At 35.7% G+C, this 144179-nt stretch overlaps 2 protein-coding genes across 2 annotated transcripts; one reads left to right on the top strand and one right to left on the bottom strand.

The window, feature by feature from the left end:
- The first annotated feature begins 39890 nt into the window (after positions 1-39890).
- Positions 39891-50954, top strand: HSPA13 (heat shock protein family A (Hsp70) member 13). The gene is made up of 5 exons (XM_068546913.1): positions 39891-39989; positions 41556-41896; positions 44733-44946; positions 46682-46849; positions 47799-50954. The coding sequence occupies exons 1-5, from the start codon at positions 39965-39967 to the stop codon at positions 48464-48466; spliced, it is 1416 nt and encodes a 471-aa protein (XP_068403014.1). The 5' UTR covers positions 39891-39964; the 3' UTR covers positions 48467-50954.
- A 7267-nt stretch (positions 50955-58221) lies between these two features.
- On the bottom strand, positions 58222-139850 carry LOC137766010 (multidrug resistance-associated protein 1-like). Its single transcript, XM_068545717.1, has 28 exons — positions 139779-139850; positions 134653-134714; positions 127878-128025; positions 126990-127132; positions 121524-121701; positions 109855-110109; positions 107635-107700; positions 104232-104369; positions 102687-102833; positions 100850-100934; positions 100689-100755; positions 100171-100297; positions 96188-96364; positions 92877-93044; positions 91534-91696; positions 87653-87728; positions 80893-80953; positions 80221-80440; positions 74126-74280; positions 72076-72231; positions 68824-69023; positions 67950-68076; positions 66433-66534; positions 64041-64184; positions 61325-61483; positions 59870-60036; positions 58698-58892; positions 58222-58360 (listed from the first exon to the last, which is right to left on the bottom strand). Exons 1-28 carry the CDS (start codon positions 139848-139850, stop codon positions 58222-58224), a joined length of 3897 nt encoding a protein of 1298 aa, XP_068401818.1.
- Between the last annotated feature and the right edge of the window lie 4329 nt (positions 139851-144179).

Below are 144179 nucleotides of genomic sequence, written 5' to 3'. Positions count from 1 at the left end.
TAGTTGCGGCGAGCGGGGGCCACTCTTCATTGCAGTGCTCAGGCATCTCACTGCAGTGGCTTCTCTTGTTGTGGAGCACAGGCCCCAGGCACACGGCCTTCAGTAGTTGTAGCACGCGGGCTCAGTAGTTGTGGCTTGCGGGCTCTAGAGCGCAGGCTCAGCAACCGTGGCACACGGGCCTAGCTGCTCCACAGCATGTGGGATCCTCCCAGACCAGGGCTCGAACCCATGTCCCCTGCATTGGCAGGTGAACTCCCAACCACTGCGCCACCAGGGAAGCCCTCTTGTCTTTTTGATAATAGCCATTCTAACAGGTGTGAGACAGTATTTTATTGTGGTTTCGATTTGCATTTCCCTGAAGATTCGTGATGTTGAGCACGTTTTCGTATACTTGTTGGCCATCTGCATGTCTTCTTTGGAAAAATGTCTGTTCAGATCCTCTGCCCATTTTTTCGTTAGATTGCTTGTTTGTTTGGGGTTTTGTTTCTTTGTTTTTTGCTATTGTGTTGTATGGGTTTTTTTAATATATTTCGGATCTTACCCCTTCTCAGATATATGATTTGTAAATATGGTCTCCTTTACTGTGCTAAAATAATTTTAAAACTAACAATTGAGTTCTATAAAGTGGCTCTATGTGAGAAAAAACACAAAAATTAACAGTTTTCCTTTATGAATAAAAAATTAAGTTGGAAGATAAAATAGGGGAAAAGATCAAATTTATATTAGCAACAAAATTTGTAAATGTCCAAGTATGGATTTAATAAGAAAGTAATAAAAATTATAAGAAGAAACCTATACAGTCTTACTAAAGAACATACAGGAACAAACATACCATTTTCCCAGATGGGAAGGCTTAACCCTATTCAGATATAAAAGATTTATATTATTAGATAAATTTAATAGTATTCCAAATAGAAGTTTGACTTTTTTTCTCTTTGAAATCTGACAAGTGGATACAAAAACTAAGAAAATTTTGAAAAGAATAATGAGAAGGGATGTGACTCACCAGATATTAAAATGTTTTTCCTTATTATTATAAAGTCTCATATGCATACAAGAATTGAGAAGTAGCTTAGTGGACTAGAATAGAGGGCAGAAATAACGCAAGTATATATTGGAACCTATATATGATAAATTTTGCATTTCACATCAGTAGAGAAAGGATGTTTTATTCAATTCATAGTATTAAGGCAATTAGCCTTGTCATATGAAAAAGAATAGTTGAATTATTATATCACACTTGTACCATAATAGATGAGAGATCATTTAAGATGTAAATGGGAAAACAACAGAATTGTAATCATCCTAGAAAAAATATAGATTTTTTTGGTAATGAAAACAACACAAGTCAAAATAAGTCAGATACCATTCTTCATCTATCAGCTTTGCAAAATTAAAAAAGTTTAAGGTTGATTTAAAGGTGGAGAAACAAACACTCTCCTATATTGTTGATGGGAGTATAAATTATTAAAAATGTGCATACTCTGTAACCCAGCGATCGTACTTCTAAGAATCTATCCTTTAAAAATAATAGCAAGGAACCTCCATACTGTTCTCCATAGTGGCTGTATCAATTTACACTCCCACCAACAGTACAAGAGGGTTCCCTTTTCTCTACACCCTCTCCAACATTTATTGTTCGTAGATCTTTTGATGATGGCCATTCTGACAGGTGTGAGGTGATACCTAATTTTAGTTTTGATCTGCATTTCTCTAATGATTAGTGATGTTGAGCATCTTTTCATGTGCCTCTTGGCCATCTGTATGTCTTCTTTGGAAAAATGTCTATTTAGGTCTTCTGCCCATTTTTTGATTGGGTTGTTTGTTTTTGTGATATTGAGCTGCATGAGCTGCCTGTAAATTTTGGAAATTAATCCCTCGTCAGTTGCTACACTACCATATGTAAAACAGATAGCTAGCAGGAACCTGCTGTATAGCACAGGGAGCTCAGCTTGGTGCTCTGTGGTGACATAGATGGGTGGGATAAGGGGGGGTGGGAGGGCAGTCCAAGAAGGTGGGGATATATACACATATAGCTGATTCACTTCATTGTACAGCAGAGACTAACACAGCATTGTAAAGCAACTATACCCCAATAAAAAAATATATTAATACAATTTAAAAAAAACAGCAAGAATATCCTGTCAAAAATTTGTTTACAATAGCAAAACACTGGAAGCAACTTAACAATCCACCAGGGAGTAATTAAACAAATCATAATATGTCTTTAGAATGGAATACTACACAGTCATTAAAAAGAATGAGGTGGATAACCTGGAAATACCTCCTGAATATCCTGTTAAACACTAAGAAAAGGCTGGAGAGAATAAAAAGAAAGCCACTGAATAAAAAATCTGGAAGGATATAATCACAAAATAATTTACAGCGATTACAGTGAAATGGAGTTGCAGGGGGATGGGAGTGGGTAAAGGAAAGTTTTGTAAGGATTAAAAGTTCTAAAAGTGACTGTAAAATTTTGTGTGTAATACAATACTATGTGTAAAGAAAGTGTAGGCTCAGTTATTCACAAAAAAATATTTTGATTATCTTGTAAAATCTTACAATTATCTTTCTAGGGAACCCAGATCAGGTAGATCTTTGTTAGCTATTAGAATCACTATTCTATTGTCCAAAGAAAGCAAAAACCAAAGAAGCAGAACACCTTTCAAAATTCGATCTTAATGAAACTCACTCTGTCTTTTATATTATCAGCTAAATAAATGTATCACCATAATTCTACCCTTACTGATTTTCGGTGACAAAGAATTTGACTTACTCTACTACAATCATTCTCATGCCTGTTTCCTTCGTTTGGTGACAGTCTCAAATAGATGGGGCCAAGTCATCATAACAAGAAGTGGAATCTTGAAGAGGTTATCCAGATGATTCTGGGAGACCTCCTACTTATCATCTTTGGCCATTTATTCCAAATGATTGATTTGTTAATATACTATAACCATTTTTTATTCTTTTCAATTCTTATAGCTGTAGTCTTATCTTAAATGAAGGATGAGAATCTCATCGTCTTTTTAGATAACCACAAGTCACATCCAGACAAAGAAATAGTGAAGAGGGTTTCCCCTTCAATCTGACTAATAAGAGGATGAGGATTTTTATGGTGTATTTGTTGAAAGGGGCATCAGGTAGGGCTCCATATAATTTCACCTGCCACTTCTACCACTATCTATCTTTGCTTCAAAATTCTATTTTGGGGTCCTCAAATCAAATATAAACATTTTCACCTCATGCTAAACATAGGAATACTGCCATTTTCCGTATCTATTTATTGAGTGGGGGAAAAAAAAAAAACTACTTGAGAACGGCATCCAAGACAGAATTGATGCCAGGATGTAGGGGCCAGAGCAGACTGAGGCAACAGAATCACCAAAAGCAGTGCTCACAACAGAGGTGAGTGAGCACAAAAGACAAACAATGTCCCTTAAATTTTGTGTCTAGTGATAGACTAAAGTTTGGCTTTTCCATAAGGTAAGTAAATGTTAGAAGAGGCCTGGCTCGAAGGGGAAAAAAGTCAGAAGTTTAAATGAGCTACAACACCTGCAATTTTTGAAATTCTTTTATGAAATCACAAATAATAAGGAAGCCAATAATCATGAAAATTCTGGAGGTGAAAGAATCCAAGGTAAAGTATGAATTATTTCAGAAGTTATATCAAAAGCAGTTTCTTAGCACTGTCAGTGCCTTACCAGCTTCTTGAAAGAAATGCTTGTGCTAATGAGTGCATGAGCTGCAAATCTGGCTGAATTTTCCACATAGTTGCTTTACTTCTCTACTTTTCTCCTGTTATGAAGACTTGATCCCTCAAGTGACATTTACCAACATCACCAAAACTAAATAAAAAACAAATACAAGCAAGTAATGTCAATCCTGAAGTGATGTGAACAGTGACAGGAATTTTATTTTTCATGGTGCTTCCCTAAAACAATTCCAAAGCCTCAGTTCCGTCATTGCTAGGTTTTAGAGGTTTAGTCCTTTTAGAGGGAAAGCCATCCATCCTGCTGTTCCCCTGAAGGCGATGGAACACTGCAAAGTTCTATTATCTTGAAAGCACTTCTTTGGTAATTCTCAAGACCTCATTTCTCAATCCAGCAGTGTGGTTGAGCAACTGCATGTGTTCTTCGGAATCAGAATTACTGTCCACAGGGAACCTGGCTCCCCCTGTCCCTTTTAAGTCCTTTTCTGTGTACTTTCAGACAGAACATTTGGGACATGACCCATGTAAAATATGTGTATCGCAGAAAAAGCTTTTACTTATCCAAAGGCAGTTGTGGCAAAAAGAGCCAGTGCTGGTCTCCTTAAACATCTGTGTGCCATTTTCCCACCTAGATGTTGGATGTTGTCCTCTACCGTCCATCGGAAATCCAGTGGTCTTTCTCTCCTTCTACCATCATTTCAAAGACTGATTTTTATATTAATCATTGACACTTGACTGTGAATGGCTTTAATCATCGTAATTGTTCTTGGGAAATTTGCACTTAAGCCTTGCTTCTAATTGTGTAAAAATTATGTAACAAATATTTTGTTTCTCATTAAGTTTAGGCATCGTATAAAACTTGGCAATTATGAATTCTCATCATATTCCATGATCTTTTCTCTTGCGTGAAAGAGAAAATAAGCAGAAGCCTGACTGGACCACGGCAGTGACTGAGGGAGTCCAGAGCGGGTTGAAAGCAGAATATTGTGGGTTCAGGCAGCGTGCACAGCTTCAGTGCCCTGCGTCCACCTGCTCAAGCCCCACTCTTCATGCCTTGTGCTTCCTTTCCTCTGGTGATCTGTTATCATTCTTTTTCTCAAGAACCTATATACCTCAGTGATCAAAACCCATTTACCCTGTGCTTTCTTTTCTCTTTTGTGTTTATCTAAACTCCCAGGTGCTTAGAGAGCACCGTGTCCACAGGACCTAGAAGTTCTACTTCCTTAAACCCTTCATTTTACAAATTACTCAAGCTGAAATTTCTGAGTGTGTACAAAGGTCAGGAAGATTTGAGAATGAGAATAGTGAAATGAATAAAAGGAGGAAGATAGTAACAGTAGTGTCTTCAAGCCTGAAAAGTGAAATGTACGCATGTATTTCTCCTCCTCCCCTTCTTTCATACATCCTCCCAAGCTTGAAGAGCAAGAGACAAGCCGGGAGGAACCAAAGCTCAAAGCAGGAAAGGGGAGAGAAATCCAATAACAGAGCCCTTACCTCTTCCACATTGTGGCTTCCGGGGGCGTAGCAGGCCAGAGCTGAGAGAGGTTATTTAGCTATAAATGAAGAATTCATATGAATACAATGGATTGAATCTATCACTAAAGCGAGATGGTGTTTTTGTTTGAAAGTGATCAGAGTTCTTTTATAATCGGAAAGAATAGAAAAGTTAGGAGATAAGTCTGAGATAGCAGATGGGGTAAAGGATAGAACTACTTCACTGAGCAGTTTAAGGGGACAGTAGGAGAAAGAAATAGTGTCTTCAGCACGCACCTAAGGACAGGTGCACACCGCCATACTTTGACGTCAGCTGAATTTAGTTTGTTTTCATTTAGGAGGAGCAATATTTGAGGCACAATTTTCTATGCAGTACGGTGACAATGGCACTGATATTTATGTTCTTTCATTTGTCATTGGCTTTGGAGAAAACAAGTGCACTCCAGAGACCAATGTGTCAGGTACGCTGAATAACAAGGAGCCAGAAAGTGTTCAGTACAATAATGAGTGACACCAGTAATTTATGTTAAAGCTTGATGAAAAAGCAAAATATGAAAAAACAAGATTTCTATTGTAAAAACTTTATCCCCAGTCCAGACAGGGTGGAAACAGCTTTGCGCTGATGGAAAAAAGTCCCTGGGGAGTGCTATAGGCTTAGATGAGGAGGGAGAAAAGAGTTTTGAGGAATTTGAGAATGAGCACCTTTCCTCTTTAATGAACTACAGAAAAGCACACTATTGGTAGAATTATTTGTGAGAATGGCCACAAGGCTGCTGTCAGAAGTACAGGGCGCTACTTGATGTCTTTCTCCAAACCAGTGGATTCTTGGGTAAAGGCTTTACCTCATAAAATAAAATTAGCACAGTTCAAACTCTGGTTCTGGTGGTTTTAAAACATGCCAGCAAGTTCTTTGACAGTGCTCTCCGTCAAGAGGGAAAGTCTAAATCTCCTCCCCTTGGATATACACTGACCTTGGTGACTCTTTTAAATAACAGAATCAACAGTGATGCTACCTGAATTTTGAGTCTCGATCATAAAAAGAGATAAAACTTCCACCTGGCTCTCCTTGGAACATGGCCTTGGAGCTCTGAACGACCTCTGAAGCCACTGTGCTGGAGAGAAACAAAGAGAGAACGCAGAGAGACAGATGCATGAGGACACTCAGCTGCTGGAGCCTTGCCAGCCCAGGGGCAACAGGTGAATGAGCAAAGCTGTCAGATGATTCTGGCCCCAGTTACTACATCGTCCCTAGAAGAAGAAACCATTCTAGGATTAAAATGTCTAAAAACAAATGACAGGACATGGAAAGTTCCCTATACTAATATTCTCTCATGTTTTATAAAATTGTGTGAGAATATGTGAACAAATCAGAGAGAAGTTAATTCACAGAAAACTCAAGGCATAGCCTAGTCTCATTTCTTTTTGATTAATTAAAATTTTAAATTATGAAGTAACTCCAAAGTATAGAGAGACTACATCCCTCATACAAAATATAACAGATTAGAACATTTGGCCTATTTATTTTAGGTCTTTTTTTAATAGAAAATTATACAGTAAAAATTCTACCCCCTTCAATTCATCATCCACTATCCTGACCTTGGTGTGTATTATTCTCACGAATATTTTTTGTAATTGTATTACATATGTATACGTATATTAACAATATATACTCTCATTTGTGTGTTTTAAATTTTACATAAGTGGTATCACTATATCTTACTTTTAACTCATTTGTGACAAATTTACATGTTGATATAGTTTGATACATTCATTTATTTTAATCAAGAAATTGTATTACCTTGTATAAGTAGAGCACAAAGTTTATTTATATCACTATTGGGTGACAGGTTTTTCCACCTTTTCTGTATTATAAATAATCTATTCTTGAATTGTTTTTTTTGTGTGTGTGAATATTTGGGAAGATGCTTCTAGGTTATTGACAGAGGTATAAAATTACTGGTTCAATGCTATGTACATCTTTCATTTTCCTAGAATTGCCAAATTGCTTTCCCAAGAATATCAGTAGGTACACCCACCAGAAATCCCTCAGAGCTCCCAGAAACTGATGCCTTGCCAAAACTTGTGTTACCTGACAGATTATTTTTGCCCATCTGATAGGTGTGAAATATTTCACTTTGATTTAACTTGCATTTCCCTAAATATTAGTTAGCTTGAACAGCTTATCAGCTTGATGGTCACTGGCTAATAATTGCCCATTTGTGTATTTTGCCTATTTGTTCCTGAATTGTTTGTGCTTTTTTTTTCTTTTATTAATTTTTAGAAGTTCTTTATAGAGCTTGGACACTAATCCTTTCTGGTTACATAGTTGCAAATATTGTCACCCTTTTGTCACTTGTATTTTCACTTTTTTTAGTGAATCCAATTGATAAGTGATTTTGGTTTTTATTTTTTTCTTGAGGTATAAAGTGGCGTTAAAGTGTACAAATCTTAAGTGTACAGATCTATGAATTTTTACATGTCTCTATACTTGGGTACCCACCACACTACTGAAGGTCTAGAACATTTTCAGCACCCTGGCAGGCTTCCTTGTGTCTTCTCCCTGTGAATTCTTTCTGTAAACATATCATGACAGATCAGTTTTGCCTGCTCTTAAATGTCACGCTAATAGAAACATACAATGTCTACTCCTGTATCTGGTTTCTTTTGCTCAGCATTTTGCTTGTGAGATTCCTCCACGTTGTGAGTAGCAGTGGTTCATTCTTTACCATAATTCATTCATTCTCACGCTGGTGGCCATCTGGGTTGTTTCTAGTGACGGGAACACTAGAACTATGAATAAAAGTGCTGCGAATATTATTGAATGTGTGGATTTGCTTGATCACGGGGTAAGCATCTGTTTAGAATTGGCAGAAACTGACAAGTTTTACAAAGTAGTTACCTCAATTTACACTCCCACCAGCAGTGTACGAGTGTTCCGAATACTCCACACCAATCTCAGCACTTGGTATGTCAGTGTTTTTAATTCTAGACACTCTAGTGGGAGAACAGAGCTGTGTCGTTGTGGGTTTTATGTTTGCATTTCCTCAATGATGTTGAACACATTTGAATATGTTTACTTGTTACTCCTTTAAAGTTTCTGTTTGTCTTGTTTACAAAAGTACCTACTCCAATAACATAAAGACATGATCTTTAAAAATGTTTAGTTTTCTATATTTAGTATATAATGAACTTGGAATATATTTTTGTACGTGGTAACAGGTGTCTAGTTTTATATATTTACATAGGTATAGCTATGGAAATATTACAGGACCGTTTGATAGTCCATCCTTGTTCTACTGATTTGGTAATGCTTTCTTTGTCTTGTTTGCAATAGCTTTTATAATAATGTGTTGTAATTAAAATGATGTCAGAGATAGGCCAAAAAGAGAAAAGAAGAAAATATTAGAACACATATAAACAAACCTGCATGGATCTAAGAACTCGGTGTATGACTTTTGATGATCTTTATTATTCATTTCTATTTCATTTCACTAATTTTCTAACCTTTATTATAAGCTACAAGGCCGCTTTCTATTTTTATTCTTTCTCTAACTTCTTTAGTTGAATGCCTCAATCATTATTTATCACTCTAACTTCTCTTCAAATGAATTTAAGTTTATACATTTCTTTTATTGCTTGAGCAGCTTCTGTTAAGTTTTGTTATATAATGTGTTCATTGTTATCTATACTAAATACTTTCTAATTTACATATGTATTTCTACTTTGGCCCATGAATAATTTAGAAATGTATTGTGCTAATTTACTAATGTATAAGGAATTTTGATTATATTTTTGTATTAAAGATATTAATTTTTATTTACCTCATTATTTTTACATGTTTACCTGGTCAGGGGATATTGTCTGCATAATACTGATGTACTTGCATCTTTGAGGCTTTTTTCACAATGAGAACATAATTAATTTTGGTACATCTGTGTTTTCTTGAAAAGAATATATATTTTATAAACATTGGGTACTATAAAAGTCCATGGGTTAAGAAGGTTAATTGAAATGCTAAAGTCTTCTACAGTCTTACTAATATTTCATTGGCTTAATATAGTATTAACTGAATGGGGTTTAAAATTTCTCATTATATTTGAAACAAAAATGGACATAAATACATGTATTTTGAGGCTATATTCTCAGCGCATACAAGTTCAAGATTGTTATATTATTTTAGCGAATTGTTTCTTTTACCTATCTCTTATTATTATAAACAAGTGAGGCATTTTTTTTCCCAAAAGTTCTGTTTGGTTCCTTTTAAAACAATATTTTTCTTATTGTTTCAATTTCTTCTGTTATGCCTTCAAAATTTTTTTTCAGTCTTTTCAGATTGTTCTATTATACAAAGTTCTAGAGATTCTGCTCCTCCTGTTTGTCATCTCCTGTGTTTTGCCATTTTTGAGTGGATTTCTGTGACCTTGATTATGTAGTCTAATTCCAGTGTGATTTTGCAAAGGCTTCTGCAAGAGATTCAAGAGTATCCCCATCCTGGGGTCAAGTTTTATGTTAATCTCTCATTTTGGTGTTTCAGGGTCAGCAATAAAGTATAAATTTGACTCCTTAACTTGTAAAATGAAGAACTAGGGATTTTGATTTCTCAGAAAAGACCACTATTGCTGTGTTTCACTTTTATTTTCACTCGGGTCTTAGAGAAAGCTCCCTTGTTGCTGGATATGGATTTTTTTTTTTTCCCTTAGTGTATTATCTCTCTCAATAGCATAGCTCTTCAAGGATCTTGGCTTTTGTATAGATCTTGGCTTCAGAGGCCCATAAGATCCCAGGCCTCATGTCCAGCCGCCATATGAATCTTAAAATTCAGCTCCTTGGTTACTACCAGAACTGAGATCTCCATAAACTGCATGGTGAATTAATGCATTTAGCACTTCAGAGATCAGTTGCCTCTTCATTTTTGGCACCTTGGCATTTCCCTTTCTTCTTTTTAACTCATTTGTGCATTTACAAATTATTTTATCCATGTTTGCAGGAGGAGGAGAATCACATATTTGTTTGTTTTAATCAGGAGACCTTCTGGAAGCATCCTCCTTAATTGTTACATATGGAAATTTAAGAGGTATACCTATTAATTCCCTACTTCCACATTGAAATACAGACTATTATAACTTTGAGAAGGGATTTTACATGGAAGCAAAGAACAAGAATTGTGGAAATTATCTACAAAGTATGTTCCAAATTATGTAAAATAGAAAAGTGTTCAAAATGTGTTTTGTCCCAAAATTACATTCACATCAAGGTGGTACAAATATTGGACTCATTATTTTAATACATTTACATACATATTAATTTATGCAGATGAAACAGAAACATATAGTTACACATTATTAGTTCAGTGCCCTGCTTAATCTATTTAATTGCTTTCAAGTATATAATATATGTGTTCTGTAATTTCATTTTACCATGTTCCTAAAAATGCCATTTTAAAAAAATAAATTGAAAATACTATTGGAAATATACATGCAAAAATGAGTGAAAATCATTTTGAAAATTATTTTCCTACAGTGTGTTATTAGGGAGGGTATGAAATCAGAATTATAAAGGAGGAGGGAGCAATTTTTCTGGATGGTTGCCTCTGTTTTGCTTCCAGGCAGACAAAGGAATGTACAGCCCAAATGAGATTTCAAGTACTCCAAGATTTTTGATTCTTAAATCTTTTCTAATATGCTCTAACAACCTACTAAATTGTTTAAATTGCCATTTCTTAGTCAATATTACATTTTTCAAGGAAGGGAATTTTTTTCAAAATTATTGAATAGTTTGTTTCATAAAATGCTTTGAGCTTCACGTAAGGAAGATAATGTGCATCTTTTTTTCTAAATTTATTTATTTATTCATTTATTTTTGGCTGCATTGCTGTCCATGGGCTTTCTCTAGTTGTGGAGAGCGGAGGCTACTCTTTGTTGGGGTGCGTGGGTTTCTCATTGTGGTGGCTTCTTTTGTTGTGGAGCACAGGCTCCAGGTGCGCGGCCTTCAGTAGTTGTGGCACAGGGGCTTAGTTGCGCTGAGGCATGTGGGATCTTCCTAGACCGGGGCTCGAACCCGTGTCCCCTGCATTGGCAGGCGGATTCTTACCACTGTACCACAAGGGAAGTCCCAGTAATGTGCATCTTGCTTCCTTTTTCTATTATAGGTACTTGATTTCTGCTAATCCATAGGCAAACTTCAACCCACTTCTTCTACATTATGTATCTGTCAAATGATTATATGGAGTTAAGGCACTGGGGAGAGGAACACAACAAAGCTAAATGGACTATAAAGTCCATATCCCTAACCTCATTAACATTATACTCTAACTTCAAAATATGCTCAGCTGTAACTTCTGGAACAACTTATAGTGCACTAAGGAAGTCTGTGTGAATTAGATCATTCTCAGCTGACCAGGGAAAGCAAGAAGGCTCAAAATTACATTTACCCCAAACAAATAATTCTTTACACTAATCAGACACCTAGACAACTACAAGTCACATGTCAGCACAGTGGGGGTGACATTTAGATGATGAGGCATTGCAGTGGTTAATAGTCTAGACTGCCTTAGAAGAACCATTCCACAAACATCAGCATGATCCCACATGCATTGTCAGATTGTGTCTCAAGCTCTTCTCAGATGTGTTTTCAAGATTTGATGATATTTCCAAAAACTGGCTATAAATTAGATGCTGGAAAATTAGTAATCTTTATAAGTGGAAATTTATCATTACTATCTAATGTTTTTGTAGTAAAATTTACCTAAAATACTTAACACATTTTACAAATGTTCTTATTCATTTTCTCAGTGCTCCTATAAATTCAATAAATAGTATGATTACTTCTCCCTCATAGAGAAAATGAGGTAAATTCATGAAATAAGCAAAGAAATTAGAACCACCCAGATTTTCCAATTATTTCAAATCAGATAACGCTCATTCTTATTCAGTGATTCTCAAACGATTTCCTGGCACAGTCCACATGGCTTAAATCAGCCTCTGCACCTATTTACACAGGCACATAAACACACAAAACAAATGACAAGGGGGAGGGAAAAGTTATAATTCTAGAAGATATCACACACGCACACACACTCACACACACACAGCACTCTTCTCTCCACTAAAGATTAACTGGAACTGATAAGTGATGGGAGACCTAGTAAAGAAGTCATGAGAAAAGGAAGTACAAACTGTTAAGAAGAAGAAAAAGCTGCCGGGCAATTTTAGGAAAGTACTTAGTTCCACTAACTAAGAATTAGTGTTTCCAAATTCCACATAAAGGAATGCATATTTGAGACTCTGTATGTGTTTTTACAAGAAAGGATTAATACATTACATATTGTTTTAATTTTAATTTAACTTTATCAGTATATCATGATTATTGTCCAATGTCAAGAAATAGTCTTTCACAACTTCATTTTTAATTGTTCATTTGTATTCTATTAGATTGATATAATTAATCCATTAATCCTCCATTGCTGGATATTTCCATTTTAAAGTAGTCTATGTTCATTGGTCTCTTTCTTATTTTTAGTCTTCCCAGCTTCATTCTCTCTTCCCAGTAGCTCCCTAATTTCCAACTAGTAAAGTAACTGTTTTCCATTGTTTTAAGTCTTCGGGGAGAAAAATTCTAGGAGACTGTCTTCTATTCCAGATGCCAAAAGAGAGAAATTATCTCTCCTGGTTCAATAGCCAGGCGTTGGCATGTGACCTAAATCTGGTCAGTTGGAGGTCCTCTCCTGGGACGTAGAACCTGGAACTTTGAATTAAGTACAGAAAGAAAATGCTAGAGTTTGTTCATCCCAACAGTGGTAATGTCTGCTAGAGCTGTGATGGCATCTGGACCAGATCTGTTAGCTACAGGACAGTAACTGCTTCCTTCCTCTTCCTTCTTGATAACTTGATCCTCATCAAATCAGCTTCCCATTCTTCTGGAGATGCCCAAGAAGCCTCAGAGGAAACAAACTTTTGTGGAAACCTGATTCTATAACATTAAGAATTTCAATATTATAAAAGTCCCTAATAAAAACCTTGTAGATATATTTTGCACTTATCCATTTTTATGACTTTGTATCTTAGAAGTGCTAAGCCAAGGAGTATGCAAAATTTTAAATAAAAAAATACTTAGTGTCAAACTACCTTCTAAAAATACAGCATAGAGGTTAAGAATGCTAGCCAACCTCTTACTGCAGAAACTTTTGAAACTTATCTCTAAGCCTGAGCTTATTCACTTTAGTATGAGATTCACCATAGCACTGATTACGGCTACAGTGAGGAAAAAATGAGGGAATACATGCAAAGTTTAGCACATAATAAATTATTGATAAATGTTAGATTTTTATTTGAAAGAATGTACAAATTACACTCCCTCTGGCAATGTCTAGGTGCACACATTCACTCCTCCTCTGCTTTCATTTGGCTCTCCCTTGACACCCTTTATCCAATCCTGTTTGTCTGATCCACGAAAACTCCTGGCTGAGGCCTTTTGCATAATCTACAAAGCAATCTACAGATTCAATGCAATCCCTATCAAACTACCACTGGGGGGGCTTCCCTGGTGGCGCAGTGGTTGAGAGTCTGCCTGCCAATGCAGGGGACATGGGTTCGAGCCCTGGTCTGGGAGGATCCCACATGCCGCGGAGCAACTAAGCCCGTGAGCCACAGCTACTGAGGCTGCGCATCTGAAGCCTGTGCTCTGCAACGGGAGAGGCCGTGACAGTGAGAAGCCCATGCACCACGATGAAGAGTGGCCCCCACTCGCCGCAACTGGAGAAAGCCTTCGCACAGAAATGGAGACCCAACACAGCCAAAAATAAATTAATTAATTAATTTAAAAAAAAATTCTATGAGAACAAAGTTTAAAAAACAAAAAAAAACTACCACTGGCATTTTTCACAGAACTAAAACAAAAAATTTCACAATTTGTATGGAAACACAAAAGACCCCGAATAGCCAAAGTACTCTTGAGAAAGAAAAACGGAGCTTCAGGAATCAGGCTCCCTGACTTCAGACTATACTACAAAGCTACAGTAATCAAGACAGTATGGTACTGGCACAAAAACAGAAATATAGATCAATGGAACAGGATAGAAAGCCCAGAGATATACCCACACACATATGGTCACCTTATTTTTGATAAAGGAGGCAAGAATATACAATGGAGAAAAGACAGCCTCTTCAATACGTGGTGCTGGGAAAACTGGACAGGTACATGTAAAAGAATGAAATTAGAACACTCCCTAACACCATACACAAAAATAAACTCAGAATGGATTAAAGACCTAAACGTAAGGCCAGACACTATAAAACTCTTAGAGGAAAACATAGGCAGAACACTCTATGACATAAAACACAGCAAGACCCTTTTTGACCCACCTCCTAGAGAAATGGAAATAAAAACAAAAATAAACAAATGGGACCTAATGAAACTTAAAAGCTTTTGCACAGCAAAGGAAACCATAAACAAGACAAAAAGACAATCCTCAGAATGGGAGAAAATATTTGCAAATGAAGCAACTGACAAAGGATTAATCTCCAAAATTTACAAGCAGCTCAATATCCAAACAACAAACAACCCAATCCAACAATGGGCACAAGACCTAAATAGACATTTCTCCAAAGAATATATAAAGGTTGCCACATGAAAGGATGCTCAACATCACTAATCATTAGAGAAATGCAAATCAAAACTACAATGAGGTATTGTCTCACACCTGTAAGAATGGCCATCATCAAAAAATCTACAAACAATACATGCTGGAGAGGGTGTGGAGAAAAGGGAACCCTCTTGCACTGTTGGTGGGAATGTAAATTGATACAGCCACTATGGAGAACAGTATGGAGGTTCCTTAAAAAACTAAAGATAGAACTACCATATGACCCAGCAATCCCACTACTGGGCATATACCTGCAGAAAACCATAATTCAAAAAGAGTCATGTACCACAATGTTCATTGCAACTCTATTTACAATAGCCAGGACATGGAAGCAACCTAAGTGTCCATCGACAGATGAATGGATAAAGAAGATGTGGCACATATATACAATGGAATATTACTCAGCCATAAAAAGAAACGAAATTGAATTATTTGTAGTGAGGTGGATGGACCTAGAGTCTGTCATACAGAGTGAAGTAAGTCAGAAAGAGAAAAACAAATACTGTATGCTAACACACATATATGGAATCTAAAAAAAAAAAAAGAAAACAGTTATGAAGAACCTAGGGGCAGGATGGGAATAAAGACGCAGACCTACTAGAGAATGCCCTTGAGGACACGGGGAGGGGGAAGGGTAAGCTGGGACGAAGTGAGAGAGTGGCATGGACTTATATATACTACCAAATGTAAAATAGATAGCTAGTGGGAAGCAGCCTCGTACGTAGCACAGCGAGATCAGCTCCGTGCTCTGTGACCACCTAGAGGGGTGGGATAGGGAGGGTGGGAGGGAGGGAGGTGCAAGAGGGAAGAGATATGCGGATATATGTATATGTATAGCTGATTCACTTTGTTATAAAGCAGAAACTAACACATCATTGTAAAGCAATTACACTCCAATAAAGATGTTAAAATATTAAAATAAATAAAAATGAAAAGAGCAACTTTGTCAAACTTCCTTAACATTACTTTGCAGTTTACTATATTTTGATTTCTTTACATATGTGAAGATGTGATATAACAATCTTTTCAGTGCTGAGGGCTTCTAAAGATCTTAATCCAATCCTCATTCTAAAAGATGGTACAAGATAAACTTAAAGAAAGAAGGCAGAAGTTGGGCACTAAAAAATGAATTTTGGATACAGCATCTTAAGGAAAATAAAAAGCAGAGCCATGATGAACAATATAAGGAGTAAGGATTTCTTTAAGTGGTGTGGAAGAAGAGAGGAAATTTAAATGTAAAAACTGAAGAGAATTTAGTTAGATGTAAAATAGGGTCAATGTTAGAAAAGCCTCCAGAATCTCAACTACATTGTGTAACAGAGACACCTGCTGGTCACTATATATTTCACTGTTCAAACCTTCAAAATACCATTTGTTTTTTTACTCTGTAACTTGTTCTCCAGATCATCTCTAAACCATTAAAATTTCACAGCATGAACACGGTGAGAGATTCATATTAAAAAGATAATAATTAAATAAATGGAGTGCATTTTTCCTCGAATCTGGGAACAAAATCTGGGCTAGCAAGACACCTTTAACTACATTAAGCCTGCCTTGTGTAATGTATAATAATATCCTACTGAAAGTTAAAGTATACCATACAACTCTAGTAAAATAACTAGTTTTGCTTTTTGAAAGTACATAATAATAGTATGGTTAATGACAAAGATAAAAATGTATAAAACAAATATATCTAAGACATTAAATTAGGATTCTGTGTTAGAAAATGAATGTAAGCCATGATTATGTAAAAATATTAAAAGTTTATCTTATAGTATTATAAACCAGTAAAATAAACTGGTTTATTTTCTCTCACTGCTATAAAATTCTCAAGATAGATGTATCCATATCAACTACAGCAGTACCTAAAAGTCATCAGACATAAGCATTAATCAGCTGATTGTGACTGATAAATTGGGACTCCTATCCCTAAGAGCACTTTGACTCAGTGGAAATATATCCCTTTTCCTTAAATAATTCAGGTTAATTAAGATACTATAAATATACCTTTGGCTAACAAAATATAATTTGCATATTCTTTAGCACCCTCAAATGTCATGCTTTGAACCCTGAGATTTAAAAAATATTTCAAAAACCAAGAACTGCAATCAGAATCTTAATTTGCTTGTACCATAAATTAACTCAGTATGTTAGATATTATCCATGGCTAAAGTCACAATGTGGGCAAATATAAAAATGCTAATTATAATCAAATAGTTCATCAGTTAACATGTATCACCCCTCTGTGTTCAATACTATACTTAGGATTGTAAGAGATGCAGAACTATAAGACAATCTATTTTCAAGGACCCCATATTCTGATTGGATAGACCACTTTATTTCACATGAAATAATATTGTCAACAAAAGTCAGCATTAAATTATGAGCTAAATTAAGTCATGTAAAAGTTCCTGCATGAGTTTTGGGATTGTTAGAGACTAGTTTGGGAAATGCTCATAGTGGAAAGGCACTGAAAGGGCATATGAATACTGGTCTGGATCTGAGAAGGCAGAAGTCTTAGTGAACTTTGCATCAGGCAAAGAGAACAACATGAGCAATGGGAAGGGAGCAAAGCCTGGTAAGAATCTGTTTGTGGGCAGGGAGTAGGTCACCCTAAAGCAGAGAGTGGAGTAAGGGAATAGCAAGGAATACTTGGCTTGAGAGTGAGGGGCCAGTATAGGGAGATTCAAGCTTTCAAGCTTGGCAGAAAGTTTAGATCTGGTGAATCAGGACGTAAGAAAGATGAGTTTTGATAAATTCAAAGAGAGTGACTTGATAAATTCACTGTTTAGGGAAGATTAGTTTGGCAGCAACCTTCACCATAAGTGGTCTAAAATAGATTGGCTCTGCTTGAGTTACTTTGCTAATAATATTTGGATTCGAACTTCAGCTACAGGGAAAGCAGTTCATATATAACTTCATACATTCCATATGATGATTAAATTATTTACTTGATGTCTATGCCAATAATAAATGAGGAAGACAGTTAAGCAATAAATCTGATTCCTATTGATGACCAACCTAGTAAATGAGATCTCCATGCTCACCCTCTTCTACCTCCTTTGCTCCACTCCTTGATTAAAGGATAAATATTGCTTAAGAGGAAAGAATAATTATCATTCTCCTCTTATTATCTAATCCTCATTAGGAAAATGTAGATTTGTCCAAGACTAGTAAGTACATAATAATTATAATAGGGAATACAGTCTATGCTACTATTAATGACTGCCTATTATTTGTCAAGTATAATATACATATTATTTCACTTCATTTTCACCACAGCCCTGCAAAGAAGGAACTGTGATCATTTTTCCAGCTGGGTTGTCTGAGGCTAACAGGGTCTAGAACTTCCCTCGGATTGTGTGTTGGGATGTGAAGTCAGGTCTGTCTGGCTCCAAAGCTTGTGCTCTCAGCATGCTTTTTCCCAGTCTCTCTGGTGAGGAAACTGCTTGAAACATTGAAATGACTCCTTTCCCCCTTCATCCTCATAGAACTAAGTGTCAAAGTTAAAGGTCACTTCAAACTACATCCAAATTATAGCATGCCAAAATGTTAGTGAACTGCTACAGCCATGATCGTGGAAAGCACGAGTATTGATAGTAAGGTCTGGCTAAGAACTCAAGTGGCAGACTTTCAATTCATAGTTGTAAAATTAATCTGAAGTATCTGAGAGTCATAATGAAGCCTGACATTGAATAAGAGGTTAACAAAACAATCTTCTGGTTTTGTTTCTTTGTTTCAGATACTTAGTTTTGGGGATACCATCCAGGCATATCTACATTCTGGACTGTTTTTTAAAGTTCTTAAACTATTGATATTGAGATTTTCTTGACTATCCCTCTCATTTTGGCATGGCTTTTCACTATTATTGATTCATATAACCCCATCTGGAGAGCAAATAATCTCTGGTTTATAGTTTTTAAATAAGAGAGAAAGAAGGTTAAGAGTTCTCAGCTATCTAGGTACACAGTTCTTTCCAACTTCGGTAATAATGTACAATAGAGAAAGAGGATATGGGTCCAGGTCAATTGATTTTAATGGCAGAAGTTAAGGTGTGTGGTCACTTTCACTGGCCCTAACTCACAAGTAAAAATTGCCATTTCAGGGGTCATCAGTCAATTTAAATTATGCCATTTTTAGCTCAGAGTTTTTAAGGTTGCAACATAAGAAATCTGGAGGACTTGCACTTCTGGAAGAATTGTATATTAGACACATTAGAGTCCTCTCACTAGGGGAAAAAAAAAAAGAGCTTCAATAAGACATTATTTTTATTGCATGCCACTGAAAATTTGAGGAAAATCTCTAAGTGACTAAAATATATATATTTTTAAAAGCTTGCTGAAATTCAAAAGGAAAGCCAAGAAAGAATCCTCAGGAGGCAGAGACGCCCTAAGGGCAAACGCAAAAATCATCACTGCAAATCCTTGCTAGTAGCAAGACAGAGAAAATGAATCTGAGACTCGTGGATTTAGCTAAGGTCCTTGGACAGGACTAAAATGGTCCCAGATCCACTGTTCTGATCAAAGTGGATCACCCAAGTGCTTTTTTTTAAAAAAAAAGACAAGTTTTTTTAGAGCAGTTTTGGGCTCACAGCAAAACTGGGGGGAAGGTACAGAAATTTCCCATATACCTCCTGCCTTGCACATGTATAGCCTCCTCCATTATCAACATCTCCCACGAGAGTGGCTACAACTGATGAACCTACATTAACAGATCATAATCATCCAAAGTCCACAGTTTACCTTAGGGCTCACTCTTGGTTTTGCACATTCTACAGGTTTGGATAAATGTATAAGGACATGTATACATCATTATTGTATCATACGGAATAGTTCCACTGCCCTAAAAGTCCTCTGTTCTTTGCCTTTTCATCCCTTGACTCGACTCCACTTTAACCCCTAGAAACCACTGATCTTTTTACTATCCTTTTACTATCCTCATAGTTTTGTCTTTTTTAGAATGTCATATAGTTGGAACCATATAGTATGTAGCCTTTTCAGGTTGACTGCTTTCACTTAGTAATATGCATTTAAGGTTCCTCCATGTCTATTCATGGCCTGATAGCTCCTTTCTTTTTAGCACTAAATAATATTCCATTGTCTGGCTGTACCATAGTTTATTTATAGATTCACCTACCTAAGGATATCTTGGTTGCTTCCAAATTTTGTTAATTATGAATGAAGCTGCTATAAACAATCACATGCAGGTTTCTGTGTGGACCTAAGTTTTCAACTCCTTTAGGTAAATATCAGTGAGCACGACTGCTCAATCATATGGGTATGTTTAATTTTGTAAGAAACTGCAGAACTATTGTGCAAAGTGACTGTACCATTTCGCATTCCCACTAGCAATTAATTTGAGTTCCTGTTATCCACATCCTCACCAGGATTTGGTGTTGTCAGTGTTCTGGTTTTGGGCCATTTTAATAAATGTGTAGTGGTATCTCATGGTTGTTTAATGTGCATTTCCCTGATGACACATGATGTAAAGCATCTTTTCACATGAACGTTTGGCATCTGTATATCTTCTTGTTCAGGTGTCAAGGCCTTTGGCCCATTTATTAATGTGGTTGTTTGTTTTCTTATTGTTAAGTTTTACTAAGTCTTTGTATATTTTGGATAATAGTCATTTATCAGATGTCTTTTGCAAATATTTTCTCCTAGTCCATGGCTTGTCTTCTCCGACGTTGTCTTTTGCAGAACAGAAGTTTTTAATTTTAATGAAGTCCAGCTTAACAATTATTTCTTTCATGGATCATGTCTTTGGTGTTGTATCTAAAAAGTCATCATCATAACCAAGGTCATCTAGGTTTTCTCCCATGTTATCTTCTAGTTCTACAGTTTTGTGTTTTACACTTAGGTCTATGATCCATTTGGAGTTAATTTTGTGAAAGATGTCAAATCTGTGTCTATATTCAATTTTTCACATGTGGATGTCCAGTTGTTCCAGCACAATTTGCTGAAAAGACCACCTTTACTCCATTGTATTGACTTTGCTCCTTTGACAAGGATCAGCTGATTATATTTACCTGGACCTATTTCTGAGCTCTCTATTCTGTTCCATTAATCTATTTGTCTGTTATTTTACCAATAACACACTGTCTTCAGTACTACAGCTTTATAGTAAGTCTTGAAATCAGGTAGTGTCAGTTAACCAAACTTGTTCTTCTCCTTTAATATTGTTTTGGCTATTCTGGGTCTTTTATCTCTCCATTTAAACTTTAGAATCAGTTTGTTGATATTCACAAAATAACTTTCTGGGATTTTGATTGGGATTTCATTGAGTCTATAGATCAAGTTGGGAAGAACTGATATCTTTACAATATCGAGTCTTCCTATCCATGTAGAGAGTATCTATTTATTTAGTTCTTTGATTTCATTCATCAGGATTTTGTAGTTTTCTTTATACAGATCTTGTGCACATTTTGTTAGATTTATACCTAAAAATTTCATATTCTGAGTGCTAAGGCAAATGTTATTGTTTTTAACTTCAAATTCCACTTGTTCATTGCTGATATATAAAAAAGTAATTGACTTTTGTGTATTAACCTTGAATCCTGAAAACTTGTGAATCACTTATTAGTTCTAGGAGTTTTTGATGTTATTGTTAATTCTTTTGGATTTTATACATAGACAATTATGTCAACCACAAAGAAAGAGAGTTTTGTTTTTTCCTTCCCAACCTGTATAACTTTTATTTCTTTTTCTTTTCTTATTGGCTAGGACTTCCAATACAATGTCAAAATGAGTGATGAGAGGGGACATCCTTGCCTTGTACTTGATCTTAGTAGGAAAGATTCAAGTTTCTCACTATTAAGTATGGTGTTAGCTAAAGGTTTTTTACAGATTTTTTTATCAAGTTGAGTAAGTTTCCTTCCATTCCTAGTTTACTGAGAGTTTTTATCATGAATGGTTTTTGGCTTCTGTCAAATGCTTTTTCTGTATCTATTGATATGATCATGTGTTTTTGTTTTTGCTTTTAGCCTGTTGATGTGATGAATTATACTAATTGATTTTTGACTGTTGAATTAGCCTTGCATACCTGGGATAAATCCCAGTTGGCCATGGTGTATAATTCTTTTTATACATTATTGGATTTGATTTGCTAATATTTTACTGAGAATTTTTGCATCTATGTTCATGAGAGATATTGGTTTGTAGTTTTCTTTTCTTGTAATGTCTTTATCTGGTTTTGGTATTACAGTAATGTTGGCCTCATAGAATGGGTTAGAAGTATTTCCTCTGTTGTATACTCTGAAAGAGATTGTAGAGAACTGGCATAATTTCTTCCTTAAATGTTTGACAGAATTCACCAGTGAACCCATCTGGGCTTGTTGTTTCCAGTTTTGGAAAGTTATTAGTTATTGATTCAATTTCTTCAATAAATATACATCTGTCCAGACTATTTCTTCTTGTGTGAGTTTTGGCAGATTGTATCTTTCAATAAATTGGCCTATTTCATGTAGGTTATAAAATTTATGGGCATAGAACTGTTCATACTATTCCTTTATTATCCTTTTAATGTTCATTGGGTGTACAGTAATGTCTCCTTTTTGATTTCTGATATTAGTAATCTGTATCCTCTCTCTCACTTTTTTTTCTTAATTAGCCTGGCTAGAGGCTTATTGATTTTGTTGATTTTCAAAGAATCAGCTTTTGGTTTCATTTTTTCTCACTGTTGATTTCTTGTTTTCAATTTCATTGATTTCTGCTCTAATTCTTGTTATTTCTTTTATTTGCATACTTCGAATTTAATTTGACCTTTTTCTAGTTTCTTATGGTAAAAACTTAGACTTTTTATTTTCCATCTTTCTTCTTTTCTAATGTATGCATTCAGTGCTACAAATTTCATTCAAAGCACTACTTTTGTTGCATCTCACAAATTTTGATAAATTGTGTTTTTATTTTCATCTAGTTCAAAATATTTTAAATTTCTCTTGAGATTTCTTCTCTGATCCATGTGTTATTTAAAAGTGCCTTGTTTGATTCTGTATATATTTTGGAATTTTCCAGTCATCTTTCTATTATTATGACTTCCATTGTGGTCTGAGAGCAGATATTGTATGATTTCTATTCTTTTAAATTTGTTAAGGTGTGTTAACAAATATAGCCCAGAATGTGGTCTGTCTCAGTGAATGTTCCATATGTGCTTGCAAAGAATGTGTAATCTACTATTGTTTGATGAAATGGTCTGTAGATGTCAGTTATACCCAATGGATTGATGAATTATTGAGTTCAACTATGTCCCTACTGATTTTTCTACCTACTGGATCTATTTCTGATAAAGGCAGTTTTTGCCTCATGTATTTTGACACTCTGTTGTTAGGAACATATATGTTAAGGATTGTTATTTCTTCTACAAGGATTGACTCCTTTATCAATAGGCAATGCCCTCTAAAGAGGGCATCCCTAACGTTCCTTACTTTAAAGTTTGCGCTGCATGAAATTAATATAGCTAGTCTTGCTTTCTTTTGACTAGTGTTAGCGTGGTATATTTTTCTCCAACCATTTACCCACCTCTCTTATGGATCCTAAAAGAGTTGATTTTCCAGTCTGTTCAGCTTTTTACTTGTTGTAGGACAGAATGGAGGCTTCTAAGTTCCTTGAATACAGAAATGGAAACTAGACTTTTTTTTTCTAATATTTGTATAAAAAATAAATGGAAGAAAAATAGCCAACACACTCTTGAAGAAAAGGAATAAAGCAAAGGTATTTGCCCTGATAAATAGCATGATCTATTATAAAACTATAATAATAAAAATGATATTAGATCAATTGACTGGTAAAATAACATAGCTCAGAAACAGACCTATAAATATTTAAATCTGATGTATAATAGAGATGGCCATGCAAAACATAGAAATTATGGACTCTTCAATAAATAATATTCAGCTAATAGTTATAAATCTGAAAAAAAAATAGTATGGGATCCTTACCACAAACCACACACAAATCAATTCCAATTTGATTAAAGACCCAATCTCAAAGCTAACAGAGTATAGGAGGATATATTAATGACCTCAGAGTAGGTTAGGTGTTTTAAAACAAGATATAAAAGGTATTAATCATAAAAGGTTGATAAAATTGACCACATTATATAGTTAAAGTTTATGTCACTAAAAAACATTATAAAGGTAAGCTAAAGGTAAAGAAAAGCCATAGAAATATTTGCAACATATATTAGTACTAAAAACTGCAAAATATAATATTAAAAACATGTAAAGAACTCAATCTCATTAACAATCAGGAAAATGCAAATAAATATCACAAAGAGATATCACTCTACTTTTATCAGAGCAGAAAATATTAACCAGTATGATAAAGCCAAGTGTTGGCAACCATGTGGTTCAATTAAAACTCTGTATGGCATGGCTATGAGTATAAATTTGGTAAAACCACTCTAACAAACAATTTGGATTTATTTTATAAAGCCAAATATTCATGTATTCTACATTCTCCTATTTCTAAACCATTGAGAAATGCTTTTATAATTATATCAGGAGAATGTCTACAGCAGCATTCTTCATAACGACAATTATAACTGGAAACAAATGAAATGTCCATAAAACAGTAGAATGGATAAGTTGTGAGGTTTTTTCACATAATGAGCTATTATATACCAATAAAATTAAGGATATATAACTACAAAAAATAACTCAGAAAGTAAATATTGAGAGCAAAAAGTCACAGAAATCTATAAAGAGTGGATAATTTTTCATTAGGTCGATTCAACTAATTTGAAACTACGTGCCCTAGAGTCCCCCTGTCTCTGTGCTTTTTAGTTAAGGTTGCTACAAGAGAAATTTATCTGAGATTTGGAAGGTGAAGTTTTTAACTCCCAGAATATCAGTATCATTCATGTGCAGTTGCAGTTCACAAACACTGTGACTGATCTTGGCAAAGGACAGCAGCCAGGCCAACAGCTCCCCCCCAGATACCTCCAGGTCTTGTTCAGCTTCTCTGATTCTGGCTGTGGTTCAGCTCCAGGGTCAAGAGAGTCATCTTATCCTGCAGGTCATCTGCCTCATCAAGACTGGAGGTCATGGGAGGCAAATATGTTTCCAGTTTGTCCTTGGTCTCTCCCACTTCATGTACAGCTTCACTTACAGACCCAGGCCTAGCTGACTTCTAACTGAGGGGAGCAAAAAAAAAAAGACCTACGGAGACTGCATATTTGGTTCTACAATTGCCTAAATTCTAACTTCTATGATAAATACCTAATTCTATATCACTCATATGGGTTCTGCTTCCCCGAGCAAACCCTAACTGATGCCAACATGAGGCCAAATGTTTTACACAGCTCAAAACTAAAACTAAATAATGTATTGTTTTGGTATGCATCGTACTGATAATTTTTTAAAGAAAGGAAATGGCTAACACAAAATTTACTTCTAAGAGGAAGGCAGGAATAGGAAAGGATAGGAAAGAAACACATTGGTAGATTCAGTGGTATTTGGAATGGCATGGGTAAAGTTCTTAGGGGAGGAGGGGGGATTCATCAGTGTACATTTTATTATTTTGCTTCACAATTTACACATAGATTATATACATAATTTTGTGTACCAAATATTATACAAGAATCATAAAATATAAAGCACTGAGATAAGAAGGGCATGAAAGGAAAGCAAAAAAAAATCAAAAGTTCAACAGGACAAGAATGTAGTATCCAGAGCAAAGGTGCACCAATTTTCTGAACCAGTGCTAGGAAGAAACCCATCAGCAGAGGTTGGAAACAAGAGCAGGCCTGGGAGTAAGCAACAGGGTAACTGGAAAAATTTAGGAGTAAAGCATGCCTTTATAATACTCTGGAGGTACTAGCTTGTCTGTCTAATGAACGAAGGCTGCAACCAGTGAGGACTCCATTTTGGACAAAGTTAAAGCAGGTTCCTAACACGGTTCTCAAAGCCAAAGGAAAAGTGGAATAGTATCCCCATATAGCACCGCTCCATACAGTATAAATAAAAAGAAAAATGCTTCCACACATTTGCAGGGAACTCCTTCACTATTTTCTCACTCCACAACAGAAGTGAATTATCATTATTTAAAGATGATAGCTACTTAGAAAATCAGAAATAAATCAAATGAGAATTAAACTGATTAAATGTATCAAAAAATCAGTAGTCTAAGAGTTTTAATTGACAATGTAATTCTAACAAAGACTGCATAATGATACCAACAAAGGCTACAGATTACCTTTGAATAAACTTAACAGGGAATGCGTAAAACCTATTTGAGGAAATTAAAACTGTCCCACTGGACATAGAAGTCCTCATTAAATACGGAAATACATCTTATTCCTAGGTAGAAAATCTCATTGCTGGAAAGATGTCAATTCTCCTCAAACCAATACAAAAAATTAAAGTTTTAATCAAAATCCTAATAGAATTGTTTAGAGAAAAAAGAACTAAGTTGATTCTTCAATCTATGTGGAAAAGTAAGTCAATGAAAAGGGGCAAGAAATTGTCAAAAGTGAGTAATAAATATACACTTATCCAATCAGATACAAATATGTATGATAAAGCTTCAGTGATTAAAACAGTATGTTACTGACTCCGATAATTGGATTAATGAAACACAATAGTCAAGCAAAGACCCATGAGCATATGGAAGTTTTGAACATTATAAATGAATCATTTCAAACCAGTGAGGAACAGAACAGCCTACTTGGTAACTATTATTTAACAATTGCCTGTATATTTAGCAATAGAATTGGAAATCAATCTCACAAAATATGTTATAATAAATTTCTATTAACTTTAAGATTTGAATATAAAATATTCTTTTAAGACAAGAATAAAATGTGGGAACATTATTAAAATCTTAATTTGGGAAGTTCTTTCAATGAATGACACCAACCTTAGAAGCCATAAAAGAAAACACTTGACTATATAAAAATTTAAAACTTCAACATGACAAAAGATGGCATAAACAGAATAAAAAGCAAACAACATACTGGGAAAAACTACTACAGCATATAAATGAGAATTTTGATATGAATATTAATAAGAAGTATCCACAAAATAATAAATAAAGATGACCAACAATTGAATGAAGGATATGAACAAAATAAAATATAAATGAACTATAAACATTAACAAAGATTTTTTAACATCACTAATAAACATATAAATGCAAAAATAAAGTAACTGTAATGTAATCATCTCCTATGAGATTAGCAAATATTGATAATATGCAGCACTGGCCAGAAGGAAGGGAGGGGCAACTACACATACACATTTATATACAGGAGTATAAATTGGTACAGATTTTTGGAGGACAAATTAGCAATACTTATCAAAATACCTATGCAAAATTAAAGTTTTTAACTCCTAATAAGTGATACGCAGAAATAATTACAGAAGAAGGAAAGACAGATGCAGAAAGATTTCAGTGCAGAATTATAAGAGCAAAGAGCTAGATATGACACAAGTGTCCAATAGTACCCAAGTACATATCTGATTGCTTAAATAAATTACAGTACATTAGTGTAGTGGAGAATTACATAGCTATTAGATTGGAACAGTATTTTTCATAACAACGTGGAAAGATATTTACTATATATTATTAAGGAAAATATGCAAAATTACAGAATAATATATATCATATGAGCATATTTCTGTTAAAAAAAAGTATAGTTACGTTATGTATGTCTGCAGAAAAAAAAATTCAAGAAAACACACCATATGGGGAAGTTGGATTTTTCAAAGGGGAAAAGTTTTCTAATTTTACATACTACTGCATTGTTTAAATTTTTTACAACAAGCTATATAAAGAAAATGTTTTCAGCTGGCCTAAAATTTGCAGAAAAAAATTTCACATAAAAAATGAGAAATCTAGAGCAACAGTATATTTCACCTAATCCTCTGAGCTCATCATCTTCATGAATAAAACAACTCATTGCCAACATTTGAAATTCTTAAAGTATATGGCACTGAAACAAGTTTAAACCTATTTCCTAGAATACTGCAAAAGAAAAATTATAGGAAAGTACAGCTAATTTTGTTTAAAAATATATTTAAAAGAGTCCTAAAGTTAGTCTAAAAGAGACCTAAGTAGACTGCATTATCAGTATTATCTTCTTTATAGAAATTTTGGCCCATTAGCAATTAAATCTCTCTCTTTCATTACAGTAAAAAAAAAAAAAAAAAAAAAAGGCTGAATGCTTCCCTTTAATACTTGGAAATAACTGTTGGGAAATAAAGACATAAAATATTATCCAAAAAGTCCCCTCTCCATTAAGGTAAATCTTTCTCTGAAGCAGTTATCACACTTAAAATTGTATGACTATTTTAGCAAGTAGTTGTTAAATGTCTGGGATTCTCCAACCAAGTTATAAGCTCCTTGAGCTCAAAAATTCTTTCATTCTGGTTCCTTACTGTAAGAAATGGTAGGTGTAAAATAAATATTTGTGGAAGGAAGGAAGGAGGGAAGGAAGGAAGGAAGAAAGGAAGGAAAGAAGGGAGGGAAGAAAGGTGGGAAAAGGGAGGGAGAGAAATCAGTTACAACATTTTAGAACAAAAATGAATCTCCAAGGCCATCTCTGTTGAAGAGATGTAATCAGTGTCACAGAGCTGGCCCTGGAACTCTCTTCTAATAGTTGGCCCAGAATTATTCCTGTTCTACCAGGCAACATATGCTATTCTGTTTCAAGTTTATAGATTTCATCCCAATCTCAACCAAAAGAGTATCTTGATATACTTAGTACAGACAATCTGGTAAAAATTAGCCAAACCTTTCAACACTTATCACTAAAATCTCAGATAGGTTGTTGTTAAGATATTTAAGTCAGACCATTTGAATAGGACCTAGAGATTCTGAACATTTTACATCCCTCCCCTTCTCTCCTCTATCTTCAGCCTGTATGTAGTTAAGGCTAGAAAGCTATTTTATTTTGCACTTCTCTTGAACTTCTTCTTTATGTCAGATAAAAATTTAAGGCCAAAACTTTTTGTTATGGAAAACAAATAAATACTTTGGAAAAGACCATGTTTCTTAAGGCTTTCTTTGTTGAAAAAGAGAAAACCACCTGAAAATTGATACACACTGCCATATTCTAGAATCCATATTAACTCCCCATGCAATGTTCCAGCTATATAAAATAATTTTTAACCATTGGGACAGTTTTATTCATGTGCTCCAAAACCATATCTAAAATATAATGATCTTGCTGTGGCTACATACTCTTTTGATGGGCTGAGGAACAATGAAGGTGGCAAAGAGGATTAGATTGTTGAAGTGCCATATCGTAAGGCATAATTAAATTTAGGAAACCAAAGATAGTTTAGGTTTAAAACCATTCTCTGAATTCTAGAGCTACTAGGAAGAATAATTAAAGAGTGTCATTTGCATTAAAAATAATGTATAACTTATACTTTGGAGAGAAAAAATTGAAAATCATACAAGAACACAAATCTGTATGACCATAAACTTGTTCTTAGGAGATAGAATTCATTCATTAATTCAACAAATATTACTATGTGCCACAGAGTTATTCATGGAGTTATTAATTGTAGGTCACAAAGCAAATTACACCCAGAAGATGAATAAAATAACTGAAAAAAACTCAAGATATTAAATCATTTCATCCTTATTTAAAAATTATAAATAGTACTAATTACAAAATTGCCTATTATAGTGTTGAAGAACTGCCATGGATTGAACATGTTCCACTAAAATCATATGTTGAAGCCCTAACCCCCAATGTGACTGTGTCTAGAGATAGGGTACTTAGGAAGTAAGTAAGATTAAATGAGGTTAGAAGGATGGGGCCCTCATCTGAAAGGACTGTGGTCTTAAAAGGAAGAGAAAGAGATCTTTCCCTCTCTCTCTCTCTCTCTCTCTCTCTCTCCCTTTCTCCCTCTCAACCATGTGAGGATACAATGAGAAGGCAACCATCTGCAAGCCAGGAAGAGAACTCTCATCAGGAACTGAACTGGCTGGCATCTTGATCATGGATATTACAGCCTCCAGAACCACTATGGGAAAATAAATTTCTGTTGTTTAAGCCACCCAAGCTGACTAAGACAAGAAGATAGTTTCTTTGTTTGCTTTTAATAAGACAGACTTGGTTTCAAATTCTGCCTTAGCTAACTCTCTAAATCTTAGTTTCCTGTCTGTAAAAAATTATTAACCTATCCCAAAATCCATTTTTAGAAATACAGTTTATAATACATATAAAGCAGTTATTATAGAATTTAAAAAATGATAAATATTATTATTTTGTTTTATTCATCATTTAAATAAATTGTTTAGCAAATCATAGACTGTTATAACTTAAAGAGAACTTAAATAATACATATTTATATACAAATTCATCATTAATAAATGGCTTTTCAGAAAGAAGTGATTTATCTCTCATGAGTAGAGTCATTTGTTTTGATCTTCAAGTTCAAGGTAGTATAATCTTTGAATGACTAGCTATGTGGCAGAAGACACTAATGTTCATTAAACACGATAAAAGACTACAATTATTTTAACAGGTTGTTGAATACACTGTTTATGTAGCATTTAGTGAAAAAAATTTTAAGATATTATCTTATTGTTTGTATAAATTTTCATATTTTTATTACTTTAAGTAAAAATTGTCCTCAGTATATGTAGAATTTGACAACAGATAGGCAATCAGTAAAAGTTCATGTAATGAATGGATAAATCCAATTATTTTAGCAACACTAAAAATATATATGATGACCTGCTCCAATACACATTCAATCACTCATTCAAAAGCATCTAATCACCATGTATGGCATGCTGTGGAAATACTAAGATGAGCCAGACATGATCATAGTCTGCAAGCAGCTGGGTCCCCAAAATTCAGGAAAGGGTCTCACGTACATCCAATTATATCCACGCCATATTTACTTCTCTTACTTATTCATTCAGTTAATATATTTTAAGCAGCCACAGTGTATTTAGCACTCACTGGTTCAGAAACTGGGAATACAATGGAGAACAAGACAGCAAAGCCCCTTCTCCCATGGAGGCTCCATTCATAGTCTATAATGTACATGCCTCTTTCCGTCTTTATCTTTCTTTGTCTTAGGCACATCCACCACCTACCAAAGTTTGTAGCACACAGTAATAAATAGTGCAGTTAGACATAGGACTAGCATATGTGTCACACTCCCATATCCAAACCCATGGTAGAAATTGTTAATTAATTATGGCCCTCATTCCCCAAGAGTCCGAAGTTGATGTCAAAATCCTTTTCATCACAGTATTCATATCAGCCATGACTAATCAATTAGACTTAACAAAAAAGCTAAAATATCTATTTAAACTGCTGAGTAGAATGCAGAATACAGGTGCAAGCTATAACTCCCCCCAACCATGTTAACGAACAGGAAAAAAATGCATGCATCCATAAGTCAAATTTATAAAACCAGAGCAGTGAGGAAGCAAAGAGGAATGGACAAACTATTTCTAGAGATGGAATATCTCTTCTTAGGCAAGATGAGATCAGCAGCGATTAGCTTCATTAGGAGCATTTGTCAAATCTGTGATTTGAAGATCTAGTTAAGACTTAAGTAGAGGAACTCTACTAGGAGAAAGAGAAACTAGCAGAGCTTTGGGTAGTCACTGGAAATGGAATATGAGTGCTGGGGTGGTGCAAAAAACTCTTGCTTTCTTGCAATGCTTAGGAGACAAAGCCCTTCTAGAGGGAGGGGCCTGTGAAAACAAAAGAAACGTCTCTACTTGAAATATATGAAACCCGAGAAGTACTAAATTTATCTTAACCTACAATTCAGCACCCATCACGCTAAATTTCCAACTGAACTGAAGTAATTTGCCCTCAGTCTATGTGTGTAACAGAGAAGAGCAAATACTGACTGAGGGAAAATAAGATCAACCTCTCTCTCTATGGTTTTTGGCATGCTAAAATAAATATGAGATATCTGAAGAAGCAGGAGAATGTAACTGAAAATAAAAAGAAAAAAAACAAGATGATATAAGGAGATTCTCCACCCTCCATCATGTCATTGGAATAAACAGATGAGAGCTTTAAAATAAATAACAAGAATAATTGTAAATAAAGTAAATAATGGAAAGAATAAAAGATTTTCAGTATACAATTAGAATCAACATAAAAATTAAATGAGACATCCTAAAACTGAAAAAAATACATATATGAGTTTAAGAACGCATGGAATGTGTTTAACAGCAGACTAGACACAGTAAATAGCAGACTGACACAATAAAGACATTATTAGTGAGCATAAAAATAGAATATTCAAATGGAAGTACACAGAGAAACAACTTGGAAAAAACAGAACTGCATATTAGACTATAGGGCAAAAAATAATACAGGACATGAATATATGTGTAATTGGAATCTCAGAAGAAGAGAAAAGGGATGGAGACAATATTTGAAAAGATATGGATGATAATTTTTCCAAACCTGATGGCAGGCATCAACCAGAGATCCAAGAATCTCTGCCAACCCCAAGAAGGATAAATACAAAGAAACTATATATGGAAAAACACAGTTAAAATGCTCAAATTATAGAGAAAAATAACATTTTTAATCAGGCCGAGAAAAAAAGACACATCACCTTCAAAAAGTAAGAATGAGATTTATGACTGACTTTCCAAAATAAATAATAAAAGACAAAAAGTAATGGAATGACATCTTTAAAGCACTGAAAGAAAAAATTAAAACTGCCAACTAAATCCTATATCCAATGAAAATATTCTTCAAAAATGAAGGTGAATTAAAGATGTTTTCAGCCCCTCCTTGAAAAACCTGAAAGAATGTGTTACTAGTGAACCAGCACTATAAGAAACATGAAAGGAATATTTTCAGGTTGAAAGAAAATAGTCAAAGATGAAAGAAATGAACACTATAAAAGTTAAAGTTAAATCAAATGCATGTTTATGATTTAAAAGTAATAATAAGTAATAAGTATGCTTTGTGGGGTTAATAACATACTCTATGTACAAAATATGACATAGCAATAGTTCAAGGATAGGAGTGGTAAATGGAAAGAAACTCTAATCACATTTAAATAATGTAAATCAAAAGAGTAACATGACTTTTTGCTATCTGTTATAAGTTGAATTGTGTCCCCCTCCCCAAAAAAGATATGCTGAAGTCCTAACCTTCAGTACCTCAGAGTGTGACCTTATTTGAAAGTTAGGATTGTTGCATATGTAATTAGGTAAAATGAGGTCACAATGGAGTAGAGTGGTTTCTCAATCCAATATTACTGATGTCCTTATAAGAAAATGGCCATCTAAAGATACACTGAGACACACAGAGAAATGTCATATGATGATAAAGTCATGTTCTGTTACTGAGAGTGGTATGCTAATATGTCCATCTATGGTTCTGGGTTTTACTGTTTTTCCTGTATGTGTTTTTAAAGCTATGTCAATTTTAGCTTTATATATTTCAAAGCTTCTTTTTTGGCATATGCAAATTTAAGATTGCTGTTATCTTTTATTATCATGAAATATTCCTTTTTACATCTAATAATCTTTCTTGCTTCGGAGTCTACTTTGTCACAGGGCCAGAACCAGAGTGCAAAATTTAAGGAGACACTGATTCTCTGGTGTGGACTCTGCACTTGCATTTTTATTTTCTTTCTATTAATTGGTTATTAATAACTTTTATGATATTTTAATTAGGTTGTAAATATTTATATTTAGAGGAGCTCTCTGTAAAGTAAGGAAGTTAATCTCTCTTGTATCTCATGTATGTTTAATATTTCCTCAGTTTGTCATTTGTCTTTTGACTTCATATATATTTATGTATGAATAATTTAAAATTCTATATAATGAAATTTCTTTTTGTACAGTTTTGCTTTACAATTTCTGGGTTTTAAGTTTTAATTTGAAATACCTCTTCAAATCCCAAGTTAATGAATAAAACCACCTATACTTTTTGAATTAAATCTTTCATCCATCTGGAATTTATTTTGATGTTAAAGTAAAATATCTCTATGGTTAACGACATAACCAATTGTTCCAATAAAACTTATTGGATAACCCATCTCTCCCTTTCTCCTAATTTTAAAGGAAATGCCACTTTCTTCTTTGGTCTATTTTCTATTTCCTCTATAGTATAAAGTTGTTTTGATTTTTGTAGCTTTGTCATTTATTTTAACATGTGAAAGGGCTTTCTCATTAGATTCTTATTCCTAAATATTCCAAATGAGTTTTATTGTCATTTTGTCAAGTTATAAAATATCCTTCTGGCATTGTATTTGATATTTCATTGAAATTAAAAATATAAGGAGAACTGGCATCTTTAAAATAGTAACTCCCTATCTCACAGATTATGGTCTCTAAATACCAAATCCAAGCAAAAGGTGCAGGGATCCTTGGAGGTATGGCTAATAATAAATATGAGGCAAAAAAAAAGAATAAGGGGATCCTGAGGCATCTTTTCAGAGCAAGTAGCAAGGAAATAAGTAAAGCCTACTAGGGTTGTGGTAAAAGCACTCAACAGTGAATTTTGAAGAGGCTGCCACTGGCCATTGTTAAGAAAATCTAAGTATTAAAAGGGTAATAATTAAAATAGATTGGAACATATACCACCACACAACAACAATAACTATAACAACAAATTAACTGGTCACCATTGGAGGATGCAAGTAAGCTAACTGATTATTTTTAAAAGTAGAAAGTAAAGAGAACAAATCAAGGGTTAATCTTGCCTTTTTACATAAACTATGCCACTAGGTAATCAAATAGTAAATGAGAGAAGTTCTTCTTTATAAATATATTCCACCTAGCAAAGAAGGAAAAATAGAATATCATTGTTTTGCAATGCTTAATAAATTAACGAGCTTGGGCATTAATCATCAACTAAAACGGAGACAACCAAGTATTATTTGCCTTCTAATAGAAAAACACATGACCAAAGACAAAATAGTCTTGCAAGAACAAAACAAAAAAGAGCCTAAATTAGATCAAACCTCCATATCCAACTAACAATCTTTACTAAATACACAAAAGGAACAAACATGTTTATACCATAGACATGCAATCAGCAAAATTCAGACTATACAAAACCTTGGAGGACAATTTTTTTTAAACTGCAAGTTCTAGACTTTATTTGAATTCTAAGTCAATGGACCAAACTGGAAAACGATAAAATATTTATGAAGTAATTGGAAATCTGAGTACTAACTAGATTCTTAATAGTAGAGAATTATTTTTAATATTTGGGTTTGACAACATTGTGTGTGTATTTGCAAATTATTAATTTTTAAAGATATTTATTGAAATATTTAAAGATAAAAAATATATCTATTTTCTATTAGCTTCAAACTAATATGGAAAGAGGGAATGGGTGGAAATAGATATGAAACATGATTAGTCACTAGTTGATAATTATTGAATCTGGATAAAGTACATGTAATTAATTTATTTTATGTATGTTTAAAATTTTCTATAATAAATTTATTGAGTTTTCCTATCCAAAAAGGTTTTTCTTTCACTTACTTAAATATATTGTTCTAGTCTTAGGGGAGTTTGAAAGTTTCTCCTTTTATTTTTAAATTTAATTCTATGGGTTTTACCTTTTTGTTTCTACATTAAACAGGATCTTTCCTGCCATATTTTTCTAACTGGTTATTGTTTGCATATAGGAAAATTATTTGTGCACAGTATTATTAAAGGAGCCCCTTATTCAATTCTTATTGTTTCTCAGATATTTTTGGTGTGCTAATTTTTCCATGTATATAATTGCTATAGACCGAATGTTTGTGTTTGTCCCCCTACCATACATATATTAAAACTTAATCCCCAATGTGATGGTATTATGAGGTGGGACCTTAGGAGGTGACTGGATCTTGAGGGTGGAACACTCCTGAGTGGGGTTAGTACCCTTATCAAAGAGACTCCAGAGAGTTCCCTTGTCCCTTCCACTCTGTGAAGACACAAAGATAAGACAGCTGTCTATGAACCAGAAAGCAGGTTCTTCCCGGACATCAAATCTGCCAGTGCCTTGATCTTGGACTTCACAGTCTCCAGAACTGTGAGAAGTAAATTTCTGTTGTTTATGAGCTACCCAGTCTATGGCATTTTGTTACAGTTGTCTGAATTAAGACAATAATTATATAATTAGAAAAGAATCATAAATTTTCTTCTTTATTCTTTCTCCAAATTTATACTTCTATTTTATTCTCTTGCACTGGCTGTTAACTCCAGAGCAATGCTCTATAATAGTTGTAAATGGGTATACTTATTTCATTCTCAGTTTTACTGGTAATAATTCTAAGTTTTGTCTGGTTTATTGTTTGGGATATATATTTTTGATCATGTAAGAAGTATTAATGCATTCTTATTCCTTTAAGTTTTTATTATGTTTTGCTTTGATCAGAAAGAAGTTGTGGCACATATATACAATGGAATATTACTCAGCCATAAAAAGAAACGAAATGGAGGTATTTGTAGTGAGGTGGATGGAGTTAGAGTCTGTCATACAGAGTGAAGTAAGTCAGAAAGAGAAAAACAAATACAGTATGCTAACACATATATATGGAATCTAAGGGGAAAAAAAAAAAAAGGTCATGAAGAACCTAGTGGCAAGATGGGAATAAAGACACAGACCTACTAGAGAATGGACTTGAGGATATGGGGAGGGGGAGGGGTGAGATGTGACAAAGTGAGAGAGTAGCATGGACATATATACACTACCAAATGTAAAATAGATAGCTAGTGGGAAGCAACCGCATAGCACAGGGAGATCAGCTCTGTGCTTTGTGACCACCTAGAGGGGTGGGATAGGGAGGGTGGGAGGGAGGGAGATGCAAGCGGGAAGAGATATGGGAACATATGTATATGTATAACTGATTGACTTTGTTATAAAGCAGAAACTAACACACCATTGTAAAGCAATTATACTCCAATAAAGATGTTAAAAAAAATAAAAATAAAAAAAAAAAAATAAATATATTTTTAAAAGACAATATGTTACTTATTGGGGACATATGTAATATATATTTCCATTTAAATTCATTTGAAACATATAGGCAATATCCAAAATAAAAGATATTTTCAAACTAAATAGCAAATACATTTATCAAAGGTTCTGAAGTGTAATAGATTCTTTGAAAAAACAACATTGGCATCAGCTTTTTAGTTACAAACCAAATTTATTACTTACCTATACCTTTACATGAAAAATCTTCATGTAATAAATGTTCAGTCCCCAGAAGATAGAAATATATGAAACCATACTAGTAAAAGAAAAAAAAGTACACATACTCTGGTTCATTAAATGAAATTTGTCCTGTTATGGCATAATTTTAACAAAGGAGTAATTTTTTATGTTCAAATATTATAGTGTTTCATACAGTCTAACAATGTAATGCACAGTAAGTTGTAATTTCAATACACTTACTCTTTTAATGAATGTGCAGAGAACTGGATCAATTTTCCATTGAATGAATTTTTCTTAAACAACAACAAGGGCAATTTGTCCTCTGAATTACATTGATATGTTGTAAGACTTTAATTATTTGGCAATGAGTTTCCTAATGAAGCACATTTCTGAAATAATGTGAATTACTGGGATATATAATTAGACAATTTTCACTCTACCTACTATTTTTAAAAATTACCTACCTCTAATCACTAAATTGAAGGTGAGGTTTAATTTATTAAGAGAATGAATGCTAATTGAGAGCATAATTTTCTTGACTTCTCTTGGCCTTTTATTTTTCTCTCTGTAAATAAGGGGTAGGTGCACCTTGCCCTCTAGGATATTTTCAAGCTATGAACTTCATTTACTTATCCACTCAGAAGTCTCTCATAAATAGCTACAACTGCATAAAAAAAAAGAAAATCTGACAATGTGGCAGTTTTTAGTCTATCCCATTTATATTTATAAATGTAATAAAAATTGATCTTAAATCTGTCATCTGATATATTTTTTGGTTTTACTGCTTCCTTTGTTGATATATTTTGCTATATAGATTTTAAAAGTTTAACTTTGAATTATGTATACTGACACTCCTCCATGAAAAACTGAAAAAATGTACATTTTAATTTTATCCCACTTATTCTTAATAACCTATTCCTTTTTCTATACGTTTTATCATTTTTTGGTCCTTCAGGAAGTTGCCTTCATAAACTTAAATGACCTACTTATGTTTCTATTTCTTAAATTCGCCATTCCACATAATACCTATTAACTCCCTGCTAGGAAAAATGAAGAAATCAGTATATCCACATTTCTTACCATATCCCTGCCCTCATCCTTATTTCCCAACTCTGGTGTTTTCTGTTCTTAATAACATTACTATACCCCTGAGAAATAACTGGGATAGTCTTACCAGCAATCTTTGCTCCTATTAGCAAGGGAGGAAGGGGTGGGTGGCAAGGAGAATGGCAATGACCAGTGCCTGCCACACATGACTAATCCTCCTGATTTGGTTTACACCTCTAGTTCTATCTCTGAAACTTCCACCTCACGCTTTATGATCCAGCAGCCTTCTATGAGACTGCCTTCTGCTTCCACACTCTTGGTAATTCAGTTTCCTCTTCCTGGAACACCTCCAGCCAACTGCTTATTATCCCATCAACCCATCTCGAGTCTCCCTTTTACTCGTCAAAGTACTGCTTAGACGTATTATCTTCCACTAAGTCTTCTCCTCAAGATAAAATTATACAGCCTTTATTCAATCCTGTTTCTGCCCTATGGCCATACTGCACTTATGTTGCACACCATAATAAATTACATTTATGTGTTTATCTTCTGTCTCTCCTTCTGGTTGTTACTAGTGGCTAACACTGTGCTCAATAAATGTTCACATGATCATTATACCCAGTAATATTAAGGAACTGAGTGTTTGAATTACGCATTCTTCATAAGGAAATTGTAGTGAACACTACTCACTATAGGCACACACGCTTTTTATTCTTTACATTATGAAACATTTAAAATATACACGAAAGTGGAGAGCACATTATAAAGAATCCGCATTAACCATAACAGCTTCAATAACCATCAACATTTTCATACACATTTTTATACCGGCTAGAAAGCCACTGGCAGGTTATTCTCCTAGCAGGTTGACCTGTTGTCAACAGGAATTGTTTGACTTATATCTAAGGCAAGGAAATAGATTTCAAGTCTCTGGGATCATTGTTCTAATGAACTTTAACAGCAGTAACGGACGAAACACTTTCAGAAGGAGCCATGAAGTACACTAGGGACCAAGAAGCGAGAAAACTCGGGTCTATTTAGGACTAGAACCAGAAAAACAGTTCACAAGTGTCCTAAATGGCCATTGCATGTTAAGGGATTTGTGCATGAAAACAATTCCTGCCACTTATAACTTAATTCAAGAGAAAGTTAAGGTATTTCGTTTACGTTTTTCTTTTCAACGGCCCTCTTCAGTGTTAGCAATAGAGGAAAATGTGTCCCTGCTCCTTTGGATAAATCGCATTGGCTGAGGATTCCTCGAATTCATTTTTTCCAAAACGAAAGCACAGGAGTGAGGATCGTATCCAAGTTCCAGGGTCGCCAGCCCCTGCCTCCCTCTACGCCCGCACTGTGGCAGGGGCTCTTCTAGGGATGCTGGGGCGAGAGGCGGGGGGGGGGGGAATGTTTGGGACCGCCCCCCACCCCCAATCTGGAATCTAGATCCCCGGCAAACGAGCACGCTTTAAAAGGTAGAAAGAACGAAATAACAAACGCTGGAACCTGGGCCTGGTTAGGCACATCACCCCAAAACGCAATAACCTAATGGTGCTCACTGCCCCTCAGGCGAATGGGGGCAGGCCGGAACTACACTTCCCAGAAAGCAAAGCGGCGGTGCGGTGCTAAAAAGACTGTGTTTTTAACCTCAAGTTCGCTCCAGGTGCTTCAGGTTTGCTTAGAAACTCCAGTCCCTCTTGCTAGCGCTCCTCCGCCCCAGCCTAATTGGCTCTGTAGTCCGTTGCGTGGGAGGCGGCTCGGGCGCCCCTGGCAGCGGTTGAATGGGGGCCCTCATGCCCTCGGCCTCACGGTAAATGAAGTCCTTTCTCTGGTCCGAGATGTAGCTTCTCGGGCCGCGTCAGAGCAACAGGACTACATTTCCCAGAGGAGCGCGGGGCTGCCGGGCGGCGTGGGGGCGGTGCCTCACGTCTGGTACAGTCATCCTAAGCTTCTTCGGCTGGACTGTGATGGCCGGAGAGATGACGATCTTAGGTCAGTGACCAGGAGGGTCCTTTGCGCTGTTGCGGGCACCGGAGCGGTTGAGGGAGGCCGGGGTGTTGGGGTCGTTGCATCTGCTGGATCCCGCTGGCGCAGCGGGTAGGGCGCCAGAAAGGTGACTTAGAGGCGGTTTTGGGCTGTTCGCGACGCCGGGTTGGGGGTCGCCTCTAGGAAGGCCCGGGCCGCAGTAGGCCCGGGTAAGACCGGCGGCGACCTCTGCATACATCCCAGGGACGTTGGGCCTCGGGAAGGGTTCTTTCCTACGCAACGTCGATTTTTGAATCGTTGGTTGAATTGGGGCCTTTGAGAGGCCGCCAGAATGTGCATCTCCTAGACCCCTAGACCCCTTTGTGGAGGAAGGGGGAGGAACAGCAGCAGAATCCCGAGCTGTAGACTCAGGGGACGCTGGATTTTGAGAGAGCCAGATACCTCTTTGATGTACAGTCCAGTGTTCTTTCCACCAATCCGGGTAGGAATTACCCTCTCCGGAGGAGAAGGTGATGAAATGCTTCCGAAAATGTGTACGTACGTAGGAGCAAGAGGAAGCTGGGATTGCCACCTGATGTCATTTCATTATGTGTTGATGAGGATGACCTAATAATTAGTAAAGCCGACTCCTACAAATTGGTGTTTTGAGTTGTATGTAACATGGATGGACACAGGTGTATAGCACAGCCTCCTGAAACCAAATAACAGATTAGCTGTAAATTCGAATTGACTTCTTTCTCCATCACTTACGTTTACAGTTTGCGTGGCGTTTGTTCGTATTTGGCTTTTTCAGCCATTGGTATTTATTGAACAGTTTTCTAGTGGCTAGGAGCCATTGGTGCAGGGGATACAGCGTGACTAAAACCTGACTTCAAAGAGCTTCCATTTATGTTATCATCAGGGTTACACACTTTTAATTCTTCTCCGAAATATCACCTCTGCAAGATGTCCTTAATTCGTATTTAATACAGAAAAAGTTAACTATGTTCTGTTATGAAGGGATCGTTTAAAAATATCTAAGCAATTTCCAAATTATTTTAATCCAGTTTATCCATTTCATCCTTTTGAAAGGAAAAAAGAGAGAGGGGATAAAGAGTTTTACCCTTACAATAACAGAGCTTTTGCTGTGGAAATTTTAATGCTAGTTTCTTTTTAATAATGACATCTAAAGCTAATTATAAAACTATAAAATCTAAATATCATTTGATCAAGAATTGGATTATATTCTAGCTTTTGCTCCAGATGAATGACTTCTCCTGTCAGCATTAGCACAATTATTATCGAAATGTTTTTATTTTTTATCCCTTTACTCACCCATAAGTGAAGCACACAAACATACAGGGGGTTTTTTGTTTGTTTTTGTTGTTACTTCATTTTAATTGTATTATAGTCAGTTTGCATTATGAAAAACTTGATGTTTGAGAAATGTTATCGTGAGTACTGTAAAAGAAAATATTTGGAGACTATTTTTAGTCTAGCACGGAAGCGTGATAGTAAAGGGATTTTACTGTTGTAATTTCGCGCATTGTACTAGTTTGATAAGACGCAACTTGTGATTTGCCTGTATTTCAGGATCAGCTGTTCTGACTCTCCTGTTGGCTGGCTATTTCGCGCAACAGTATTTACCACTGCCTACTCCTAAGGTGATTGGAATTGACCTTGGCACTACCTACTGTTCAGTTGGGGTGTTTTTTCCTGGAACAGGAAAAGTAAAGGTCATTCCAGATGAAAATGGGCACGTCAGCCTACCCAGCATGGTGTCCTTTACTGACAACGATGTTTATGTGGGGTATGAAAGCTTAGAGCTGGCGGACTCAAATCCTCAGAACACAATATATGACGCTAAAAGATTCATAGGCAAGATTTTTACCCCAGAAGAGCTAGAAGCTGAAATTGGCAGATACCCATTTAAGGTAAGTGAAGCCAAAATCTATTTTAACTCTAGTTCAGCATACTGTTTCAATTAATGCTTTGGCTTCAAGTTACAAAACATTCTATTTCAACAGACTCAGTTTGCCTGGAAGTTATATTATCTCATATAACAAACAATCCCACAGCAGCTCCAGGGTTAGCTAATTCAGTGGTTCCGCAGTATTACTGAGGACTTAGGATATTACCATCTCCTCACTCTGCTATCCTCAGAATGTCTGCACAGCTCTTTCATTGTAGCCGGAGGCTAATGAAGCCCCATGTACCTATAGATGGGTGGATGGATAAATAGATACTCTTCCTGTGTTTGTGTGTATACATATTTATATACATAAAAAGAGATCACAGGCATGCTGTGTAATGACTTGTTTGAAACTCATCAATATATCATGGACAATTAGTCAGTGGGCTCACATCATTCATTATCTTTCATGGTTGTGTGAAACGACTGTTCCGCCAATTAATTGTCCAGTCTCAGTGTAAGTTTTATTTTTTCCCTGGTTTTCCACTATTATTGGAGCTTCAGTGAATATCCTTGTACATGTATGTTTTTACACTTCTCTGATAATTTCCTAAATTTGAATTCAAGAACTGGAATTGATAGGCCAAATGATTGCATGTTTTTAAGGCTTTTGATTTGTATTGCCAAATTGTGCATCGAAAAGTTTACGTGCCTTTATCTATTTTTTAGACTGCCTATATCTTCACTAGTTATTGTTTTTCAATCTTTGCCAATAGATAAATAAAAAATGGTATCTTGCATTAATTTGCATTCCTGTGATTTCTGTTGAGGTCAGACTTTTAAAAACGTGTTTATTGGCATTTTAATTTTCTTTAGTGATCCACTTCTTACCCTTTGTCCTGTTTTCTTTTGGGGTGTTTGTCTTTCCCTTGATGACTATAAAATACCTTTGTGATGTGTTTTCAGTATTTTTTCCTTTTTTTAAAAAAACTGACGTATAATTTTATTTTTGAACTGTCAAGACTTAAATTTTTATGTGGTAAAATCATCTCTTAATAATTTTTTTAAAATGTTTTTGGACTCTTACCATGCTTACAGTGGCCTTTCCCATCCTATCCACTTGTATTTTTTTTCTAATGCTTTTATATAAGTATTTGTAGGTTTAGGTTTTGCTGGGGTTTTTTTTTTCTTTTAAACATTTAAATGTTTATTCCATGTAGGCTTCCCCCCCCCTTTTGGTTAATTATGAAGTGAGATTCTAAATAAATAGATTTTAAAATAGATAGTGGTATCAGTGCTGCTTATTGATTAACCCATCATAAAAATTCTCAAATTTTTATTCATTTTCAAAGGAGCAAAAAAAGAATCTCTCCAGGCATTTCTTAGGTTTACATCTTTGTTCTTTTTTAGCTTCTTTCTTAAGACCCTTTACTAATTTGTAATTTTTCTTATGTAATGATAAAATCATATAAAGCTATACAGTTTCCTCTAAGTTACAGCTTTGGGTACATTACTTATTGATCCAAGAGTTATTTTAAAGGTTTTTTTGGTTTGTTTTAAGTTTCTAAGTGATCTGATTTTTTTGTTGTTTCTGTTTCATGATCACTCTGAAGGTACTGGTATATTTGGGTCTTATTTTAAGGACCTTATTTTAAGTGTCCATAGCTTGTTTTTGTTTTCCCCAGACAGGTAAAATACTTTTTGGAAGGTCAGATTTTCTTAATTGAAAACTAATTATGTAGTCTTGAATGATTGGGGTAAACTTCTTATAATTTCTTAGAACAGACTAATTCCCTTTTACTGTTGATGTTAATACAAACTATTGGTGAAACTAGTATGTTTTAGAATTAGTCTGATTTTTTTTTTTTTTTTTAAGAGTTTTGGTGGCTATGAAGTGAGTGGACGGTGATGACACTGGGGCCGCCTCTTTTATTTTTTTATTTTTTATTTTTTTTTAATTTTTTTAGAAATTCACGTTCTTTTATTTATTTATTTATTTATTTATGACTGTGTTGAGTCTTCTTTTCTGTGCGAGGGCTTTCTCTAGTTGCGGCAAGTGGGGACCACTCTTCATCGCGGTGCGCGGGCCTCTCACCATCGCGGCCTCTCTTGTTGCGGAGCACAGGCTCCAGACGCGCAGGCTCAGTAATTGTGGCTCACGGCCCCAGCTGCTCCGTGGCATGTGGGATCTTCCCAGACCAGGGCTCGAACCCGTGTCCCCTGCATTGGCAGGCAGATTCTCAACCGCTGCGCCACCAGGGAAGCCCCAGTCTGATTTTTTAAATGTACAAATGTACAACTACATTAGCAGGAAAAAGATGCTAATACATGTTTTCATGGAAACAAGAATGTGAGTGATATTTGATTCTTAGATAAGAACATAACAAAGCACTAAAATTATTCTTGTTAATATGTACCAGGACATTCTTTCAATTATCTATTACTTTTGGAAATAAGTTAATTTTTTAAAAAAGAAGATCTTGGGTCACAAACATGACTTAGCCACTGTTATTCCTTCTACTTCATCATTCATCTTTTCTTTCATTTAACAGATATATATTGAGAATCTTCTATGTTTCAATTATATGCTTAGTGATGAATTTTATTTTTCTGCTCTTATTGAGAGCTATGGAGTGGATTCATTTTATAGCTTTTAAAGTATGACTTTTAATAACCTCTAATCTTAGTAAATGCACTTGCTAGATAACAAATGAATTTTATGACCCTTTAAAGGTAAGTTTTGATTGAATACATTCCATATGTATGTGTGTTAGCGTATGTGTATGTACGTATATGTAGGTATATACACACACAGTTTTATATATATATTTTTTTATCTTTGCAAATCTTATTCACAGGTTTTAAACAAAAATGGAATGGTTGAGTTTTCTGTGACAAGTAATGAGACCATCACCGTTTCCCCAGAATATGTTGGCTCTAGACTGTTGTTGAAATTAAAGGAAATGGCAGAGGAATATCTTGGAATGCCAGTTGCCAATGCTGTTATTTCTGTACCAGCAGAATTTGATCTAAAACAGAGAAATTCAACAATTCAAGCTGCTAACCTTGCAGGTAATATCACTTGCCTGAGTTACATTTTGCTCAAAATTTTGTTAGGCTGAAAATCTGTAGTAATGTGTATCATTTTGCAAACCACCTAACTAGGCACCTAGACAAACTATATGGTAGATAAATCAGATGGATTTTTATATAGGTTTACAAACAATTTAGAAAGCTCCATGGTACAATGTAAAATGTGTATGTTATGACAGCAACCTATCAGTTAGGCATATGAGAAAGACTGAGAAAGAACATGGACACATGTTAGCAATGAGGAATTTTTTCTTCTAAAATTCTTTTAATGTTAAGATGGATATAATATAATGTGTTTTAAAAATCTGAGGTGGGAGAAAATTCATTCAACACCATTCAGCAAATATTAAGTGCCTAGGTAAACAAAACAGATAAATCCATTTTCTCATGGAGCTTATATTCTGTTGGAGGGAACAGAAAATCAGCATTGAAGATAAGTATATTATGGCATTTCTTACTTAGCATTATTAACATTTGGGGCTGGATTATTCTTTGCTGTGGGGAACTGTCCTGTGTATTATAGGGTATTTTGCAGCACCCCTAGCCTGTACACACTAGAAGGTAGTGGCACTCTCCCCACCAAGTAGTGATAATTTTATGTCTCCAGACAATGCCGAATGTCCCCAGAGGAACGAAATGACCTCTGGTTGAGAGCCTTGATACAATGTATGTCAGAAAGTAACGTGCTGTAGAAAAAAAGACAGGATAAGGGGACAGGTGGGTGATCAGAGAATAGGGGGATTTGCAGGTTTTAAAGAGAGCGGTCAGGTAGACCTCATTGAGAAAGTGACGTTTAAGTAGATTTGAAGGAAGCAAGGTAGTGAGCCAAGCAGATATATGGAGGAACTGTGTTGCACGAGAGAGAGTGCCAGTGTAGCAGCCATAAAATGAGAATTTGCTGGTACATAAGAAGATAGGAAGTTGGCCAATGTGGCCAGAGCAGAGTTAGTGATGAAGTCAGAGAGCTAAGGGGAAGGGTATTAAGGTCTTTGAATAAATTCTTCAGAGTTTGACTAGTTTTTATGGCTTGTGGTACATAAAGCCATACTACTTTCACGGCCGTTCATTATGTGGGGCAGTTAGTTTAAAGCAGGAGTTTTGCTCAAGGAAATCTGATCTTTTGCTTGCACATTTACTGTTTAACTTTACCTTGAAGTCAGATTTTGCTATGTATTTCAGATTTGCAAGGGTCTTGCATTTTAAGTACTTTTTTGAAGTGTCATTGTAGCTATTGTAGCTACTGGATTTTTCATTTTATTATCATTTCTTCTCTGTTTATTCATGTGTTCTTTTTATCAAAAATTCATTTTTCAAAGAAGAGCACACTAAGCTTACCTCATTTCTATAGCAATTTGTTACAGTGCATAATGACTAAAGTTTATTTGCTCATATATTCCCAAGTAAAATAGGAAAATTAGAAGAGGCTGAGAGATTTTTTAAAATTAAGTATTAATAAAGAATAGAATGATGTATTCTGCTGAATCTGGGCCTTTATTTCTTTATATTATAATCTTCTTTTAGAATAATTTTAATGACACCCATTTGGAAGAACCTATATTTATCCTTCCCATTTCATTATTTTTATTGGGTTTGTGACTGTGTACTCAGTGGAGTTCACTTCAGAGAAGATACTTATGTGTTGTAAGATTAAGTGAGAAGAAATTTCTTAATAGTGTCCTCTCATGATTGTTCTTCCCTCCAACCAATTTTATAGGACTGAAGATCTTAAGAGTAATAAATGAACCCACAGCAGCAGCTATGGCCTATGGTCTCCACAAAGCTGATGTCTTTCACGTCTTGGTGATAGATTTGGGCGGAGGAACTTTAGATGTGTCATTGCTGAATAAACAAGGAGGAATGTTTTTAACCCGAGCGATGTCTGGTAAGAAAAATAGAGGGAGCGTTAAAGAGATTAAGGCACGTTAACATATCTAATGTGTAAAGTGTTCATTTTTAAATTTTTCCGTATTCTTTGCGTTCATTTTGGTAATCTTCTGTACATGTAATCTTATGCCACCACTTATTATATTTATAGCAAAAAGTTAAGTCTCAAAAAATGACTGGACATCCTGTAAGTCAAATAAATATACTGCCATTTGTAGCTGAGCCAGTAGTTTTCACCTCCATGGTAAAGGGAACAGAAGGAAAGAAATTATTTTAAAATGAAGGATGATCAGTTTATTTCACTTAATAATCTGTTTCACAAAATAGATATCTTTAGGAAATCTAATAATAGTATTTTGCATTCTAAATTTTTTTTTAAGGTTAATTTAGTTTAAGGAATTAAGCCTGTGGAGCTTAAGTTACAGGTGGCCTAACTGGACCCATTTAGAACCAAGTTCAGTGGTGGGCATTTATATTGCATTACTCTTTTCCTAATTAAATTATTTTTTCTACTTTTCAGCTCTTAATCATTTAAACAAAAGGATTTTTTAAAAAAGAGAAAATGCTTACTGGTACTTCTTAATTAAAAGGAGGACTTCCTTCTGTTGAGAATAATGACATTTAGTGTTTTTAAATTGCTACTTAAAAGCCGGTCTGTGTTCTCAATTTCTTAATTTCTGCAAAAGTATTTGATATCACTGAGATACCTCCTATTACATCATTTAAACCCGGATGTGCACTGTATTTTAATAGTACACATTTGAATTAAAATCATTTTAATCCAGTTATTTTTAATCAGTCTTTGTATGAATAAAATCTTAATACATTAAATAAGGATTTATTATTCCCAGAATATCATTTATACATACATACTACACAGACACACGTATATATGTACACACATAAACGTATATTCATAAATATAAACTTTGTAATTTTTAACTTAGGAAACAATAAACTTGGAGGACAAGACTTCAATCAAAGATTGCTTCAGTACTTATATAAACAGATCTATCAAACATATGGCTTCCTACCCTCTAGGAAAGAGGAAATCCACAGATTAAGACAAGCTGTAGAAATGGTCAAATTAAACCTGACTCTTCATCAGACTGCCCAGATGTCAGTATTACTAACGGTGGAGGAAAAGGACGGGAAGGAACCTCAGAGTAGTGACACTGAACCGCCAAAGGACGAACTTTCCCCGGCAGACAGCCCCCATGTGAACAGCATGTTTGGAGCTAGCCTTCCTGAAAAGAAGAATGGAGAAAGTCAGGTTTTATTTGAAACAGAAATATCACGGAAGCTCTTTGACACCCTTAATGAAGATCTTTTCCAGAAAATACTAGTACCCATTCAGCAAGTGTTAAAAGAAGGCCACCTGGAAAAAACTGAGATTGATGAGGTGGTTTTGGTTGGGGGCTCAACTCGTATTCCTCGAATCCGCCAAGTCATTCAAGAGTTCTTTGGAAAGGATCCCAACACGTCTGTAGACCCTGACTTGGCAGTGGTGACAGGAGTGGCTATCCAAGCAGGGATTGATGGAGGCTCTTGGCCTCTCCAGGTCAGTGCGTTAGAAATTCCCAATAAGCATTTACAAAAGACCAACTTCAACTGAATTATGGAGGGATGGTCATTTGAGATCTTGTCTGATGATCTCTTCCTGTTTATCAGACCACCTCTGTCCACTAAATAAAGTCTCTAAAATGTCTCACACATTTACCTGAAAGGTAACATTTATATATATGAAATTTTACACAACATTTTGTTTTAGAATTGAATGTGACCAGATTGATCCTTGATTTTGGAGAGATCCCATTCCAACAAGTACTTCTAAAGTGAAAGAATTGAGGTAAAGCTCTTACAGGAGCATAGGTGACTGTATTTTCTGGATTCTGGAAGTAGATATCCATGTGCACTTAAAACTATATAAACATTGCCTAGTGCCAATTATAGGATTCCCAGTTCTTACTAAATTATATTAGCAGGAGCTGGTAATTTATTTACTTGGTTATCACATGTAACTCTTAAATTTGAACTATACTTGAAGGACAGTGTTGATGTCAGGTACTTACAGTGGCTGGGAGATAGCAGTATTATTAATATAAGCTGCATATATAATATTCAATAACTGCCATATATAACAAAATTACTTTCACAAATTCAGTATCCCATTTTGTGTCCTATTCCTATAACCTGCATTCTCCGGATTTTCAAAATATATTTATTGGATCAATTTATTTTCTTTCTAAAATAGCTACAGATTTATTCAAATGTTTCATTACCAATTTATATTTTAGTTCTTCATCTGCTATGTGTCATTCTCTGCTTGGATTTCCATGATTCTGCATGGTTTGAAAACAATAGAGAATTATTAATTACATTTTAAAAATGTGTTAATGTCACAATAAAGCCGTCATTACTATACATTTTTTTTGTTATTTAAGACCTTTGTAGACATTGATAAACAGCAGTAATTAGGTACAGTATTTATTTATTTTATGTTTTTGTTTTTGTTTCATTGTTTATTTTCAGTAAGCCCTGGAGAATTTAGCTTGCATTTGATTCAGTTTTACCAAGATTTTTTCCCCGTATTTAGTTTTAAATGAGGAAAATTGTACTCATTTGTAAAAACCTTGTTATTGTTTCCTACCATCATTTAAAAATAATCAGACTTGGACTGTTTTTAGCCTTAAGGTTAGTGTGTGATGAGAGCAAAAAATTTGTGAATACTGGAAATAATGTGGAAATCTAATGTGGAAGATGATGTGAAAAAAATGTCCACAAATCCGTATTTGTAGTAGTTTTGGTTTGTTTCCTTTTAGAAAAGATGCAGGAACCAAGAAAGAAAATACAGTAGTTTTATTTATGTGATGCCCCTATTATTTGAAGATTTTCTTTTTCCTTAATAGAAGCTACTTCTTATCAATACTCAAAAATTAAACTCTGGTCAGCAGTTTTGCTAATATAAAATATGTCTGCCTTATCCATTGTTGAATTTGAAAGGATGTTGAATTTCCAATCACTGAAAAAGAGAAATAAGCAAACTCATTTCAGCAACATCAAAACATTTCTGCTTCTCATAGTAAAAATCTGAGTGTTTTTTGCAGATCTTAAAAAAAAAAAAAGTTTCTTAGCAATGAGATTGCTGTTAAAACAATTTCAATCAAATACTTTTGTGTACAGAAAATGTCTGTAGTAGGTAAATAGAAAAATATAAAATGTTGACATGTTTTATTTTAGAACTAAATGGAGAAATGCCAAAGAGGAATCCTTCACTGCGTTATGAAAATATTCAAGTGTTCTTTTGGACTTTATAAAAATCTTTACTAGATTTTAAAATTGAAAAATATCTTTTTGCAAAGGTCTTTAAGAGAAAAGTGTTCAATTTATCAAAATCTCCATAGATAGTAACCAGCTTTAACCTAAAGCATTTTAAGATTTTTTTTAAAAAGCTTGAATTTCGCCAGTATATGAGATAGTTCAGGACAATCTGTTAACAGTTCTTAGAGGAAACAATTTGCAAAACAGGGCAGCTAATCTCATACTCTAAAATTGGAATTTAAATAATTTGATTGTTTCTGAAAAATAGGCAGTGTTGGAATTGGGGGACATTAGCATATTAGAAAAGCATAACTATTCTCTAGTATAGTTATACCTTTAAAAAAAATTAATGTCTGTCTTCAATCATATTAGGGGGCTATATATAAATAGTTTTGAAATCGATGTAGTTTATTTAAAAGGTAAAAATGCATTCTGAAAGGGATCATTTATGCATAATAATCTGAAGACATTTTTCATAAAACAAACAATACATTTTGGTTGTACATCTTGCTAGTGTTTTTTGAAGTACATAACTTTTAAAATATTAACTGTCTTGTATGATTAGAATATGTGAATGAATAATTTATTTTGTGTCAGGAATGTTTTGGTATTTACTGTGTTTTCACTGGAACCACTTACATATCAGCAGATACTATTGTGTATAACATGTTCTGAAGATCATAGTTATTATGCATAACAGATTGTGCCTCTTAGATTTGTGTGTATACAGGTATTTCACATTTTAATGTAAATAAATATCGCTTTGCAGTTTGTTTTTTAAATTGTGTCCTTTATTTTCTATTCTGGACTACGCCCAGAGTACATTTTTGAGGTATGTAAATAAGAAAGGACATGGGAATAGAGCTGATCTGAAGCTCATGGCATGTGACCTCAGCAGCTATTACCTAATTCCCTACATCCTGAATGTCCCTGGAGTTGCTTAGTTTTCTACTTACTTCTTTCTTTTTTTTAAATTAATTTTTATTGGAGTATAGTTGCTTTACAATGTTTTGTTAGTTTCTGCTGTACAGCGAAGTGAATCAGCTATACATATACATATATCCCCTCTTATTTGGATTTCCTTCCCATTTAGGTCACCGCAGAGGATTAAGTACAGTTCCCTGTGCTGTACAGTAGGTTCTCATTAGTTATCTGTTTTATACATAGTAGTGTATATATGTCAATCCCAATCTCCCAGTTCATCCACCCCTCCTTCCCCCCTTGGTGTCCATATGTTTGTTCTCTACGTCTGTGTCTCTATTTCTGCTTTGCAAATACGTTCATCTGTATCATTTTTCTGGATTCCACATATAAGCAATACACGATATTTGTTTTTCTAGATTAGTTTTGGCTCCGTTATAGTCAGAAGCCATGAATTGGTATTCAGAATTTTGAGTATACTGTTCATGATACAGGAAATGTCTCTTCTAAATTAAAGAAATATTTCACTCTATGACATATTTCTTTGACATATTTCTTTAATTTAGAAGAGACATTTCCTGTATCATGAACAGTATACTCAAAATTCTGAATACCAATTCATGGCTTCTGACTATAACGGAGCCAAAACTAATCTAGATAGTTAATAATCCTGCATAATAGACTACTGTAATCCTTTGGTTGGTGATTAATACTTTATAGTTCTCTAATAAAGTTTATTCTTTGGACAAGAAACTCAATACAATTTTTTTAAAAGTTCATGTGATAAATGTAGTCTTTTCAAATGAGCCCTTAAATGGAAACAGTAGATTTGACTCTCTAATCACTAGTTCCTGTGATTCCTTCATGGTTATTTTAACTACTGCTGCTGGGAGATTCAAAATATATGAGGAAATATAGTGATACATCCATATTTATTTCACTTGACTAACAAATACACAGCGCCCTATTGAGGTAGGCAGCTTCTTATGTGACTTCCAATGCTTCGACCTGGTATTCAAGGCTTCAAGTGATGTAGCCATACTTCAGATTTGAATGTAATCTTATGAGAGACCCTAAGCCCGAATCACTGAGCTAAGCAGTTCCAGAGTCCCGATTCACAGAAACTGCGATAATACATTTTTTGTTGTTTTAAGATTACTAAATTTTTATTAATTTCTTATTCAGCAATAGATAATAGTGCTTACTATGTACAGGAGTGTTCTAAATGTTTTAACAATATTAATTAGTTTTGTTCTAACAAACTTAAGGGTAGTTACTCTTACCCCATTTTCAGATAGGGAAATTAAGGCACAGATGTGTTAGGTAATTTTCCCAGGATTATACAACTAATACGTAGCAGAGTTATTCAAATCCAGTCCATGTTCAGCCCCAATGCTGTGCTGCCTTATCCATCCCACAATGCAATCCTATAGGACCATTTTTGTTCAGTACTAAACTGGATAGTATCCATGAAAGACCTCTTGTTTACCAGATAATGTTACAGATTTAGACAGTGCTATTTAATTCTCTACATTTCTGAGAAACAAATTTGAATTTACAGATTTTTTTAGATACGAAATGAAGATAATAGTACCTAATTCATTGGGGTTTTGTGAGTGCCTGGCACAGAAAGTGCGAAGTATTATGAATGGAGATGATGACAGAAGGAGAATGAACAAAGTTCAGTGACTTGCTAATTTTATGAGGGATTATAAGAAAATGCCACAAGAAAATAGGTTATTTTCCCTAATATCCTCAAGACGCTGACACTATGAGTCAAAAACTTCTGCAGAATTCTGCAGAAATATAAAAGAAAATAAATTTGCTGTGGTAAAGCATTTATTTAGTTTTGGGAAGAATGAATAGCTTGCCTCACATTAAGTTTTTTGGATGTTAAAAAACTAACAAATACAGTCTGTCTTACACCTCATTGAATTAACTATTTTTTGGCTTACCTAAAAGACCTCCTGAAATGTCTTAAATGGCATAACACAACTTTATAACTATAGCTATATATATGTGTGTGTGTGTGTGTGTGTGTGTATATATATATATATATCTACACATACATACACAACATAAATACATAAATACACACACACAAACACAAAAAATTCTGTTAAGAGTTCATCCAACCACCTTAAATTGCTTAACATAGCCTATATAGTATTGGAAACTGGAAATTGGATCTTAATGATTAGTTGTAACTACTACCCTTCCTTTGTCTCCCAAGTACCTAAATTAAGAATATTTTGTCATAGTTGAAAAATACTTTGCGACAAAAAGTAGTGGTGGCAGACCTTGCTAAATGCTACTGCAATATCTTTTCTATTCATTCTTACTTTCAGAACCCAGTTTATTTGGAGTGGCAACATCCCCTACTTTAAAAATTATTTTGCATCTAGGGATGGGTATGTGACATAATTCTGCTCTACCTTCTTGAAATGCAGACATGATGCTGGAGATAAAGCAATGGGTTTGCAACTACCAATCAATGGACATGTAATGGTTGGTTGAGCCAAAGGTAGAAGCGGCCAGTGGCGTTACGGAACTGCTCTGGCCAGCTTTGTCCTTTCTACCTTGGGACTTCTTTCTACCTAAGAAAAACAAGCCCCTTAGTTGTTTACACTACTTTCTTTGCTTTCCTTCTTTCCTTCCTTGTGTTTTTAAACTTTTGACCCTTACTTTGTGGTTAAACATTTGGTCAAATTGCCATTTGTTGGACTTCTGCTTCTGGCCAAGATGGAACAAAAAGGAACTGATTCAACTAAAAAGTGGAAGAAAATACATGAAACAACAGTTTTCAAGACCTTACGCATCATGGCCAACATTAATTCTTGTCTATTACCTCTGTAAAGTCATAGCTATAGCAATAAGGGAAAGCAGAGGCTGTTCTGTAATACCTGGAAATTGTTGCACAAATGCTCAGAACAGAAAGCCAGAAGCAGATGTTCAGACAGAATTAGTGTTGACTGAAGCTGGATTAACATTTATGCCTAGTTCCTGTGGTACTCCACTGTCACATATTCTAAATCATTCATTTAGTCTTATTCTCTGATAACCACATTACATTTTCTGTCTATCAAGAGTTGAAAAATAGCAGTAAACCAATAATCATTCACAAGTATATTAATGATAAGCTGAGTTTTATAAACACGAACTCAAAAATCAATCTTGTATCTCTTCCCTTGACACACAAAAATGCACATGTATCATTTTCCTTGTGTTTTGCAAAAATATTTTTCAAATTTTTCACAAATATTTTTCACAACTATCACAAATATTTTTCAGTTTATGATATATTTTCACACTTTACTCATATGCCTATTCATTTTTATTTTTCTCTTTGTGCCGCCCTCAAGAGATAAAATGTTGCTATCTTTGATCAACTATGATAACTATTGAGCATGTGCAAAATCTGGTCGATCTGTAAATAACCTGGTTACCTAGTCAGCAGTCATCGAGAGAAGCCAGTCAGCCTTTACTGGGTTCACACCCGTTACCTTGGCCCCATTAACCCAATAGCAGCCACCATACAAACTACCAAAATAGTATTCATTTTCATAAAAAGATTTAGAGAAATGTGGCTCATAATGTAGCCAGAAGTCCTGATTTCTCTATTCCACAGATGGTCTACTTGCTTGGAAAATGACAGCTAGAAAAGTGGGAACTAGGAGAACTGGAAGGAACTAGGAAGAGATCTGCCCTGTTTCTGCCTTCTCAACTTTGCTTAATCTCACTGAGATCAATCACATTGCACACCACTGAGGACCGTGTCTTATTTTAATCTCCAATTATCCCCAAGTTGCTGTGTACAGAATAGCCTTTCATAAACATTGGCTCAGTTTTGCCCTTTTTGTTTACTTCATACTATGCCCTATGATGTGATTTTGTTTGTAAACACAAAACTGCTAACATGTTACTGAATGTTTTGTATATTCCAGGAAGTATTTTATCTGTCCTAAATGTTGTGTTATCTCATTTAATTTTCAAAAAAAAAAAAAAAAACCCTTAGGAGGTAGATAAAATTCTTACACCCAAGTAAATCCAGAGAAATAAGTTAACTTGCCCAAGTTTACACAATTAGAAAGTGGTGGAGTTGAGATTTAGCATAAGCACTTTGTCACTAGATCCTGAACTCTTTTAACTACTATAATATTTTCTTATTTTAGTTTTCTTGATTTTTTTCCTAGAATAAAAGCCCTCTAGATCAGTTAGAACTATTTATTATTTTCACGTGTATTAAAATACTGTATTACATCTTCTTAGCACTAACTTTGATATCAAAGCTATACTTAAAAGTATATGAAATTGCCCTTATTCAACAATTTTTTTACCTACAAAAATGACTATTTCATATGGCTCAAACTAATACTATATTTGAAGAAGCACCCTACCCCCAAGGTTGAATTCCATTTGTCTACACAGCTATTGGTTTAAAATTCTTCTCGCCCCCATTCTGGAACTATGGACTGTTTAAGTGGCTCTTCTAGGCATGAGACATCTTATTAGGGAACTGAAAAGAGCATCATCATCGGTTTTGTAGTCATGTGGGCCTGGATTCTACATTTTATTGGCCAAGATCCTCTTGGTATCTTATCATATTTGGTAAAATAGGGCAGGCGGTAATAACTTTCATATATTCTTTATTGAGAATTGAAAGTAATAAATTATTCCAGTGCCTTGCACATTACTTGGCATATAGTGGGCTTTCAGTAATAAATATTCTCATCCTAAAAGAATTCAACTTAATGCTTCTTAGGATTTTCCTTCTGTCAGCTAAGGTAAATATTTCTGCATATCCAAATGATAATAATTATTTTCTTAATATATTTTGAAGTTAAAATTTTGAAATAAGTAAATCATTGAATTAAAAGGTTTTTAAATTCAAATTTACTACTTCTCTATAGTCCAGTCATTTTAAGTATCCTGCACTTTGTTTCAAAGAGCACTTCAGTGACTGAACAAACTTGATGTACATAATAAAAATGAGAATGAAATATTGATTTTTTTAAACACAATAATATTATATTGAGTAATTTTGGCTTAGTCATTTTAAATGACTATTTTATTTTTTCTTTCTTTTTACTCTTTATTAAACTATATTATACATGAGATATTTATGTATATGTATATATAGCTATAACTATCTATCTATATTTTCACAAATCCTAAGTATACAGATTGATGATTTTTACAAATTGAACCAATACTCAGACCCAGATCAAGAAACAGAACATAACCATTTCCCAGAAGCCCACCTTGTTCACCCTTTCAATCATTACCCAATACCACCAAGAGTAGCCAGTATCCCAACTTCTAGGAGTATAGTTTCTCCTCTTTTTTAAAAAAAAACCCAAACCTTTTGTATCAATAGAATCATAGAATCATAAAAGAATATGCTTTTGTGGTTGACTTCTCTTATAGTTTTTTAAAAAATTTATTTATTTGGTTGCATGGGGTCTTAGTTGTGTCAGGCAGGCTCTTTGTTGCAGCTCGTGGTCTCCTTAGTTGCAGCACACAGCTCCTTAGTTGTGGCACATGAACTCTTAGTTGCGGCATGCATGTGGGATCCAGTTCCCTGACCAGGAACCGAACCCGGGCCCCTGGCATTGGGAGCAAGGAGTCTTATCCATTGTGCCACCAGGGAAGTCCCCTGTGTTTTCTTTCACTCCACATTATGTTTGTGAGATTCATCGGTGTTGTTGCCTGTAGCATTTGTTCATTCATTCTCATAGCTGTATAGAATTCCACTGTATGAAGATACCACAATTTATCCAGGTGACTGTTGATTTCCCATTAGATTTCTAAATTATGCGGTGTCTCTGATTGATTTACTACATATGTAAAGAGGCCAAAACATAAATTTTAACTGATATTAATGAAATATCCAGTTCCCTTTCTTAATGGATTTCAACATATTTTTTCAATGCCTACTGAGTACAAAACATAGTGGTAGGTACTACAGGAATTGTAAAGACGGGATAGCACTTTCAGTAGCTTACATTTTAAGGAATGAAGCTTTAGATAATATAGGGTTTTATAATTTATGGTACTTTTCATAAATACCCTTAGGGGATGAAGCAAGGTTGTACAAAGTTGTGGCATAGGAAGGAGAAAAAGAGGATAAAAGAAATGGCTGATGAGTCTTAACATGTTAAAATATATTATTAAAATCATCTTGAAAGGAAAATACCATTGAAGTTTGAAAACTTCAAATTTGAATGGCAATTCAGAGAAATAATGTTGCTTCTATTACATAAAACTACCAAATGAAAAAGCCCTTCAAAATATAATTAGTACTACAAATCAACAATTACTTGTGAATGTATACCATCTGATATATAACTCACTGAGGTTAATCAAGCCAAAAAATGACGTTCCATAGAAAATATAGGTTTTTTACTCAAAGTAAATAGTAAAAATATTATAAAATATTATTTTTAAATAAAGCAAAATTTTATTTTATAAAATTCAGTTAACATATAATTACTCTTTCCAAAAAGCAGCTGAATAACTCAATATGTTTCTCTGTGATTCCTCCATAATTTTATATACTGTAAAATAACTCAAAAGTTATTACATATGTATATAGGTGCCTGTATAATATTACTCTAAGATGCCTAATCATTCATTCTACAAACGTTTGTGGAGTGTCAACAACCTGAAAGGCACTATGCTAGGAACCTAACGCACAAAAACAATAAACTGGGCACTTGCCTTCAAGTAGCTTTAAGGAGAGGCAGACTAAAAGAATTTAAATAGAGTATGGTCCCTGCCATGATAAAAGTATGCGCATAGGGCTACTCAGAGGACAGAAAAAGGGCATGTGGATCAGACAGGGGAGCGAAGGGAAAAATCAAGAGATGCTTTGTGCAGAAGATGACACCTGAACAGGGTCAGAGACTTAAGGGATAAATGGCATTTAGCACTTTGGGCAATGAGGAAAAGGCAGATATTCTGGAGGGAATGAATGGAAGAAAGAAGGTTGGGTACAGCCCATTATGGTTAGAGCTATGGTGCTTATCGCTGTTTGTGTTAACATGTAGCTAGGGGTCTGCTTTTTTGCATTTCTCCCCTGTCTTTATTTTTTCAAATACTATTTTATTTGGTACAGTCAATATACAACTAAAAGTATTTACTTTTTATCCCTGAGTCTTGTGTTATTCCTGCTTCTGTTAGCATGTCAAAGAAAAGTCCTTTCTGGTGTATCAAATTCTGTGGTGTTTCAAATTCTGTAATCCTTCCAGAGTCTAGAACAAGCACCCTGCAATGTGAAAAGAATCCAGTCAGGTAACCTATAATCAGTGTTTCAGTTCACCCTTCTTGTTCTTGCTACCATAAAGTTTAAATTACTGTATGAGTTATGTCAGTACAAAATAAAGGTACTATTTAACTCAGGAAATATATCAAGTTTTCTAATATTCTTTGAGCATTAACAAATTCCTCTATTTTTGAAAATATCTTCCATACTATTAGGGGACATTTTGTATCTCTCAGCACAGATAAAATCCTTTATTAGTGGCAAGTAATTAATGTGTTTCGTATGTTCAATAGGTATCTCTGTAGAAACTGTTTTATTTCTGAAAACAAATAAAGCATACCTGTCTGAATCAATGATAGAATGCAGTCTGTGAGCAATCATCAGGATGGTACAATCAGAAAACTCCTTCCTGATTGTGGTCTGCACCAAGTTATCAGTCTCAAAATCGATGGAAGCTGTTGCCTCATCCAAGATGAGAATTTTTGTTTTTCTCAGCAAAGCGCGAGCAAGACAGACAAGCTGTCTCTGTCCAACGCTGTTATAAAAGATAGTAAAATGATTTCCACAATGGAATTTATGGTCATACACTTCCTGTTCTAAAATTCTAATTATACTGTTACTCTCTTCCTAACCCACACATTCATTCATTCTTTTCTTTAAGAAATATTCACTGAGTGATTACTATATGCCAGACTCTGGTCCAAGTTCTGCAAATAGAACAATGAATTAAACAGACAAAAGGCTCTGTCTGTGTGTTTACATAGGGAGACAAAAAATAAAGATAAATGAGCAAAATGCATAGCAATGAGAACAATTCGAACGTACAGAAAGGGAGGGTGTAAAATGTGGGTACGGGGTGGGCATTTTAGATGGGCATGCCAAAATAATCCTCACTGAGAAGATGTCTTTAAATTCAAGGCCTGAAGGAAGTGGAAAGTGAGTCCTGAAGATTTCCAATGGGAACTTGTTCCTGGCAAAGTGATTGGCAGATGTAAAATTCCTGAGGCAGGCAGGAACTGGCCTGGCATCTTCATGAAACAGCAAGGAACCAAGGAGGCCAAGGTGGCAGAAACAGAGAGAGGGAGGGGAGAGTAAACAAAGAAGAAGCTGAGTCATACAGGCTGTGTCTCTCCAGTGCAGAGAGGGCCTAACATTTCCCTTAGGTCTCTGATCACATAAAGGGACTATCCTAAGACATCAAACATCAAAGTAGCCCTTACAACATTTTTTTTAGGAAGAAAGCTATTAGAGTAGGAGTCTTTGCAAAAGAAGATTCAATTAAATAGTGACTTTTCATACTGCATTGTTCCTCTTTTTCCCCTTTGTTTCCCTTCACCAGCAGTTTCCCAGCCAGTGGCTATCATTTTATTTATTCCTTGTCTGTCTTCCCTAGAAGAAATCAGCAATGGTGTGTTTTGAACAGGCCAGACAAAATCCGTGGTAACTCAGGAGTGACTTCCTTTTGAGGCCCTGAATGAATAACCTGGGCAAGCTCTGTTCTTAGCAGCTTACCTGAGGTTTTCACCACCCTCTGAAATTTCATGCAGCAGCTTCTTGGGAAGGGACTGCACAAACTCTTTTAAGTGACATAGTTCCAGCACCTCCCATAGCTCGCCATCAGAATACTTGTCAAGGGGGTCCAGATTCATTTGAAGCGTTCCAGAAAATAAAACAGGGTCCTAGAGAATAAAATAGTCACCAGTAATCTTACTGTCACATGAGGCATGCATACATTAAATAAGGAAAAAACAAAATGATCAAAACTAAATAGTTATCAAATTCATTTTATATTGAACCCAAAAGCAGAAGAAAATCAGAATAAGTTGCAAGTTAGATTAAATCATTATAAGCTTCCTGATTCTTTCTCGTCCTCTTATTAATAATGTTGATCACAACCATGATAATAATGATGATGGTAGCTGCCCTTTAGTCAGGGATATAATATAATACAGAAAAGAATTGAATAAATGTAATCTATACTATGTATATAATATTATCTATCAGCTCACCAACCCAGAAAGATAGAAGTAAATATCCTCATTTGACAGATAGTGAACTGGAGGTTTTAAAAAGCTCTCATCCAAGGACACACAGAAGGTAAGTGCTCAAGTAGAATTCAAAGACGACAAGTCCACGCTCTTTCCAATACACTGACATGTCTAGTGAAACTGTATTTTACTACACCGGTTTTGATTTATAAGAGAGGAATGACTGTTTCTTTTCTCCAGTCAATTTTATCCCTGTCAGAATTTCAGATTTTACTCAAATTAGTTTTGAAGTGAATTCATGAATGTAAGTATGTGTTTAAACACTATGACAAAGAGATGATAGTATTTTAAGATATTTTTAAAGAATAATATAAAGGTATTTCATAAATGCTCAGCTTAAATCTCTCAAACACAACTGAATAAAGTCATCTTTGACTGCAGGCATATTATTGAGGCAGTTTGCATACTTGTTAATGATCAAGTTCCTTTGATGCCACAGATGGAAAAATCAAAGGACTTGAAAAAAGATCTAACTGCATTATTGTTCTTTTCATTTTTTCAATATTTTTAAACCTCAAGTCAAAAGAATCAAAGTCCTACATTCAAATTACCAACTAAGCAAAAGCCTCAGTAATTGTTTTTTTCTTCCAAAAAATACCAATGTGTTGCAGCCTGACCTCTACATTTGAATTTTATTTGTATTTACTATTATGAAGGAAACTTGCAAAGCAACATACCAGTTTTTCAAATAGATAAATGTATGTAGGGAGAACACTTCAGATTTAGAGTGTTTAATAGGATTTAATTACATAGTTATTTTTCATAATACATTTAAAATAATTTGGTTCCCCAAAATGAATGTATATGCTTGAAAGGAATATATTAAAAAAAAAAAACTAAAACAAAAACAAAATAAAACAGAGCAAAAGAAGCTTCCCTAGAGGGAGTTAAGAAAGACTAACGACAAAACAGTCTTTACCTGTGGAATAATATTAAGTTTGCCACGAAGGTCATGAAGCCCAATTGTAGATATGTCAATTCCATCAATAATAATTCTGCCTCCTGATCTTTCTACAATTCTAAATAGGCAATTTGATAGTGTTGATTTGCCTGCTCCAGTTCGTCCCACAATTCCAATCTATAATGAAATTATCATAAACAGTTTACATTGTACTTTTTGTAAGGGAAGGGGACCTTGGTACTGACAACAAATACATTACTTGTCGTGTCAGTAGAATCTAATTTTGCCAACCAGAATAACATTGACTGTCATGGAAGACTTAACGTGATTTGCAAGGATGAGTCTTTATCCAGACACTCCTTACTCACTGGAAAGGCTTGGGCTAATATGTGTGTTTCCTCCAGTTTTGTTTTTTTTTTAATTTTTATTCATTTATTTATTTCTTTATTGGCTGCATTGCATCTTTGTTGCTGCGCACAGGCTTTCTCTAGTTGCGGCGAGTGGGGGCTACTCTTCCTTGCGGTGCGCGGGCTTCTCATTGCGGTGGTTTCTCTCGTTGCGGAGCATGTGCTCTAGGCGCACAGGTTTCAGTAGTTGTGGCACGCGGGCTCAGTAGCTGTGGCTTGCAGGCTCTAGAGTGCAGGCTCAGTAGTTGTGGCGCACGAGCTTAGTTGCTCTGCGGCATGTGGGATCTTCCCGGACCAGGGCTAGAACCTGTGTCCCCTGCATTGGCAGGCAGATTCCTAACCACTGAGCCACCAGGGAAGTCCCTTTCCTCCAGTTTTGAGTAATTTACTTACCACCTAACTAGAGCACATTAGCAGCCCCAGGAAGAGTAGATCATCCCTGAACCATCCCTAAACTAGCCATTAAGGGTGTGGTTTAGAGACTGATAATGGGGTTGTTTTCCTGAGACTTTCAAAATGAGGCTTCTCTACCATCCCTCCCTCAAAACAAACAAGCAAACAAACATAGGGGACTGGAACCCTTTGCTTAGCTAGGTTAAAAAATCTAAAGGAATGCCTGCAAATTTCCTTGGTGTATCAAAACAACTACTGCATCAAAACCACTAAGGGTGGTCACAGATAATGTCTGAGTATTTTGGATTCTTGGACAAAATAATCAGCTTGTCATAAACATCCAGTGACTGCGTGTGTTCCTTTGGCCATGAGAACTAAAGCAACCTCTTTTGGGTGCTGATTTGTGTCTTGGTGTTAGTAGAACAATGGGCAGAGAGAAGATTATGGTGGCTGGATAACCCTAATTAAATATCTTAAACCTTAAATCTGACATACTATTATACATCAGAAAAACCCAGAGTATGTTGAATTAATTAGAATAATTAAAATTCCACAATGATTTCATTGGTCCAAAAATATTTTTGTCCTTGATGTCACTGCAGTGGACCTGGTTTAGAGGGTTAGAAAAGGAGGTGTTTGGAGATACCAAAGGCAGGTTTCTGAAAAAGGGAAAATGGAACATTGTTGTTAATTAAAATGTTTTTTTACTTTTACTGATTTGTAAAATATCAATCTGATTAGGCAGGATAATAATATGTTTTCATAAAACATTTTGAAAAATGTGGGAAAAATATAGAAGCAAAAAATCATCTAAAATCCCATCACCTAGATAGAATCAGTGTTTATGCTTTGTAACTGTTCTACTAGGATCTCTGCTAATGTGTATATGTTTGCTTGTTTAAAACACAAAAATGATATACTATCAATAGTTTCGTATATAGTTTTTATCAACTAAATTACATCTCAAGCATTTTCCCATGTCACTAATGGTCTTGGAAAACATGATGTCACTGACTATACAAATATTCTCTCCTATGTACTTACTGTATAGGTAACGATATATTATCTTACTGTCTTATTGTTGCACTTCGCTTACTAGAGGACGTAAAAATAAAGTATACTACTACTGGGTATACAGCCAAAGGAAATGAAATTAGTATGATGAAGGGGAATCTGCACTCCCGAGTTCATTGCAACATTATTCACAGTAGCCAAGATATGGAACCAACCTAAGTGTATGCCATGCATGAATGGATAAGGAAAAAGAAAAAAAATATATGTATATAAACATATATATAATCCTGCCATAAAAATGAAGAAAATCCTGCGATTTGTGGTAACATGGTGAACCTCGAGGACATGATGCTAAGTAAAAGAAGCCAGACAGAGAAAAATATTGTATGATCTCACTTAAATGTGGAATCTAAAAACGTCAAACAAAAGGTTACCAGGGATTGAAGGGTGGGGAAAATGGGAAGACGTTGGTCAAAGGGTACAAACTTTCAGTTATAAGGCAAATAAATTCTAGGTATCTAATGCACAGCATGGTGACTATAATTAACGATACTGAAATTTGCTAAGAGAGTAGATCTTAAGTGTTCTTAAGGTTATGGTAATCATTTCACAATACATGTATATCAAACTATCACACTGTACACCCTAAAAAATACAATTTTTATTTGTTAATTTTACCTCAATAAAGCTAAAAAATAGTAAAATCATGTTTCACAACAGATTATGAACAGCTTAAAATATATATTTTTGTTGATAGAGGAAAAACTTATTCTGTACAAACCAACCACATGTCTTTATTACTTTTATATGAAATTTGAACAAATGACCATCTTATATTCAATATCACAGTATACTTTGGCCTTAACAATAAATATATTCAGATGAAAGGTAAAGTGAGACTTATGAAATATATATGGTACCTTCTCTTCCCCATGAGTCTGGAAAGTGATATCTTGTAATGCTAAACCAAGATCATCTCGGTATCGAGCCTGATAATTAACAAATTCCACTATCCCTTTATTGGGCCATTGTGATGGAGGCCTTTTAGACATTATCCAGGGTGCCTTAAAACAAAGAAATATTTTTTAAACTATAATTACAATAAAAATATCTCCCCCAATAAAAATAAAACAAAAGTGATAAAACAAAAATGATGAAAGACATTTGTAAACATTATGATTTTTCTGAAAACACTTTTAAAAAATACCAAAATCTTAGAAATAAATTTTTACACATAAAGAGGCTTTCCATCTTCTATTAAGTTACTAAGAAAAATCTAAAACCTTATAAAGGAACTGAAGGTAACCTGAAATTTTAGCTGAGAGGAGGACAGTTTGTCATTTATTCATTTCCCAAATACTGAGTGTTTACTGTGCCAGTTAATGCTTTGGTTGTTGGTGATTTAGCAGTGAGAAAAACAAATAATTCTTGCCCTTAGGGAGCATGCATGCTGGTGAGGAGAGACAAAAAGCACCATATAGCCTATGCAGAATGTTAGTTGATGATAAAGCTTTGGAAGTCAGGAAATAGGCAGGGTTGGTGTAATTTTAAGCAGGGTGGTTAGAAAAGGCTTGACTGGACACGGTCAAGAAACAAATCACGTGGATGTCAGAGGAAACCCTTTCCAGGTAAAGGAGACTAACTACATATGCTGAGGACCTGAGACTGAGGCCTGGCTCTGGAACACTGGAGGAATAGCAGGAGGTAGACGAACACGCAGAAGAGTGTGGTGCCCCGCCAGTGAGGTGAAGTGTTTTCATGAGAGGGAGTGATCACAAGTGTCAAATGATAGGCCAGGTAAAGTGAAGACTGAGAGGCTACCATTGGTGATCTTGACTAGGGCAGGCTCAGTGAAGTGGTAGGATTTAAAGCCTGTGTGAAAGAGGGTCCAGAAAAGAATGAGAGAAGAGGAATTAGAGAGAGCAAGTACAGGAACCATTCCCAAGAATTCTGCTGTAAAGAGGAGCAGAGAAATGGGGCTATAGAGGAGTAAATAGGGGTCATTTGGACACATTTACTTCTTTCCACATCAAGAGTTTTTGCAATGGTGTCTGTTACAACTTGCATCAAATTACATAAAGATGATTTTTTTTTAAATGTGTGTGTGCTTGTGTGTGCACACACACATTTTATTGTCCTTTTTTCAAAATGAAAAAAAACATATATTAATAGCAAAAGATTTAGAAAATATAGAAAATGATACAATTTTTATATTAGTCATTACATGGCAATAAGCTGAACAAACTAAATATTGGTAACTGTAATTGTGATTGTGAAGGTAGACTAATCTTTCGTGAAATGTGTACGAAAAAGGAAGGTAAGACCCAGGGAAGAATCTAGAGGAAGATTCAAAGTTTAGGTAGGAGTTGGAGTATGCAGAAAATATTTTAGTATATTTATAGGCTGAAAGGAGTAAAGGGGTTGGGTTGCTGAAATTAGGAATTAGAGAAGGTGGTTAATGGAATAAGGTCTGAGAAAAGATATGAAGAGATGTTTCCAAAATACAACTGGAAATTTGTAGGTTTTTATTTGGAGGAGGAACACTTCTTCCTCAGAGTTATGAGCAAAAGAGGAAAGTTTCACGAAGATTTAGATACCTTTATAAATGGATTGAAGAAGATACAGAAATTCAACATATACCCTTTATCATGTGCCCTGTTAGTTCACGGAACTGGGAGACAGAAGTACCCTAGATTAGTAAAATATGTAGATAATGCAAACATTATACTCTGTCTAGAGTCTAATTCTTCTCTCTCCCAAATTATAGCTAATTAAAGGGAACAAAGCAGACTGATTTATTCTCCTTCTCCTTCCCATTCACAGAGATGTTAATGATGAGTAAATGGGACAGAAGGTATAAGCAGTAAAGGCGTAGTTAATTTTAAAATTGGACAATCAGACAGTAAATAATTATGAGGTGACTGCATTAAGACACTTTTCTCAATGTAAAATTTTTACAAAGTTATAATCATAGGCTGCATATTTTACTTTACATTGGTTGGGGACAGATCACTGTGCCTCTTAATACAGGTGCTCATATTTCATTTTTATAACAATACTGAAATGGGATATCTTATAATTTATGAACAGTCCTAATTTAATTAGCAGTGCTTTCTTTCTACTTTAGTGATTATATAAAATAATGTTGTATTTTACAATAGATTGAATTTTAATTTTGTCAAAATGCAAAATATTACAGCATAAATTTGGAAATGCAGGTTTTGTTCAAAATTGATTTTTAAGATGTCAATTCGAGGTGTATTACAATACCTTAATTCTGCATCCATTTATTAGTTATTTAGGAGTGCTTACCTCTTTATCCATATTTTCATATTCACAAACTCTTTCAATGGAAACTGCATTGGTTTCAATTTCACATGCTTTCCTTACCCAAAAATTGAGAGACTGAGTAATCTGGAGGTAAAAAACCAAGAGCTTAATGAATGAGCATCAGTCTTTTACATACTATTAATAATACTTTATAAAGCTTCATTTTTCAGAATTTTCATATATTTTATCTCAGAATTATTTAACAACTTTAGAAGTAAGCATATTTATTCTTAGACACACATATATGCTTCTTTAATTTTGTTAAATTCATTAATATCATAAACAATGGTTATTTGTCAGAAGATGGAATGAATATAGTTCAACATATACTAAAGGAGACCATACTTGGTGTAAGAAATGATGAATACCAAGATTGATGGGATATGCCTTAAGAAATGTACATCCTAAGTGAGGAAAAAATCTGTACACAATGTTACCATTGGCATTCTTTACCAGCTTCCATTAGAAGGAATTTTCTGACTACTCCTGTCTCCTTTTTTTCCCCAAACTCTACTTTCTTCTCACGTACCTTACCCCTAAATATAAGTTCCCCAAGGTTATAACTTCAAATCTAGTTCTGAAAGTCACAAAACTCTCACGATTCAGATTTTTCTTGAGTTTGGTGCTAAACCATTTGATGGCCGACCTGACTGAACTGATGTGGGTCTCCTTAAAGTGTTGATTTAACCCACTTAGGATGTACATTCACATATTTCACTGCAGAACAAATAGTTTGATTACAGACTTCTGCCCCAGGCCCTGCATATATACATACATACATACATACATATGTATATATTTATCTGTGTGTGTGTGTGTGTGTGTATATATATATATATATGTGTGTGTGTGTGTGTGTTAAATGTATTATATTTCCTTTATAGAAGCCTAAGTTCTGAATTCTGAAATGCAACTGACTTGAGGCTTTTAGATAAGGGACTAAGGGCATGTATCCAAATCATGTAGACCCATCTCTTAAATAATATGGAATTAAATTAAGCAGTTTGATACATTTTCTATTTTACTAAGGGGACTTGCACACAGTCATACCACTAGCACTTTGCAGTATCATATAAAATAGGGTTTAGGAAAATAATTACAAGCAGAGAAGAAGCAGAGCTTGCATTATCTCTCTGCTTAGTTTGCGCAAACTGGATGAACAGGCCACGGTAGAGAGGGGCCCTATTCCTGTTATACTTTATAACTCTATAAGGATAGGAGAACAGGAAACTTCTGGGTAATGATGCAACAGCAGGAGTTTCCTGGATCCTCTAGCACCGAGCCTTGGGTATCAGCCTGTTTTCCCTGTGAGCTAACTTAGAAATACTGAGCTAGCTCTTTTGCTAGTAGCAAAAGAAAGAAATGAGCCTCCAGGGTAATCCAGATTTGTCTCTCATTACTTAGTTAATACAATCTATAATTCAGACAGGAAAAGGAGAAGAGAGCTTAATTAATTGGATTATAAACATATCATATACCACAAAATCACTATTACTTACATTTAGGGCATAGGATATGGACAAACCAACTATTGCTGAATCCATAGAATTGCCAGCCAGCACAGCAAGCAGTGAAGCGAAGAACACCATTAAATTGCCAAGAAATTCAAGTCTAACAGACAGCCACCTGTAATAATGGAAAATATTCCTGAACTGAGATGCAGAAGTTTTGGTGCACTTAGTATGAACTCTCCTCTGAAAAATGAAGAAGTAAACATCAATAGCTGCGTTCTCTTTTTTCACACTTACTCAGAACTCAATCAAACAGGATTTTTGCAGTGATGATAGAGTAAAGGATTTCTCTGCATAAAAATACACTTTACTTTTGCAGAACGTTGCTTTAAAACTTAATCAGAATTAAAAATCAAAAGGAAAGAACATCAGCTGAAATGATGCATTTATCTTAAAATCCCATTGGAAAATCACTTACCTTTCTGATTACATACACGTTTTTTATATGATAAAATTAGTCACTAAAAGTTAACATGTACCCAACTACTATTTAATGTTTTATTTTTTCTCCTCTATGTGAAATGTATAGCTTCAAATTCAAAATATTATAGATTATTGCTTGCAAAGAAAATCCATTCTACAAATATAAAATATAACAAAGAGTCACATCTTTACTAATTCTAATAGCATCCTGTATAACCTTCAAAAAACGTGGGACCTTATTTTCACGTAAAGTAGCATGTACTATTCATACGGACGTAAATAGATACACTTTAATTTAAATGTATATTAATTACTAGAAATATTTAAGGCTTTAATATTTTTGATGAAATATCATTAAAAACACTTTCTGTTTAGAAGTTAGTGAACAAAATATCCAAGAAGAGACTAGTCCTGAACTGGGTATGTGGATATGACTTACCTGTTCGAAATCACATTGTTGTAGAAACAGACCAAATTCTCATTCACCACCTCTTTGTTTTGCTGGATGAACCTCTGTTCATGTCCAAATGCCCTGATAGTGGACACCCCAAGTAGAGTCTCGCTAAAGTGGGAAAGGACAGGAGAGCGAGATGCTCCTGCCAACCGCCGAATCTGCCGAGAGCTTGCCACGTAGTATCTCTAACAGGAAAACAGAAAGAGGCGGTTGGGAAGATGTAGCCAAAATTGCTTCAATAGTTTGAAAATGGCAAGATACTTGTGTAGTGGATACTTGTGTAACTAAAGAGCAGCCCCCAAAAGTTAAGTTCAAGTTCTAACCTCCAGTACCTGTGAATGTGACCTTATTTGGAAATAGGATCTTTGCAGATGTCATTAAGGTTCTTGAGATGAGATCATCCTGGATTTAGGGTGGACCCTAAATACAATCTGAGTGTCATTATAAAAAATAGAAAAGGAGAAGACACAGACACAGGGAGAAAGCCGTGTGAAGATGAGACTGGAGTGATGGACCTAGGAGTCAAGGAAAATGCCAGGGGTCTCTGACAGCCACCAGAAGCTAGGAGAGAAGCATGCAACAGATGCTCCCTCAGAGCCTCCAGAAGAAGCCAACCCTGCCTACTCCTGGATTTTGGACTTTTGGCCTCCAGAAATGTGAGAGAATAAAGTTTCTGTTGTTTTAAGCCACCAAGTTTGTTACAGGAGCCCCAGGAAACGAATGCACCTTTGTAACAGTAAAAATCCCAAATTCTGGAGAGCACAACTAGAACATAATTGGGCAAAATTTCACTTTGATAATGCTCTCAAACACCCATTATTGAGTACCTACTGTGGAAAAAGCTCTATGTTACATGTTGGAAGTGTGGCCAGGTGGTTAACCCATTAAATGAAGGAAGCCAACCAAATGTACAAACAATAATATTTTTGTACCTAAATATAATTATGGAAAAATTTTTCTTTATTTTTTTCTACCAAAAAAACCAACGTGGCCACAGTTAGAATTGACTACTTCCCCTCTGACTTGGACTGAGGACAGCTGCGATGGGTGGAGACTGGAGAGCTGGAGGGAATGTGCCCTGAGTTAACTGGACCATCCTTCATCAGCCCCACGTAATTGCTACTAACTGGAAATGAAAATAAAGAGTTTGCTACATCTTGCAATTTTTTTTTCATGAAAATCTTCAGATCTGGAATTTTATGTAAAATTCCTAATTTTAAAAATGTCTTCATTTTGGTAAAAACATTGAGCAAGCTAAGCTAAAACATGTCTGAAGCTACATGTGGCCTGTCAGCTTACAGTTTACAAGCTCTGCTCTATGCTAAGTGCTCTAGAGAATACAAACGATTACGGCATTCTGAGCCTGCAAGGGGACTTAAGAGATTGTCTCAAAGGTAGTTTCATAAAAGTTCAATGAATTGTAGAAGCCCTGGGGTCCTTCCAAGAAACTGTCCAGAGCATTGAGCTTAAGAACCTTTGATTTAGATCAGTGCTTCTCATACTTCAGTAAAAATTACCAGAAGGATTTTAAAAACACAGACTTCTGTGAGAAGTTCTTTATTTCCCCCTGCTCTATTAGGGTATGATTAACAAATAAAAATTGCATATATTTTGGTTGTAAAATGTGATTTTTTTTAAAAGAGATTCTGATTCTATAGGCCCATGGGTCCAGGGACCACACTTTGAGTAGCACTGACCTAAAGCAAACCTCTTATTTTACAGGGGAAAGAAATGAAGCCTGAAAAAGGAAGTGATATACCAGACACAGGAGTCAGGAAAGTAATTTGAGGCTCCTGAATCTTCATTCAGGGCTCACCCTATAAAGTTCCCCCTAGCAAGACATGGTTTCTAGACTCTTTTCCACTCCTAGACACCCTGTTATAGTACACCAACCACAAGACTATCACTTGTGACATGTTTTGTTGTTTTTGTTTTTCTAAGCAGACACAATTGATCCTCAACACCATTCCTCAATTTCTTGATTTTTTTTTTTTTCCTAACTATAAGACATAGTGTCTGCCCCAGAGGACTTACAATCACATTGAGGAGACAATTTTTGGTCTAATAAATAAATAAATTAATTAAATAAGTAAATAAATAAATAAAATGACAACAAGAACCACAAAAAAAACAGCCTATAATACTAGCAGTATAATAAATCCATAATACCTACATGAGTCATATCTCTTTGCCCTACTTTGGTAGAGAATGCTTCACACAGAAAGTAGAATATAACCTAGACATGAAAGGTAAGTAAGATCCAGACAGGCAGAGAAGAGGGACGACATAGGAAGTAGGAGGAATATGATAGTACAGGTGTAGAAATGAGCAAATGATTAACATGCTGGTTGGACAAATTAAACTCCAATATGAATTTGAAAACTGAGGTTGAGAAAACATTAAACTACAAGAACTGCATCCTTTTGTATAAAGAGCCTCAAAAAACTTTTATATTTAATTTAAATATGTGTTAAGAAATTTTGTTTTTACACTATAGCCTCACAGTGATATACTTTTGGAATTCAAATTGGTTGACCACATTTTAATTGGAATATAAGGATATATACATATCATGAGAGATCTGTTTAGTTCTTCCAGCAATAGTTTGTTGATAGCAGGGATAACAGGGCAAAAGGCAATATGTGCTTCTCTCTTGGATCTTCAGGCAAATTAACTTTCTGCTAAAATGTAAACAACACCTAGGTTTTATGGTGGCCATAAAAATGCACAACTCAGTTCTCCTGTTGCAGGGCCCATAGCTGACTGACAGCCCAGCCACTGCCCCTCTAAATCCACTACTATAGTAGAATGAAGGCCATTTTTCCCACAGGTGGCTCCCAGGCAAAGACTGAGCATGGCAGGGGTGCTAAAACAGGCCCCTTCAGGGGTCACATGGGAGCATCCAATGGGCAGTGTTTGTTGTGGACTTCCCATTCATTCAACCAAACCTCTTATGGAACCATTCTGCAGTCCAAGACTCTTCCTACCCAATCCTCTTCCTTCTCCCTCTAAGGGAGCAGACCTGCCTCACTGTCTAAGGGCTCACCCAGCCTTCTCCTGCTCCCTCTCCTTTATCTTTTACAGGCATTTCCCCCAGCAATTCTCTAGTACATCTAATCCTTTCTTGATGTCTGCTCCTTAGAGACCCTTAACTAATAGGCCGTCTAAGTGGGTCTGAAACTATATTTGACTGTGAACTTATAAGTTATTAATACACATAAAAATCCATGTACTTACTTGTATAGTGAAATAGAGGAAAACCAAAGGAATAATTCCCAGAATGAAGAGTGGTAAAGCTCCCACAATGACCAAAACTGTTCCAATAACATCCAGCGTACAATTCATCCAGGTCCGTAAGTAGTAATGGAAACGCATATCAATTATAAACATGTCCTGAAAAATTTGATATCGAGTCACTTTATTTTTAACTTTTCATGGTTTAACATGAGGGGAAGAAGACATATATCATTCAATGTAAAAATAGAAACATTTACCCAGATGTGACAATCTGATTATTAAATATCTAACTATTCAATATATGATCTTTGCCCTCCCCAGCCCACCCCCATGTATTTTTCAGCTGTAACAATTAAGAGGGTGTTCTAGTACCAATATGTCTATGGTCAAGCAATTTGTACTTCCCAATGACAACTACATGGCACTTAATTTATATGACTGAAATCAGACTCTGTTAAAAAAAAAAGAGTCCAAACCCCGGTAGTTGGGTATTCAGGGGCATTGGTCTACCATTATTCACTACCTAAAAACTGTAAAACACTCCTGGGCCATTCTTATCCACTGAGAACATGTCCAGTGACCTTCTTGGATAGCTGGATCCTGCCAATATCAGAAGAAACAGGAAAACAAAATAATCTTCATTTACAAAATTAAAAACTGAAAGATAAAGGTGGACAATGGGACTGAGAAAACGACATGGGAAGGTCATGCATCAGTTCACATGTAACTTAAAGCTATGTTTGTGGTATAAGGTACGACCTAAGAGATCCCAGGGAATAGGAAGGCACTCAACCTTGAAGGGATGGACTATTCAGTTTAGGACAAAACTGATAAAGAATGGAGATAGAATTTTATTTATTCTCAGCCTTGCTTTGGGACTTCCCTGATTATCTCACATACCAAATAGTGTAAGAGCATCATATTCATATGCAACTTCCTGCCTGTCTTTAAAATACACCTTCTCATATTCTCATCTGTTCAAGACCCAATCATTTGTCATGTTACTGTATAATAATCAGAGTTGTTTAGTAGGGTCATAGAGATATGTCCACTGGGAGACAAAGAACACTGGTGATCAAGTTCTTCTATAAACTTTCAAAGATCAGTGTGACATTGGTATGATTAAGCAAGATTTAATATTCCATCAAGAATTGATTATGTTAGGTATTTTCATTTATATTTTGATGTTTTATCCTCATTTTTCCCCATACCACCCCAAATGATTTTCATATACACAAAAATATATTGCCATATTTTAAGGTCATGGCTATGACTGTCTAATACAGAAGCCACTAGCAATATATGGCTATTGAGCACTTGAAACATGGCTGCTGCAAACTGAGATCTAACAGAAGTCTATTACACAAACCAGATTTTGAAGACTTTGTAGGAAAAAAATAAAATATTCAATCAATAATTTTACATTGATTATACTTTAAAGTAATGTTTCAGATATTTTCTGTTAAAATATATTATTATAAATAATTACTTCAACTGTTTCTTTTTACTTTTATATTGTGGCTACTCGAAAATTTTAAATTACCACTGTGGCTTGCTTTACATTTTATTGGACAGTACAATTATAAGTACTTAGTAGTAAACACAATGGGTAAAACCCTATATGTTAGCAGAGACACTCTGGGAACCTCTACCCATCCCCCATTTGCCATTAGTGAGTTGATAGTTTTTTTAAAGGCAGAATGCTTAAAATCTGGATATGTCAATATAGACTTACATTTTTTCCCTCCTCAGCCTGAACCACTTTCTCAAACTAAATGTGTATAAGAATTGGAGTTGTAGACACCAGAGCACATGTACTTCTTGGATTCTTTCAGCAATTTTTAAGGGTTATTTTAAGCATGTGTGTAAGATGTGACTCTGCTATACATCAATTATAAATGTCCCAAGAATTAGAAATAAAAATAACAATGAAATCTACCCTAAACGTAATCTCATGTTTTTAGAATGATATTTTTTACAAATGAGATAATAAGGTACTAAATGTGGATCATTTATACGTATGCTATTTAATAAGGTATGGCTTACTTACCTTGGTGAACCGATTGATGATCTGGCCTATGGGATTGGTTTCAAAGAACTGGAGTGGGAGATGCAGCACATTATCCAACAGTTGAGCATGCAAAGTTCGAGAGGCAGCCAAGGATCCTCTGGTGAGTACATAAGCTCCAGAGCAAACAAAGAGACCTAAACACAAATTGTTATCAATGACATGTTAACAGCTTAAACTCTAAATTTTAACTCTCAAAAGATTGCTTGCAATAGCATTTATTTTTAATGGAAAACTCAAATATCAAACTTAAAAATGTATCACTGTGGACCAAACTAAGTATAAATGCATATGGTGCATGGAAAATAAATACAGACACTCTGGTGCATTATCAGAGCAGGGCTCTCCTTATTCATGAACATAGGTTCTAGAGAAATGCTCTAAAGATAAGAGATCAACCGGGTTGACAGAATTTTAGCAACCTATTAACTATATGATGTCCTGAAAGACAATGTGGTAGTCACTTGTATTGCTAGACAAATAATTTCAGTTCTCCTAGCTTCTAGGTCCATGGTAGAATTGCACTTTCTGACCTCCTTGTGATTGATGGAATCAAATGAATAGTTTTGAACAGTAAGTTGAGATACTGCACATGATACTTCCAGGTTAGAGCATTTTGGTGTCAGACCTGCTAAAGCTCCTATTCCCTTTGCACAGTGCCTGCCAACATTTAAAATAGTGATTGGATTGCTTCTTCAACTTGGGACCTAGAATCAGAAGAGTCCCTTTCCTGACCTACAGTGGACAAGTGGTATGGGTCATGAATAAACTATTTTTGGTCTGTCAAGCTATTACGATTCGGTTGGTGAGAAGGTTCTTGAAAAAACTAAAAAGTTAGAAAATATAAATAATAAACATGTAGCTTTAGTGGAAGAGGTTAAAAAATAGTTAATAGCATCTATTGACTATTGTTAGCTGTGTTTGGCAAAAATATAACAAGAAAGAGACAAGCTCAGAAAAGAACTATCCAGGTGTGTAAGAAGAAATGAAAGGACAAAGAATCCCCAAACTGGGGAACTTGTAGGTGTGGAGGAAGAAATGCTTGGTTACACTGATTGATTGGTTCAAGGGTGGATATGCGACTCAAATTGTTTCAAGGAGAGTAATTTCATGGATTTCTATGGAAAGAAGTTCTTTGAAAGAGAACATTTTCATCACCATGTGAAGCCTGAGAATGGCTCAGGAAAAGAGGAAAACGAGCAGAACTGAGAAAGCATGGTGGACACTTCGTTTGAGCCCCTGGATCAAGTGTGTTTAAAAACTTGTGCCTGGACTTTTCCATTTGAGGCATCAATAAATTTCCATGTTATTTAAGCCATTTGCTCTTGAGTCTTCTGGGATACATAATTGCACCACTGATCTCTACTATACAAAATTGTTAGTAAAAGTGTGTTGCCAACATGATTCTTGTTCCATTGTAGGTAAAATGTCTAAAACAAAACAAAACAAAAATAGTTAACCCTGACCACTTCAAATTCTTTTAGCTAGTTCCTTTATATTTTAAATAACATCACACACTGCCCTTTAATAATTTCTTACTCTTAAATACTTTCTATTATTTTCTTACCTCACTCCCCCATACTTCCTTCTAGCCCTTCCAAAAATAGGTTGTTGCCCTTTTGTTCCCAAATATTCCGTGTTTACATTGCTACTAAACATAATATTCATGAAGTTCACTAAATTTATAATGCTTGTACCACTATTTTTCTATGCAACAAGCACTAATCTATTCCCAAACAATTCAATAGTCAGCAAATCTCTTTGGAATATATTTAAACTCAGCAGATAGTCTATTATTTCTTTCATCCTATTTCACCCCCTCGTCCTGCAACATAAACTACTCTCTTGGAACCCTCTGTATTTCTGCTGTAAACTGGAAATTTTTGTGGGAACAGGCTTTAGTATTCTTCAGTTACAGAAAATGTTGTTAAATATTATGCATTTGATAATTTCCATCTGCATTTCTGTGTCTTATTATATGGATATTGAACATCTTGGATTATTCCTCTAATTTTTCCTTATTTATCATTTGCCATCTATGTTTTTGATGTTGTACATCTGGGACAATTTCTTCTGATTTATCTTCTCACACTTGTACAATCTTTTTAAATTCTTTAAATTTTTTAAGAACTTTCTTGTTCTTAGATTGAACTTATTTAAGCACATTCTGCACTTGCTTTGCTTCTGCTTTTGAATATCTGAAGATACTAATTTTAAGCTTCTCTTATATATCAAATATGACTATTTTACTTCTGGGCTCCACTGCTCTATTTGTTGGCTCTTATCTATACTGCTCACTTGATTAAAATGCATGACCATCCATCATTATCAGTTACAACATGCAAGATTAAGACATGGTTAATTAAGAGGTACCTGGTGTGGCTTTCTTCTGCCAGTGTACACATTAATTTCCCCCAATCTCCTCTGAATGGAAATTCCACTTAAGTGGGTGTGACACTGGAAGTCTCATATGGTGATCTAGACATGTAGGCTGGAACTTCTCCAAGCCACATAAGGAGGCTTTCTTCTATGTATGTCACACACACTAGTAACCCTAATTTCCTTTTTAAACATCAGCTTCCTAGTTTTCACTGTACTACTTCTGTGCCAGATAGTAACATGTGAACAATGCTCTAGTGAATCACTTTGATTATTTCGACACTACTCAATCCTACTCTCTGTACTTCAGTTCCTCCACAGCTAGACTGAACCGCTCCCTATTCTTTTACAGCTTCATCTAGTATCTGTTCCTGGTTACAGGTTCTTCTACCCTTGATTATCAGTATAATTGCTTATGTAGACATTTATCACTCTGAAATCCCCTGAACCCTTTATTTTTATATTTGTCCACTGTCATTTCAGTGGAATTTTGTGAGGTAAGTAAAGTAAATGATCCACTCACTCATCTTAGACTGGTGTACTCCTTAAACATTTCACTTTGAAAATAAGGCGCCTATATTTTACACTTTGGGTTGGAAAAGGAAGTTCCTAACAAGGGGGCATAAAACACAATAGATTAGGGATGTTCAGAGTGTCCTAGAGATTCTAAAGGAAATAACTGGGAACCAGGAATAAAATGTTCAGGGCTATTTCTTTTTCAGAAGATAAGGTAAGATCTTTATTATTGTTACAAAATATAGATGCAATGTTTTCTGCTTCAGTACTCCAGTTTTCTTTGAATGTTAGCCCTCTATATTATTCATAGCCTCTCGTATTAACATGTGAAAGTGCTATTAATGTTTTAAAGCTCAAAAAATAATGGGAGCTTTGATGATATCAGTGAATACAGCCTGCTCTTGATTGAACCAGGTTCCATAGGACACAGCTGCGGACTACTAAAAATATCAGAAATTATATATTTTCATTTCTTAAGAAATAATTTAAAATTTATAATAATTTATAATTGTATTTAATAATAAGTCAAAAATTTAAATATTTTTAAATGTAAAAAACGAAAATCCAATCAGGAAAAAATCTTTTTGATTAAACTCTGCATAATCTTTTACCTTTACTACAAAATACTTTCTATACCTACTGATAATTAATTAAAAGTAAGACTTTACACAAGTAAAATTTTGAACACTAAACTTGCATATCTTGTCTAGTATAGGAAAAACAGTATTTGCTCACTTAAAATATTCTCCAAAGTATACTGAATCTCCCTTAAAACTGTAACATGAGCTCACTGGATTGGTAAGAGTTTAACCCTCCTATATATGTGTGACAGACATAGATATAGAGATGTATATGGGACATTTCTTTTGCTGCTCAGCATTCTAGATCTCTATATCTATTTTTTCCTCGAATTGCAAACCACAAGCCAAAAAACTTGATTCGGTGACTCAAAACCAAACACATTCTAAGTCCTTGTATCTCATTTTAGTTGTTAACGTAACAATTCTTTCCTCAACGAATGTTGTTAACAGAATGACAAAACAAACATAAATTTGTCTCACAATATTTGCTTACTTTCTGATGGAGATAATTATAAGAAGTACTATGGTCACACAATAAAAATAAGATAGGAGAGGAGAAAACAGAAGCAAGGCCCTAAATCACAAATTTTTAAATGTTATCTTCATTTTCTGTTACCAAAAGTATGCATCTCTGTTTTCCCTTATGCATATCCCTAGATAGCAAGACTTCCACGTAGATGGCTTTGTTATTTCTTATTTGAATTTATCACTCTCCTTCACTTTGTCTTCCTTTCTTCTTATAAACACATCAAAAATTGTCTATTTAAAAAATCTTCCCTTGGGTTTCCCTGGTGGCGCAGTGGTTAAGAATCCGCTTGCCAATACAGGAGACACGGATTCGAGCCCTGGTCCGGGAAGATCCCACATGCCGTGGAGCGGCTGAGCCCGTGCGCCACAGCTACTGAGCCCGCGCTCTAGAGCCCGCGAGCCACGACTGCTGAGCCCGCGTGCCACAGCTACCAAAGCCCTTGTGCCTAAAGGCCGTGCCCCAGAAGAAGAGAAGCCATCACAATGAGAAGCCCGCGCACCTCAACAAAGAGTAGCCCCCACTCGCCGCAACTAGAGAAAGCCTGCGCTCAGCAACGAAGACCCAACGCAGCCAAAACGTTAATTAATTAATTCATTAATTCATTAATTAATTTAAAAAAATCTTCCCTTTAATTTTTCTGCACTTTTGAGTACTATACTTTTGAGTATCTTTCTTCTTACTCTTTCATATCACCTAACTTCTTGGAAGGACAATGTGTATCTATTCTGCTACTGGGGAGAAAAAAAAAACAGCAGAAAAATATGTATCCACGCTTCCCATTAAACGTGCTCCAAATTGAATTAATCATTTCTCTGCTCTACCAACTGACTTCCCTCGTCCCTGGTTTCTTTATTTTTGTCTTCATTGTTCTCTCAATTACCCAAACTTCAAAATCATGAGTGATGTTCTCTTCTTACCCACAAATCAGCAATTCTTATATATGTTTTCACTGCAGTGTCTTTCCTATCTGCCCCTTTTTTCCAGTCCCACTGCAGCTCTCTGACCCTTCCTCCATTCATACTTTATTCAAATCTTATTCCATTCCCTACCCATTGGTTAGCACTAGTCTAGATGCTTTGGGTGACAAGGAGATGCATCAGATAAGAGATCTTTTTGTACTAGATTATCTCCCATCTAGACTCCTGAAGATCCTTGATTATTTTTTCCCTACCCACCCCAACTTCTCCCTGGTCTCTGACTTTAGTCCCACCAATAAAAACCCATCTTTTTTCATCACTGAAAATTTATTCTTATTCTGAAAAATAACTCCAAATTCTGTCACTTCTTTTTCCCCAAATTCTCAAAGTTTTCTACTTGCCTTTCCAACTATCATCTCCAAACTACCTTTCCACCTCTAGTTCCCCTACTGTCCTATCAATAACCTAAAGACTACTCAGACTGGCATCCTCACTTATGCCTATATCCCCCTCACCTTCCCCATCCGTCTTTATTCACATCTTTCTCTGCATCTATCAGCTTTTGTCCTCTGTGATCCCTGACAAAATTCCATCCATCTTTTTTGTGTCACCTCAAATGCCAACTATGCCTTGGAAATTACCTTAATCTCTCAACCAAATATGGCTTCCCCCTGCTCTAAATCCTCACAGTGTTTTCTTTTACTACTTTTACACGAATATTGCTTGCAATGTAGTTTTAAGCTTTACTTACAATGCAGTTTTTAAGACTCACTTACTGATCTTCACATCAGTCACAAGCCTCACACATACAGTGGACAGCCATGTATTCAAGACTTCTGAGTCCTGACTGACTTAACATATGAGACTCAGTTTCCTCAGCTGTAAAATGGGGACAATGACACCTTTCTAAATACTTATTGTCAAGATTAAATGAGACAAATTGATAATATTCAGTGTGGGCCATGTAGTTGACACATACAAGGTTTTGTTTACTCTTGCAAATATGGTTAATTAAAAACATAGGCATTTGAATTATCCCAAAGTATTTGAATATTATGACATAGATTTTTAAAAAGTAAAACCATGCCCTACGTTTGCATCTGAATCAATTAGGTTAGAAAGAGAAAAGAAAAGCAGCTAGACTTTTTGTTTAACCTTGCATTAATCCCAATAATCCATAGATGTTAAGTTTATTGCTTCTTATTCGCTTCCATTCTGTGAAATCGTTCATGTGCTTTGCTTCTTTTGCCCAGGCACTAAGCCATAGATTCTGTCCAATTCCCACCAAATTCTGACCCAGGTAAGTGGCCACATTCAGCCACACCCAGAGCCAGCCGAAGGCTTGGAGGTACTTCAGAATGATTGAGAACTTCACCTAAAAGCAAAATTGTTTAAAAAAACATAAGTTACTGTACTTAAAAGTCACACAAGCTAGATTTAAATCCTGCTCTGACATATCCTAAGCTTTATGATCTTGGTCCAAATTACTAACTACTCTAATCCTCAGATTACTCATCTGTAAATTGGAGTAATACTAGTAGCCACCTTATAAGTACAAGCAAAGTTCCCGCACAGTCCTGAGCACTTAAAAATAAAAGTTGAAATAATGTTAGTTACTATCATTAGTAAACCAGAATATACATAGCTAAGTAACATGTAATCCTAATTAAACACCACTATAATGTCCAACTGTTGCATTTAATTCAATTTCTTCAAACTATTATAGAGCAACCTTCCTCAAATTCAATGAAAAATATATGGTATTTATTAATAACATTTATATTTGAGTGGTTAGTAACAAATAACACTAGTTATTCTGGTGCTTACCCCACCAACAGGGACCTTTTCTTTTCTCACTGAGAACTGTTTTCCTTGATCCAATAAGGGCCTGATAAAGCAAGACGATGTACATTTTTTTTTAGGTTTTTAGATCAACTAAACATTTTTTTAAAAGTTATACATTCTCAACCACTTTGTTGCATATTCTTCTGCTTCATTAACAGAGACCTGACTTGCCTTGATAATAACATTGTTCCTTTAATCTTCTGGAAGGGAGATTGTTTATTCTTTTTTACCCCATATATTTTAGGGCCAGGGCATATTGTATGATTTTCTTCACTGCTTCTTCTAGATAATTACCCTTCAAACTTGAGCCAAATCCCTAGACTGTGTAAGCCAATGCCATCTGGCTGTACCATAATCTGTGCCTCCTCATCTACTTGCCTCTTGCCCTATCAGAAGACTAGCATCAGGCTAATTCGTCCCACTTCGTTCTGCCACCATTCTGGGTGATGTCACAGCTGACAAGGACAACTGTATTAAACTCAATCTCTTTTCACCTTCATGACCTTCATACTTCCAGAGTCCTCCATCTGCATTCTACATTGGCCATCAACTTTCATGACCACAAACCATGAATCTTATTACCTGGAACTAATCTACCTTTGAAAACTTGACTCCAATTGTTTCAGTCCCTGGCCATAACATAACCTTTTTCTATTTCTAAATTGTACATTCAGTTACTTTCACTGTATTTGGTTTTTATTCTACCTAGACTCCCAGTTCCCAAATGTAACTTTCTATCATCCTTGCCCTCTAAGATGATTAACGATCCTGGTTTACCTGGGATATTCCTGGTTTTAGCACTGACTGTCCCACATCCGGGAAACTCTCAGCCCCAGGCAAACCTAGGCCCTGTCTCGATTCCTTTTATTATCCAGCCTGTACTCCATGATTACCATGTCATCCAAACTGTGGTGACATTCTGAACTTTAATAGCTTTCCTTCAATTAAATTTCAACATTAAAACTCACAGGTTAGCCTTTGTCACACTTGCTGCCCATCTGTGGAGTGCTGCTTCAAAAGATCATAGAGCCCAGCAAACTGGCTCCACCATAAATCAATATCTTCCTTCCACCCGGGTTTTTATAGTGCCTAGAAATTCTTACATCTCTCTCAGAAGGGACCCACATGTCCTACTTGATGGAGAAAGTCAAAGCAGATAGGGAAGTCAGTCACCACACTTCTACTTTTATCTGCATCTCCACCCAGCCTTTTCTAATCCTCTTCTGTAAAAAACAAAGGTAGTTTTCTCCTCAGATCTAAGGATAACCTTATGAGCTGAATCCCATTCTTCCCCATTTTCTCAAAATACATTTATTAAATATAGCGTTTCCACACTTTCCTGTCGATGACACACTTGACAGTGTTTTTTAAAAATGCAGATTATAAGATTTCCCCTCTAGAAATCTGTCTTTTAAACAAATGATGCAAGGGATTCTTAGCTTAAGGCAAATCTAGGAGACCCCAAATTGTTTCCTCTCTTTTCTAATTTTCACCTTCTTCCTTTCTAGCGACTCCTTCCCTTCAGCCCACAGAGAACTCCACATTTTTCTCATCTTATAATTAATACCATCACCACAGAAATGATTCCACCCTCAACTCTATGTTCAGTTACTATCCTACTTCTTGCCTTCTTTCTGTAGCCAAACATTTTTCTGCCAAACCACCTTTTTCTCCTCGAACTTTCTGGCACCTGGCTGAAACGGTTTCCATCAACGGGGCCTTGATAAAATAAGTACAATACTTAATTGCCGTATTCATGGGATACTTTAAAAATTATTTCACTTAAATTCTCCACAGCATTTAACATCATTGACCGTTGCTTTGTTGTAGAGACATTTCCTTTTACTTCCCTACCATCACACATTTGTGTTTTCTCCCGCCTCTCTGGGCCTCCATTAGTTTCCATCTTCCTTTAACGTTTATATTTCCTGAGGCTCAGTTCTAGTCATTATTTCCTTTCTATGCTCCACACTCTTTTCTGAGCGCTCTCATCCATTCCCGGTTTCAACAACCTTCGTCTTTGTGGGTGACTCTCACATGGATTTCTCAAGTCCATACCTCTTCCTTGAGCTCCAGATCCATACGGTAAAAAACCTACTTGCCACCTACTTCGTCTCTGCTTGATTATCTCAAACGCGCCCTACACGAAACCAGTTATTTCCTACCTCCTCAAAAGCTTTCTCTGGCCACGACACTTCCTCTGTCTCAACCTTGACACATTTCCAACCAATCACCAAGTAGCTGTCAATTCCTCTGGAATTGTGTTACTGAAGAAATATTTGGAAAATACAGAATGGCACGAAGAGGAGCAAAGACAACAGAGGAGAGAGAAGAGAGACAACAGACGAGGAAGACAAGCAGAAGCAAAATACTCATAATGCTATATTCCAGAGATAGTTGGTGCTAACACGCTGGAGAGGATTGCTATAGTCTTTTCTCTATATGTGTGGTATCATAATTCAAATGTTGCTCTATAACCAGTCTTAATTTTTTAAAAAATTTACCCATGGTCTTTGTAACTCAGTATATAATGAACCTCAAATATTATTCTATTACAGCTTTATATTTTGTCATATGGCAACATAATATTTTATCATTTTACTATATTAAGACTTATTTAACAAAATCAAATTTTATACTGGTTGCAGATTTTTCCTGCTTTAATTATTGCTGTAATGATAATTCTCTTTACACATCTCTCATGGTCCCTTGTAGGGACATAGGAGCATGAGATATGCTACATTCTAAGTCATTTGATATATCTAATATCAAACTGACCTCTAGAAATTCTAAACTGAGGTACATGCCCCCATTTCTCCACGTTTCCCATTTTGTTTACCAGAATAAGACATGGCTATTTGATCAGTCCAGTAGTTCTTCCCTTTCCGTCTCTGGCACTAGTGTCAAGAAACATTCTGTGGGAGGTTGCAGTACATGCATGCCCTTTGTAGGATCAGCTTTACCATCAGGAAAAGATACACTATTTAACAGACACTTTCATTGGAATAGCTCCTGGTATATGATTTGGGTTAATTACTGTCATCATCCTTCAAGCCCTTGGCATGGCTTCTGTTTGGATAAGCAAATTTAGCATTGGTGTCAAGCCAAAAAATTAATTCTTAATGTAGCTGGATATAAAATGCTATGAACCCAACTGTTAAAAGGGAATTAAAGCATCCTAATTAGACATAACTAACAAAGACCAATAATTTACTGGCCACTACACAGGAGGGTACTGTTTTTCCAAACTACAAAGTTAATTATCCTTTTTCCACAAAAGTACTGCATTTGGTCCTGGGCACTTTGTTGTGAATAACAGGTTTTATTTGAATTTTAAAAGAGCAAATTTTTTTATGCTGGTAGAGAAGTTTTAAAAATGAGTCTTGCTCTGTCCTTCAGAAACCCTTGGGAAAGTTGGCATAATACCTGTCTGCATATTTTTGTATAAAATATATAAAATTAACATACTGAAACCGTTATCCCTGAACTGAGCATACAGTTGCAAAGTATAGAGTATGTATGGGAGTATTAAAGTGATTAATAGAGTCTGACATGAAAGCCAGAAGGGGGGGCAGTCTAGATACTAAAATAGCATTTCCAGTTTATTTTGGTCAGGGAAGATAGTAATAAATATTTAAGGAAATAAAATAATATATACCATATAAATTTAATCCAAAAAATGAAAAACAAAATATTGAAACAGTTCAACTTATTTTAGTCCCTATTTGAAAACAAAACTAACATCATAATGTAATTCTAACTCTTAAATTTCAAAGGGAGGGACTCTCAGACATTATTCGGTCCAACTTCCTTTCCACCTCCCTCTTGATGGGTAGTTTCCCTGTGAACCCTTCCATGAGGAAGATTCATTGTTCTATCTCAGTACATCCCACTGTGGAGAGTCTCCATTGTAAAGTTCTTGTCTGTTTGTATCTTCCAATCTCTAGTCTATCTTATTCTGCATAAATTGGAAATAATTGGGTAAGGTTAAAAAAAATTAGGTTGAAAGTCAGGAAAATTTTCTCCATGTAATGTTATCTTACCAAATAGTAAAGCAGATAAAAAAAAGATGAAAGCTAGACTAGGAATAGTATAGAAAGTAATAAACTAGGAAATACATGGAAGTAGGCAAAGATGCACATATTTCAGAGAAATGAAAATAGGTCTCTGACCTCTTAAACAAAAGATAAAAATGATATAATTGCCATGCATAAAAACAAGAAAAGATTGGTATGCGGGGATTCATGGACCTCCAGTAACATTTTTATCACAGTCATTAAAAAGTAAGTTTGACGCTGGGTTCTGTTGACATGAATGTGCCATAGTAGAATTGAGGTGATCTTTTTGATGTACTCTACTGAAGAATTAAGTTTCAGCATGCTGGCTTCTGTTTGAGCCACCAGAACTTGAGAAATGTTTAGAAACCAGTTCTGTAAACAAACGTTTATAGGGATTCGGGTTCTTTTTTCAAGGAGAGATTTTGTAAAAGTGGTTCACAAAAACTTTAAGAGGTTCAGTTTGGATATGACTAACCGTGACTTATAAATAGAAAAAATGATTTATTACAGAGGAAAGGGTATGATTATGTTTATAACAATACTTATTGATTTTTAAGATTTAAGCCTTAAAGCAAGCTACTTATTGAGTGTATGGTGACTCTATACACAGGTGAAAACTCTCTTTATAATTTAGAGATTCGAAGATCCCACAGCCCAGAAATTTCAAAGTCTGTTTCAGTGTTTTTTTTGCTTTTCTTGGACATCCTTAAAAACTGACACTCATTTAAATGAAACTTATTGTTATAATGGTAAGAAAAATAAAATAAAATATATGATGGATTAAAAGTTCCTTGAGTGTGCTTTCTGTCTCTAGTTATTCATCCATTCAAAATACTTACTGAACACATGCTATTCAGTGTTTAGTTGAAATGTGTTATGTAGATGGCAATAGAAGAGTGAACAAAAAGACAAAAATTCCTGCTCTTATAAAGCTTATAACCTAGAGGTAAGAGAAAGACAAAATAAAAGTAAGTAAGTATATTTTCCAGTATGCTGATAATTAGTAAAAATTGTGGGGGAAAAAGCATGGAAGGGGTAAGAAGTATTGTGGTATAAAATAGGGTGGCTAACTAAGTCTTCATTGATGAGGTGACATTTGAGCAGAAGACCTGCAGAAGATGGGCGAGCAAGCCATATGGATATCTGGGAGAAATATGCCCTAAGCAGTGGGATCGGAAAGTGCAAAGGCCCCAGGGGAGGCGCATGCCTAGTCTTCCAGGAACAGCAGAGTCAGCCTTGCTGCAGTAGAAGAGTGACATGAGCTTTAGGAGGTTCTGAGAAAGGTAAACAGGTCCAGGTCCTCCAAGGCTTTATATATAGGTCATTGTGAGGACTCGGGATTTTACTCTGAGATGTGAATCCTTTGGAGATTTGGGGGCAGAAGAATGACCTGATCGGACTCATATTTGTAAAACAAACCACTCTGGATGTTATGCTGCAAACAGACTGTACAGGGCAAGGCTGGTGGCAGGAAGACCTGTAAGAAGACAATTATAATAATTCAGGGGAGAAATGATAGTGATGTGGACAAAGGGAAGCTGTGAAAGTGATGAGTAGTGTTTGAATTCTGGATTCTTGGATATATTTTGAAGATAGAGCCAATGGGATTTGATGATGGATTGGATATGGAGTAAGAGAGAGGTCAAGGGTGATCGCAAGGTATTTTATCTAAGCAACTGGAAGAACAGTGTTGCCATTAGCTAAGAAGATTAGACATCAAAGAGGAGGGTCCAACTCGGGGGTTCAGAGAACAGGTTGGGCTGGGGATATAAACCTGGAGTAAAGGTCATTAAAGTCATGAGACTGGATGACAACACCAAGACAATAAAGAAGAAAAGCAGTCCAAGGTCTTTATGATCCAGAGGAATCATTTAATTTACCTCTTCAGTCAGCTAAACCTGGCATGTACACAAAGCTGCAAGCTGCAACATCCACATCGTCACACAACCACAGGAATATCCAACCCTTTCAAAAAAAATAATAAATTCAAGGCCCATTCTTTTACTCAAGGTCAAAACTACAAAATTCTGAGCTATTGGATCCTGAAGTATTTGCTTCTCTCTAATCCATTCCAATTCTCCATTTTAGCAACTTTGACCAGTGGCAGCTCCCTAGAATTCTAGCCACTTACTTTTTAAACCACTTTTTGCTATTATTCCTTTTTTTTTTTTTTTTTTTTGGCTCCTCTTTGCAACTGTTGGAGTATTAAGGCAAATAACTGATTAGGTTAATTTGCTTCGATCACTGTTCATTTTAGTTACTTACAAAAATGAAAAAGAAGTATAATATAACAATCCAATCAGGGTCAAAGTTTTATTATTTTTATTTCTCTCTTCCTTTCCCTTACCATTCTTTTCCTCCCTCCTTCCCTTCCTTCCTCTTATTTTTCTAAACAGATTCATTTGGGGTATATCTTTAGCTCACACACACACAAATCCGAGTAGATTTCTTCTAGTGCTAGAAATTACTGAGAGTTACTATGTGTCCCAAATTAAGTCACATACATCTCACTTAAAAACTTAGATACAACCATGTAACTTATAGTATAAAATTTGGAAACCACTAAGTACATTTTGTATCCATCATAATGTACAGATCATTTTTATAGCATGCATTTTAAATGCTAAAAAATGTAATTAATTAGTCCATAATCCCTATGAGCCTGGTATTACCCTAATACTCACCTATCATTTTGCTCCAGGATTTGTTCTTTCAGTACAGTTCTGGAGTTGATTACACTGACTCGCTTTAAAGCATGAGCTGCAGAAGAAGATGGTGAGTGCTTTTATATCCATAAAAGCAAACAATGCACAAAATAGAGAGAAATATGATGAAAGATTATACAAGTTAGAGAATTTTTTGTGTTCTGGATCCATAGGTATACTGGGAGCCTTTCATTTTCCCCTTTATTTCCCCTTCACCTAAAATGTTTTGTAATGTCTTGATAAAACTAAGATTCCATAATGAAAAAGCCTACAGAGAAGTTCTTTCTTAGAGATTAGAGAGGAGTGCTAACTTGTTTTGGATCTTCCACAGAAGGTTTAAGTATTTGCCCAAGAGGAACATGACTCCAGTCTTTAAAAAAAAAATGCAATATCATCAAGTCTTACAGACAAATGTTATTATTGTGAAAAGTATTAAGAGCATGCAATGGTAATCCCCGAATCTCTGTCATGTTCTTACTAATGTCACTAATAATAGCTTCCTACATGGCAGGCAATGTTCTAAATACTTTACATATTTTAACTCTTATGTTTCAAAACTACCCCTGTGAGGAAGATGCTACGATTATCCTTATTTTACAGATAAAAAGCACAGAGAAGTAAAGCAGGTAGCATTAATCAAAGTCACACATCTAGAACTACAAGACTGAGGTTCAAGTTACTGTTAGTGAATTCGATGGGAAACATCTCAGAGCTAGGCAGATTTTTGTCTTTTCCCACAGTGTAATACTTAACCTCCTTGAATTTCAGACTTCTTATCTTTAAAAAGAAGGAAGTGGACTTGGAGATTTCTAAGGTCTCTTATATGAGCTCTATGTTTTCTTATTTCTAGAAGTAAACATCTGGTCCTTAAAGGAAGCCTCTGATTTACATCAACTACCTCTAAGAAACATGGGATTCCATGTCTCACAGAATTAAAATTCAATTTGGGGATGTTTCATCCTCTCCTGTCTAAGGCACATTTTCATCTTTATAGCTGATAATAATAATGTTTACATTTATATATTTATAATTTATAGAATGTGTTCACATACATTATACAATTTGAGTGCCAAAATGAGCTGATAAGATAAAGAGAACAGGTAAGTTTACCCATATCTTGCAGGGAAAAGTAAAACTCAGATAGGATAAGTGACTTGCCTGAAACCCAAAGTTGTCAAAGAGACAGAGAGGGAGAGAGAGAGGAAAAGAGGAAGACAGAGAGATGGAGAGAGCAAGAGCGAGCTGAGACCTACACTCAGTTTGATTGGCCTCTGGCATAAAACAGAGGCAGTGATGGATTCAAATTTTGCAACTTACAATCTATCTTAACTTGGGCAAGATGTATATCCTCTTTGCCCTGCGAGTTCCTCTGGGGAATGCGGTAGTCCTAGGTGAGGTGGTCAAGGTCCTTGCTGGGTTTTCTCCCACCCCAGCTCCACTCTTCACCATGTCTGTAGCCACCTCAGCTACATGTCCAGACTCTGTTAACCCTCCTCCAAGAATAAAAACATCCTTTATCCAAGGAGTAGTGAATGCCAGTAGAGCAGTCGACCCTTAAGAGGATAGAACTAAAGGATGAGAGCCCAGGTCCTTGGAGCAAATTTATGTCATATGGGCAGAGAACTCTGGGACTCCAAGTACCTGGAGTGGTCAAGGAGTGGGGGGATGGAAAGAGGACCCCCGATGGGCACAATCCCTAGGCCTTGGCCAGAGAGCCAGCCAGGGAAGGCAGAGCGGAGACGTAGTACAGGACTGGGTCAAATTGGCCCAGGTCTAAGGGCAATACTGCAGAAATGTGACTAAATGTAACCAGGTTTGACGTTGTTGTTTGGGGGATGTTTTATATCAATTTTATATCAGTTAATCTATTTTTGTTCTGCTCTGTGTGGCCACTAATAAAATTATAATATATATGGCTGACTTTTTACAAATATCTATCTAGTATTAACATGAGTAATTTTATGCCTGCTTTTAAAAAGACTTTATATATTTTTTACTCAGCATCCAAATAAATCAGAATCCCAGAAATATTCATTGCAAAAAGCATATTCTATTTCTAGTACAAAAATGATTTCTACTCACCACCTTTATGAATTTTAACAGAAAAGACACAATACTGAAGTAATTAGAAGAAAGTTCAGTTTACATTTTCCTAAATCTGTCATATTTCTGTTGCTGAGATCGTAACATCTATTAATGTCAGCTCAACTTCAGGATGTTTTCCACTTGTTACCACAGAGGACTGGTGTACATGAGATATATCAATGGAGGGAGGTATGATATTTGTTTCCAAAACTGGAGACTTAAACAAGAGCAAATTCCACAACTTTCAAAATTGTGTTCCATATTTTATGGTAGATTAAATATTGAACTTAAAACTTACACATTGCCTGCTTTCAGAGCTATATTTTCCAAAGTAATACAACTTATATTTCATGTTGCCTTTAAAATAAATAGCAAAAAATATATACTGGCTCGTAGCATTACAAATCATCCCATTAACTCTGAGGAGACACACTTTTGGTAGAAAAAATGGAGGCAGATTCATCTGTTTAACAAACAGCTACTGAGTACCTGTTATTTGCCTAACATGAGGCTACCTAAGTGCTGGGGATAGAGAAAATGACAGACCACATCCTCATTGCAGCCCTCAGAGACACTCATAGATATATCTTTCCTACACACTAAATATAAATTATTACTTAGCCTGACCAAATAGGCAAGGGCTCATTTCCAAAACTTCTAGCCATTAAGAAAAGACAAGGTGCTTCTTTTATTAAGAATGATCACAGCCACCTGACAATGGATCAGGTATTTCTGAATGCATCTACATATAGAATGTTTAAATTTGAGAAAGGAGTATAAACAAGGAATAAAAAAAATAGTAGTGCATACCTAATGTGTATTAGCTTAGAGAAACACATCAGCAAAATGGCTCTGCTTTTTGATTTCATGGCATTAAAATATTAAATTGCACTGATCTTGTTATAAACTGGTTTCATATCTTTCTGACTTTTATATCCAGGTAAACTGTAAAGTGAATGAATAGATACCAGTTCATGTAGGAAATACTAAAAATAACTCTATATGTCTTCTTTTAGCCTGCAATTATGAAATAGTTCACTGGTTTTACAGCCGTCTCTCAGTGGTGTTCTGGAAAGGTATAGAACAAGGATCATGATGGTGGTACACATGAGAAAACATCTACAGCTGGAAAAAGATAATGGTACATCCAACTTTCAGAGTTGGAAAATGACTGATCTCTGGAAAATTAAACTAATACTAGATTTCAAACATCCTTATGTCCTAATTAGATAAAGATCAAACCACTTCATTTACACAAATATCTATGAATCTTAATTTAAAACACTAGGACTATAGTAACAAAAATTAGTAGTAAATAAACTCAGTTATTATTTTGTAAAAGTTAGACAAATATCATTCTCCTTTGTCATTCTTCAGATTTTCTTTTCTTTTGTTTCTCTCCCACAACATGCAGTAGTATGTTTTAAATATTTATTATTTATTTGACATGGACTTAATTTCAAAGAAAGTAGAACGTTTAGACCCATTATATTCTAAACCTGCAACAGAGCTTATAAATCATCTAATCTCTTATTTCATAAATGAACAAACTGACCCTGGGGCATAACATTTTGCTTAAAAATCATAAACAAGGTTGATTTTTAGCTGATGTGTCCCAACGTATTTGTTTCTTTTCTAGAGAAAGGAAGACACCCAGTTCCTGACTTAAGTAGCATGAATGAAGAAAAATGCATAGTAAGAAATCAGGCAATTAGTGGGCTTTCAAAATGGGTAAGCACACTGTATCTTAGGTTTATTTTTCACTGTGTCCTCACCTTTTCCTTGTTCACTGAAGGCCTGAAGCAAATTCGTGAGATTTTTGGTTTTAGACAGAAGTTCCTGGTATGTTCCCATTTGTGCTACTCTGCCACTTTCCATTACAACAATAAGATCCATCAGGGGTAGAAGTGTGAGGTTGTGTGTCACTAAAATTCGAGTCTGCAAAAGAGTATTTTATTCCCTGGGTTACAAAAGATGGCAAAAATAAGCCATTTTAAAGAGAGCTGCAACCATTATTTTTTGTCTTTACTATTTTAGAGTATAATTCTTGGTAGGTGCCAGTTTAAGGCAGCATATATAAATATATTTCACAATGAATGATGATGCACTGCTAGACAAAAAAAAAAAAAGTAAGAAAAAGTCAGCAAATGTTTTTAACCCATTAGTTCAGGTATTCTTCATTCATTAAAAATGAATCAAATTTACAGCAAATTAAAAACAATCTTATAACTGTCATTCTTGCTTCCTTTTTCTAAGGTCCCATAGCATTACAAAAACATGTTTGATTCAAGTCTTTATTTTTAAATCTTTCCATATTATTGTATACATATACATAAAATTGAATGAGAAGATTTATCTTGGTTTCATTTCAATAAGTAAAGACATCTGTCTATTCTTTACTTAAATATCTATTTTATTATTTTATACATTTATTTAATTTTTCCAGAATTCTCTATATTAATAAATCTGTAAACACATATTGTGAATGGATGAGTGTGATTTTGTGGTCAGACAGGCTTTTAAAAATCTCTGTGGCTCTTAAATTAAGCAAGCTACATCAAGTCATTATAAGCCCTGAGTTTCTTCATGTATAAAATAGGAATAATGATAATGCCTATCTCAGAGACTTGCTATAAGAACTAAATGAACTAATTTAGTGTCAAACATAGTATGCACTTGGTAAATATTAATTCCTTTCTTCTTGGTTCCTTCACAAAACAACTGAATTGTTATGAATGCTAGATTAATAATACCAAATTTTAAGTAATAAATAATAAAGTAATACTATTTTTTATAAAAGTACTATGCATCAAAATACCACTTTTCAAAAAAAGTCACCTAAGCTAAAAACAACTCATTTTGGCATGTAAACCACCTTCGAATATGCTATTAGTCAATGAGGTAATAATCACATAAGTTGTGGTCAGAGTAAACTTGTAAAAAATTTTAAAACATTCACTAAAGTGTGTCTGTAAAAGAGCAATGTAACATCTCATTCTTTATGTGAAATTTAACTACTCTGCTTCAACAAATAAACAAAATATTAGAATTTTGGGCACAATGCTACATAGATTATCCTCTCCTTCCCTCACTAAAGCAAAAGTGATGTTATGGCTACCTTGTTTTTCAACATGCCGGACGACCCAATCACCTTTTCAAAAAGTTGCTTTCCAACATGAACATCAACTGCAGACAAGGGATCATCCAGGAGGTAGATGTCTGCCCCACTATAGACAGCTCTGGCCAGACTGACTCGATGCCTCTGACCCCCACTTATATTCACACCCTGAAAATGAAGCAGGAGAAAAAAGAACAAAACAAAACCAGAGGGAAAATGTGTAAATCTCAAAGCACATAGAGTTATGTCCAAATTCTCTTCTGTAGCAGGGATAGGTAATAATTCAGGGTTAACACTCCAACCTTTCTTTATCCTAAAATTCCAAAAGCCTCTATTTCCTAGTACCACTAATTTGTGCAAATTAACAGATATATCTGCTTTATCTTAATTGCTTGCTTTCAAAAGTAGATACTAACAGTTATGGAGAAAAGAATTTCCAGTTCCCTAACTCTGAAAAGTTGTGCCTGTGGAACGTTAAAGAAAACTTTTGGCTGCCAGCCGTGTACTGACACTGGTGATCATTTTTAAATTGACACATAGGAGACTGAGAATAATAGCTAAATTACCAAAGCAGCAATCAACTTGTCCTATTTTCTTCTGTAGAAAGATTAGTACAAGTCTTGTTGGCAAAAGTACAACTCTAAGAAGCAAGAATAAGGAATATACATCACTCTGTGTGAGAATTAAAGTCGACATGTACAGCCATGTATGGAGAATTATGGGGCCAGGCCCAATTTACTTGATTTATTTTATATTTAGTGTTTACAGATCTGGTTTAAAAGCTCTCCATGCAGCACAGAACTTAGCCAGTGCCCTATAATTGTAAAATGTCATTGCTTCTTTGCCTTTCTCATCCTCCTACTATTCACAAATATCTCCTATATTCTGGGTGCTGTGCTAGCACTTGGGATTTAAAGATAAATGAAACTGAGCCTCTGTCATGAGGAGGTCACATTTTAGCAGGGGAGCCAGGAGTGAAAAAAATATATACAAAGTAATACAATACGTATATATGTGTGTGTGTGTGTGTGTGTGAGTGTGTGTGTGTGTGTGTGTGTGATTATAACAGCCCCCAACTCATGGGCTTGTCATGAGCATTTACTGAGTGTAAAATATTTAGGACAAAGCCAATACAGAATACAGACACAATCAACATTAGCTATTATCATCCAATCACCCCTCTCTCCAATCCATCCTCTGACTTGTCATCATGTATCTTGTAATTATGTTATCATCTTGCTTAAAAATCTTGTACGCCCATATCACTCTCTTCCCATCATCCATGAGCATCAGCAAATTCCTTAGTAGAAACCTAAGATACTTATATTCTGGTATTAACTCATCTTTCAACCACTCACCCAATGCTGCCTTCTCAAGTGACTGTGACCTACAAGCAGACTAGCCTGCCTTTTCATATCTGGGCAGAGCCTATACACTCTGCTTGGGTGCCCATATCCTCCCTTTTCAACTCAAAAGATACTCACTCTAAGTCCTCTTTGAAATCAATCTTCTATCCAGAGTTCCAAGTAAAGTGATTCATTCCTTCCCTTCTTGTCTTGCAGTGTCCTGTTTACTCACCCATTGCTAGAAATGACAATACCCATGTCAGGGTCTCACCCTCCTGTGAGCTCCTGCCTAGTTTATCCTTGCATTCCCAGCACATAGTGTCCAAATAAATACTGGTAAAGACAATTGATAATATCACTGGCAGATATCCAGTTGATTGCAGTCCCTTGAAGACTGGGTGATTGATAGCTCTTTTGCTCACCCTTATATACCCCATTGCAGAATAAGGGCATATAACAGATTAATAACTATTTGTGTTCAGTGGAAGAATGCCAAAGAAAAAGATGAATAAAAGTGAGGAAAATTCTACATTCATTATCTTGGTTGTCTCATAAACAGCTGTAAACAGATTTCTTTTTGAAATATTCAATTATATGTTTATTTTAAAGTACATCATCAGATTGGGAGAAATTTAATTTAAAAATATAAAAAGCAGAAATTATAAGTAGCAATAACATTTAATGACTATATTAAATCTATACTTCACATTTTGAATTTTTCCCCCTTTAATTTTTTAGTTACATACTTAGCTATTTCATTTTATTAGAGATTGGCTTTATCAACATAATGTTCGATATGTATTAAGAAGTTTGAAGAAGAAGTCACATTTCTGCATAATTCTAGCTATGGTGCCATTTTGCCGAGGGATAGTGAAGATTCCAGAAAAAACACAGAGGTTGCAAAAAAATTAAATCAATTTAACACTTTGAGAAAATACATCTGCAAAGTAACAGGCTATGAATGAAACCAATGTAAGTCTAGTTAAAGATAAAATTTGCCTCATCCTAGGTTTTATTTTTTTAATTTTTATTGAAATATAGTTGATTTACAATGTTGTGTTAGTTTCAGATGTACAGCAAAATGTACACCCTCGATTTTAAATATTTCCCCTTTCTATAGTTTTGTTCTATAGTTTTCAATTTATATAACAAGACAATTAAATAACTTGAAGCTGGGGTAAAAATGCCTAACAATGTGATGCTAACTCTCTTCTCAGAAATTCAAAGCACTAAGGATTATTTACTTATCTTCATAGTACACATGAATCGTAGGCAGAGGCTGCTTTTGCATTCATGTTTAATTAGTGGAGATTTTAGTCATGGGTTGGGGATCATCTCTCGGGCTTCATACTTTGGCTCATGATATCTTGTTTTGTTTTGCTTTATTTTTAACTCCAAACCACTGGGCAGCATAATGACTATTCATTAATGCGATGAAAATAAAATAGAACAAAGAACACGATGCCTGGGAAACAAGTTCCTCTTAAGCAGGCAGGTGTAAGTATGGAACAGGTACATTCAAACAGCATCATCTCAGAGCCTCGCTGGAACCTGGCCTTGGTGCCACCACTGGAGACTGGGGCTCTGTTGCTACTGTCCTAGGCTTGACTTTGTGCACAAGAGCTTCAGCAAGAAACAAAACTATTATTCCCTCATTAGATAGTGAACAGCATTATGCCAGCAACTAAGGCAAAGCATTGATGATCCACTTGGTGGGCTTTCATTCCCCCATTTGGATACTAACAACAGAATTTCCTGCTGATTTTTCATCTGTTTTCCAAATAGTCAATAATAAATAATTATTCGTCCTTAATATGGCCATCTCTTTCATAGGAATTCTACAATGACTTTTTAAAATTATAGTCGTATAGCTCTTCAAGACCTCAGTAAAAAGGCTATAAATATTTTATTAGCACAGCTGAATGGAATGTTATTCCTGCATAAGATAAAATATATTTTCCTTACTCTTTCTCCAATCTCAGTTTGATCTCCATTTGGTAACTGCTCCAAATCGGGAAGGAGAGCACAGGCTTCCAAAACTCGCTCATAAAGCTGCTTCTGCATGACAGAGCCAAAGAGAATGTTTTCTTGCAAAATGCAATTCTGAATCCAAGCCTGCTGGGAAACATAAGCCACAGAGCCCTAAAGAAGAAATAAATAAAAGAAATACTCTTAACAAGGGAAAAGGAGAACTTGCATGCACCACGTTAAAGGAACATATTTAGTCCATGGTTTTGCCTTCTTTAAATTGAATTTAAAAATATTTAGATTATTTCTTAAATGTAAATATATTCTATTTATATTTTAATCTTATATCCTGTTTTAATCTTATGTATTTTTATTAGAGGCCCCTTCAAATGAGTTACTTTGTGCCTTTTATTTACTTTCACTCTAGTGTCTATCAAAGTTACCTGTCTGGTGGGATTTTCTGGAAGCAGACACTGAGTTTATTAGTCAGCTCTACCGACCCTAACAAGGTACCATGAACTGGGTTGCTTAAACAACAGAAATTTCTTTTCTCACAAGTGTGAGATCAAGGTGTTGGCAGGGTTGGCTTCTCCTGAGGCCTGTCTCCTTAGCTTGTAGATGGCTTTCTTCTCCTGAGTCTTCACATGGCCTTCCCTTTGTGTGTGTGTCCTAATTTCTTCTTCTCATAGAGATATCAGCCATATTGGATTAGGGCCCACCCTACTGACCTTATTTTAACTTATTACCTCCTTAAAGACCTTATCTCCAAATACAGTCACATTCTCAGGTACTGTGGGTTAGTACTTCAACATATGAATTTGGGGGGAACACAATTCAGCTCATAACATTGAATTTGGGGTGCAAGTCGTTTATTTGGGATCAATTCTTAGGAAAGAAAAGGAAGAAGGAGGATTGGGTAGAGCAGGAAGTCACACAGCGATCCAGATCCAACAAAGATTTGGTCAACCCTCCAGAGAGCTGTGGAGGTGCAACACCCATCAGAGTCATTCTCTGTTAGGCTGAACTGGCCTGGCCTTTCAGAGTGGGACCCCAGGAGGCCAGCATGAAGGTGCTGATGTACTCCCAAGGCTGGGTGGCAAGCCCTTCCTAGAAGGGGGGGTCTGGGCAGCACATCTCTCTCTTCCACATACTCACTGCTCTTAAATTCATTTTTTGATAATTTTATGTCTTGACATTATTCTTGAATATGACTCTGCTACATAAAATACCCTTTTAACTAGCCCTTGTCTTCTAAAGGACTCCCAGTATTTGAACTAGACTCCCATTTCATCTGCCCCACGGACTCTATCCAAACACTGATTTGAGTATTTTGAATATTATGCACTCTGTAACAATACCACACATTTAAAGCACTTTCTGACGTAGACCTGTGTGTAACTACCAGTCTTTTGATTTCTACCAACTACTTTGAAGATCAAAGATTAACTTTTAATTCCTCCTTGTTGAGCATGTAAGACATAGAATGGCTTTTGAGCCAAAACAATGTAATTCTGATCTGACTTGATCTTGAACACAAAAGTAATTGCTCTTGAATTGCCTCACTTAGTGAATAACCTTTGATTAGAATAGCATATTAAATCTGTCCTCGGGTGATAGAAGTTCTGAATGCTTGATATACATTAGTCAAGATTAGGGGAATAGAGGGTGAAGAACACAGGAGAAAAGATTGCAGAACAGGGAAAAGTGGTATATAATATAAAACAGGAACTAAATACTACATTGAGAGGTGTGGACTTGATGCTCTGGTATGACAGCAGCTGAAAAAAAGTTGATCAATTTTCACAGAGATGTAAATTTTTCCTTTTATTATCATTATAATTATCAGTTGCATCTCACACACAAATGAAAATGTTTTTGTTTCATTTCATTCTTAATAATAAAACTACAATAGAAGTTTTGCTAATTCAAAAATGGGCTCTAAATCTCTGATGTTTTATCAAAGAACACTGAATACTGGATACTCTGCATGAATGATGTGTGATGTAAGCCTTAGAAACTGAGACTAGGGGATCTTAGAATTTGAACATTGGAATGATATGCCTCAAAAAAGTGCTCATGTGAAACCTTGAGAAACAGAAAGATGTAAACAAGATCACCTTATAAATACTAAATGTTAAGTTGGCCATGCCATCATTATGATTATTACTACTAAATTAGATATAATCAGGATGACACATATATTTAGGATTTAAAATGTTTTCAGAAATAATTCAGGGTGTGGTACCTCAAATCCTCCACTGATCCAGACCAACAAGCTTCCTAAAGAACAATGCGGCCAATTACACAGACAGATAATATTGTTTCTCTTTGACAACCCTAGCTTAACATAAACAAAGTATGTCCTCTCTGCTTTATGATTAGTAATAGCAATGTTATGGTTTCTATTATCACCATGAACACTTTCTTAATTACGAATTCTCAAAGGTATCAGAAATAATCTTTAAATCTTACCATGAGTACCCCAACAATCATGATGAAGATAACAATAACCATAAAAATTCATAGGGAGCCAGCTGACTCTATGCCAAGAACTAGTCTAGGTCTTTGCACATTATCTTATTCAATCTACTCCTTAACCTGTCAAGCTTATTATTATCATTTATGCATCAGGTGAAACCTAGACTTGATACTGTTTTTATCTTGATAAACTCCTAATTATTTTTCAAGATTAAATAAAAGGGTACCAACTTTCTGATTATTTTTCTCTTTAAAGCAGAATTTGTTGTTTTTATACTGTTTCATTTTAAAAATCTAATTTAAATACTTGTTGTAATTGACCTTAGTATCTCCCTCACTAGACTATGAACTCTGTAAGAAGAGTAGCATATCCTATTCATGTTTATTTCACTGGTACTAAGTGCTAGGCACATAGTATGTGGTCAATAATTGCTTTGTGAAATTAGCCAAAGAAACTGAACGATAATAAAATCAACATGACAAGCATTATATTTTTAAAGGATACTTACTGGCCTAGGAAAAGTTATAGTCATCTTGATCGACAGACAAATGGCTGATTGTAATCATTAGGAAGAGCATAAGGAGACAAAGATAGGGTACTTAAAGTTAAAAAGTAGCGATATTCATTAAGTGTAATCTTATCAGAAAAAGTCCTAAAAATCATACTTGATTCCAAACTAAGAAATAGCAATGCTGAGAGAGAAATAAATAATCACTAAAGAACTGGAGTCAGGAAAGATATAAAGACATGAGGAAAGATATATTATGAACAAAAAATAAAAAGATTTGGAGTTGATTTTCCTCGAGAGAAAAACTGTGAAGACACTGGTTTCAGATCCATAGAGCTTCTCCATCTTGTCGGATGTGAGAGGAGCGAATAGGTAGTATTTTACCTAAGAGTTAGTTAGGTCTAAGGAAAAACTCATTAGATAGTCTAGTATTTCAAAGAAGAAAAAGCGGATGAAGAACTTCTTGAATTCTTATTCCTACTGACCTTTAAGAATAAAACAAATGGCTTGGAGTAGACCTCTCCTTAGTCCAAAGGCTTAAATTTAAATGTAAGCTATTAATATTATTATTTTCCTGAGGTTTTTCTAGGTCAAAGGTCCTTCTCATGAGCAACTACAAGATTTCTTAGAAATGGAACTGCCGTAATTACTTAGGAAACATTGCAGTGAATGATAATTAGAAACCTAATCAAATTACATTATAAATCACATTCGTTTCTCTATAATTGGTTTCAATTTAGTTAATATCATCAAACAATTACCATAAGCATTCCTAAATGATTTGCTGAAGTACTTGGAGGACAGAATGCTCTTACTAAGCCATCCATAGTTAATCAATTTCTGTGGAAATTTAAATGTTTGTTACAACCTAGAAATGCTCATTAAATACTTGCATCTTCAATTCAATTTGATAAATTCTTATTGACACTAATGATGTGCTGGCTGTAGCCTATTACACTAGGAGATGTGAAAAGAATGCATTGTTGACTTTACCTTTCTTTGGACTACTCCTTTAAGTTTCTCCATTTCCCCTAGAACGGCAGAAAGCAGAGATGATTTTCCAGACCCAACTTGCCCTATAACAGCCACTAAAGCTCCTTCTGGAATCTTTATGTTTAAGCTGCATGACAAGAAAAGGAGAGAGATGACATAAGAAGTTCTTGTTATAATTGTTTTTAATGTATATTCCTAGACAAGTCACTGTATCACTGCACTGGGTATCATCCCTGAAATTGCTGCTATTCACATTGTCCTACATTATTCTACAAAAACACCCAAACTTCCAAAATGCAACAACAAATGCTGCAGAGGAAATAGAGGAAATGAAAAGGGAAAAAAGAGAGTAAAACAACCATAAAAATGAAATGTGCACTGAGAGGTTTAAAAAAAATCTTGTAAATTCCAATAGATTCATCTTCTGCTTAAAAACACTAAAAAATAAAAACATGGAACATTATAGAATTCAATGCTAAAATTTTTTTGTTTTTAATTTTCCCCAAACCATGACTTACTCTTTTAATATTGGAATCCCTGTTTTATCCCAGGAAAAGGAAGCATTTGTAAAACCAATGGCATGATCTAGGAAGAAAAAATAAATACAAATATATCTTAGAATCAATTGTCTTCAGCCTAGAAGTCAAATAAGTATTGAATACAAAGAGGAATTGCTGACCTCCTATGTACTTTGTTTCTATACTTTGAGGATGAAAGTCCTCAGTGTTGAGAAAGTCTTCCAAACGAACCAATGATATTCTTGTCTATCAAAATAAATGCAAATGAAATTTTTGGGGTTTCAAGCACAAGTTAAACTGAAAAGCATTTATTGTGATTCACAGTATGATTAAAATTTTTTGATGCAAATTGAAGATATTGATACAAATATTCAGCAAGCATAGTTTGCATTGTCTTAATGTTTATAAATAAGTCCATCTATAAAGAAAAAGAACAGTTTCAAGGATCAAAGATCAAAACAAATATCATATATGCAGGAAAGCATGAGAAGAAGAAACCAAAATTCCTCCTTAACATTCTAGTAAAGACATAATAACTGATTAATTAATAATTATAGAAAAATTAGTTTTTAAAAGCAACTTCAGGATGGTTGAATGAACTCTGCTTCTGAGCATAAATAAAATGATTGTTTTGGCAATAGTAACATTTAGTTATAGTAAAATACCTGTAAAATGTTTACCTACAATTATGATAAATAGAATCATTTTTCCCCCTGAAACTGACTTGCATGAAACCTCTAGTATATTTTTATTCACTTTATGCTAGGAAATGTCTATTGTTAATGGATAAGATGTAATTGGGCTGTGGTTTTGTTTACCAAGTGTGTCATATCAGTATGCAGAGCTGGTTCTTTTTCTTTTTCTTCTCTTTTCTTTCTTTTTTTGTGTGACAATTGTTCTCCTTATTTGTTTAGTGACAGTAGTAGCATACCACTAGGAGCTGGAAAACACTTTGCCATACCAGACCTTTAGCTAGATTCTAATTTCAAAAGCAAAACAAAACTGTTACTCTAAGAATGACATTTTCTTTAAGAGAAGTGTGCTGTGAAACAAGTGTTAAAAGCATCACAACAATAGTACTTCTACGCCCTCTGTTGGTCATTATTAGTAAAATAACATAAAAATGGTATTATGTAACAAAAATAGCTTAATTGGTATTTACTATAGAAGTATGTTACTCTTCATTTAAATAATTTAAAAATTAAAAGGCAAAGTTCTTAGATCAAAGAGCTGGTTCCAATAAGCAAAGATTCACTTTGTTTATGAACACAGACTTGAAAAGGATTTGATGGGGGAATGCCCAAACCTGATATCAAAAAAATTTAACTGAGAAAATCTCAGGGCAAAGGGATGAAGGAACTTAGTTCTTTGGATTCCCTGTGGTTTTAGCCTCCTTCTACTCATTATAGCATCTAAAGAGCCTCTAGCAACTGGAGATTACAATAAAAGCAGGCTGAACCAGATACCTCATACAAGGTTTGTTGGCAGACTGATATTATCAATGCACTTTTCTCCCTGGTTTATTCATTCAGTACAGATGAAATGCTGCTGAACCCTGGGAAAATTCAGATCCAGCTCTGTGCAAAGCACCTAGTTAAAAATTTTTCAACTGAAAACAGAAAATGAACCGTTTAATGACGTAGTGTCAAACACCAAATTTTAAAAAGCTAAATAAAAGAAACTAACACTTAGCAAAGAAAACAGTATCACATACTGAAAAGTCATTTTCAATTGACTTGAAAAGAAAGTCAATTGACTTTCTATTGAAAAGACGCTTAAAAGCCATTTTTATAGAAGAGAAGCACAGGCAAAGAAGACATGATTCCTTCCATTCTATAATGTTCTTTATTGCTCATTAATTCAGGGAGCTTAATTTTGAAAGCCGTGTAAAGCAACTACAAAAAGTGAAATTAAAAAAAAAGACAAAGAAATGAAATATGCAAAACCATAGATTTCAGTAGAGAAATGATTCTCAGTTTAAGGATACTTTGGATGTACCTGGACCACAGCTGAGATCACCATTGGTAAATCAAACAGAGGAAGCCTCAAAATATTAAACAAAGACATAGATGTGAACACTTTAGTGGCTGTTAAAATGTTGCCTTCGTCCAGTAAGAAATAGACGCCAAATGTTGCCAGGGACACCTTAAAAATAGAGATATGTTATTATCTTCAATTATTCAATTATGAGTTAGAGACTCAAAATTAGGAAAGAAAATTTTAATAACCTTTATTGTTGCTGTTTACCAAAATTCAGTAGTATTCAGTACTACTGCAGAAGGATATGAAATCAATGTTTAGTACAGATCATACAATTGTGTATCTTAGATAATGACATCCTATGAACATGTGGTCTAGCTCCCTTCTTTGACATATCGTATTTTCACTAGAGTAATTATTCCCATTTAAAACAGAGTAGTTCATCTTTTTTCAAAGTGGAGAAGTTTTATGTAAATTTTTTCCAGTGATGTGTGCATACCTTCTGTCTCATATTCAATAATTATACTTTCTCTGTGTCTTAGTATTAACTGAGGAAGGCATAAATAAATCATGACTGATAAGATTTATATTTACTCACGTAAGTTTCATTTAGAAAAGGCAGAAAAGTTCATTTATGCGTGAGAATGTATTGATTATTTATCATGTACATAGGACTGTCTTAAACAAATGTTTTTTGGACATTTCTACTAAAGTATTCCAAATGTAAATATTGCTTTTACTTTCATAATACCCACATGTTTGTTTGAATAAAAAATAATAATATTTTAAATTAACAACAGGGGAGACATATAGAATGTTCCCTGACCCCATCACCACTGAGAGTGGTAACTTTGGTTAAAATTGATGCTTCAGGTATATGTAGTTTTCTTATCCTTTGGTTTTCAGCTGCTGCTTCATATTTCAAGGCAATTTATACTCTTTAAATAGCTTGAGATTCCAAATATTTGTATGAAGTGACAGAAGGAGAATGACCTCAGTTCATATCAATTCACCTACAAATACTAATTCTATAACTTTGAGGATGTTTCCAAACTATCAATATTTCCATTTCCTTTTGTGAAATGAGAAAAGTAATGCCTTATTATTTCAAGAATGAAATAAAGCAATGCATATAACTTGTCTGGTAAACAGTAGAAACACTCAATAAATGTTTAGATAACTTCCCTTCCCAACTCTATGTAGTGTGACTTAGGGTCTTGCTTAAAAGGGATTAATCATGAAAATCAAAAAATTTTAGAGCTGAAATGGAACTCTGAAATACAGCTTATATTTTTTAAGAATGAGGATGGCATATGTTCAATCTATAAGAAATTTACAAAGATATAAAATCTTATTATATATAAAAAATACAGAATGCACCAAAAAAATTTTCCCCTTCTTTAAAACTTTCATTCTCTTATCTCCATAGGTTAATGACTGCATATGTTTTTAATTTAAATTCAGATAAAGATTTCACTTTGGACACCTTAATTCCAGGTAATTTGAAGGTGAATCTGCAAATCAAATTTGAAAATCAAAACAAGAAATAATACACACACTCACAAAGAATGGAATGCAAGTTAAAGTCAGCATAGAAAATACAGCAAGATACCCAGCTGATTTTTGAACTTCCAATTCCTGTTCCCGAATTTCAATAATCTTCTTTTTATAGGAGTGTTCCCATGCATAAAGTTTAAGGATCTGTAAAGAAGTCAGACAATGACTGTTTGACCATCAATATCATAGAAGGAATAAAAACATGCACACATACAAATACACACACTATAACACATACACACACTCACATAATTGTGTAGGTGAAAAAAAAAGATGTTACCTATAAAGTAAAGAAAATTTCTCCTGTTTTCAACTGAGTCAAAACACTTCCTTGAATTGTGTTTTTTTGGGGTGGGTTGGGGGAGGAAATCACCATGTCCCCAGGCTTATGTCTCTCTTACCCACCAGTAGCTTATTCTTGAGCCAGACTTTGGCAACATCCCAGTTCCTGGCATGATCTCCATAGCAGTTTCTATGTAGCTTAATCCTGTCAATTTTCCTGCTGGTCCAACTCTCAGTTCTGTTCTCTTCCCATTTCTAAATATCTAAGCTTCTCTCCTTGGTCTCCCAATTTCTTGAAAACTGATGTCTTGGGACTTCAAGCCATTTTCTGAAAGGTTACTGGTGTTCTGAGACTGTAAACTATTTTCTGAGATGGAAAACATGCAGAAGCAGAATCATACAATGGCTCACCACATATGGTTTAGAGTGAGATAGACCTACATTCAAATTCCAGCTCTGTCTCTTTGTGATGATTAATTTTCTGTGTTAATTTGGCTATGTTATGTTGCCCAGTTCTTTGATTAAACACCAGTCTAGATGTTGCTGTGAAGGTAATTTTTAGATCTGATTAACATTTAAGTCATCAGACTGTAAATAAAGCAGATTACCCTCCATTAAATGGGTTGGCCTCATCCAATCAGTTGAAGATCTTAAGAGAAAAAACTGAGGTTCCCTGAGAAGGAAGGAATTCTGCTTCCAGACTCAAGATGGCAACATCAACTCCTGCTGGAATTTCCAGGCTGCTCAACAGATTTCACACTTGCCAGCCCCCATAATCATAAGCCAATTCCTTAAAATAAATCTTTATCTATCTATCTATCTATCTATCTATCTATCTATCTATCTATCTATCTATCTATCTATCTAATGTCTATCTGTCCTATTAGTCCTGCTTCTCTGGAGATCCCTAATAATCTCTCACCAGCTCTGTGAACTTAGACATGACCCTTACCTGCTCAGATACTTTGTTTCCTTATTTGTAAAATGAAGATGAGAAATCTTTTTCTTGAGGTTTATAAGAATTATATGAGGAAACAGATATAAAGTGATAGGCACAGTGCATGACACACAGAAAATGTTCAATAAATGCTAATATATTATCATTATCAAATAGAGGCTCTATGACACCTGTTTTCAGACTCCAAGGATGCAAACTGCTCACACCTTTAAACTATCCTAATTGATTGCCACTTGGACCTCTACCAATATTCTAGTGTATTTACTACTGGGACTGCTATTTTAAGTCTTGAACTTTGCTTAGATCTTGAGGAAATTTTCTTTTATTTTATCTACACTGTCCTAGTCCTACTGATAATACAAATTTCCTTTTATGAATATCAATACTTAAAACCTATAAACATACATCACTCTACTTTCTAATGGATGCAGGGGCTCTCAATTAACCCACCAAGACGTGCAAGATGCATCTGGATCATATACTTTGGGGATGTGTGACCTTATTGAATAATCTGAGTTAAATTTCAGAGTTACTTATTGCTATTCTAAAGTTCAGATGATTAAATGGACATTAGCCTCCTTTCAAGGTATCTTCAATCTAACAATGTCTTTCACTTAAGTAATTTATATTTTTGTAAAAATTCTACACAGCACTATACAGTATATCATTTATTGATTCTAAGGTGAATCAATGGGTACATATAATGGGTTTATTCTGTGTATATAATGATAGATGCACCAGACAGAGGGAACGTCCTATGCAGTTTTCTTTGGTTTTTTGTTGTTTTTTTCTAATTTATTTATTTATGTATTTATTTATTTTTGGCTGTGTTGGGTCTTCTTTTCTGTGCATGGGCTTTCTCTAGTTGTGACGAGCGGGGGCCACTCCATCGCGGTGCGCGGGCCTCTCACTGTCGCGGCCTCTCCCGTTGCGGAGCACAGGCTCCAGACGCGCAGGCTCAGCGGTTGTGGCTCACGGGCCCAGTTGCTCCGCGGCATGTGGGATCTTCCCAGACCAGGGCTCGAACCCATGTCCCCTGCATTGGCAGGCAGATTCTCACCCACTGCGCCACCAAGGAAGCCCCTCCTATGCAGTTTTAAATGTCAGAAGGAAATTCCATGTAAACTCTGCAAATCTTGTGCTTTAGAAAAATCTGGTAAACTATAATCCAAGTGCAATAGGATTGAAATTATATACAGAAGGTCTCCAATTTACAATGATTCAATTTAGGATTTTTCCACTTTAGGATGGTGCAAAAGCAATGCTCATTCAATGGAAACTGCACCTCCAATTCTGGATTTTGATCTTTTCCCGGGTTAGTGATACGTGGTATAATACTCTGTCGTGACGCTGGGCAGTCACACAGCCCAGAGGGTAAACAACCGATACACTTGCAACCATTCTGCAACCATACTACCATTCTGTTTCTCACTTTCAGTAGAGTATTCAATAAATTAATGAACTTTTCAACACTTTATTATAAAATAGGCTCTGTGTTAGATGATTTTGCCCAACTGTAGTCTAATGTAAGTGATCTGAGCATGTTTAGGCTAGGCTAAGCTATGATATTCGGTATGTTAGGTGTATTAAATGCATTTTCGACTTAAGGATATTTTCAGCTTATGATGGGTTTATCAGGATATAGCCCCATTGTAAATTGAGGAAGATCTCTATACAAAAGTTCACAAGGTTTCACTCATTTTATCACAGAGAAAATGTTAGTGGTGTGGAGTGGGGGTAGCTTTTCTAGGGAACAAATAACCTGTAACACACCTTTCATAGACTAGCATTTGTATGATCATTTCTATTCTGAGTAAAAGAACCCCGTATAAATCTGCCTTCACACTGATGACAATGGTACTGTCACTCTGCCCTGCTTCATCCCATCTCTTCTACCCTTGAAACAAGTAATAGTTTGTATCTTTTGGGATATTTGTGTTTAGTTGTTGGTTGAGAATCAAAAAAAAAAAAAACCTGCATTTTATTTGGCTTTATTTAAATGTTATTTCAACAATAAGAATTCCTATACACCTGAAATCTAAAATACTCCCTCAAAAATTATACTTATATCATTACTTTGATATTGAGAATGCTAAAAAATTCATTTATTGTTTAACTCATTGCTATATTCTAAATAGTTAAATTAAAGGCATGCTCTTTTTATATTACCTTAATTCCATGTAAAATTTCATTGAGCAGTTTTATCTGTTTGTCTTTGTTCTTCGTTTGGCTTTTCTATGTAAGGGAAAGAAAATGAAAGTATATTTGACGAGAGTTGCTAATACTTTAATTGACATGACCATAGCTATTTTTAAAAATACAATGTATTTCCTCTATTTTATATAATATTTTACATAAAACCATCTTATAATGTTCATCCAATATTATTCTGTTGATAATGTTAGAAAATAGTTATAAATAGACATTATAAACTTAGAAGTAGCCAGCAGTAGGATAAAAACAAGGTGGACATTTTCCAAAAGATTAGAAAATATAATAGTTATTTAGAATGTAATGATAAAATAATATCCATATTCTATTAAAATGGGATAAAATTCCCCAAACTCTATCAATTATATATATATATAAATAAAAGTTTCTATATTTTAAGTATACTATCTTGAATGTTATTAGTACTTTGGAAATTAGAGTGATTAAAATGTATATTTTCAAATACTGGTTTTTTTGCAAACATTATATAAGTATTATACATTTATTCAAATGCTTAATATTTATATTATTTTATACTTATTATTGTTTAGGTATTGCTTCTTAAGGATTTCCTCCAATAATACTGCCACAATTATTTTATTTATAATAATAAGTATTTGTATATCTAACAAAGTACACATTTACAAGTTAATATCCTTAATATTGTTTGTATGATTAAAGCATATTTTCTGTTTGGAATATTTGTATATAATATTGGAGTCTCTTTGGATGTTTTAGGGCTCTAGATTAAGGTCCTGAAAATGTAATTCCGTTCCTAAAAATTTGACTTACAATTATTTAAAATCCAGAATATTTTTTAAAAATTAGTTTAAAAGTATTCACTGAAAAACCTGTTATTCTAAATACTAGCGTGTTTAGTAATTTGTAATTATTTTATAATCATATGTTATTTTCTATTTCTCATCTTTAAAGCCTAATCTTTTTGGTAATTATTTGAAAAATTCAGAAAAATATAAAAGAAGGTATAAATTTTCAGCACCTAAATGTATGAAAGTAATAAGTAAAAAAATCTCCCCTTCTTCCATCCAATTTCTCTTTAGAGGCAACTATTCTTAAAAGACTGGTGCTTTATCTCTAAGTTATTTTTATACTTATACAAATACATTTAAATCTATATTTATATGTCTTCATTTATTTACCTCTGTCATATCCATGTGCATAGGTATAGTCACATTTTAAAAACTGGATCTTATACACACACACACCCATGCATGACCTACACATATATATATACATATAACATATTCATATGTGTTTCTTAATTTACTTTTCCTCTAATAATGACTGATGCATTTCCATGTCAGTACATAGATACCGTTAATCTTTTATCCATTTAAAATAATAAAATGTCATAAGCAATACATCTGCATCTGTTTGTTACTTTAACATGTGAAACCATCTGTCTCTCCCATTACAGTGTGGTCTCCTTCAGAGCACTGAACTAGTCTTGTTCTTCCATTCCTAGAGTAGAGCATAGTGTACAATCTATTGCAAAAGGCAGATGTCAAAAATATATTGATAGTAAGATGAATGAATGACTGAATGTAGAGGAAGAATATTAAAATTAATTCAGTTAAGCATTTACTGCCCACTTGCTGCATGCAGTCACTCCTTGCTCACTTTAGCCCACTAGCCTCCTTGCCAGTTCTTCAGACAGACCAAGCATACCTCTGTCTCTAGGCTGTGCACACGCTATTCCCTTTGCTTGATATATCTTTTTCTCAGACATCCACATGGATTTCTACCCTACCCTTCAGATATATCATAGCCTTCCTGAGGATGTCCTGGCCCCTGCATGTGGAATGACACCCTTTGTTACTCTATCACCTTATACTAATTTAGCTCTCTTCATACACAAATTAGCACCAGGCATTATCCTATATACCTATTTATTTACTTGCTTGATGCCTGTCTCCCCCAATAGCATAATGAGAGCTGAAACTTGTCAGTTCTCCTCACTGCTGTACTTTCTTTGCCTGGCACAGGATAGATGCCCAATCAATATTGGTTGAATAAATGAATGATAAATTTGGATTATTTCCATTTATAACCTCTATTTTCCATATTTAGAGAGTTAGCTCGATGATTATTATCAACTCAAGTCAGGAAACTCAACTTCTGTTGGACACATGTAACTTGAGGCAATCACATTCTTACCTTCAGCTTTTTCATTCTATTTGCAACTAAAGCATTCATTGGGATAACAAACACAAGGACTGCCACCCCTGCTAACACCGCTGGACCCAGTTCTTGCCAAAGGAATGATATGGCCATCAGGATCTGAAAAGGAGCTGACCAAAGGAGATTGATGTTTGCGGTCAAGTCCATGAGCTGCTGGGCATCTGCTGACATCAAGTTAATAATTTCCCCAGTGGAAAACTTTTTTCTAGAAACATTAGATAAAAGCAGGGCCTGGAAAAAGAGAAGCAAAATACTCAGAGTTCTGTAGATCATGAGGGATCTTTACAGTCAAACAATGGTAACTCTTAACTAAAAATAAAAATTTGTAATGTATTTAGACAAATATGCATGATTACTTATGCATTGGATCATATAATATCAAGAGCTATGTTTTTAGATGAAGAAAAAACAATTATTGATCAAATTACATAGTTTTAAAATTTACTATGTATTGGTAGAGAGTAACAGTTGGATTCCCAAGCAAATACATTCACCAAGCACTCTTTACGATTTGTGGAATTGAAAAACTGCAAAAGAAATCAGTTCTAGATTTCTAGCACTGAGCTTCCTCTCTATTTACTGGCGTATAATGCTAAACCATCTAACTTTTATCAATACAAAGTACACAAGTGAATCAATGAATATCTAATGAATGCTAATTTTTAAATGATACAGTCCTAATTCTTAAAGAGATTATAATCTAATTGTTCAGTCCACTCCCCTCCTACACAAACGTCCTACACACAGGCTGATTATAAGTATAACAATAGGTAAGAGGGCCATGGGGATTTAGAGAGATAAGAGTATTGAAAAGGCTTCATGAACCAGTTGGAAATACATCTTTTCTTTTCTTCCAAAGCCGAATTCCCACTTTCCCTCTGTGTATGTTATTTAATATTATATTGAATTCAATATCCTTAAGGTTAATTACTGGTATCTTCTTACTAAGGCTGATATTAGAAATTCATTTATTTAATTTCCCACTCTTTTAAAATTCCCAGTGAAAAGCATAAATAACTGTAAAAATAGTGGAAGTTTATATTTAAACTGGAAAAGAGGCAAAAGTCCATTCATATGACAAAAGTTCTAAAGAATTTCCACCACATTGATTTAAAGAGAGACAGGATTGAGAGCTGGATCTAACAAAAGTAAATGGTATACAGGAGGCACTCAAGATCTATTATTCAATAAATGACTAATACAAAGCCAGAGGAAAAGCCCATCTGGAAAAAAAGTAGGCAGGGCCTTCAGTGGAACACTTCTAACATTCCCTAGCTTAAAGCCGAAGGGCTCAGTGCATGTGGGAGGTCATGGGGTCCCCGGAGTAGATGCACAGATCTGGGAGGTTCACAAGGCGTCAGGATCCCCCTAAGCTCTATGGCTACTGCAGTGTTGAATCCTTTACATTTCTGCTACTGCCTTCTAAGGGGCACAGTGGTGCTGATGATAAAACAGAATAAATACTGCTCCCATAAGAGGAAAATAAGGAAAAAATACTAATCACAACAATAGTTAGGCTTCTATCCACGCCTCCTCCAAATGTAGCTTTGTAAACTCCCTTAATAAGTTACTGACCATTTAAAGTGGCCAAGTAAAACAATGGAAATCCAAGAACAGTTATTCTCATTTCATTAAGACTATAGCATGTTTTAAGAGAGATCCATTGATCTCTAATAGCACCCACCCCCTACTTACTATTATAAACAAATATAAACTCTTTTCTCCCACTTTTCGAGAAGGAAAAGATAAACCACACTTAGCATTTATGAAAATACTAAAAGACTGAGTAATTCAAAATCATCAAATTATCCAAGGAATCAAATAAATACCCTCCTTTTGGAAAACACACAAAGCACAACTGTCACCGGCAAAACCCATTAACAATTCTAAGGGGACTGGGTAATACAATAAAGTCTAACCTTTTTTTTCTTCCCTTTTCCTGGGTGCTTAGTCTAGTCTCACGTGCTCCCAGGGGGCAGTGTGCAGAGGCCTCGCACCCGGCCCTTCAGACCAGAGTCCCTCCTGAGAAAGGAAACGGCTGAGCCTGCACCGAAGCTCGGTGTCAGGGTGCAGTGGCCACGCATGACGCTTAATCCAAGAGGGCAGCTGCGGGCCGCAAGCAGAGATGTTGCGCCCGGCACCTTCATCAGGAGCCTGAGGGGGCGCTGGGCAAGATGGCGGAAGAGTAAGACGCGGAGATCACCTTCCTCCCCACAGATACATTAGAAATACATCTACACGTGGAACTGCTCCTACAGAACACCCACTGAACGCTGGCAGAAGACGTCAGACCTCCCAAAAGGCAAGAAACTCCCCACGTACCTGGGTAGGGCAAAAGAAAAAAGAAATAACAGAGACAAAAGAATAGGGACCGGGACCTGCACCAGTGGGAGGGAGCTGTGAAGGAGGAAAGGTTTCCACACACTAGGAAGCCCCTTCGCGGGCAGAGACTGCGGGTGGCAGAGGGGGGATGCTTCGGAGCCGCGGAGGAGAGCACAGCAACGGGGGTGTGGAGGGCAAAGTGGAGAGACTCCCGCACAGAGGCTCAGCGCCGAGCAGCACTCACCAGCCCGAGAGGCTTGTCTGCTCAGCCGCCGGGGTGGGCGGGGGCTGGGAGCTGAGGCTCGGGCTTCGGTCAGATCGCAGGGAGAGGACTGGGGTTGGCGGCATGAACACAGCCTGAAGGGGCTAGTGTGCAACAGCTGGCCGGGAGGGAGTCTGGGAAAAGGTCTGGATCTGCCGAAGAGGCAAGAGACTTTTTCTTGCCTCTTTGTTTCACAGGGCGCAAGGAGAGGGGATTCAGAACGCCGCCTAAAAGAACTCCAGAGACAGGCGTGAGCCGCGGCTATCAGCGTGGACCCCAGAGACGGGCATGAGACGCTAAGGCTGCTGCCGCCGCCACCAAGAAGCCTGTGTGCGAGCACAGGTCACTCTCCACACTGCCCCTCCCGGGAGGCTGTGCAGCCCGCCACTGCCAGGGTCCCATGATCCAGGGACAACTTCCCCGGGAGAACGCACGGCGCGCCTCAGGCTGCTGCAACTTCCCGCCGGCCTCTGCCGCTGCAGGCTCGCCCCGCATCCATACCCCTCCCTCCCCACGGCCTGAGTGAGCCAGAGCTCCCGAAGTAGCTGCTCCTTTAACCCCGTCCTGTGTGAGCGAAGAACAGACGCCCTCAGGCGACCTACACGCAGAGGCGGGTCCAAATCCAATGCTGAACCCCGGGAGCTGTGCGAACAAAGAAGAGAAAGGGAAATCTCTCCCAGCAGCCTCAAGAGCAGTGGATTAAAGCTCCACAAACAACTTGATGTACCCTGCATCTGTGGAATACCTAAATAGACAACGAATCATCCCAAATTCAGGAGGTGGACTTTGGGAGCAGGATGTATTACTTTTTCCCCTTTTCCTTTTTTGTGAGTGTATGTGTGTATGCTTCTGGGTGAGATTTTCTCTGTATAGCTTTGCTTTCACCATTTGTCCTAGGGTTCGGTCCGTCCACATTTTTTTTTTACTTAAAAATTTTTTTCTTAGTAAATTTTTTCTTAATAATTTTTTTCTTATTTTTTATTATAATAGCTTTATTTTATTTTATTTTATCCTCTTGCTTTCTTTCTTTCTATTTTTTCTCCCTTTTATTCTGAGCCATGTGGATGAAAGGCTCTTGGTGCTCCAGCCAGGCATCAGGGCTGTGCCTCTGAGGTGGGAGAGCCAACTTCAGGACACTGGTCCACAAGAGACCTCCCAGCTCCACGTAATACCAAATGGCGAAAATCTCTCAGAGATCTCCATCTCAACATCAAGACCCAGCTTCACTCAACGACCAGCAAGCTACAGTGCTGGACACCCTATGCCAAACAACTAGCAAGACAGGAACACAGCCCCATCCATTAGCAGAGAGGCTGCCTAAACTCATAATAAGGCCACAGACACCCCAAAACACACCATCAGACGTGGACGTGCCCACCAGAAAGACAAGATCCAGCCTCATCCACCAGAACACAGGCACTAGTCCCCTCCACCAGGAAGCCTACACAACCCACTGAACCAACCTTAGCCACTGGGGACAGATACAAAAACAACGGGAACTACGAACCTGCAGCCTGTGAAAAGGAGACCCCAAACACAGTAAGATAAGCAAAATGAGAAGACAGAAAAACACACAGCAGATGAAGGAGCAGGGTCAAAACATGCCAGACCTAACAAATGAAGAGGAAATAGGCAGTCTACCTGAAAAAGAATTCAGAATAATGATAGTAAAGATGATCCAAAATCTTGGAAATAGAATAGACAAAATGTAAGAAACATTTAACAAGGACGTAGAAGAACTAAAGAGGAACCAAGCAACAATGAAAAACACAATAAATGAAATTAAAAATACTCTAGAAGGGATCAATAGCAGAATAACTGAGGCAGAAGAACGGATAAGTGACCTGGAAGATAAAATAGTGGAAATAACTACTGCGAAGCAGAATAAAGAAAAAAGAATGAAAAGAACTGAGGACAGTCTCAGAGACCTCTGGGACAACATTAAACGCACCAACATTCGAATTATAGGGGTCCCAGAAGAAGAAGAGAAAAAGAAAGGGACTGAGAAAATATTTGAAGAGATTATAGTTGAAAACTTCCCTAATATGGGAAAGGAAATAGTTAATCAAGGCCTGGAAGCACAGAGAGTCCCATACAGGATAAATCCAAGGAGAAACACGCCAAGACACATATTAATCAAACTATCAAAAATTAAATATACAGAAAACATATTAAAAGCAGCAAGGGAAAAACAACAAATAACACACAAGGGAATCCCCATAAGGTTAACAGCTGATCTTTCAGCAGAAACTCTGCAAGCCAGAAGGGAGTGGCAGGATATACTTAAAGTGATGAAGGAGAAAAACCTACAACCAAGATTACTTTACCCAGCAAGGATCTCATTCAGATTTGATGGAGAAATTAAAACCTTTACAGACAAGCAAAAGCTGAGAGAGTTCAGCACCACCAAACCAGCTTTACAACAAATGCTAAAGGAATTTCTCTAGGCAAGAAACACAAGAGAAGGAAAACACCTACAATAACAAACCCAAAACATTTAAGAAAATGGGAATAGGAACATACATATCGATAATTACCTTAAATGTAAATGGATTAAATGCTCCCACCAAAAGACACAGACTGGCTGAATGGATACAAAAACAAGACCCATATATATGCTGTCTACAAGAGACCCACTTCAGACCTAGGGACACATACAGACTGAAAGTGAGGGGATGGAAAAAGATATTCCATGCAAATGGAAATCAAAAGAAAGCTGGAGTAGCAATTCTCATATCAGACAAAATAGACTTTAAAATAAAGAGTATTACAAGAGACAAAGAAGGACACTATATAATGATCAAGGGATCGATCCAAGAAGAAGGTATAACAATTGTAAATATTTATGCACCCAACATAGGAGCACCTCAATACATAAGGCAAATGCTAACAGCCATAAAAGGGGAAATTGACAGTAACACAATCATAGTAGGGGACTTTAACACCCCACTGTCACCAATGGACAGATCATCCACAATGAAAATAAATAAGGAAACACAAGCTTTAAATGATACATTAAACAAGATGGACTTAATTGATATTTATAGGACATTCCACCCAAAAGCAACAGAATACACATTTTTCTCAAGTGCTCATGGAACATTCTCCAGGATAGATCATATCTTGGGTCACAAATCAAGCCTTGGTAAATTTAAGAAAATTGAAATCGTATCAAGTATCTTTTCCGACCACAACGCTATGAGACTAGATATCAATTACAGGAAAAGATCTGTAAAAAATACAAACACATGGAGGCTACACAATACACTACTTAATAACGAAGTGATCACTGAAGAAATCAAAGGGGAAATCAAAAAATACCTAGAAACAAATGACAATGGAGACACGACGACCCAAAACCTATGGGATGCAGCAAAAGCAGTTCTAAGAGGGAAGTTTATAGCAATACAAGCCTACCTCAAGAATCAGGAAACATCTCGAATAAACAACCTAACCTTGCACCTAAACAATTAGAGAAAGAAGAACAAAAAAACCCCAAAGCTAGCAGAAGGAAAGAAATCATAAAGATCAGACCAGAAATAAATGAAAAAGAAATGAAGGAGACAATAGCAAAGATCAATGAAACTAAAAGTTGGTTCTTTGAGAAGTTAAACAAAATTGATAAACCATTAGCCAGACTCATCAAGAGAAAAAGGTAGAAGACTCAATTCAATAGAATTAGAAGTGAAAAAGGAGAAGTAACCACTGACACTGCAGAAATACAAATGATCATGAGAGATTACTACAATCAACTCTATGCCAATAAAATGGACAACCTGGAAGAAATGGACAGATTCTTAGAAATGCACAACCTGCTGAGACTGAACCAGGAAGAAATAGAAAATATGAACAGACCAATCACAAGCACTGAAATTGAAACTGTGATTAAAAATCTTCCAACAAACAAAAGCCCAGGACAAGATGGCTTCACAGGCGAATTCTATCAAACATTTAGAGAAGAGCTAACACCTATCCTTCTCAAACTCTTCTAAAATATTGCAGAGGGAGGAACACTCCCCAACCCATTCTACGAGGCCACCATCACCCTGATACCAAAACCAGACAAAGATGTCACAAAGAAAGAAAACTACAGGCCAATATCACTGAGGAACATAGATGCAAAAATCCTCAACAAAATACTAGCAAACAGAATCCAACAGCACATTAAAAGGTTCATACACCATGATCAAGTGGGGTTTATTCCAGGAATGCAAGGATTCTTCAATATACGCAAATCAATCAACGTGATACATCATATTAACAAATTGAAGGAGAAAAACCATATGATCATCTCAATAGATGCAGAGAAAGCTTTCGACAAAATTCAACACCCATTTATGATAAAAGCCCTGCAGAAAGTAGGCATAGAGGGAACTTTCCTCAACATAATAAAGGCCATATATGACAAACCCACAGCCAACATTGTCCTCAATGGTGAGAAACTGAAACCATTTCCACTAAGATCAGGAACAAGACAAGGTTGCCCACTCTCACCACTATTATTCAACATAGTTTTGGAAGTGTTAGCCACAGCAATCAGAGAAGACAAAGAAATAAAAGGAATCCAAATCAGAAAAGAAGAAGTAAAGCTGTCACTGTTTGCAGATGACATGATACTATACATAGAGAATCCTAAAGATGCTACCAGAAAACTACTAGAGCTAATCAATGAATTTGGTAAAGTAGCAGGATACAAAATTAATGCACAGAAATCTCTTGCATTCCTATACACTAATGATGAAAAATCTGAAAGTGAAATTAAGAAAACACTCCCGTTTACCATTGCAACAAAAAGAATAAAATATCTAGGAATAAACCTGCCTAAGGAGACAAAAGACCTGTATGCAGAAAATTATAAGACATTGATGAAAGAAATTAAAGATGATACAAATAGATGGAGAGATATACCATGTTCTTGGATTGGAAGAATCAACATTGTGAAAATGACTCTACTACCCAAAGCAATCTACAGATTCAATGCAATCCCTATCAAACTGCCACTGGCATTTTTCACAGAACTAGAACAAAAAATTTCACAATTTGTATGGAAACACAAAAGATCCTGAATAGCCAAAGCAATCTTGAGAACGAAAAATGGAGCTGGAGGAATCAGGCTCCCTGACTTCAGACTATATTACAAAGCTTCAGTAATCAAGACAGTTTGGTACTGGCACAAAAACAGAAACATAGATCAACGGAACAGGATAGAAAGCCCAGAGATAAACCCACGCACATATGGTCACCTTATCTTTGATAAAGGAGGCAAGCATATACAGTGGAGAAGAGACAGCCTCTTCAATAAGTGGTGCTGGGAAAACTGGACAGGTACATGTAAAAGTATGAAATTAGAACACTCCCTAACACCACACACAAAAATAAACTCAAAATGGATTAAAGACCTAAGTGTAAAGCCAGACACTATCAAACTCTTAGAGGAAAACATAGGCAGAACACTCTATGACATAAATCGCAGCAAGAGCCTTTTTGACCCAGCTCCTAGAGAAATGGAAATAAAAACACAAATAAACAAATGGGACCGAATGAAACTTAAAAGCTTTTGCACAGCAAAGGAAACCATCAGGAGCCAGAGCAGCACAGCTGCAACCACCCAGCAAGAATCCCGCCCCCTCCCCTCCTTGCCAGCCTGTTAGGAGAGCCCTGTGCTGTAGAGCATCAGTCCCCAAGGGCTGGTTTCCTGGAAGAAAATTTTTCCACGGACTGGGGGTCCGGGGTAGGGGAGGGAATGATTCAGGCCTGATGCTAGCAATGGGGAGGGGGGGATTGTGGACCCCTGCTCTAGAGCGAGCTCCCACCTCTCCGTTATCTGATCAGAGAATAAAGCTTTCCTTTGCTCCTAACCCAAACTTGTTTGGCTCGAAGGACACTGGACAGAAGGACCCTTGTTGGGGACCCACTCAGGAGGATCTGTAACACAACTATGTGACTCATTACCTTTTGAAACTTCATTCATTTCATTGATTGAATTATGCTCTAAGAAGACCCAGATAAACCAGATATGGCTTCCAACCTCAAAAACCCTTTTTATGGGCTGGAAATATCTTTTTTATCACTGAGCTCAATTCACTAACGGTTCATTTCATCTTATGATGATGAAATTTGTTTTACAATTTCACATTCTCCCTCATGTATTTGTTCCTTTCTGGACTCATTGCCACGGCCCTGGTTCATATCTTTATTTCCTGAACTATTTTTCCTGACCATCCTAGCCGTAAGTCATAGACATCATATGATTTAGAACTTGCTGGGCCCTAAACATTTCTATCCCAGTGATTCTCAAACAGTGGTTGCCATACTTCTAATGAGTCATGGTGTTCGTAAAGGTGGATCCTCATAAATCTGTGAGAATTCCTTTTTCTTCAGTTCTTTTGGATGCAAAAAAAGTATGCCAGGATTTTCTTTCTCTCTCCTCCTTCTGACCACACTTAAGTATATCTATTTTAAAGAATGGAAACAGAATTTTATCAGTTTTTTTATATTATATACTTCCCACAATTAAGGAAAGAATAAACCTTTAAGCCACAAATGTAGACAGTCTAGACACGGTTATTAAACTTAAATTTAATTGAAATTAAAAATCTACTTCCTTACTCTTGCTAGCCACGTTTCAGTTTCAAGGGTTCAACAGCCATATATGACTAGTGGCTACCATACTGGGCAATGTGGATATAGAATATTTTAAAAATCACAGAAACTCCTATTGGATGGTATTTGATGGAAGAATGCCCTTGGACTGCCCACATTAAGCCCAGGACTAACTGATGCTGCTTTTGAATCATATCTTGTTCCTTAGTCCTCAAGAATTCCCATGGAGCCTGCAACTGAGAGCTAAGGGGTAACAAAATCTGAGTTCTAAGACCCAAAGACTCGTGAAGTGATCAAGTGGAAGGAGGCCTGTGTTTTTCCCCACAAACCTTAAAAAATGATGTTCCCTGAACTCTACTCCAAAGTAGCAGCAGTCATGTGGATGGATACAGAACAAGAGCTTTCAAACACCTCCCTTCCTCACCAAGAAAAAGGTGTGAGACCAGCTTTACCCCAGAGTGATGACAAATCCCTGATGAAGGAGGGCCAGTGTCAGATGAACATGGGTCATCTGGTGTCACTATGAGAGCCATTTAGGATCTTGAAGTTATCTAAATATGACAAAAATCAGAATCCTAAAATCTGTATAGGAGAAGGGAAATTTAGCAACCCCAGTTAGTCCCTCTGGAAAGCGGATGTAGGATAAGAGACTCAGAAGAAAGACTTCCTTATATTTGTGCCACCTGCATGGGCTGTCCCAGAGCATCCTAGCACTACAGGTCACTACTAATGTCTTCTGCTGTTTGTCTGATGGAGTTAGAATTAAATCTTAATCCCTACTGCAGGATCCACTGAACAAGCTTGATTGCTGTATTCCTTTGATCCTTGAGTGCCCTTTGTTATTAAACATTCTCTAAGGACCCATACAGTCTCACTCCTGTAGACTCTGTTCCCTCTTACATTATCTCCAGGGTCTTTTTGCCCTTGTAATGGACTCACCCCTAGCACTTGATTTTCCTTTTTATTTCGGACAGTTTGCTCCAATTTCTACCGCAATCTACTCTTTTATGCTTGTAAATGCACCCAAATCCTATACCTAAACTCCAATGCTTTAATCAATGAATGAAGTCCTGTTCCATATAGACCATATATCGAAAACAAATGTTAGCATTTAAACTGATTCCTAGACTCTTTGATCAATCTTTTCTCCATATTTGGATTCTGTAAATTCTCAGAATTTACAGCCATTAAAATTACAACTGGGGCAGCCTCTCTGACCCTGTATCTGGGCTACGTTATACAGAGCTAGCTCTACCTCAAGTTAGTACTTCCTGGCTCAGTTGAGCTTGGGTCATTCCAGAGTCTCTAAAATCACTCTATGCCTCCATTTTGGCCTAATATGGCCAAATGGTCTGTAACACTTCATGCCCAGGTCAACCCAAATTACATTTCCTTCCACTTACACAAATCCTACAGCTTTCCCAAAGACTATTTCAAGTCTCCTTTCTATGTGAAACCTTCCTTAACTGCCTACACACATTGTAGATTTCCTGCTTATCTGACCTCTTACAATATCTGCATTTAGTTCCACACATTTATTATGTATGCTAATAGTTCTCCCTAATTTCTTGAAGGCAATGGCTCATTTATTCATTTACTCAGTCTTCCAACTTTTATAAAAATGTGTAAAAGCCACTCTCTTAGATGATAAAGGTACAACAGGTTAAAAAGTTCCTATTCCAAATCTGAAGAACCCACAATTTATAGAGGAGTACAGACTAAGAAGGCAAAATACACCTGTTGATTTAATAACTCAGTGATAACTACGGGAGGGAGGAAACTCTTTAATTTAGAGTTATAAAATACATGATACATTACATGATAATTACATGAAATTACATGATAATTACATGATAGTTTATAACTATCATGTAAATAAAAGGCTCTGAATGGTAAAGAGGTGGTATTTAAAATTGTATTTTCAAGAAAGGACAAATTAAACTTTAGGGTCATGCTAGGTATAAGGATCAGCTAGGTTTTGGGGTGGGTGGGAAAGGGCTTAGACTCAAAGAGAAATAGGTAACGACTGTATAGAGAAGGATGGCTTTGTTGCATGAAAAGACAGAGTGAGCCGAGGAAGAAGTAAAAGGTACTATGTAGATGGAAAATGATCACGGAAAGAAATTTTATTGATACATAAATATAGACAACCATAAAACATTCAATTCCATTCATTTTCTGAGGAGGAGTTAAGTGATGTAACAGTGGACAGAGAACATCATTTAATTTCATGGATTAGAGTTGACTAGAAGTTTCAGGGACTATAGAAAGAGGACCCTATAAAGAAATTAATGCAACCAATATTGATGAGTCAAAGTTCTTTCATAGCAAAATAAATGTATATTCAAAGGACACACTAGAACTTTTTAATATACACTTCTATTTTTCCAGATCCCTTATTTTAAAGCACATAAGGATACAGTTCATTTAGAAATTGGGAATTTCTTCAATCTTTTACCTTCTTGTAGATCAGTCCAATTACAGCTGTCTTAATTTTTGCTGAAGTGAGCATGTTAAAACGTTGGTACTGCTGAAGGATCAGGGTTTGCAAGAAGACAACGACAAAAAGTGCCAAAGCATAACCATAGCCACTCCAGCCAAAATCTGGGCGGTGTTCACAGAAAATGATCATTTGCCTGAATGTCATATGCAAATTGAGAAAAGGGAAGAAATGTTAAACATCTGAAGTAATAAAATGCTTATATGAATTAAGTACTGTCAAAATGTTACACACACACACACACACACACACACACACTTGCCTGTTTTTTTACTTGCCCAGTTTGGCATCCTTTCCCCCTTTATTTTTACTCAAGTATATATAATAAATAGAATCAACAATTATTATCGCAGGCTTGTGGGTAGAAGGATATTTTCTAGTTTTCATATGGCAATCTCATCAAATAATTAAATGTTCTGGCCTAACTTCATCATGAAAATTGAGACACAGAGACATTTAAAAGTTCTTTCTTTTTTTTGCTGAAATCATGCATTTTGTTAAATATAGGGAAACATAACAATTAGAACTTAAGTAGAGAATCTCTTAGCATGGCAAAAAGACACTGTTTCTTTAAAGGCCTGAATTATAGCTCACCTTTTATTACTTTTATGCATATCCAATTTCCCTCTCCTCTACCGTTACTTATTTCCTCTTAAGTTTGGTGAGAACACGGTCATCGTGATTAAGGTCAATGCTGGGTACACCTAGACAATGGGGATGGTTCTAATTATCTAAGCTTCGATCTACTTTATTGACAGCTTGGACAGTTAATGGATGTACACTTAAAAGCAATTCATGTTGCCCGAATTGCTTTATAAACCAAGTACTTCAAAAATTATCTTTATTAAAATTGTACCTTAGAATCAAATATAATACCAGTGCCTCTAAAAATCCTACTATAAACCTCTAGTCACTGAAAATCACTATTTGAAGTGACCACAACCCACATAAACATTATACAACAGCAGGTTCTGTATTTTTAGTTGATGTCTATCAGATGCCATCCATTGGGACTCCGAATTATTTTTACAAAAGCAACTTACTAAATAACTTCTTGGTCTCAGAATTAAATTTCCTGAACGAGAAGCACTATTCTTCTTACTGTAGATACATCTATCAATTAGACTGTTTCCTGTTTCATAAAATCAAACAACTAAATGACTATCACCAGGTACTATATTAATATGGAACTACTAAAAATATTTCCAGGAAATACTGTAAATAATCTGTGATCAAGGCATGGTAAAGATCATAAACCTATATTCATGATATCAGATATAAATACTCAATTTTTGTTTGACTGACATTAGAATAAAATCCCAATAAATGGGAAAAAAGAGTAAGCACCATGATCAACAAGAAACAAATTTCTTCTACTAGTAAATTAATGAAAGTATTATTTTGATATATTTATTATACATGAGACATGATCATATAAATTCATAAAATTCTTTCTGATGACTCAATTCTTCCCCAATGCAGGAATTGTAAGCTTATTCAGCTACTCTAGAATGAGTGTTTCTTGGAAAAGCATAGCTTTGGATAAGTCCATTTACTCAGTAATCCATTCAGGAAATGTATTTCGTTCTATGTGCCAGGCTCTGTGCTAGGAGCTAAGGACACAAAAATTGAATAAGTTCCTGGAGGAACTTATAGTCTACTCAGGGAGAAAGACATGTCAACTGACTCATTTCAATGCAATGTTGAAATTTCTGTTTTGCAGGTGTGATCAAGCTAGTATGTTATAAAAAGTGTGTGACAAAATTAGGAAGACAATTCTCTACCCCACAGCCAAGGACTTAACAATTCTTTAGTACCCAACAGACTGCACATTTGGGAAGAACACAGAGACACTGAATTGCCATCGTCTATAACTATTTTCAGAAAGAGTGACCACAGTGAGATTCTCTAATGAGTTTCTTGAGCAGTAGTCAGTCATTGGCAAATGGAAATCAGAACATGACTAAGAATGGCTGGAGATCACTTGCTACTCCTCTCATTTTGAATTTGAACCTAATTCCCCTCCCTTTGGATCTGAGCTGAATTAAGGGATTGCTTGACCAAAATAATATGGCTCAAGTGACATTCTGGGATTTCCAAGTCTAGGTCGTAAAACGACTTGCCTAAACTTCTTGGAATGTTTACTCTGGGAACATCCGGCTGCTATGTAAGAAGATCAACTAACCAGAGACCTCAATGCTTAAGCTAACCATTCAGAGAAGCTGTGGAGAGAGAGAAAAAGAGGGAAAGAGAGATGACCATTTCCAGCCATTTTAGCCCAGGCATCAGGCATATAAGTTTAGAAGCCATCTTCACATTCTGGTACCAGCAGATGCAGAAAAGAATCAAGGTATCACTCATCCAGCAGCCAGGTCCAAGTTCCCAGATGCATGTCTCTATTGGAGCTGCTACAACTATCTCAACCCTTCAAGCTACTCAGTGAATGCCCCAGTCATTGTGGAGCAGAGAAAAGCAATCTCTCTCTGAAGTCCTGGTCCACAAAATCATGAACATAATAAAATCATGGTTGTTTTATACCACTTAGTTTTGAAGTGGCTAATTTTGCAGCAATAGATCACCAGAACAGGGCAGGAGAGAAGATGCTGGCCAATGCATCTCTCATAGATGGACTTCTGGTCATAGATGAATGGTAATTACTCAGTGGTAACTACTTAAAAATAACTGGGATATTCAGAGGTGAGGGGCAGAGGCAGGGGGAATGAGACATCTGTTATCTTGTCTGTGGGGGGAGGGGACGGTTAATCCAGGAGACATTTGGCTTATATGTCTATAGACAAGGGAATCAAATAGAGACTCTGGGGTAAAAACAACAGAAACAGTTTTCTGACAGCAATAAAACAGCTTCTACCCTTGGATTCCTTAACACCATTCTCTTTCGGTTCTCCTCTCTCTGTTCCAGCCACACCTTCTCACTATCTTTTGATGGATTTCCCTGTCTTCACCACCTCTACACACTGAAAAAGCTTATGATTTTTTTGTGTGGACATCTTTACTTCCCTTCACTGTAACTAAGGTGACCTCATCCAAAACAGTAGCTTGATATACCCAGTCTAATTTGGAACAGTTCCCAAATTTATCACTCTAGCCTATATCTTTCCTAACTCCAAACTTATGTAGACAATTGCTCATTCAAACTTTTTACCTAAATGTCTGTCAGGGATCCCCAAGACCACTCCCTCGTTAAATGATTCATTAGAACAACTTTTAGGACTCAGCATATAGTCATATCCACGACTATTAATTATTATGGTGAAAGGATGCAAAACAAAATTAACAAAGAGAAAAGGTGAGTGGGGTGAAGTCTAGGGGAAAACAGGTACAAGCTTCAAAAAGTCCTCTCTCAGTAGAGTCACAGAGAACACTCTTAATTCTCCCAGCAGCTAGTTGTGGCAAATATATGAAACGTTGTCCACCAGGGAAGCCCTTTAAAGACTCAGCATCCAGGGCACCCTCTTCCTAACACACGCCCAAATTCCAGACTCCCAGAAGGAAAGCAGGTATTCAGCATGGACCATGTTGACTGTATAAACAGTCTGGACATACTGAACCACTCCTATCAGTTAAGGTAGTGGGAACCCTCCTGAAATTCAAGTTCCAACCGCCAGCCAAAGGCCAGCCCTATAAACAGACCTTCCAAAGGACAGCAGTCAGGTCTGCTATTTTAATTCTTTTCTGCAGAATGGCTAATACATATTTCAAATTTAGCAAATTCCACTCCCTCCTTGACTCTTTCCTGAGCCTTCCATACCTCAGTAAATGGTAACTCATTTACCTTGTGATTTAACGGAAACTCGGAAGCCACCCTTGACTCCTTTCTTCCTCTCTCAACCTACGTTCAATCTATCAGTGCATTATGTTGACTCTACCTTTAAAATAAAGCCAGGAGCTGACCACTTATCACCTTCATTGCTACAACCTAGTTGAAGCCATCATTCACTTTTGCCTGGATTATCTTAGCTGTTCCTTCTTCCACTCTTGCTCTATTTTATTCTCTGTGCAGCAGCTAGAGTGATTCATGTAAAACTGAAGTCTAATCATATCATTCTACGCTCAAAATCATTCAAAGGTTTCCCTTCTAATATATCACGTTCCATAAGGCCCTTCAAAATCTTTTCCAGCCCCCAAATCTTTCTGACCCCAGTCTTATCACTTTGCTTTTCTGACCTCTCAGCTTCCCTGCTCCAGCCTCACTAGCTTTCTAAGGGTCTTCAAAGACACCAAGCACGCTGCTGCCTCATGGCTTTAGCCCTACTTGTGCTTCCTATTTGCAACAGATATGGTCTCGGCTTCCTCCCTAACTTCCTTCAGAACTTTGTTCAAATTTCACCTTATAACAAATGTCTTCCGTAATCACCTCACAGAAAAAAACAACTTCCAGTTCCCCAGACCGGTATTCCCTACTCTATTGCCTTGCTGCACTTTGCTTTCCTTAGCACTGATTATTTCTTAATACAATTTATATTTATTCATTTGTTTATTATTTATCTCTCCCTTCTAAGTGTCATCGGAGCAGGGACTTTTTGATTTTTGCTCTATCCCCATGGTCTACTTAGAACAGTTTGGCATGTAGTAGGTGCTTAATAAATATTAGATAAATATGTGCCTGAATATTATTTGGGATCCAGGCAACTCAGGATTAATTCTATTTTCATGAATTAAATTGTTCTTAAAAACTCCAACTTGAAAACTTACTCAAAACAAAGAATATAATTATTAGTTCACAAAAAAAGGTTTCCTTGTGTTTCCTTCATATGACAGGCAGAGGTAAGGAAATGTCCCCTTGAAAAAGGTAGCATATAGTCAAGGACTCAATTTTAATGTCTGTCCGTGAATTCTTGCATATAGATACTATAGAGATATTATAGAAATTCTTTAATTTTTTTCTCTATATGTACACATAAATATATACACATACATATATATTTATATATATTTATATATTATTACCTTAGCTGATAAATTTCAATTCCCAAAAGTCCACAGCTAAGGAAAATAGTAGAGGTATGTGTCCTTTCATTTTCTAAACATACACTCAAGCCAGATTTCCTAGATTTGAATTGTAACTCTGGCATTTTCTCACTGTATGGTCTTAGGCAAAGTACTAGAATTTCTTTGTTTCTGCATTGTGATAGTGGATACAATATTACTTCCTACACCATAGGATTGTTGTAAAGATTAAATAAGATAATTAATATAAAGATTTTAGAACAGTGCTTAGTACATGGTAGGTTTCAGTAATTACTCACTATAGTATCATAATTCACATTCATATCACAGGCAAACATAATAGACTGCCTGTATTCTAAATAAAATTTGTAATTGGGACCTATCTCACTCTTTTTTAGTGAATGATTTGCTTATCATTTTCCTGTGGGAAGAAGAAAAAACAAGACTTCAACTTACTTCATTATGAGTGGGCTAGTGAAGGACAAAACATCAGCAAACACTTTGAATAAAGCAACTTGAATCAGGACAAACTTAAAGGTGTTCCACAATGCACGGAGTAGAGACGGTTTCCTGGTATGTGCCTCTTTATGAAAAGATGACTACATAATTAAAGAAAATAAAAACAATGTGAAAAGGGAACAGAACTAATACATAAAATATATATAAACTACCATAAAATTAGTATTGTACTCCAAAGATAGTAAAGCAACAAAAAAAGAATAAATTCAGCTAAACTTGAAAATATGGCCCATATCATTGGTATGGTATGTCTCCAAACCACATGGTATTATTTATACCATGTGGCATAAGTGGAAAAATATTTTATTTTATCACTTTTGTGAGTTTTGAAACTGTTTAAATAATACAGGTTTTATCTTCAAATTATATTTTCTTTTTGAGAAGTCTAAAGACTATATATATATTCATATGTGTGTGTGTGTGTGTGTGTGTGTGTGTGTGTGTATCATGCTACATGTGGAGAACCTATCCCTGCCCCACAAGCTTTGGCCTTGGCCACTATATGACTCACTTTGACCAATAGACATGATTCTCTGAGATACGCAGACCATCTTTGCCATGATGGATGAGGAAAGATATTGGTGAGAGGCCAAAAATTATATACATATCAACACATTTGCTCCTGAGTTTTGAAGGGAAGAGATGCTTAATAATTTGATGACAGAAATTAGCTGCAATAACAACCAATTATACGTATAGAAATGGCTTGTTATTTCACATATTTAAGGGATTTTCTATATTGATAATAATAATAATAATACCTCATATTTGGAACAAGCTTTATTAGTTTTTTAATTAAGTACTAAGAATTTAATAATTAATTACCTTTACTTTTTGCCTCTCTTGATTCTTTAAAACTTCCTTCCTCCATTGTTTTTCGAAGATGGGACACACAATATAGGAGGAATCACTTTCATTTAGTTCGAAAAGATCCTCTCTTTCCAAAGGTTTTTTATAGCCTAAAATAATTATTCTAAAAATGAAAGAGCAAGGTAAACATTTCAGCAAAACCAACAATGAAGTTAAAGCTAATTTTGCACACATTTGCTTGACTTCTTGATTTATAAATTATTTTATTGATCAGGTTGGAATGACTAGAGAGTGTGTTTGAAAACTCATACAACTCTATCCTGGAGTTCAATAATGTATAATAATCCTTTATAGCTTTTAACAGGGCTGCTTAGATATCCAGTTATTCAGTGAAACACTAACTTTATTTACTCATCTCATACTGGAGACGCCCACCTACCCTACCTCCCTTACTGAAATTTAAATAGCTAACTTTCACAGCAAGGTATTCACGCCAAAACCCATATTTGCTTTTTAGCCTTGTATCAGAAGAGAAACGGATTCATCCTCTGCTGGGACTATATATACCCTTTGACACTTGACTTTACAGAATGTCCAAGTGGAGTACCTGTATCTGCCCCACAAACTTAGGCCTTGGCCATGTGACTTACTTTGATCCATAGCATATGAGCCAATGTCACAGAGCCATTTTGGAGCTGATGCCTTAAGAAGTACAGCAAGATACTGCCAGCCTCTTAGTACTTCCACGTTCCTCCATTCAAAAAGCTTGCCCCAGAGTACATGGTGAGTAATTATGCAAAAACAATGGGTCTAAACTGAGATTTTCCCAGGCAAACAAAGGTGCATGGTCTAGTTATACCACAAACGTTATTGTGGCAGACAATGATTCATATTTACCTTACACCCATCCCTTTTGCCTCATCTCTTCCTACTAACTGGAATTTGATATTTATTCATTTGAAAATTTCTTGAACTCAGAGTAAGTCCTTATTCCAGCCACAGAGTGATGATCTGTGATTGGCCTAAATCAGTCCTGGTAATCTCATTACTTTTTTGCTTAGCATTAAATAATATAACTCAGTTATGGCTAAGGAAATCTAAACAGAAGTCTGCTGAGGAGAACTTTCTTTTTCAGAAGAAGACACAAACCAGGGAGTTCCCTGGTTGCCTAGTGGTTAGGAGTCCACGCTCTCACTGCCGTGACCTGGGTTCAATCCCTGGTGGGGGAACTGAGATCCCGCAAGCCGGGCCACGCGGCCAAAAAAAAAAAAAAAAAAGACACAAAACTTCAAAAGGAGAAAATGCTTGCCTTCCTTTTCCTGCACCTTCCTCCTTCCTCCCTGTACTGAAGACATAATGGTCTGAGATGGAGAAGCCACCTGTGCCACCATGGGTGAAAAGCCAAATACTAGAAATGGAGGGTGGAAAGATAGAAAAAGCCTGGGTCCTTGATAACATTGCTGAGGTAGTTCACCAGCCTATTCCCTGCTGGTGAACTACCCAACAACATAAGAAAATATATACATATCTATTTAAGCTATTATTATTTGGCTATTCTGTTACCTGAAGCCAAACACACTGCTAAGTAACACAGTTCAGATATACTCAGTTTTGAGCTTGATGACATGACTCGTTCAATAAGAAATTAAACTACCATTTAAACCCAGGCCTTCTGACTCTATAGCTTCAGTTTTTTCCATTACAAAGTATATTAGTCCAAGAGACCATAACAAAGTATTACACTACTCCAAATTGGAACTGCTTTCATTGTCATTGTTACTGAACAATCTGAATTGATTGACCCTCGGATGGATTTAAACCCTGCGGTAACCAGTCTCCACTGGATTCAATTTTACTTTTATTACACTATCTAATATCATATTACAATTCATATTTAACAAAAAGGCTTAAATGTACTAAGAAGACCTTCCGTAATCATGTTTCTGTTGGCTCAATATGCTGGACAATTTCCTTCAGTGCACTTTTTAAAACATATTAAGCAATAAACTACTTTTATGTCATATTAAGTTCTTCTATTCTGTTCCACAAAATAAATATTCATTTTCAAAATAAGATTGCATTGATTTTCACAAAAGCATTTTTAATGACATTTACTGCCTCAGCATTTTGAGTTAGAACTGTGCAAAACTCAGCGGTTTTGGTTCACAGGGATAAGTGACCCCTGGCTTTCATGCTGAGTCTCCAAATAATGCAGCATCTAAAAGTGACACTTAAGCTGGATTGATTGTGGTGTATTTGGGCTCGGCTGTGACTTCCCTTTTGCCAGGTGTGTGCTTCTTCCACCTCTTTTGCTCTCTTCTGGTCTAACTTTTACACATAAGCACCTAGGAAAAGAGGAAGTGGTGTTTCTTTAAATCAATTGATGAAGCAGCTTTGGGGAAGCAACTAGGACCAGTAGCTGACCCTCCCAATGAGTGAAATGTAGCATGCACCAGGTCCCACAAACTTGTGGACTTTAGTCCTACAGCAATAATAAAGGTACATACAAGCATCTTGTGTTTTTTAGATTGATATTTCTTTTCAAAGGACATTCACTTAAACTACTTTGATACTCACAACACTCTAAAGCATGCAGAGCAATATTAATTTCCCATTTTTACAGGTGGTTAAACAGCAGGAACTCTAGGGACTGGCCACAGGTTTGGTTTTTTTTTAATTTTTATTTATTTATTTATTTTTGGCTGTGTTGGGTCTTCGTTTCTGTGCAAGGGCTTTCTCTAGTTGTGGCAAGCGGGGGCCACTCTTCATCGCGGTGCGCAGGCCTCTCACTATCGGCCACAGGTTTTTAAATGTGATATACACCAGTGCTAACTTAACCAAAGGCAGACAGTGTCATTAAGTGTAATATTTCTACTCTGCATTCAATTTTGTTACATTAGAGAGAATTTTGAGTGTATTTAAGATTAACAAGGGTGCATAAGTATCTCATCCAGCTGATGTTAAAGGTAGTAAACCAGTGGCAGTTGGGTAGGAGGATGAGATGAAAAGTAAATTTTGTAAATGAGTAATAATTGAATACTTGGAAAGTATAGATATACAGTAGCATCATCATTTTCATTATTGCTAATTACGTTTTTAAACATTTCTGGAAAGGGGTGATTGTGTAATGGGAAAAGCCAAGACAGTCTGTACAAAAATCGTAGGATAGGACAAAGTTAGGAAATGTACAAGTTTTATCAATATGTGAGCAAAAGGTAGGACAGATTGACTAGTGTATCCCTGGTTAAAATAATAATTCAACTGTGACCTATAAGAACTTTAACTAGATTTTTCCATGTATGTCAAGGGGATTATTCTATGACCATGATTATTATACACTGATGACAGATTATATTTGCTAATAAAGCCTTCATAATTACTCGATCATCAACATGATCTAGACAGCTACTGCCTTAGAGATTAAGGCTCATAAGCATATAATTGGCTAATTGTTTGTATCATCTGAGTACATTTTAATTGAATTATTCATATAATTATGGGAGCTTGAATTTGGCCTAGGAAATAATTTCTGACTTCATTCTGTAACTCAAAGAACAGATCTGAGAACACAATTAACCACTGTCTTCAAAGAGACATTCTCTTAAACAATAGCTATGTTTCAGCTGCAATTGTTTGATCACCAGATAAGAAACCACATTAGATTAACGCCAATGATAGTTTCAGATAATGGCATGCCATGAAAATATCTCCTATCTAGTGCTGAGACGTTAAATTTAAACAGAAAATAAATGCGATATTCAAAAATTATAGCTTATTGCCTATTTGATCTAAGATATGGACTTCAAGCTATTGGGTTGCCATATTTTAAAATTTGCTATGTTTTATCTTGCTTATTACATTTAATTTCAGCTTCTTCCTTTAGGCCTCCTAAAATGGTGTTTGTAATATTTAATATAAATGCATATAGTTTTTATAACTTGATAATAAAAGTTTTAAAGTACATTTACTTAAACTTATTTGCATCATTTACATTCTGTGACAGTCTGTGACTTAAAAATGACACTCTGATAACTATGTATAAAATAGGTAACTAATGAGAGCCAACTGTATAGCACAGGGAATTCTACTCAGTGCTCTGTGGTGACCTAAATGGGAAGGAAATCCAAAAAAGACGGGATCTATGTAAACGTATAGCTGATTCACTTTGCTATACATTAGAAACTAACACAACATTGCAAAGCAACTATACTCTAATAAAAATTAATTTAAAAAAGAAAGAAAAAACTTATTATAATGGTATATTTGAAAAGCAGGATACAAAATTGTGTATGGAATCTGACAAGGGCAATGTCAGTGATTTTTTTAAAAGGCAAAGCATGAAAATAAAATGGAAAGAAAAATCTGCGCTACCCCCACCAAAAAAATGAGAGTCTGAAATTTTTAAAGCCAGTGTAGACATCACTCTTTCTCTCAATTCATGGATGAGACAGAACTCAGGTTTGGAAAACATATCTACACATACACAAATTTGAAAAATCAAAATCGTTACCTGTAAATAGCCCACATTTACATTTACATTTCTATTTAATCTTTATTTTTTTTTAGTGCGTAACAATGTAGCATATTGGCCTAAAATTTTTGCCATCCTCTTTAAGTGATTCCTAGATTTGTATAACTTGGAATTCTTATCATAATTCAACCTCTTCTGCCCAATTATTTGCTCATCAAGTATATCAGTTTTCTACTTCAACAGCTTTCGTAAAAATCACCAATCATCTTTACAATGGAGAATATACTCAGCTCTTATTTCAATTTGCCCCTTTTCAGTATTTAGCCCTATTGGTCACTTTGTATTTCTCCTTTTTTGACAGTTTCCCTAGCTTGCAATCACATGCTTTCTTTGGTTTGTCTCTCATATTCTGAGTACTTAGCTTCCTTTGTAGACTCCCCCTCCTCTCACTGTTTAAATACTAAATGTACTGTTTGTTCATCCTATTCAATAGGCTCTCCTTCTGGATGATCTCAATCAGGCTCATGGCTTCAACTACTGATCTACGGTCAGTGACCCTCAAATCCACATCCATAGGTCTGAGAGCTACTTTTCCATAGATATTTTTTATGGGAATGAGTCAGGCACCGGAAATTGAAACTTCCCCAAACCAAAGTCACAAAATTTTTAACAACACCTAATCCTCTCAGTTACCTGAGCCAGAAATTGAGATTTATTCAACACTTTTCCCAGTTCCTCAATTTCCTCAACCAACCAACTCTCTCTCTTAAATAGCTCTTGAATCTGTTCCTTCCTCTTCATCATCTTTATCATTACCACAGTTCAGATGGTAACCATAAATCTACCAGGATACCCAAAGAGCCTTTTAACCTCTCTGTCTGTCTCCATTTTCATCTCCTACATATCATATCCACAGAATTGCAAAGGTGATTTTTCTGAAGTGCAAATAGTATGTCACTCTCTATTTAAAATCCTTCCCTGGCTTCTCACTATCTTCAGGATGTCCTAGAGAACTCTTTCTGATCTGTCCTTCCAGCTTGATCGCTTGCCACACCAACACTCTGCAATGTGGAAAGGTCAGTTCTCCTCTGCCTCTGTGGTTTGCATATGGTATTTGCTCAACTTGGAATGCCACGTAACTCACCCCTACACCTTTTAAATGTTGGGTTAAACCATTAATCACTTGTGAAACATTCCCAAACTGTGCAAACTTGGTTAGATGACACTCCTGAAAATTGTTTCTCCATCATGTTTATACTGCCTTTTGCCTTTTTGGGTAATTGATAGTGTACTTCTTAATCTTTCTAATTCTACTCTGAATTCCTGGAAGACAGGATCTAGGTCATTTATGTCTGCATTTTTAAAGGTTAGCATAATGCAGGGCATCTAGTATACAACCAAACTTCTCTTTTTTTTAACACCATTCGGCTACTCTTGAGAACATATTTGTAGATCAAATTGGGCAATTTTATTTCTACCAACTAAAGATCAAGGAGCATTAAGATGATAAACTTAGTTTCATATTATCATATAATTTCTGTGGGGAAAATAAATACATTTCTAAAGAAAGCTTCTGTATTTATAAAATTAGAAAAAAATCAACTCTTCTCATTTAATATGATGTAATTCTTGTGTTAAAGCCTTCATCACACATTATAGATGAATTACTCTATGAGAAGAATCACATTATATGTCTTACAAAAATGATTGTGTGTGTGTTTTAATAGTAATATACATAAGTATATATGAGAGCATTTCCAGGAAAGAGTAGAATAATGAAACGAACAAACAAACAAAAATGTGAAACATGAACTCAAAAAACCTGACTTCTAACATCAGGTCAGTGTGCTCCTACATGGGTATCAATGGACAAGTTACTTCCTCTTCCTGAGCCTCAGATTTTCTCATCTGTTAAAGCCTATCTCATAGGACATAAGGGAGAATTAAGTGAAATAAAATGTATAAAGTGGGTAACATATTTGATGGATATATATTATATATATATATATGTATACATATATATATATATATATATATATATTTTTTTTTTTTTTTTTTGCCCTTCCCTAGTGCTAACAGGGATACAAATCCTATAAAGGGGCAGCCTTATTACAGGAGTATTAGTAGTCTTATCTGTGGAACTATTTAGTATGTTACTATATGTGATTTTTTTGTAATAGATAATATGAGAAGAAAACCTATACACAGTTATTTTGTAAAAATATTCATGCTTAGATTAAAGGAATAACATGTAGGTGTCATTTCTCTTGGAATCTTCCTCAGTGTGGTATACTACAGATAAATTAGTAAAATTCCTACCTGCTAAACCAGGAATAGGTCATCTTACTGAAGAATGAAGCACTTTTCTCTGGACTGCATTTCTAAAAAAAAAAAAGAATATATATAAAACAACTATTGTGTGAAGAAAATGTCTTTATTTTACATTTGAAATATCTTTGTCAGCAAGTGGAAGAGTAGACATGAAATCATTTATGTTTCAGCTACATTGATATCATAATCTTTAAGGAATACAATTAAGATATTCTTGGACAGTGGTTGCACTAGAAGAATTTTAAGATTTCTCCCAAAATTTCAACTGCTTACATAGCAAGAAACCATGTAGAATAGGAAAATTATTTCTAAAATTCCCATTACTTCCTCTCTCTTTCTCTCTCTCTATATACACACACACACATATATATACATAGCTCCTTGAATTTATATGACTGTGTATATATGTATGCATATGCTTATGTATATGAATACATATATACACACATAATTTAGCTTACATATATGTATAAGCTAAATTTAAAACATTTTAATTGCTAAATTAAAAACAGTTTTGGCTTTCTTCTGAAAAATAGAAAAATAATAGACTATAACAGGCATTTGGTTTACTAACTTCTGTGTGTTTAATTATATAATTTGTATAAATGTATAAATATACACACAATATATATTTATCACTATTAAATATTATTTGGGGAGGTTATAATATTTCCATAAAATTCTTCCCATTGACCTGGTGAGCTCAACCAAAAGAGGAGGGGTTTAAAAGGGAAGTTCTCAAAAGTCATAATTTTACATTTTTAAGGTCAGCATCAATCTGTGTCTTTTAAAAAGTTAAACTAATCACAATATTAAATTTCATTCTTAGAAATTGTCCCATATTTAACAATTTTTGCATTGATCCTCTCTAATCCAGTTCTGATTTCATACTCAAAAAGTGTTTACCACATTTTTAAAAATTCTGATTCTAGAAGTAATGAGTGAAACAATGTTTCATCCTATACAGCAAAATGTCCCGACTATAGAGGAGAAAACGTAATACTCACTCCAAATCTGTTCTCTTAGTTATACCAAACAGTATACTCTAAATCTTTGAAGAAATGTATATGTGTGTGTGTATATACACACACACAAACACACACATAGAGTTGACCCTTGAACAACATGAGTTTGAACTGCATGGATTTGAACATTTGGATCGCTTTCAATAGTAAGTACTACACAATCAGGGGTTGTTTGAATCTGTGGATGAGGAACTTTGGATGTGGAGGAACAGCACACATGGAAAGCCGACTATAAGTTACATGTGAATTTTCGACTTCGATGAGGCTCGGCACCCTTAACCTCTGTGTTGTTCAAGGGTAAACTGTAATTTAGCAAATTGGTATCTATCCTTACATGATTATTTCAAGAAGTAAATGCTGTGACAAATGTAAAACATTTATCACATGGTGGCCCCAAATAACCACTCAAACATGTGAACTATAGAACTGTCATAACTCTTGTTACCAAACATATTATTTGGAAAATAAGTATCAATGCATATATCAGTGGGGAAAATGTTCTGAAAACTCTCTGATTAACCTGGAAGTCACATTTTATTTTACAGGGAGTTGCCAATTTGATAACTGGTCACCAGTGTGAAGATTGTATTCTCATCCAAAATACATGTATTTCTGTGGCTGATTACAAACGGCTACAAATTCTTTGCAGCTCTTCCCATCAAGAGACAGACTCTATTTCCCACTCCTTGAATCTGGGCTGGCACTGCTTCTTGTTTTGATTATGAGAATGCAACAGGAGTGACATTAAGAGAACTCCAACTCTAAGCTTCAAGAGGCTTGCTATGCTTGGAACCCTGAGTGAACCATATGACTGAGACCCAGCTAACCTCCTGGAGGATGAGAGACCACATGGAGGAGAACCAAGGTTCTCATCTGGTCATCCTGGCCAACAGCTTGAAAACTGCCAGACGTATGAGGAAATTGGTCCAACATAATCCAGCCACCAGCCAACTCTCCAGCTGATAGCGCATGCCTGAGAGAGCTCAGCAGAGATCAGCCAGGCTAACCCAAACCAGGACACCATCTAGCTGGTCCAGAGAATCATTAGCTAAATAAAAAAGGTTGTTGTTTTCAGGGCCAAAGTTTTGCAAAGCTACTAGACAAGGTTACTTTAGCAGGTCAAGAACTGGGTATTTGATTTAATATTTGCTCTAGGCCCATTTTGCATGTGAAAGCATCTTATACGAGGCTCTTTGAGTCCTCTGGTAAACAGCCTCCTTAAATGTGGGCCAGGCATCTTATACTGAATTTATTACAGTGAATTCCAAGCATATTTACCTCCCAGAAGAAATGGCAGGCAGGTAAAATATCTGGTAAATGTAATTAAGCCTTACTAAGCACCAAGAATGTATAAATGACTTCTCAATAAATAATTACTGAATTCATAACATGGGTCTCACTGAGTTTCTTATGGATATATTGCTGCAAAGCAACATCTATGTTAAAAACCAGGATATGACAATTCTGACAGTATCTTCCAATGTTCTAATTCACTCCCATCTTCTCCACTGGCCATTTTGCAATCCTTCTAACTCACCTATTCTCACTCTGACAGCACTTCCTCTGCAGATGTAACTGACACCAAATGATTTCTCATTTTTTTCATCTCCCCAGGCCCACTACAGGCCTTTGTTTTCTAAGCTGTTTTATCATCTTTGTACTTATCTACCACTGGGCATATACTAGGCATCCCATAAACACACCTTAATATTAATGACTTATGGGCAATTTTCATTTGAATGGTGGTCCTGTTATTTCTGAATTATGATGGAGAAGCAGAAAGTTTAGCCCACCTCATAGCTTGGGTCCAGGATTTAGTGAAATGTATTGCTCTCAATCTTCTTTGGGTTCAACCTTGAGATGCGGCCTCCTGAGGATGTGGTGTGATTGCTACAGTTAACAATACCTCATAACCCCTAACTTCAGGTGCTTTCCTTGTGGGTATTAAAGGAGGGTCCTGGGAATCATGAAGGAAGTTATGGGAAAGTGTCTATACAGGCTCACAGAGAAGGGAAAACATCTAGAAAGCAAAAAGAACTTATGTTTCTTAATCACTTATTCTGTGCCAGATTCTGTACTAAGTACATTATTAAATATAGCATGTCTTTGTGGTGGGACTATTTTTGTCATCCCCATTTTATAGAAGAGGAAACTAAGGCCTAGAGTTTAAAAAAAACTTGCCCAAAGTCCTCCAACTGAGAAGTATAAGACACTGGATTGGATCCAGTAAATTCATTGTATTTTCCAGCTCTACCTGCTACACACTGTTGCTGTTTGCTGCTGCTTAGAAACACCTTTCTTCTCGTCCACTTCCTTGTACTTCACGTCTCCTGGCTACATCTTACTTGTGCTTCAGTCCTCTGTAGGATGTATTGCCTTTGGTGATTCCTCTCCTTCATCCCAACCTCCAATGCTCAGATTCTTGTTCTGTGTTACCATAGTTTAAAGGCTCTTCAGATCTGCCCTCTCTGAATTTACCCTCACTCTTACCTGACTATCCAATCATTTGCCTACAGGTGCTTCTCTCCTGCTAGACTTTTAGTTTCTCTGTAGGACAGAAACTATGTTTGATCTACCTTTATATTTCCAGGGCCCAGCTCATAACATGTTTTAGATGAATGAATGACTGTTAATCACTGCCAGTAAAAATTTTTAGAGGTTTTCTATTCATGGGTCACTATGCCAGCCCTAGAAATTCAATCAGAAGGTCAAGTTCTTGGCTTATAGGTCAGGTTGGGATTTTTATCTGAGATCTATTATGTCAAAAATATAAAGTCTCAGCAATGAAATGTAATCATACAAGGTTTTCAACATGCTTTGAAGCCATCAATTTTTTTTTTTAACTTGGCATCATAGAAGTAACAAATAGAAAATGGGTATTTTCAATCTCGCCTAAATGGATTCTTGGTCCATAAAGCTACTGAGGTTGAGTAATAGTCAAGGAAATAAACATTGTTGGAATCTTAGAGGAAGAATCCACTAGCATTTGGGGTGAGGGAATTGTTTGAGTTTTATAATTTCCCACCCCACCTATTTGTAATTCACTGCCTTTGGCCACCTCTGTGGTTAGACTAATGATGTTAAACCAGTTTGCCTGATTAAGCCTGCCATGTCTAAAATAAAAAAAGGTATATTGTCCTGGTGGAGCTCTTGCACATTTTTAAGGGACTTATTCAATACCTATATTTTATAGATTTAAATATAATTTGCTTTACTTTTAAAGAAATTTATAGTTTCATATGTAATCAGAAGAATAGCTGTCATATTCATTTGACACTTGGAGTTACTAACAAAAGCCAGGATTAAAACAAGGTCCTCTGAAATCTGAATCTGAAATCTTTTTTTTTTTTTTCCTTTTTAGTACTACAGAACTACATGTGTTAAGGGCTACTTCTAAGATCCAGTCTTGTGTAGTGATGAGAAGGAAAACAAAGAGAAGTTTTATTAGGGAAATTGCTCCTGATACACAACTGCAGGGTTCATTTCCCTGTACTACTGCCTTAGCACATGACTTCTATTGTGGAAGGAGCACGTGCTATGGGGGCCAGGGGGGAGGGTAGCAAGGCACAGTCAAATGTCTGCAGTTTTTGGATTTGCCCCAGGCCTCAGTGTCCTAATACCATGTCAGCTGACACACAGAGTTTACTTATCCCAGATCTCTCCTGTGGTTTTAATGGGCTCTATCACTGGTTTTAGAGTCCCATCCCAACCTCTACTCCTTCAGCCGAAGTCAGGTCCATTCATTCCTTTCTCAAATGTTTGTTTCTGTTTGCAAACAGGGGAGTCACTTAGACCTTCAAAGATGCTGCTTTCTCTCCTCCAGCAGCCACCTTGACTGAGATCGCGCTGGCTGAAGTTTCACACCACCCTGGGGTCTGATCTCAGCTCTCCCGACTGTGTGTGTGTCTGTGTGTGTGCGTGCGCGTCTGTCTGAGTCTGTGCTGTCCCTGTGTATTTACGACAAAAACAGGGATCTAAGACACCAGTTCACGTTTCAGGGTCTGGACAATCAGCTCTCCCCGCTTCGCCTCGCCGCCAGATGGGCCAGAAAACCGTCCCGCCTCCCGCACCTCCACCGAGAAGCTTTACCTGCGCCTCGGGGCCCCGGGGGAGCCGCTGGTAGGAGCCGCTGGCCCTCCACCTCCCCAAGCTGGAAAACATGGTCCGCGCGGGCTCCCGGCGACGGGAAGAGGATGGAGGTCCGCGGCTGTCACCTCTCTTGGCTGGGGATGGTCAATTCGGCGCCTGGAAGGTGGGAGGACGCGAGCACTCGGCCCGGGAGTCAGCTGTCGCCCTGCCCTCCACCAGCCCTTCCTGCGAGCGCCCTGGGCGGCGGCGGCGGGGAACGGAGGGAGGAAAGGGAGGGGCGGAGTGGGAAGAAGTGGGACCTTCTGCAGAGGCCAAAGATCTCTGCCTTTGGGGGAATTTGCACTTGACTCGGTAATTCTCACTCCTCAATTTCCAGGGTTGCTCTGTTAGAAAATGTGTCCCTTTATAATAGAAGCAGAAAGCTCTTTCTTCCTTGGGATGACATTTAGGTGTTTGCAAACAGTGTTAACAGCTGTCCCCTACAGAAAACTGTTAAGGACAATAGGTGTCAGTAGAATTTTACAGAGTGAACTAAACTGCAAGGGCCTTAAAATTAGAAACTAATGAAATGCTTCCCTTAGTATTACAAAACAATAACAGTATAGGGAATCTAAATTTTACTTTTCAAATTAATCATAAAGCTATGTAATAAATGGGAAAACTTCGTAGTATAGGATTAGCAAAGAACTAACTGAAATACATGACTTATAAAGGGGGATATGAAAATTAAGAATAGCATTTTGACTTTTAATAAATATTGACGGGTCATGAACCTTGTATAAATAAGTATTGGTGTATGCAACAAATCACTTTCCATGATATGTGTCTAATGGTTTAATGAAATACTTTGTTTCAGTTCAGTAAGAAGGTGAAATAACAGAAGAGGGAGTAATTTTAAGAATTCTGTATAATGAGGATAAGGCCATGTGATAATTTTACAAGGATGGGTATTGTGTTTGTATTATGTTTCAGGACCAAGGAACATTCTGTCTGCTTCTTGAAATTAATGTTAGAGGTAAATGGAAAGAATTGAGTATATAGGAAAAGAAAAGGCCAGCACCCTCGAGAAAGGCGTTCAAAAGTTGTTACTTACGGGGAGTTTTAGCCTGCCCACAGAATGGGCCAAACTGAGGTACCAAAAATGTCTACATGAGGATTAGACCAAATGATACCTCATGGATTTAAAGTACTGGGGAATATTTAGAACATTTATTTGGCTTTCTTCCTCCCTTCAGAGGGTATATGTCTGGCCCCATGCAAAGAGGAAGTTGTAGATTTCACTTTAAAATAAATGTGTCTGTGAAGAATTGAGGTCGAAGTTCAGGGCTTAGAAATTTTGTTTCATGTCTTCCAGAACTTTTCACAAATTCACATACCAATTTGGAGACATCTTTTACTCAGCAGCCTCAGCCTGAGGGGCCCTTTCTCCATCTGCACTTTTAAACTATTCACTCTGTGGATTCTTTGTGGAAAAGGCAAGGTGTTATAGAGATAGTTCCTGCTTTTTTCAGCTATCAGGAAAGAGGGAACTTGAACCTGAACCAGAGGGGGAAGCCAGGAAGAAGAAAAGGCCTAGAAATAGCTCAGGCTCCAAACTCAACATATGTCTACCTTCCTCCTGTTGGAATTAATCCCCTCAGGAAAGGGCAGTTCTAGCAACTGGAAACAGACAGATTTTCATGAATACTCATCTCTTTAAAGAGACCCAGTTCCTTGATTGGTGGGGAAAGAGGAATCCCTAAGGTAATGGAATAGATGAAGTTAGAAAGGCCTATAGGTGTGTTGGGGAACTGGAGTGCTGGAGCCCCTACCCAAAGGGACTGAGGGAAACATCTCTGGGAGCCCCACAAAATTACATTTTAATCTCAAGCTTCCGCAGAAGGAGATACAAGATAAGACTATGCTAATGAAAAGGAAGGCATGAGTTTTGGGGTGTTTGTTTTTAAGGAAGAAATTACAGTTTTTATTGCTTCAATGCTTAGTTAAGGAAAACTCAGTGAAGTATTCAGATTTGTCTAAGGAACAGAAAATATTAAATAAAATGACCCTGGCATAAACAAACCTTACCACAAAATTAGCATTCTGATTCACTGAATTCTCATGCTAGCTGAATTGTGAAATAAATATTTCCTTTTGCAGCAAAAAAAAAAAAAAAAATCATAGACAGGTAAGGAGTGGAACGTATTTTATGTCACAATATTCAATTTTTTAGGTCGCTGGAAAGAGTCCTTAGTAGGGTTCTTAACTTTCCAGGGATTCTGCTCTACTTTACACGTTCTGCAGGCACTGCACCTCACCCTTTCTTGTTGAGGAGAGCCTCATAGATCAGGGTCAGAATCCCTGAGACTGATTAAAAGTAAAACTGAAAGAAAGAACTGCCTGTTTCCTATAGTTATCTGGGCATATGGTTGTCACCGTGGCAGAAAAGGGACAATTCTTTTCTTCAAGGTGATTGCAGGTTATATCTTCATGGGAGGTGAGGGATGGAATAGATGTTATTTTCTTTGTTCTTGTTAACCTTGGTATTAAAATTGAATTCACAGCTCTTCGGTTCTTGGCATACTATCATCATTTTGTTAAGGACCATTTTTATTTTGTTTTGTTTTATTTATATTTCCCCACCTTCCTATCCATTTTCCCCACATAAGTCAATTTATCTGGAGTAACACATAAGTATCTTTTAAATTCAACTTCTACACATTTATTGAGACACTTCTTTATATTTAAAAACTCTATGGTGCTGTTTCACCTGTTTCAAATATATATACAAATGGTATTTTCCTATAAAGTTATTGCAATACACCTCCCTCCCTCCCCGCATATTTTTTCACTTGACGTTATTTGTAGAGCATCTACCCATGTGAGGCTACACACACATTGTTCCTGACTGCTGCGTGACGTTTTGTTCTATACAAATACTGCAATTTCCAGGAACTCAGAATGTGATTGAGCACACAGGCTCCAAGGTAAGACTGCAGATGCAAGTCTGACACCACCATTTACCAGCAAATCATTAACACCTCAGGGCTCACTTTCCCATTTATAAAATGGAATAGTACTGCCTTCCTCATAGGTTTGTTGTAAGCACTATGTGATTTATTCATGTAATAAGTAAAGCATTTAGAACAGCGAGAGCACATGGTAAATATTGCATAAATTATTATGATGATTATTACTTAGCTAGTCACCTAGTGAACAATATGTAGGCTAACTCCAACTGTTTGCCCTCATGGTTAGTGCTGTAAGGACTCTCTTCAAGACTGATACTACATTTTTCTTAGATCAAGGGTTCTCAATTTTTGGACTCAGGACTTCTTTACATTCTTGAAAATTATTGACTACCCAAGTTAACTTTTTTGTGTGGTGAGCAGCTCTATTGATATCTGCTATGTTAGAAATTAAAATTTTAAGTGCAAAAATATTTATTAATTATCTAAAGATAACAATAATACACCCATTACATGTTTTCGTAAATGCTAAAAATTAAAAACAAAGATTACAGGGTTCTCAGGATATATTCCAAATCCACCACATCACAGAGGAGGTGACCAAGTCAGGAGAAAGTTTGATGACTTTCCCAACATTACAGTCATAAGGAAAACTGGGGAAAAACATCAGATTTCCTTGAATCCAGGATTCTTTGTGTTCCTTTTTTCCCCTTTACCGATCTGATACCCTTTCATTTTGCCTCAAGTAGCTACTGATATGCAAACATAAGAGAGAAGATGCAAAGTCTGCTCATTTTTACACTAGCAAAGGGTAACACGGTTTATTTGTGATTATTTTTGTTGTGATCCTAAAGTTGTATCCACATGACTTGGCAAAAAAAGGAATTTCCAAATATTTCCCAAAAAATTTCTTCGGATCTCCACTGCATTTTGCTGAATGCTGTTCTTTACTTAATTAATATATTTAACAAGCATTAATTTAGCACCTCTGTATGCTAGGCATTCTGGAAGGTGCTAGAAATGTAATGAATCATTCCTGTCCTCGTTAAATTATGCACTAGTGGGAGAGACCAAGAAGAAATAAAAATAAATAACTAAATAACTAAATAATAATAAAATAAATAAATAATAAAATAACAATAAAATAATAAATAAATAAATAAATAAATAATAATAAATAAATAACACCAAAAATAAATAAATAACCACAAAATGTACAGTGCAATGAAGAAAATGAACAGGATGCAATATTAGAGAATAATCAACCAAGACAGGCACCTCCCTCCAGACTAGTTTGGTGAAGGCTCACAGGTTATGACATGATGAATACACTGTAGGGAGCCATGAAAATAGCTGGAGGCAAAAACTATTTCAGGTAAAGGAATACTATGGACGGAAGCCTGAGTTCTTCTTTGTGTTTGTTTTTTCATACATTTTATGATGTAAGTTACTT

This window comes from Eschrichtius robustus, chromosome 6 (assembly GCF_028021215.1).
Source record: "Eschrichtius robustus isolate mEscRob2 chromosome 6, mEscRob2.pri, whole genome shotgun sequence".
Lineage (NCBI taxonomy): Eukaryota > Metazoa > Chordata > Mammalia > Artiodactyla > Eschrichtiidae > Eschrichtius > Eschrichtius robustus.
Note: the sequence above shows the minus strand (reverse complement) of the source record. Positions and strands in the feature narration are given on the sequence as shown.

Coding starts and splice junctions, on each gene's coding strand:
- HSPA13 (XM_068546913.1), top strand. CDS start 39,965: ATGGCCGGAGAGATGACGATCTTAG. Junction 41,897..44,732: donor TTGGCAGATACCCATTTAAG/GTAAGTGAAGCC, acceptor TCTTATTCACAG/GTTTTAAACAAAAATGGAAT. Junction 44,947..46,681: donor TCAAGCTGCTAACCTTGCAG/GTAATATCACTT, acceptor CCAATTTTATAG/GACTGAAGATCTTAAGAGTA.
- LOC137766010 (XM_068545717.1), bottom strand. CDS start 139,850: ATGTTTTCCAGCTTGGGGAGGTGGAGGGCCAGCGGCTCCTACCAGCGG. Junction 69,024..72,075: donor TCCTCTATTTCACTATACAA/GTAAGTACATGG, acceptor TTTTCCTGTTAG/AGATACTACGTGGCAAGCTC. Junction 61,484..64,040: donor AGACTCATGGGGAAGAGAAG/GTACCATATATA, acceptor ATTTCATTATAG/ATTGGAATTGTGGGACGAAC.